General features: G+C 42.1%; 6 protein-coding genes across 7 annotated transcripts; 1 reads left to right on the top strand and 5 right to left on the bottom strand.

The window, feature by feature from the left end:
- Positions 1-156: 156 nt before the first annotated feature.
- Positions 157-4712, bottom strand: LOC306698941 (fibulin-7; the record flags this gene model as incomplete). The annotated part of the gene is made up of 7 exons (XM_079163442.1): positions 157-517; positions 1467-1602; positions 1702-1839; positions 2517-2792; positions 2883-3053; positions 3150-3303; positions 4701-4712. 7 exons carry the CDS (start codon positions 4710-4712, stop codon positions 157-159), a joined length of 1248 nt encoding a protein of 415 aa, XP_079019568.1.
- Positions 4713-5601: 889 nt separating this feature from the next.
- On the bottom strand, positions 5602-13998 carry afg3l1 (AFG3-like AAA ATPase 1). Its single transcript, XM_079162776.1, has 16 exons — positions 13792-13998; positions 12369-12456; positions 11808-11926; positions 11519-11668; positions 11254-11325; positions 10297-10421; positions 9852-10122; positions 9143-9280; positions 8553-8706; positions 8354-8461; positions 7952-8077; positions 7126-7236; positions 6901-7016; positions 6604-6804; positions 6165-6359; positions 5602-5962 (listed from the first exon to the last, which is right to left on the bottom strand). Exons 1-16 carry the CDS (start codon positions 13921-13923, stop codon positions 5732-5734), a joined length of 2337 nt encoding a protein of 778 aa, XP_079018902.1. The 5' UTR covers positions 13924-13998; the 3' UTR covers positions 5602-5731.
- A 968-nt stretch (positions 13999-14966) lies between these two features.
- On the bottom strand, positions 14967-19219 carry urahb (urate (5-hydroxyiso-) hydrolase b). 2 transcript variants are annotated; one of them, XM_079162850.1, is made up of 4 exons: positions 19184-19219; positions 16962-17098; positions 16454-16589; positions 14967-15514 (listed from the first exon to the last, which is right to left on the bottom strand). In XM_079162850.1, exons 2-4 carry the CDS (start codon positions 17093-17095, stop codon positions 15425-15427), a joined length of 360 nt encoding a protein of 119 aa, XP_079018976.1. In that variant the 5' UTR covers positions 17096-17098; positions 19184-19219; the 3' UTR covers positions 14967-15424. The 2 variants fall into 2 exon arrangements, with proteins under 2 accessions (XP_079018976.1, XP_079018977.1); XM_079162851.1 differs by having other exon boundaries at positions 16464-16589.
- Positions 19220-20325: 1106 nt separating this feature from the next.
- LOC306698518 (RNA-binding protein Raly) lies at positions 20326-50748 on the bottom strand. The gene is made up of 8 exons (XM_079162839.1): positions 50627-50748; positions 48581-48653; positions 38588-38638; positions 29697-29866; positions 25950-26063; positions 24382-24533; positions 21757-21805; positions 20326-21412 (listed from the first exon to the last, which is right to left on the bottom strand). The coding sequence occupies exons 1-7, from the start codon at positions 50721-50723 to the stop codon at positions 21770-21772; spliced, it is 693 nt and encodes a 230-aa protein (XP_079018965.1). The 5' UTR covers positions 50724-50748; the 3' UTR covers positions 20326-21412; positions 21757-21769.
- An 11881-nt stretch (positions 50749-62629) lies between these two features.
- On the bottom strand, positions 62630-143449 carry LOC306698940 (voltage-dependent calcium channel subunit alpha-2/delta-4-like; the record flags this gene model as incomplete). Its single annotated transcript, XM_079163441.1, has 44 exons — positions 62630-62731; positions 62948-63035; positions 63246-63374; positions 64240-64357; positions 64522-64542; positions 65130-65185; positions 65804-65856; positions 65991-66066; positions 67118-67188; positions 71567-71629; positions 71734-71778; positions 72008-72022; positions 74463-74524; positions 88570-88638; positions 88722-88843; positions 88973-89065; positions 89545-89635; positions 90751-90848; positions 90982-91027; positions 91515-91582; positions 92354-92415; positions 93750-93821; positions 94008-94094; positions 94218-94292; positions 94385-94465; positions 95147-95224; positions 95782-95799; positions 96030-96163; positions 97115-97193; positions 97467-97580; positions 97696-97785; positions 98171-98245; positions 98818-98968; positions 101654-101714; positions 102673-102804; positions 102882-103044; positions 103549-103608; positions 103853-103969; positions 106713-106794; positions 112740-112850; positions 118313-118347; positions 118472-119998; positions 142803-143084; positions 143399-143449. The coding sequence occupies 44 exons, from the start codon at positions 143447-143449 to the stop codon at positions 62630-62632; spliced, it is 5223 nt and encodes a 1740-aa protein (XP_079019567.1).
- Positions 85202-86807, top strand: LOC306698505 (uncharacterized protein; the record flags this gene model as incomplete). Its single annotated transcript, XM_079162823.1, has 3 exons — positions 85202-85247; positions 85354-86037; positions 86338-86807. 3 exons carry the CDS (start codon positions 85202-85204, stop codon positions 86805-86807), a joined length of 1200 nt encoding a protein of 399 aa, XP_079018949.1.
- Positions 143450-144179: the final 730 nt, after the last annotated feature.

Below are 144179 nucleotides of genomic sequence, written 5' to 3'. Positions count from 1 at the left end.
TAGACACACTTTGACATGATTTGTAACTTGTAAAAAGGACGACTGACTTCTGTGATTTCAGTTAGACAGTAAAAGTTCGTACGGCTCTTAATTTCTGGCACCAAACTTTGGTTAAACCTGGTGAACCCTGAACCTCCCACCCGTCAACCCTCCGCCCTAAAACTCGTACGGAGAAACGAACAGGGTGACCTTGGTGAGGTAGCGGCCCAGCAGGTTGCTGCGCTCCAGCTCGCTCATCTCCACCTCGGCCTCCAGGGTGGCGGGACCCTCGATGGGCGTCACCAGCAGCAGGGTGCCGGTCTGCCGGCCCGAGCGCTGCACGCTGAAGTGGCCCCGCCCCCGACCGCCCGCCAGGCCAAAGCGCAGCGTGTCGCCCAGAACGCGGGCCGCCGACACCCGGAAGAGGACGCGCGGGGCGGACATGTTGGACACCACGGCCAGGAAGTGGAAGGAGATGGAGTTTGGCGCCTGAGTGCAAGCCTTGTCTCCCAGCATGCACGGGTTCCTCTCGCAGCGCCTGAGGGAAGCACGAAGTAAATATTGTTATTTGAGGACGGTCACTTCCTGTCTCGCCTGTGCACCTTGAGGGGTTCTTTCATTGGTCTCTCTGAAGAAACGTGATCATTCTGAGATAAATCCGACAACCGCTCGATGGGATTTTCACACCAACAGCTAAATTGTAATTTGTTAGCATAACACTCATCTGACGGCTCCATGCGATTGGTCCAACGAACAATGGTAAAAACATACAATTATGATTCAGCTGCAGGAATAAATCAAAGCTCTATAACCTCTATAACCTCTATAAATCAGCTGACTGGAGCATGAAAACCTCAGCGGGGCGTCTTGAAGCCAAACCTCAGTCTGAGTCTCAGCGCTAACCGTCGAGTGGAGAGAGGAACTGGGCGACATGGAGGTAGAGCTCATTGTTTGCTAATCGCTCTCCGTCGCCCAGTCTTTGTCTCCTGTGGTGAGAAGGTTTAGGTTTTCTTTGTCTCGTCTGCCCAGTTCTTTTTATTCCTCATGTCCCTTCCTTTGTTTTACAGTTTCATTGTGCTGTTGGGATGTGATTTCACTCTTTGTTATTTTAACTCTGCTGGTCTGCTAGCTGCTAGCTAACGGTGTCTTTGGATCCGTCCACATCCGATGAGTCTCAAAAAAACATTAGAGCTTAAACTTTAGTTTCTGTGCAGTTAACGGGGAATTGAAGTTGACGCTAACTAGATTAGCTTTGTATACTTACAAAGAGATTGCCTTATCATGGTTCCCAGAGGATGAATCCTCCTTCGTGGCAACAGTCTTTGGATGACTCCTTTCTTTTGTCTTTTTTGATGTCTTTTGTTTTTTAATTAACACCTGCTCAATGTAATTCTTCCCACCTTATTAGTCGATTGCCGACCATCGGGTAACTTCATGGTGCCTGAGCTGTGTAATATTGACTGTCCTGAATACTTCTTATTGCTTACATTGGTGACGTCTTGATGTACGTAGCGTTGTTCATGTGAGGACACTCCACCGTCACACACTGGAAACCTCCGTACGTGTTCACACACGCCTGGTCTGCTGTGCAGTTGTGAATCTGGTTCTCACACTCGTCGACGTCTGAGGACGGAGACAGACAGTTACCACATGTCTGTAAATATTACCCCCCCCCCCCCCCCACCCATCCACGACTGATCGGGGTGACCCTTGACGTCTGACCTGTGCAGCTGCGCCCCTCTCTGGAGAGGTCGTAGCCGGCCGGACAGAAGCAGTGGAAGCTGCCGGGAGTGTTTACACACTGATGGACGCAGAGCCGGCCGGGCTGACCGAGAGGAAACAGAAGACACTCGTCGATATCTGAAACACACACGAGATCCTCAGTAGCAGTAGTGGGTGAAGTAGTAGTAGTAGTTGTAGTAGTAGTTGTAGTAGTAGTTGTAGTAGTTGTAGTAGTAGTTGTAGTAGTAGTTGTAGTAGTAATAGTAGTAGTTGTAGTAGTAGTTGTAGTTGTAGTAGTAGTTGTAGTAGTAGTTGTAGTAGTAATAGTAGTAGTTGTAGTAGTAGTTGTAGTAGTAATAGTAGTAGTTGTAGTAGTAGTTGTAGTTGTAGTAGTAGTTGTAGTAGTAGTTGTAGTAGTAATAGTAGTAGTTGTAGTAGTAGTTGTAATAGCTGTAGTAGTAGTTGTAGTAGTAGAAGTAGTGATAGTTGTAGTAGTAGTTGTAGTAGTTGTAGTAGTAGTTGTAGTAGTAGTAGTAGTAGTTGTAGTTGTAGTAGTAGTTGTAGTAGTAGTTGTAGTAGTAATAGTAGTAGTAGTTGTAGTAGTAGTTGTAGTAGCTGTAGTAGTAGTTGTAGTAGTTGTAGTAGTAGTTGTAGTACTAGTTGTAGTAGTTGTAGTAGTAGTTGTAGTAGTAGTTGTAGTAGTTGTAGTAGTAGTAGTTGTAGTAATAGTGGTAGTTCCATATATAAGTGATAGTAGTAGTAGTAGTAGTAGTGTTAGTAGTATTAGATGTAGTAGTTATAGAAAGAGGTATCACCTGTGCAGATGTTGTTGTCGCGGCCTGATATGGTGAAACCTACGTCACAGGTGCAGCGGGTGGAGCCCAGGAAGTGAGTGCAGTGAGACGGACGGACGGAGGACAGAGGGGAGGAAGACGTGGGGGTTGAAGAGGAGGAGGAGGAGGAGGAGGAGGAGGAGGAGGAGGAGGAGGAGGAGGAGGAGGAGGAGGCTGACAGAGCTGGAGAGACGGGGAGGGAGGAGGAAGGAGCAGCAGGAGAGAAGGAGGCCAGGGAGTTTCCGGTGTCGTTGAAGCCTAAGAAGTAAAAAACAAACAAATGAAGACTTCAGAAAGCTACTGGAACCGAACCAGTATCAGTACTTTGGGTCCAGGACCAGTACTCACGTCTGCACATCGGCTGCTGGCCGCTCCACCTCAGCGACTCCAAACACACTCGCGTTCGCGGGCCAATCAGCTCGAAGCCGGGCTTGCACATGAAGTGGACCTCGTGTCCGACGCCAAACACCCGGCCCAGTCTGCGTCCGTGAGCGGGGGGTTCTGGTTTGGAGCAGGTAGCTGTGGAGCAGATAGAGACCTCTTCATTGAAGCCTTTTTTTTTTTAATCTTAAAGTTCTTCATCGGTCACCGAGAGGTGAAGAGAGGAGACCTCACCGCCGCTCTTGAAGATGGCCATGGTGCTGTTGTGCAGAGCGCTCATCTTCTTCCTGAGGGAGCGAAGGCCCTGCTGGTACGACGCCTCGTGGACCGCCAACATCTTCTCCACCTGCCGCAGAGAGGTCAGCAGGTCGTGGGTGGACGGACACTCCTGTGGACGAGGAGACGAGGAGACGAGGAGATGTTAGAGGACAGACTCCGATGCTGCTGGAGTGTTTGCAGATTAAACCACCAGCAGTATATAAAGTAAATAAAATGATCTACATTAACCAGTAGCAACATTAAAGTTATAAACACATGAATGTATCAATAATTATAATAAAATATTATAAGATATATCTTTTATCTTTGGTACTTTAAGTATATTTGGGTACTAATACTTTTGTGTTTTACTGAATATAAAGTTTGAATGTGGGACTTTTACTTGTAGTAGAGTATTTATACACTGTAGTAGTACTACTTTTATTTTTATCTTTACTTAAGTAAAAGATCTGAGTACTTCTGAGCAGTTCCTTTTTTTTTATACAAAAAAACCTTTAAACTTTGTCTTCGTTTTAATCTGCAAAGACAATAAACGACCTGCCTGCACAGTAACACAGAGAACCAGAGTCACCTGAACTCACCTGAGCAGCAGCAGCAGAAGAAGAAGAAGAAGAAGAAGAAGAAGAAGAAGACATGTGATGAAGACACATCATCAGCAGAGCGATCTTCATCCTGACGAACCTCTCGGTGCTTCTGACTCCTCGGCTGCGTCTCAACAACTAAATCATCTCCTCGGCTTCGGTTGCTTTTCGAGGGCACATGACAAAATATTCTCTACCCCCCCCCCCCGGCTGATATTTAGGAGGAGGAGGAGGAGGAGGAGGAGGAGGAGGAGGAGGAAGAAGAGAGCGAATCCCACATCTGGAACCACACTTTCACTTCATCAGCATCTCCAGAAATAGACTCTTAAATTAGAAGGAGGAGTGAGGCGGCGGTGGCGTCTTTTTTCTTTTTAATCATCATCAGCTGCTTTAAATACACATTTGCAGAAATCAGTGGACGAGATCTAGAAGCTGCATGACAGACTGAGTTCATACTAAGTTATGTCATTAATGTGGGAGAAGAACTTCAGTTTAAGTTTGAACGAGTCTTTAAATGTTTGTGAAGTTCATAAGTCTAAATCTTAATCAGAAGTTATATTTCACTGTTTAAACATTAAATAGTTCATATTCGTTACGAAGCTGCTGGTTTGGTTTTTAACCAAAGACACAAAAACTCAACTTCACATGTTTTATTTCTTATTTTAGGAGATAAATTCATTAAAGCAGTTTATCGCCAAACACAACCGAACGGCTCGTTTGTGTTTAGAGAAGATAATCATGTCGGGTTAATTAGAACAATAAAGCCGATTAAATTCCTTTAATTCAACTCTCAGAGGAGCTGCTGATTAAAAACATTGAAACATTAAATGAAGTCTCGATGACTTGTGTCGATGTTTGAGGAACGTTTCTTCTTCTTCCATGTTTTGTTGTGACGCAGCAGCTTCCTGTCGTAGCTTTCACGTACAATCTTTACCATCATTTTTTACAGCGTGGAGCGTTTGTACAGAAGACAGTAAAGACGGAGGCGTCGCTGCGCTTTTATTATTCAGCGACATGAACGCTGAACAGAGCGAAGCACGACCGTGTTTACAGCTCATAAAAGAAAAAGAATTAAACAAAATAAAAAGTTCACATCAATTCTGTAAATATTGAACCCTGTAAAACGTTTGAAATTCGGCTGCAGTAAAGTTCTCCGGACTGTTTTCTTCCTCGTCATCAGTCGGGGAGCAAAAAACTCCTTTTCATGAAATAAATAAAAAAGAAAAATCAGTCACAATATTAAAAAAACAGTCTCGTGTTGCCGACGGTCGGAGCGTCTTCAGGTCCGAACCGATCGCAGCTTCATTTGATGACTTCATTTCATTTCTGCTCTTAAATTATTCTGTTGATCAATAAATCCACGTCAGACCGGAATCCGAGACCTGAACCGAGCCCACGAGGATTCAATCTGCAGAGTCAGCAGCGGTGAGTTTTTTGCAGCTGGGATGTGGATCTGGGATGTGGCCTGGGATGTGGATCTGGGATGTGGTCTGGGATGTGGATCTGGGATGTGGTCTGGGATGTGGTCTGGGATGTGGTCTGGGATGTGGATCTGGGATGTGGCCTGGGATGTGGTCTGGGATGTGGGTCTGGGATGTGGTCTGGGATGTGGGTCTGGGATGTGGATCTGGGATGTGGATCTGGGATGTGGCCTGGGATGTGGTCTGGGATGTGGTCTGGGATGTGGGTCTGGGATGTGGTCTGGGATGTGGTCTGGGATGTGGGTCTGGGATGTGGATCTGGGATGTGGATCTGGGATGTGGTCTGGGAGGTGGTCTGGGAGGTGGTCTGGGAGGTGGTCTGGGAGGTGGTCTGGGAGGTGGTCTGGGATGTGGGTCTGGGATGTGGTCTGGGATGTGGTCTGGGATGTGGTCTGGGATGTGGTCTGGGATGTGGGTCTGGGATGTGGGTCTGGGATGTGGTCTGGGATGTGGTCTGGGATGATGTCTGGGAGGTCTACACGGCGTGCTGTTTGTCCTGAGTCGGGCTCGTCTCCTCGTCTCCTTCTCCTCCTCTCTCCTTGTTCCAGTCCCGGAGGCCCTCCGGCAGGCTGGTGTCCTCCTCGAAGCTCCCCGTTCCCTCCACGAAGTCCTCGTACGTCGACTTCTCCTCGAACGGCCGCGGGCCGAGCAGCTCCAGCATGTCCGCCTTGTCCAGGACCTCCTTGTCCAGGAGACGCTTCCCCACCTGAGGAGGAAACATGAGGGATGAACGAGGAGCAGGGTTCGGTTCCCTCAGTGATGTACTGAAGACTTTTGCACGTGTTCATTTAGACGCTTTAAACATATAAAATAAGTCGGAAACAAGAGAACCGGTTGGTTATGGACGCGTCTTCAACACATGACTGAGCTCTGGTAGCTTGTGGAGGTCTGAGCGGAGCTCTTCTCACCAGGTCCACCAGCTCCTTCTTCTCCTCCACCAGCTCCAGCGTCCTCTGGTACGCTCGGTCCACCAGCTCGCGGACCTCGGCGTCGATGAGCTCGGCCGTGGCTTCGCTGTACGGCTTCTCCAGGACCATCTCGCCCTGCCGGGGCAGGTCGAAGGACACCTGGCCCACTTTATCGCTCATCCCAAACTGGACCACCTGAGAGGAGGAGGGAGGAGGAGGAGGGAGGAGGGGGGAGGAGGAGGAGAGGGGAGGGGGGGGAGGGGGGAGGAGGGACCAGGTGTCACAGCAGGAGAAACACTCTGATTCCACACTAATGTGTTTCTGGTTTTAAAAAGAGGTTTCAGCAGCGTTTTAGACATTATTACCGTCTGCACGAGCACGCATCACATGACTGTTCACGTATGTGTGTGTGTGTGTGTGTGTGTGTGTGTGTGTGTACCTGGGCGTAGGCGGACTGCGTGACCTTCTTCAGGTCGTCCTGAGCTCCGGTGGTGATCCTGCCGAAGAAGACGTGCTCGGCCACGCGGCCCCCGAGCATCATGCACATCCTGTCGAACAGCTGCTCCTTGCTGTACAGGTACTGCTCCCTGGGGAGGTACTGAGCGTAGCCCAGACCTTTACCACGGGGGATGATGGACACCTGGAGGGAGAGAGAAGGAGTACTGCGTTCTGAACACGTAGCAGGTACATCGGGGAGTATTACTGCTAGTTAAAGAAGTACTTGAGGTGTCGGTACCTTCAGCAGCGGGTCGGCGTGCTGCAGGAACCAGCCCACGATGGCGTGACCCGCCTCGTGATACGCGACGGTCTTCTTCTCTCCGGGCTGCAGCACCTGAGTCTTCTTCTCCAGACCTGAACACACGAACACACACACACACAGCTGATGTTTGACTGTAAACAACAACAACAACAACAACAACAACAACAGACGTTTAACGGAGGACGTGTTGGCGGCGCTGACCTCCGATGACGCGGTCGATGGCCTGCTCGAAGTGTTTGCCGTTGACGGACGTGTTGAGGTGTCGGGCGGCGATCAGAGCCGCCTCGTTGCAGACGTTAGCGATGTCGGCTCCTGAAGACAAACAACAACAAACAATGTGTAATAAACATGAATAATAATTATAGAGCAGATCTAGAAAGTGGATTTCAACTTTTTTTTTTTATGAAACCAAATCAAAAAGGTACTTTTCATAAATAATTTACATTTCATGCACTTTTTTGAACAAATGCACATCAAACAACAATCATGTCAAATCTCAGGAAGTGAACTAATTATTGCTCTTAACTTGTTCATTTTGACAACATTGTGTAAAAGAATAAAGTTAATTTTCCACATTAAGACACAAACGTTTCAGTATTTCTACATTTCATCCACTTTAACAGTCCAGTAAGACTTTTTATGACGTATTATAACCTGAAAATCTAATTCTGAGACTTTATGAGGACCCAGGTTTCACACAAACATCTGGTTTTAAAGTTACTAACAAACAAAGTCTACTTTTCCTCTCAGGGTGTAAACTGAGCATCAGAGCTGAACACAAGCTCCTCCTCCGTCTTAACTCCTCCTCTTTTCTGACTTCTCTTAACCCCTCCTCCGTCTTAACTCCTCCTCTTTTCTTACTTATCTTAACTCCTCCTCGTCTTAACTCCTCCTCTTTTTTTACTTCTCCTCCTCTGTCTTAGCTCCTCCTCTGTCTTAACTCCTCCTCTGTCTTAGCTCCTCCTCCGTCTTAGCTCCTCCTCCGTCTTAGCTCCTCTACTCGTTGATGAACTGAACCGTGACGTACCGGTGAACCCCGGCGTGGCGGCGGCCATCTTTCTGGCCAGGAAGTCTTTGTCCATGTTCGGGTCCAGCTTGATCGGCCGTAGGTGGACTTTAAAGATGGACGCTCTGCCTTTGATGTCCGGAGGACCTGAGAGACACAATCAGTGACGTGATGAGAGACCGACGTTATTTAAATGTTTGGATCTGGTTAAAAGAGGCGAACGCGTTTCTAACGATGGAAAAGATCAAAGACTAAACCCGAGACATTACGATGATAAAACATGAAAGTTATGCTTCCAGATGTGATCTTTTATTTCATAACTCTGGAAGAAAAACATGTCGTCTCATTGGTGCAGAATCCACAGATTCATCTGTTTAGAGAACAGAGAGAATGAGTTCCACCAATCGGCCGTCAGAAACGCACCGATGTAGATCTGCCGGTCGAAGCGTCCCGGTCTCATCAGAGCCGGGTCCAGGATGTCGGGTCTGTTGGTTCCAGCCAAGACCACCACGTTAGTCGCCGTGTTAAAACCTGCAGAGAAACAAAATGAAGAAACCGTTCAGAGAATTAAAAAAAAAACAACGTTAAAAAGAGAGAACTTTAAAAAGGGGGAGGAGCCTACCGTCCATCTCCACCAGCAGCTGGTTCAGAGTGTTCTCTTGTTCACTCTGACCGCCGAAGTTCCCTCCTCCCCTCTTCCTCCCCACGGCGTCGATCTCGTCGATGAAGAGGATGCAGGGAGCGTTCTTCCTCGCCATGGCGAACATGTCCCTCACCTGAGGAGGAGGAGGAGGAGGAGGAGGAGACAGTCAACGAGGAAGAGCTACCTGCATTTAAGAGTTCTAAATGCAAAGTTGTTGCTAGAACGGACGTCAACACACTTTACTGTTTACTGAAGCGTCTCGTTATCGACAGTTTAATAGATTTATTGTTCATTTTATTTCTTATTCATGTTAATAAATAAATACACATAAAACTGTTGATGCTCATCAACATGACTCCATGAGAAGTAGAAGCATGTCGCCTGTTTTCATGGACATTATCTCCTTTCCTTTGGTAAAGGAAGGTCCAGTGTTTCCTTTGCTAAAGGAGCTAGGAAAGGAAGCATTGAAGCACCCTTTCAGAGGATTAAACATGAACACTAACATACAAACACACCACATGGACCCATGTTCCGTTAAACATCTTCACAGACCTCCTGCTGTCACTCACCCTGGCCGGACCGACGCCCACGAACATCTCCAGGAACTCGGAGCCGTTGACGGTGATGAACGGCACGTTGGCCTCTCCGGCCGTGGCTTTAGCCAGCAGAGTCTTCCCCGTACCGGGAGGTCCGGACAGAACGGCACCCTGGGAAACCGCCAGGACGAGACGTTTAACGCCGCCGAACAACAACAAACGCACATCTACGAGTTCAGGGGTGGAAGAGCCACAAGTGTGTGTGTGTGTGTGTGTGTGTGTGTGTGTGTGTGTGTGTGTGTGTGTACGTGTGTGTGCGCGTACGTGTGTGTGTGTGTGTGTGTGCGCGTACGTACGTGTGTGTGTGCGTGCGTGTGTGCGTGTGCGTATGCATGTGTGTGTGCGTGTGTGCGTGCGTGTGCCTGTGTGTGTGTGCATGCCTATGTGTGTGTGTGTGCGCATGTGTGTGTGCGCATGTGTGCGTGCGTGCGTGCGTGTGTGTGTATGCCTAGGTGCGTGTGTGTGCATGCCTATGTGTGTGTGTGTGTGTACGTGTGTGTGCGCGTACGTGTGTGTGTGCGTGCGTGTGTGCGTGCGCGTATGCATGTGTGTGTGCGTGTGTTTATGTGTGTGTGTGCGCGTGTGTTTATGTGTGTGTGTGTGTGTGTGTGTGTGTGTGTGTGTGTGTGTTTATGTGTGCGTGTGCGCATGTGTGCGTGTGCGTGTGTGTGTGTGTGCTCACCTTGGGGATCTTGGCCCCCAGGTCCTGGTACTGCTGCGGGTTCTTCAGGAAGTTGACGAACTCCAGGATCTCCAGCTTGGCCTCCTCACAGCCGGCCACGTCCTTGAACTTCACGTCGATGTTGTCCTTCATCATCTTCGCCGTCGACTCGCTCATGCTGAAGGGCCCGCCCTTCCCGCCGCCGGCGCCCCCTCCCATTGGCCCCCGCCGCAAGGTGAAGAGCAGGAAGCCAATCAGCAGCAGGGTGGGAATCATGCTCATCAGGAACGAGCTGACGGGGAAAGAAACGATTTATTCCCTCAGTAAACATTGTAAACATGAGTTCATGGTCTCAATCTCTAGTTTCAAGTCTTCTTCAATACAGCATGATGTTCATTTAGTAAACGATGGTCCATTTAGAGTCAGACAGACCATAATGCAGGGGATGCTTTAGGGGCGAACTCACCCGTCGCTCTCCGTGCTGTAGACCACGGCGGCGCGGCGCGACGGCTCCAAGCCGAGCTCCGTGTGCGCCGCCTCCAGGTTCCTCTCGAACGTGTCGACGCTGCCGATGTTGAACCAGACGTAGTTCTGCACGACACAAAGAGTTCATTATGGCGGCAAGAGATACAAATATATAAATAAATATGTATATTCTGTTGATCCTTAAGTCTGATCTTAATTGTTTTCTCTCCTGGTTTGATTATCTCCGTGTTTGTTGTTGTAATACCGACTGTAGCCACAAGAGGCTGAAGTTTCCCTTCATGTTATCCTGCAGAGTCTTCATTTACTTGAACGTTCTTTACACACAATAAACATTCGTTGTGTTTAGAGAACGTGGAGGAATAAAAACCAACCCGGGAGAAAACATGAACTATTTAAATCATATTAAGAACACGAGGGAACGGTCGACTTCAGCCTCTTGTGGACGAAATATAAAAAACTATGAAAATAAACAAATTAACAGAATTCTTTACCTGCTGAGGAAAAATGTGTGTGTGAAATATGATGTCATATTTTCAGCTGCTCTGAAGTCATAAACATCATTTAGATCTTTGACTGAAGAGTTAAATTAAAAACACTTTGGTTTTACATTTTTTAACTTCTGTTTCATATTTATTCTCATTATTATCGACACGTTTAATGAAATCTTTAGTAAAAAGGTGAAAGTGGTTTATTTAAAAACACACCCTCAGGTCTTCTGCAGGTTTATTTTTTTCTATTTAATCTGGTGATTAATAAACAGAAGATCCAGAACATCGAGTATCATTTAGCTCACGATGCAAATAAAAGCGTCTACAGCGTGACGGCTGGTCCCACTTCAGCTTTACTGACAGACGATTCAAACAAATATACTAAACATGGTTTTCTGGCTTCATGAAGGTTTTAGTAAAACTCTCAGGTTTGTGTCGGTTTCTCTCACCGCGTCGGCGTCGGCTCCCGGCACCAGGATGACTCTGACGTACTGTTTGTTGACGACCTCTAACCGCTCCACCTGCGCGCACGCACACACACACACACACACACACACACACACACACACACACACACACACACACACACACACACACACACACACACACACACACACACACACACACACACACACACACGTATATATTCATACATTCATACATTCAGCATCGATGTGGACTCTGAACGGACCGTCCCGGTGTGATCGTCCTCACCATTCCTCTGCTCACGTATCGGTGGACGAAGTCCTTCCAGCTGATCTCTCTGCCGGTGTCTCTGAAGTACAAGAACAACACGGCCGAGCCGACTCCGGCCGCCGCGATCGCCAGATACCTGAAGTCCTTCTCGTCCCAGGGGACGTCTCCCTGAGGCGGCAGAGACACACGGGGACATGTTGGACAAGCTGCTAGTGACGCGAGGACGACATGAACGCCGCCTCTTCAACAGAAGAGAACAAATGTCCCCGAGTGTTAATACATCTCATCACACCGGGACGACACAAACCTTCTGCATTCGGCTCCACCAGTCTTTTCCTCCTCTCTTCCCTCCGCCTGAGGATCTTCCTCCTCCTGCTCCTCCTCCTCCTGCTCCTCCTCCTCCTCCTCCTGCTCCTCCTTTTCCATCTGAAACTCACATGTGATCGTCAGATCAAACCAGTGTTTCTAACCCGGCACGGTCTAGTTTCTGCTGTTTCATACGGTGAACGAGGCGTAAACCTGCAGCCCAAACATCAGAAGAACTAAACGGCGTCATTTCTTGGATTTAAATCGGCTCATTTCAACATTAAAAGACAGAACTACAAATTCAGGTTCATTTGTAGTTTAATGTGGTCTCTAGTTGTTTCCGCCGCCGTCTATAATGAAACTTAAGTGACTAAACGTGATTTGATTTGTCCGTCTGCGTCGCCTGCTTGTTCTTCACATGGATGAAGATAAAGATCTCGTAGGTCAGATGTTGCATCAATGAGAAGCTTTAAACTGCACTTTATCTTTTTCTTTGTTTCTTGTTGTTCTGAACCCGACTGAGGCTGGACGAGCAGGATATCAGCTGTTCCTCTTCACTCACCTTTAGGTTCAGTGGAGTAAAGTCGCCGCTGAGCCGCCTGGAGTCTGGGACAAGACAGAAGGAGGTTCACCGGAGTCCGGCAGACGCTCTGAAACAAAGAGCACGAGAAGGACCGGAGACAGTGTTAGACCACAACGTCCAACAGGAAGACGTCTCACCAACGTCCAACGGGAAGACGTCTAACGGGAAGACGTCTCACCGACGTCCGACGGGAAGACGTCTAACGGGAAGACGCCTCACCGACGTCACAGTTACTCAAAAGTCCTCACTGTGGATTCTGAATTGCATGTGGAATAAATAAGAAGTGGTCACCATGATCTAAATCCACGTTCTCTTTCTCCTGGTCTGATCCAGACTCTTTAGTTCCAATGAAAGGACATTTTAATGCTCCAGAACACTGAAGCACCGACTAATGATTATTCCTTATTAGTAATAAACTTTGATTATTTTCCTGATTCACACGATGTGAGAATCGTGGAAAGGTCCCAGTTCCTCAGAGACCACGGTGACGTCCACCACGCTTCAAACGTTGTTTAAAAACATAAATGTCAGGATGAACAGATGAACAAATCATCCCAGAGTTAGATTTCTGTGAATGGATGAATTGTTGAACAGCAGTCAGTGTGTTTAGTGTGTTTAGTGTGTTAACATTAACCCTGAAACAGCTTTGTGTTGAACACATAAAAACACTTCTCAGAGGAGAGGAGGCCGTTATAACAGCAGATTAATATTCACAAGGATTTAACACTGCAGTACTTGTACTTTTATACTAGTTAATGTGTACTAATACTACTTCCACTGCACACGTGACTAATGTTTAGAGTCAGACTTTAAAAATGTAACTTTTCCTTTAAAGACGATAGAATCATCATTCAGCACATTTCATTCAATAACGTGGAACGTTTGACAATAAATAAAACCGCGTTAAGACTGAACTGTAAAAATACACATTATGAATATTGCTAGATAATATTTCAGTCACTCCTGATGTAGAAAAACACAGTTTAATGTAACGACACCACGTTAGAGCACCAAGACAAACTCTTTAAGTCACAGAGGCTGCTCGCTAACTGCGTAGCTAGCTGTAGTTACACATAAAGTAGTTTTATTTTCTATAATAAAGTTATTTGTTGGATCTGATTGATGCCGAATTACACAGTAGCTTGTAATCAGGCAGACTGGGTCTTTTACGGAGTTTTAGAGAGTTTGGTCTTTTGACATTAAGCTAACGAACCCTGGATGTATTGATTTCGCAATGGGGTGTCGGGCTAACTTAGCTAACGTGCTACCTTTAGACTTTAGTTTAAATCAACTTACAACCCACCTAAATAGATCATTTGGTCATTAATTAACTGACGGACTTGTGCATTTCTTAGACAACAGTTTTTTTTTGTTTGTTTTTTCCATAAAAACCTCCACTCACCGGATCAGAGGAGCTTCTGTATCCGACTGTGAAGAGCCGTCCAGCGGTCACCGCAGAGAGCCGAGCCCGGGCTCCTCCAGCCCGGCAGAGAGGCAACGCCACCGCCGAGAGCAGCCTCAGCACCTGAGACATCCTCTCCGTGAACACGACGCTTCTTCTGGGGGTTTAATTTCCTCCCTTGAACTCCATCGCGTTGCACCAGCAAAGTGTTATTGAATAGCAGCGTGAAATGTCAACGAGAGGGTGATGTAAAAGCTCCATAGACCGTCTCTCTGAGTGCCTGACGGGAACTGTTATACAATTAAATTGATTTATTAAGTTTAAAAAAGAATAAGATCATAAAATGGGCGAGTATACTATAAAACATTATCTATATCAAATGTGACCCAAGTAATCAATTTAATTATCTTTAAATTACTTATTTACAGTCAGGCTTCAGAAAGGCCGACTATGGGTCCTCACAGAACACCTTCTCTGTGATTGGCTGAGATAGAAAGACTTTTATTACAAAAATTAAATATATTTACTATCTCTATAAAAGATTCAGATCATATAATGAGTGAATATACTTCAGAACATGATATATATCAAATGTGACACAAGTAATTGATTTAATTCTCTTTCAAATTACTTATTTACATTCAGGCATCAGAAAGTACGACTCTGGGTCCTCACAGAAAACCTGTGATTGGCTGAGATAGAAAGACTTTTTTTACTCCGATGCATTCTTCTTCCCTCATGTAACTTGTTATCAAAGCATGGAATGACTGTTCGTTTTCCCATTGATACATTTGATTATTACATAATGAAAATTACGTGTTTTAACAGTTGAACAATATATTTAAATTATTAAAAATACATGTTTCAGTTTGTGAGAAGAAATACAAGTAAATATAGGCTAAGTAAGACAACAATAAAGAATACAAAGTACAAAAAAAGAGGACAATCTTATCATATTGAGATTATTTTCATTTGTTAATAATGTGATGATTATTATTTTCTTTCTCAATATTATAAGAATAATGTATTAAAACGTAAATTATTCTTATATATAACAAAAAATTATGAAATGCACCTAAATGACAATTAAATAATAGCGGAAAACATCCATAAAGACATCCTACATCTCAGTGTACGGTCTTCAGATTACTTGTTTCATCCGATCAACAGTCCAAAACCCTTTAGATCTTTTATTTATTATCATAAAAGACAACGAAGAAGCTGAAACCAGCAAATGTTTGGCATTTCTGAGAGAAACAAACATCTTAAGATAATTATTAAAACAAATCTAAAATTTAAAAATAGAATTAACCAATTATTACAGCTGTGTTTTCAGCTGCTTATACTGGACAGATTGTGTAACACTTTTAATATCAGTCAGGTTTAAAATACTCATTTCACTCAAAGGCAAAAAACAAAACAATAAAATAAACAAAAAGGCTGGAATGAGTCCAAGTAAATCTCTCTCTCTCTCTCTCTCTCTCTCTCTCTCTCTCTCTCTCTCTCTCTCTCTCTCTCTCTCTCTCTCTCTCTCTCTCTCTCTCTCTCTCTCTCTCTCTCTCTCTCTCTCCTCTCTCTCTCTCTCTCTCCATCGCTGGAGTGTTGAAGCTGCAGCCGCTCGTCCTCGGAGCTCTCAGCTTCCTCTGTAGGTGCTGTAAGAGAACCGACTCATCAGCAGAGGGAGGTGGACCCTCTGCTCCGGCTCAGTGATGTTAAACACAACCTGGACACACACACACACACACACACACACACACACACACACACACACACACACACACACAATAAATACAAACAGATATCTACAAAGTTGATGACAAATCAAATTAATATTAAACACGTTCTCATCCCAGCTCGTATGACACTTGGTCCACAGGTCACAATAAACACTCATTTAATGGTGTGAATTCAAACTAAAACACGTATATATGTTGAGATAAAACATCATGTTTGGGCTTTAAATAAAACTACGTAAAGAACAACTTAACATACACAGGCTGTGTGAAAGTCTTGTGTTTGTTTGATACATTTTTTAACAATTACATTGATATTGTGGATTTTGTGCATTGACAAATAATAAATTATCTTTAGTTCTAAATGGAAATCTGCAGAAATAAATCCATGTTGTTATTTATTATGACGATGACACGTTACTGTCGTTTAAACTGTTGACAACAAAAACATGTTTAAAGGGACAGTTCACCCCAAAATCAAAGATAAACAATCTTCTTTGCTCTTACTTGAGTTCCATTTATGCAAATGTTTGTATTTTATTTATTTGGGGCTGAACTGTCCCTTTAATTCCTGAGGATTTGTCTGATTTGGCGACACCTTGTGGTGATAATCTGGTAACATCTGAAGTGTTTTCATAAACCTGCGGGACTCCTCACAGGAAAGAGTGCTGACATCTGCAGAAATAAATAAACACTGAGACAAGTCCCAGGCCTTTCTATAGCTTAAATAACTTTCATAGAGTTTATCACATAAACACTTTTATAATCACCTGAAATATAAAACAACAACAACGAGCGTCACAGTCCCGAGAGAGACGAGGTCCCTGCTGCTGTTAAACTGCCCGCGAGTATTAAAATCTGATCATTTTAAGGACGAGCGCCTGAAATGAAACGTGTGTGTTGATCATACGCAGCATCCTGGAGCTCACCTCCACATACGGGTAAAAGGAGTTCTGGCCCAGACTCTCCCAGTATGAACCCGTCTCAAAGCGGAGCTTGTACATTCCGGGGCCGAACGCTTCTCGGCCGATGAGTCCTGAGCAGCGGCCGTCTTCGTTTGTTGTCCTGCAAAAATCATGAAGGAGAGAAAACCCAGAAAAACAATGTTTTTATGGTGATTTTGTTCTATTTTTCTTCCATAACTTGTCTTCTTTCAGACTCGTGGAAATAAAACATTTATTCAGACTCGTGGAAATAAAACATTTATTTTACTACTTTGTCTGTTTGTGTCTGTAGATTTCTACTAAATTCAACAAAAGTTACCATTACATAATGCCTCATTTGCATATTTAAACATAACATGTCAGAAAACTTGTAATACAATAACATATTGTCTTAATGTAAGTAATGAACAGGTGAAGTTTCATGGTGATATCTATTAGTTCAAAGTTTTACTGCAATGATGTATTTTGTCCGCGGGTTCGAACCCCCACCTACCCAACACTCAGCATGCTCCAGATCATCAGCTTGGCGTCCAGCCGGTGCAGGCTGAGGGCCATCCGGGCTGCCGGGACGCCGTCCCCTGTGTTCAGCACGTGAGTGGTCAGAGGGCTGGACTCTGCTGCCGCCATGGTCTGCAGGACAGGTGAGGAGACAGGTGGGGACAGGTGAGGAGACAGGTGGGGACAGGTGAGGAGACAGATGAGGAGACAGGTGGGGAGACAGGTGAGGAGACAGGTGAGGAGAGGACAGGTGAGGACAGGTGAGGAGAGGAGAGGTGAGGTGAGGACAGGAGAGGAGAGGACAGGTGAGGAGAGGTGAGGAGAGGTGAGGTGAGGTGAGGAGAGGTGAGGTGAGGACAGGAGAGGTGAGGACAGGTGAGGAAACAGGTGAGGAGAGGTGAGGACAGGTGAGGACAGGTGAGGTGAGGACAGGTGAGGAAACAGGTGAGGAGAGGTGAGGACAGGTGAGGAGAGGTGAGGAGACAGGTGAGGAGAGGTGAGGAGACAGGTGAGGAGAGGTGAGGACAGGTGAGGACAGGTGAGGTGAGGACAGGAGAGGTGAGGACAGGTGAGGAAACAGGTGAGGAGAGGTGAGGACAGGTGAGGAGAGGTGAGGAGACAGGTGAGGAGAGGTGAGGACAGGTGAGGAGACAGGTGAGGAGACAGGTGAGGAGAGGAGAGGACAGGTGAGGACAGGTAAGGAGAGGACAGGTGAGGACAGGTGAGGAGAGGTGAGGTGAGGAGACAGGTGAGGACAGGTGGACAGCTTTACCTGTAGGACCTACAGTTATATTGGCAGTCTCATGGGCTTCATGACACCACAATACGGAACAATATATGACAATTACTGACTCACTAAGAAGTTTCAGTTAAAACATAACAACTTAGATTAAAGTGTATTTTAAATCATTTAAAGTTCCTCTCAATAACATTAAATGTAGAATGTCATTTCGGGGGTTGATTGGCAGAAATCAAATCAAATATTAATATGTGTGTTTTCTTTAGTTTATAATCACCTGAATATAAGAATCTTTGTGTTTTCGTTACCTTAGATCGAGCCGTTTTTATCTAGATACGGAGACGGAGTCCGCCATGTTTTTCTACAGTAGCCCTGAACGGACAAACCACACGCTGACTCTAGATGGGGCCATAACGTTTTCACAAGTTTCAGTTGGTTGCAATCTGCAACCTCACCGCTAGATGGAGCCACATCTTACATACTGCAGCTTTAAATATTCATGACTACAAGGCAGCAATCCAAATCCAAATAAAGTATCTTTAGGTTTAAGTTTAGATGAATTTAACGGGGAAAAAAACGCAGCTAGCCTGCTTCATCGGGACTGTGAGGGTCTGATTTAATCAGACTTGATTCAGAAACAACCAACAATCCACCAACGGGCATCACATTTTGATTCAAATATAGAAAAATCCTGATTGGTGCACAAACGTACGTGACGAGTCCTGCCTCCTAAAATCCAGTGAGAAAACACAACTTCTGTGTCCGTCATGTGACGCCATGAGGCCCAAAAATACTTTTTTGCAACTTAATTGTCCTTTAATCTTATTATTTGTGTGTGTGTGTGTGTTATGCAACCTTCATGTGTTCTGTATTTTCTGCTAATATTTAACCAGTTCATTACATTTTGTCAATAAGGAAATCAACTTCGCAGTAAAAACACTTTAGAAACAGAAATGCATCAGATTATCCAAATGAATATTTAAATTAGTTAAGATTATATTATTTACACATATTTGAATCATGTCGCAGGAATTTGTTTAATCTATTTCGAGTCATTTATTTTAAACACTCAATAGTGAAGCAGCAGGTTAAAGCTCTGAGCTGAAGGACTTTCATCCATTTGACCCTTGACTCTCACTGTGTTTTTCCCAAATTCTCATGATCACCGAGCAATTATGAGTTATCAATCTGCCACGTGAACGTGAGCCTGGCATTTCCTTACATTCTATTTATTAAGGACATCGAAGGAAGCGCAGATATTTCTTATTAAAATGTGACGTTTTTGTGCAAAACAAGAGACCACGAGAGAAACCAGGACGAAGATGAAGAGTTGAAGCTCAGCTGTTGATCGTGGCTGAACTAGCCATGGACAAAAACACTAGCTTTGTAAGTATTCATAAAATTAAAACGCAAGTATTGTGAAAGAAAACTTGTGTCTCGGTGAGTTTTGGTGTAGTTAGTGGTGAAAGCAGCCTTACCTCTGTGTGAGCGCGCCTCTCTGCTGCTGCTGCACGGTTCACTTCCCACAATAAGCCAGTCCAACCAGTTGCACCATCGCTGTGCACACGCCCACTGCTCAAAAGCCACTTACCCAGCATGCACTGCGCAAACAGACCTGTGTCAAAGGTTGTTTTGGCTCTAATGAATCAATAACACTTCCCTTCAGTCAACATGTGATCCACTGTTTGATTGTGACTTGATCTACAAGTGAGGCCTCCACTGATTCAATCAAAACACAGACAATATAATAAAATATCATTTACAGCCTGAGTGGAAAGTTATTCTTTAATTACAGCGTTGTCATATGATTTAACTTTTTATAGTAGCTTGATTGTTTGCTTTATTATCTCCGTAAAGGAGGTTATGTTTCTGGATTACGGAACAACTACCGTCTTAAATTTCATTTAAATTTGGTGAACGGGCTTTTTGGAGGGTATTGGTCTCAGCGGATGCTAGTTTTTAATATTTGTGTTTCACTTTATATGAGTTGTTAAATTGTCTTTCACATCATCTATCTATATATATATATATATATATATATATATATATATATATAATTCTCATTCTTTTAAATATCACCATATATGCATTTTATATCGTATTCTTATGTACGGTGTCGACTGGTTCTGCATTGTAATGTATTTTATAATGCAATTCATATTTATGTGTTCTATATTGTCTGTGGACCAAACTCAGCTGATAGCAGAGGGAGTTTTTGGGGATCTGCCTCGTGGTTTGAATCTGCTCCTAAATGTAAATGTAACATCTTGTTCCAAGAAAACTGGGCCGTTAGTGTTTCCGTAATTCTGCCCCACAAACAAACAAACAAACAAACAAACAAACAAACAAACAAACACTACATTCCTACCAAACCTGACCTTTGTTCCAACCTTTAAAAGAGGAAGAACTACTGAATTAAAGCATTACTGCACACATTCACGCAGAATAATAATATCGCTGCACACACAAAGCTCACGCATCTATTTTATGAAAAATACTTTTACTACTTCCACACTGAAATACATTTAGCACTGAGGACAAAACACAAAAGCACCAACAGCAGCAGAAACTACAGAGAAGCCAAATGATTCTGTATCTGCAGTTATACAGGATTCCTTATTAAAACACTTATAGCAACATGTTTTCATGTACAAAGAGCCACTAATGTACACATACATGTTGTCAACTGTCATTTTTTTTCTTCTTCTTTTAAACCAACAAATATTTGTACATGAGGAGCTCAAACATATTTATCCAGCTGTAACACAAATATTTATGAATCTGTTGGACTTGACATTATTAGGTAACTGTAAACCAAAGTGTTTCATCTGCAGGAAGTGTAGCAGCTAAACTAGCTGCTACACAGCTAGCCGCTAAACTAGCTGCTACACAGCTAGCAGCTAAACTAGCTGCTACACAGATGGGCAGGCTTCCATGAAGCGTGTTGCTAACCTGAAGCAGCGCTAACCAGCTGTACAGCTTCATATGTAGTTGTTGTTCAGAGCTAATCTTAGTCTCAGGAAATTGTGAAGAGTTTGATTATCACTTTATCACCACGGAGTCATAAAGCTGTGCTAACACAGAACCATAATCCCGTCCTGTTCACCTTCTGGCTACACACACACACACACACACACACCTGGTGAAAATGAACTGTGTGATGAAGAGCTACCGGCTGCTGCCACACTGGCTTTATTAACATGAATCAATAGAGGCAACGAAGGGCTAATATTGAGCCACGTCTGTTGGTTCAATAATATAATAAAAGAAGAGCAAAGAAACCTCATGAATGATGCTTTCTCTGTATGTGCACTAATCATGTTAAATGAAAACACATTGCTGACCCTTATGTATTATTTATCTGAAAGTACATTTTTATAAGGTTCTGAAATGACTGTTTGAACTCAACGGTGGCCTGTGACGCAGGAAATCCTCTGAAAACTTTACCGCTTTAGAAAATGAGTAATCGCAGACGTTTAGCTAAAATCCAAGATGTCGTTCTGTTACCATGGCGCCGCAGAGCCGCCATGGATCCGGGACAAACTGGGGACATTGTGGTAATTGAACTGGAGTTGGTTCAGCTGAATGGAAATCAAACAGAGAGATAAGAGGCGGATTCAGAGGTGGAGGAGAGCCGGTCCAATGCAGTTCATGGTGCCAACACCTCAATGGAGCGTCTTCCATCCCAGCTGATCACAGCTTCTGCTCTGTGAGGGAAACAAGAGAGGAGTCTGACACAAGATGGCCGTCGATCTCCAGGAGACAATATACAGGTGTTGTTACAGCTCTAATATCTACCTGAGTCAGGTCAATCTAATGATATGTAGTATTCTTCTAGCTATAACTGAGTAGTTTTGTTGGCTGAAGTATTTTCCTGTGAAGATGGAAGTTTATTTTGAATGTAATAGGTCGACATTGTGTTGCTGGACTTTCGTAGGAAAACACCCAAAAGAATTAGTAACTTCTTTTTAAGCTATAAACGGTTGTATGAGGATTTGTTAAATGTTGGTTTCGTTCTTTTATTAAAGTTGGTCTCAGTGAGAGTTCAGACCTGAGCTGCAGGATCACAGATCGTCCTCCAGATCCGACCGATGCTTCATCTGGAGACAAACAGGAAGCTCTTAACGAGGCATCGGGTCCGTTAAACACACTCTACAATTAGCCCTCATTAACACAGCCTTCCTCTTTCTCTTCATCATCATCATCTTCATCTTCACTTGCTGAGCACACACATATTTTTCAAGGCGTCAGTCCACAAAAGATTTCCTGTTCTTACAAACACACTTTATCGCACACCCACTGTAATTACACACACACACACACACACACACACACTGTAATTATACACACACTCTCTCTTCTTCATACACACACACACACACACACACACACACACACACACACACACACACACACACACACACACACACACACACACACACACACACACACACACACACACACTCCTTCCTGTCAGAGGAACAATGCAGCAGATTACAGGACGGTCTGTTCTCTGCCTCCGCTCAGTTTAATGAGGCAGGTATGAAGGCTGCAGGCTAATTTTATATCATTACGTTTCCCTGTAAGGAAGCGGAGACATTGAACGCACCATCGGCTGATCTGCTTCAGGTGCTGAGTTAAAAAAACAGACAGTAAACACATCGTCCTCCTCCGGTGTCTCTGTGTGGAGCAACGAGACGTTTACTGTACAATATAAATATATAAACAATATAAATAATCAGAATAATCATTTCATTTAGTCATTTATTAATCTGATCTTCGTCTGGTTGAAACAATTCATTTGATTGAGAGAAATCTATTCAGGAAACATTCTGATAATTTAATCATCAACATGAAATAATGTTTTTGTTGTTTTATAGGATTATAACAGACTCACAGCAGAGTTTGTTCCTCCTGTTGAGCTGATGTTGGTGTAATTAATGGATTATCCCCCAGAGGGCAGCATTACATTACCTTCTATAAGTGGAGCTCAATGCAGGGGCAGTTATTTACCCTGTGGGGGGGGGTAAGGTATGGGTGTAGTTAGGGTAGTTACTGAAGAGTAAAGGTTAGACAGGCTAGTTATTTATGTCTGGGTAGCTGTGTATATATTTACCCTGTGGGGGTAGTAGTGTATATATTTACCCTGTGGGGGTAGTAGTGTATATATTTACCCTGTGGGGGTAGTAGTGTATATATTTACCCTGTGGGGGTAGTAGTGTATATATTTACCCTGTGGGGGTAGCTGTGTATATATTTACCCTGTGGGGGTAGTAGTGTATATATTTACCCTGTGGGGGTAGTAGTGTATATATTTACCCTGTGGGGGTAGCTGTGGGGGTAGTAGTGTATATATTTACCCTGTGGGGGTAGCTGTGTATATATTTACCCTGTGGGGGTAGTAGTGTATATATTTACCCTGTGGGGGTAGCTGTGGGGGTAGTAGTGTATATATTTACCCTGTGGGGGTAGTAGTGTATATATTTACCCTGTGGGGGTAGCTGTGGGGGTAGTAGTGTATATATTTACCCTGTGGGGGTAGTAGTGTATATATTTACCCTGTGGGGGTAGCTGTGGGGGTAGTAGTGTATATATTTACCCTGTGGGGGTAGCTGTGTATATATTTACCCTGTGGGGGTAGCTGTGGGGGTAGTAGTGTATATATTTACCCTGTGGGGGTAGCTGTGGGGGTAGTAGTGTATATATTTACCCTGTGGGGGTAGTAGTGTATATATTTACCCTGTGGGGGTAGCTGTGGGGGTAGTAGTGTATATATTTACCCTGTGGGGGTAGCTGTGGGGGTAGTAGTGTATATATTTACCCTGTGGGGGTAGCTGTGGGGGTAGTAGTGTATATATTTACCCTGTGGGGGTAGCTGTGGGGGTAGTAGTGTATATATTTACCCTGTGGGGGTAGCTGTGGGGGTAGTAGAGTATATATTTACCCTGTGGGGGTAGCTGTGTATATATTTACCCTGTGGGGGTAGTAGTGTATATATTTACCCTGTGGGGGTAGCTGTGGGGGTAGTAGTGTATATATTTACCCTGTGGGGGTAGTAGTGTATATATTTACCCTGTGGGGGTAGTAGTGTATATATTTACCCTGTGGGGGTAGTAGTGTATATATTTACCCTGTGGGGGTAGCTGTGTATATATTTACCCTGTGGGGGTAGTAGTGTATATATTTACCCTGTGGGGGTAGTAGTGTATATATTTACCCTGTGGGGGTAGCTGTGGGGGTAGTAGTGTATATATTTACCCTGTGGGGGTAGTAGTGTATATATTTACCCTGTGGGGGTAGCTGTGTATATATTTACCCTGTGGGGGTAGTAGTGTATATATTTACCCTGTGGGGGTAGTAGTGTATATATTTACCCTGTGGGGGTAGTAGTGTATATATTTACCCTGTGGGGGTAGCTGTGTATATATTTACCCTGTGGGGGTAGTAGTGTATATATTTACCCTGTGGGGGTAGTAGTGTATATATTTACCCTGTGGGGGTAGCTGTGGGGGTAGTAGTGTATATATTTACCCTGTGGGGGTAGTAGTGTATATATTTACCCTGTGGGGGTAGTAGTGTATATATTTACCCTGTGGGGGTAGTAGTGTATATATTTACCCTGTGGGGGTAGCTGTGTATATATTTACCCTGTGGGGGTAGTAGTGTATATATTTACCCTGTGGGGGTAGCTGTGGGGGTAGTAGTGCTGGTAGTGCAGCGGCTCGTCCTCGCTGGCCTCTCCTGGTTCAGGACTTTCTCTCTCCAGACTGCTGACTGAACCTCGATGAGGAGACTCCGACACACTGGGCTCCCTGCCCTGAGGACACTCTGACACACACACACACACACACACACAGACACACACACACACACACACACACACACACACACACACACACACACACACGCACACACCACGTTACAAGAGTACATTCAGCATTCTGCATCTAAAATCCTACTAAAGTGTCAATAAATATTAACAGTAAAACGTACATAAAGTATTAGCAGTAAAAGTACTCGTTCTGCAGTAAAACGAGAGGATTTAAAGGGACTCTGGTCCTCACAAACACTACCACCTCCGTCCACAGGGGCCGCCAGAATCAACACAACATGAAAATACCTCGTAGTAGCTTTAAGTAACATTTTGAAAGCGGGAGTTTTTCTTGCAAGTTAGTATTTGTACACCACTGTGTGTCCTCGATACCTGCTGGGCTTCAGATAATGAACCTGTGACACGTGTTCATCGTTATAACAGTAAACCGTGTCGCTACCTGGGTGAGAAAAATCCCCCTAATGACTGAAAAGTGCTACTTCGGATGAAGTCCTCATCGTTTCCATAAATTCTCTTCTTCCAAAGTAGAGAAATAAAACCAACACACACACACACACACACACACACACAGAGAGAGAGTTGGATGAGGAGGAGATAACTCCGGAGCGCTGAAGGGGAGCTTATGAAAGGTTATGAGGCCGGCGTTTATCGCTGTTTACCTCCCTGTCATAATCCACGCTCCGCTGGAGGCAGTTCTTCTTTTTTTGTTGTCATTGAACCATTTCTCACAGATGCAGAACGATAGCGTATCACAGCTGATGGTAAACAAACCGACTCTCTCTCTCGTGAACATCAGGTCAGAGTTCAGTCGTTCTCCGGCTCATTTTGTTCTTTTAATAAAACCGGTCAGTGTGATGTGACGACGTCACATCGACAGATTACAGGTTTATTAACACTTGATGTCTATTGTGTCACTTAATAATCCTTTTTTCATCAATGAAAAAGTTTGAGATAAAACCTCACCACACATATAAAAGAACCATTTGCGTGAATTAAATGTGCTCTTACACAAACATTTATTTTGTACAGAATAGTACATAAGGTCAGAAACTGAATGAACACTGAGCATCCCCTGCTTTATGGTCTGTGTGACTCTAAATGGACCATCATTTACTAAATGAACATCATGCTGTATTGAAGAAGACTTGAAACTAGAGATTGAGACCATAAACTCATGTTTACAATGTTTACTGAGGTAATAAATCAAGAGAGAAGTAGAGTCATTTTCTCATAGACTTCTATACAACCAGAGGAGTCGCCCCCTGGTGGACACTAGAGAGAATGCAGCTTTAACACATGAAGCTTTGACTTCACTTTAAAGAACCGGAGGTTGTCTCCTGTTAAAATGAGTGGAGTCCCCTTTAGGTTTTGTCCTTATTTGGCTTATTTGGCCGCTTGTTGTCTCCGGTTACCTGAGCTGTCCTTCCTCTGTCTGTCCATTTTGTCTACACAGTCCAACAAGCCGTCGATCTGGACCTTGATCACCGTCAGCTCCCTCTTTATGGCAAGAAGCTCCGCCATCTTCACTGCAGAGAGAGACAGACAGACAGACAGAGAGAGACAGAGACAGACAGAGAGAGAGAGAGAGACAGACAGACAGACAGAGAGAGAGAGAGACAGACAGAGAGAGAGAGAGAGACAGACAGACAGACAGAGAGAGAGAGAGACAGACAGAGAGAGAGACAGAGACAGACAGACAGACAGAGAGAGAGAGAGACAGAGAGAGAGAGAGAGACAGAGACAGACAGACAGACAGAGAGAGAGAGAGACAGACAGAGAGGTGAATGAGGACAGTAAGACACATTATGTTGTCATGTGGACACCCTTGTGTTCTTTTAACTTTAAGTCTCAGTAGGATCAGACCTCCAGCAGCAGGATCTGATGGAAAGTTGTTCAAGAAGCAGACATGAGTGTAACGTCCACACACTCTTGGGGTGCGTCCCAATTTGGTTCTTTTGAGTTAGTTTATTGGGCTCAACGTTTCGAGGGAAACTGAAGTTGTATAACGTGACTGAATGAGAAATGACGATAAAATGACGTAAAAAGTGTTTTGTCTCTCCAGTTTCTCTGATTTTAATTGTTTCCATAATAACAGTTATTGGAAGAAATAAGAGATCATGAAAAGACAAATCTTTCCAATAAATGAATAAAGTTGTCTGCGGTGCGTTTTGTTGTTCAGACCAACAATGATCGTATATTTAAACCGGGTGTCAGTGTCTCTGCCCTCTCTGTGTTAAAAGCTTTTTAAAATTCAAACCCACACGACTGCGGTCGTAATATTTCTTCCCATCGTTGACTCATAACGGTCATAACCTCGGTTACTATAATTACTTTTTTATGGATTCATTTAATTCAATGATATTTTGTGGATCTCACTTTACGGAGGCGGCTGCATGACTCAGAGATACTTCTGACAAACAAAAATCTGAATCCTCTAAAATGTTTCCCTTGAAGCCCCGCCCACACCGCCACCTATCATCACAGTAATTCATTTTTTTACAAATTTGTAATAAATTTGAAGAAAGTGATTCAGTGTATAAAAAGAGTTAGTATGTTTTTGTTAAATCTACTTTTAACTTTAACTTATGTTTTTTTCTTCTAAGTCGTTCTTATTTTGTCCCTGGGTTGTTGTTGTTGTTGTTGTTTTTGGGGATATTATTTATATCGTATGTTTATTATTTTCCTGTAAATATCCATCAATCCATTAACTCTACGCAGAAGGGCTGTGCAGCCCGGGAATCGAACCCTGGTCCCTCTTGCTGTCAGCCTCCTATAAATATACTGTAAATAGTTGTGTTATCTATTGAATAAATATGTACTTTTGATAATACGAGATTTGAGAAAAAGGAACCGCTCATTGAAGTGTTTCAGGAGGACTTTTCCTTCATCAGTCGGCTAAAAACCATCTTGAAACTGTATCAGAGTTTGGTTTTGCTGCTCCTGAACCATGAAGTACGCTCAGCGTTGCGTCGCCACCGCCGCCGACAGCTCGCCGAACGACCCTGAAAACTATACTTCACTCCTGAAAGCTTCTCGACCTCCGGGGAGCTTGCAAAGGCAATCTAATTTTTACTCGCGATGGTGGCGAAGTAAAAACTATTAAGCCTTGTAATAAACCAGTATAAACAATTCTTATTTGCCACGCACTATTAACTCCGTCTGAAGTGCGGGCGCTGATAGGCTCGGCTGAGGTTATAGCAGGAGGGAGAGAGAGAGAGAGCCCCGCGGTACAGAGGCTTTTAATGAAGAGACCATCTGGCGGCCCCCCCCCACCACCACCATTCCCGCCTTCCCTGCAGCACCCTGGGGCCCCACCACCGAGGAGATAACACGAGCAGGGTCTTAGAAAAGGAAAAGATCCTCTGAGAGCTCCCGGTTTACAAACGGAGCTCGTGTCGGCTGCAGATTTAAATAAAACATATTATCCCGGTGTGACATTTAAAAAGCCTCGGAGGGTCGAGGCGTTTAAACAGCCGAGCGCGTCGACCTCTCTGGGTGTCGGTGTCTCTGCCCCCTTCTCGTTAAAAGCCTTTTACAAATTCAAAACCCACACGACTGCGGTCATAACCCCAGATATAATGACCTTTTATGGATTCATTTGGTTCAATGATCTTCTGGATATAAAGTGTATTGGATGCAACTCATAAATACTTCTGACTAGAGGTATCGCTAGGATTTTATCCATATTAGTACTCTTATTCATACTCTTATTCGTTCATTTTGATGATATAAGTGAGGCCTTCTGCAAACAATGTACAGCCAAATAAGGACAAAACCTAAAGGGGACTCCACTCATTTTAACAGGAGACAACCTCCTGTTCTTTAAAGTGAAGTCAAAGCTTCATGTGTTAAAGCTGCATTCTCTCTAATGTCCACCAGGGGGCGACTCCTCTGGTTGTATAGAAGTCTATGAGAAAATGACTCTACTTCTCTCTTGATTTATTACCTCAGTAAACATTGTAAACATAAGTTTATGGTCTTATATCTAAAAAAAAAAGTGAATTAATTAAGACTTAATTTCTGACATCATCACCATACTTTTGGTTTTTTACAAATTTGAAATAAATTTGGATAAATTGATTCAGCGTATGTAAAGACTTAGTCCGTTGTTATTAAATCAACTTTCTTGAACATAAATAAAGTGATGGCGTCTTTAAGGATTTTACTTTTGGACTTGATCGGAAATCTTTGGATCACACGAGGTCGCAAAGAATCGTACGTTAGGAAACACCAGAATCTAATTCTACAACTAGTACAACAACAAAAAAATATATATTTTTAAAAAGTTTAATATTTCGAATTTTGTATGAATTACACAGAAAGCGTGTGATTTAGATTTTTAGTTATGAATGGACCCCTAATGTCTCGGACAATTACATAGATTTACACATCAACTCTTCACTTAAATATACACTTAACACTTTAATAACTTGCTCAGCAAACGTACTTAAATAAATAAATAAACGGTTTCTGATTCAAATCACATTTTTTACAAATCTTTGGCGTCCCTCTGAGGGGCCCCCGGACCTCAGGTTGGGAACCGCTGCTCTAAATCATGACAGTCCAAACTGTAGTTCTTCATGCTAGATGACGTAAGATTTGACTCAACGCTTTTTAATAATCAAGAAGCGGCTTTAGAATCATCCTGATAATTAACCTTTGAGGAGAGACCCAGAGGACCATGAATGTATTTTGGGTGTTTGAAGGGATTCAATCTAAAATCTCAGAATCCAGAGAATTTGTGTCTTTTCTTGGGTGTTCTGACAAAAATCAAACAAAATCATTGTGTTTTCTGCAATTTTTTAGTTTCACGGCTTTGCAGAAAAAGACGATGTCGGCAGTGAAGCTGATGGAGTTTATATATAATAAAGGAATAAGAGGAGAAACACTGGTTAGCCCACTGAAGCACAGCTTTGGAGATGAAGACCATAAAGTGGAAATAATTTCAGTTAGGTCAAAAACAAGAGCTTTGACTTTTCAATTAGTTTTATTTCAGTTTTGACTTTTTGATTTCATTTTAGTTTTAATTAGCTTTCAGAACAAGTTCAGCTAATTAGTACGAATATTTCGCCTCATCAGTCAAAAGAAAAAAGTTTAAAACGTGACCGTTGGAGCAACACTAACGTGTGAAGTGTGTGTGAGTGCAGCGTTCCTCTCACGTTCAGAGGAGGAGGTGTGTTTGTTGTTGCTCCGGCTGGAAGCTCGGCGGCTCTTCATCCTCAGAGCTGCTGTGGAGGAAGAGGAGGAGGAGGAAGATGAAGGGCGGGGCCGCTTGACAGGACTGGGATCCACCGGGACCGAGGACGGGACACGCTGGTAGTCAAACACCCTGCAACACACACACACAGAGAGATCAGAGTCCCATGATGCATTGCTGCCCGAGGCTCTGCTGCGGCTTCGTGATTGTTTTATTACTGTAATGAAGTGGAGGGTAATTTGTGTCATGAGCAGATTTAATCTTTATGTTGGGAACAAACTGAAGTAATTTATAAGCTATGCTAATAAACCAGTTTAGGAAGAAATAAAAAGAATACAATGTTAATTAAAATTGACATTTTTCTTTATTTTTAAAGGGGATGTTGATGTCTGAATTACTGATTTTGAGGATTTGGCCAAAGTCTGCCGTTATTCTACACTTTAATTGTCAACACATATGTATATATTTAGCATACTAGTTTTATGCTTTATGTCTCAGTAATCTCCTAAAACAGCTGGTCACTAAAGTTTTTCTCAAACAAACAGGAGGAAATAGAGCATTTGTTGGGGACTATTTTCAGCGGTGGATGAATCCACATCTAGTGAGTGTTTGTATGAGGGATTGGGTACAAAAAACAAAACTTGTGTGTTTGTTTAGATGAAGGAACAACGTATTGATGTGTTCTTAATGGAGCTCTATGATAAATCAGGTTTTGATACAAACACAATACTTCTTCTTGACTTTTTGCAACCAGTGAACAGGAAGTGACCATATCTGGACTGAGGAGTGACGTAGAGACGCCGTATACGTCTCTGGTAGAGACCTGTCAATCACTGTGTAGCCCCGCCCCTAAAGCATCCCCTGCTTTATGGTCTGTGTGACTCTAAATGGACCATCATTTACTAAATGAACATCATGCTGTATTGAAGAAGACTTGAAACTAGAGATTGAGACCATAAACTCATGTTTACAATGTTTACTGAGGTAATAAATCAAGAGAGAAGTAGAGTCATTTTCTCATAGACTTCTATACAACCAGAGGAGTCGCCCCCTGGTGGACACTAGAGAGAATGCAGCTTTAACACATGAAGCATCGGCTTCACTTTTCAGAACCGGAGGTTTAAACTCAGTCCCTCTGAGTCCTGAAGGACGTTCTCTCTGCTTCTTCTACTAACCTGCTAACCCAGAACAAAATACCCCTTAATTCTTACAAAAGTGTTAAAAATGATCCATCATGAAATTAAGTGAGAATGAAAGCTCTAACGTAATAATGAAGCTGCAGTTGAAAAGTCAAGTGAAAGTTAATTTTTGGTGTTAAATCTGCAGCACAGCTGTGTTAAACCTGCTCGAGTTGAGCGGAAACTTTGTGAAGGACAGAATAATTTATCTCAGAAAAAAACCGATAACCGGCACTGATTTCATTTCATCAAATAATCCCACATTCCCTCCCTGCTTGCTTTTCTTCCTCTTTCTAACCCCGACGGCGTGTTTTTGTGTGTGTGTTGTGCTGCAGGTTGAGATCTGACTGACGCCTCCAATTTGATGCAGAGAGCGATAGAGGAGGCCCTTCCTCTCCCTGTCAACCTCCGCTGTCTATCACGGCAGCCATCTACAGCTGCAGGAGGAGCGACTGCAGGGGGAACATGAATACACTTCATCTCTTTCACCGTCGCATAAATAAACATGCACACACATACACACACACACTCACACACACTGCTCATTTCAAAAGCTGCTTCAGGGGTGTAGAAACACATTTACACTACAAAGGCCTGAGGAAAAATGACAAAAACATGTAATAATGTTCAGGGGGGGATTTCATGTTTTCACTTCACGTGACAGTTTTGATCAAATCTGGATTTTCATTTTTTACGTGAGTTGATTCAGATCAATGGGAGGAAAAATATCAAATATGCTACAAGTTGTACAGAATTCACTGTTCAAGTTACTGTCAAACGGAACTTCTTAAACTGTTAGTTTAAGTGTATGGGGTCAGACCAGTTTCAGTATTACTGTAAAGACCCATATTTTTGGGGTTTTATTTAAATGACTCTCCGCAGAAATACATTTCAATGCATGCAAAAAAAGTTAGCACTGTATAAAGATGTAACTATAATCTTAAAAATATGTTTTTGATGCACAAAAACAAAGTGTTCCTTTATGTGTTGATGTTGAATGTTTGTGATAAACTGAAGGATGAAGTGTTCCTTTATGTGTTGATGTTGAATGTTTGTGATAAACTGAAGGATGAAGTGTTCCTTTATGTGTTGATGTTGAATGTTTGTGATAAACTGAAGGATGAAGTGTTGAAGTGTTCCTTTATGTGTTGATGATGAATGTTTGTGATAAACTGAAGGATGAAGTGTTCCTTTATGTGTTGATGATGAATGTTTGTGATAAACTGAAGGATGAAGTGTTCCTTTATGTGTTGATGTTGAATGTTTGTGATAAACTGAAGGATGAAGTGATGAAGTGTTCCTTTATGTGTTGATGATGAATGTTTGTGATAAACTGAAGGATGAAGTGTTCCAGGTGACCAGCAATGCGTAAAGAAAAACACTTCATGTCCAAAAACAAAGGTTAAAAATGTTCAGTAAAAGAGTTTCATAAAAAGGTAGAAGTGATGTGATTCCAGCTAAAAAATACAGAATGTTTGTGTCGTTAGTCACAAACTTACAGCCTGCAGGTCTCACTTCACTTTTATCGTCTTCACATAGACTTCAGGATTCAGATTTGTCTTTATGTCTCTGTCACACAAACAGCAGCACAGGCAAAGGGATTAACATCTTTTGATTGACAACTTTTTGATTTGTGATGCATATTCAGACCTGCTGCTGTGTTTGTCCTCGCAGGATAACTGCTGAGTGTGTGTGTTGGTCGTGTGGGGGGGGGGGGGGGGCACTGTACCTCGCTAAGCTGATAATCCGCAGCCCGGCAGATAAACGCCTATAAATATTTACAGGACGGCGGTGTTGACACGACCACAGCTTTGCATCCTGTCTCCGAGCTGAGACCCGGCTGTGGACTCACACATTGAAGCTTGTTGTTATTCTCCAGATAAAAATGAAATAAATAAAATACTCGTTCCTGGAGGCTTTCCCAGAGAAGGTGGTGTGCATGAAATATTATCCTTCTGCTGGCTGGACGGGTCAAATGTTTTTGTTACACCTGGACAAACACTGTTCAGGTGGTAATGGGGGGGTGGGGGGGGGGGGGGGGGGGGTTTATACAAAAAGATTTGGGTTCATTGTGTCTGTGCATGTATCCCACAATGCACTGCTCCAGTGATGGAGGAAGTATGTAGATCCTTTACTGACAGTAAAAGTACAAACACTACACTGTGAAAATACTCTGTTACCTGTCAATCGCTGTATCATGACAGGTCGTGAAATAGTCACGAAATGCAATCTTATTGTTTTCTGTACATGGACACAAATTGTCAGGTTTTTTTCATGGTGGACACAAATTAAATGCATCAACGTGAAGTGGTATTCAATATCTCAAAAGACACCTATAGTGATCCGGGGGAGAGGAGGTGGATGGATCCAAAAAACACAGGACTTTCAACCACTAGACCGGTGTTTGACACAACATTATGGTTTCATGGAAGTGTTGCCGAAATAACTGTACATAGTTTTTTTTAGCCCATCCTTGAGGTTTTCCCAAAACCTAAGTTGCCTAAACCTAATCGTTTGAACCAACGTTCTGTGTCCCTGTACCCAAAAACCAATAGATTGCATTTTGCACATTTCCCGAACTACCCAGAGACTGTGTTGCAAAAATCAAATAATGTGAAATATAATGATATAGAACTCCCTGCACATCTTTCTAGATTTTCCATGAATGACTTTTACTTGTAACAGAGTCATTTCTACACCACGATGACGTCTGCATACTTTCTTGACCGATGCTGTAACTCAGACGATCGTCCTGCAGTAACTGAACCACGACCGGAGCTGCACTTCACAAATGAATCATGTGGGCTTCCTCGCTGAAACGAGGGCATGTGTGTGAGGAACTAAGCAGACGAGTGAACAGAGGGAGGGAGGGAGGGAGGGAGGAAACGAGTGGAGCGTTTATCTGAGCGGCTGCCGGCTGCCAACACACTCGTTTTTCATGCTGTCAGCCTCTTTTTCCCCTCTCATCTGCTGTTCTCTCCATCCTCTTCCTCTCTTTCATCTTCTTCTACAGCTAACAGAACAGTTACACCTCCTCCTGCTCCTCCTGCTCCTCCTCCTCCACCTGTCCTTGGCTGCCTGCAGTGATCGCTGTTTTCAGCCCGTGGTGGGGGAGGTCAGACTGCCGTCACTTCACCGCTTTTCCATTTTTTTAATGCATTTTAGTTAGACATTCGTTTCTTTTAACCTTCGCCTGAAAGTCAACGGAGTGAGCGAGGCTGCTGCTGTTGTTTCAGAATCACCTTGTGTCACTGCAGACGGAGGGGAAAGTGTTGCAGCAAACTGTTGGTATTTGGTCTGTAAAGCAAGTTTGAAATGAAATCGTGACATCTAATTTAACTAATTTAATTTAGAATTTCTGCCAATTTCACTCAAATTTTACACGTTTGGTTTCAGTTTCATGAGAGAGATATTCGTTAATTACCGAGACTACATGTTCACTATGAGCAACCAGGGACACATCCGGCCGAGAGTCCCCCACAGAATACCAGTAGAATGGACATTGAACTGGTTTCCTTGGTTATTTGACCGGTACAAAAGAAAATGGTGTTTGTCGTTAGATGTTACGGTGACCGCCACATTAGTGGGGCCGTAAAGTGTTGTCAGAACAGCTGCAACTACGACTCTCATCTCACACAATGTGCCTCACCAACATGGCCGTTAGCTTGGCTTGCTAGCTAACTCGATTACGCACCAAATGTAACGTCATCTCACCTGGCTGTGTTTTATCCAGCGTCTCTCTTCATCATCCGTGAAGAGAAAGAACGAGTGAGGCCCGTTTTACAACTTTCTTAACATGTAATATTATCTTTTAAATCAACAAACACATTATGTGTAAGTCATGGCACAGTTCAAACGGGATCAAATAGTTGTCTGTCTCTCGCCGTTGAATACTGCTCAGGTCCAATGGTGGTCCACCGGAAGGGGCGGGGCTTCGCCTCTCTATAGCAACGTTTTACTGATTTACTCTCTACGCTTCTTAATGTTACTCCACTGCTCGTTTTATTCGTTACTGCAAAACCTCACCTCAGCGACGTGCGATAATTCGGTTTATTTATACAGAAGTTGGCCCGCTACAACGGTACGCAAAAAAAATGGCCGCCGCTCTGATCATCCAACTACATCGATGTCCGTTCTAATCCTGTTTTATTTCTATGGAGTCACCAGTTAACACGGTCACTGGTTACACCAAAACACCGTCTACGGCTGCGAAGCTATTAAACGTGTCGACTGACCACAGGTCTGTCTGAAGCTCCATTTTAAAACTCAGTAAAGTCAAACCTCTGAGTCTGCGTCCTGGTGTTTGACGTTCTGCACATGAACACAGGTGACGTAGTTTTAGCCTTTCTGTCAAATCTCAGGTGAGTTCTGAGCAGCTGATGGAGGAGGAATCACATGTTTAGGAGACAAGGAAATGATTTATAACTCCTGTTTTGTGTCGTTCTCCTTCACACTCAAGTGCCGAAGTGACACATTTTCCCTGACAAACACACGGCAGAGTTTTTGTTGTTTTTTTAGTTTTAGTTTTTTCTCTGTTGTCTAGAATTTGCTGAGTCCTCAGTGTGCGCAAATAAGCGCAGTGTCACCTTCAGTGCTGTCAAGGAGTTTTACCGGCTGTGAATAAGCAGCAGGGCGCCGATAAAATAGTGTCCAGACCACAGCGGGTCGATTTATACCTGCTGTTTGGCTACATCCACACTAACTCCTTTCTGTTTTGAAGCGGTGGTTTTAAAATGAAAACGCTCTACGTCCACACGGGCGCTTCGGCATCGTTTTGGAAATGGAAAAGAAATTGGGGAAATTGGCTCTTTCTCTCTTTCACATACATCAAATGTACTTAAAATTTACAAATCAGAGTTTACTAGATTATGGGTCAATACATTTGGTGAGCACACTTCTCACTCGTTTCCTCGGTTTCGTTGTCTGTTCTCTCGTAGCTCTGCCGGGGGCTGACTGTCGTACTGGAGACATTTATGCTTTTGTTCTTTTACAGTTTCTGTGTGAACTTCACAATAGTTGTGCAGAACAAAATAAGCATAAATAAGAAAAGGAAAGAAACTCTGTTTTGTGTCCGTCGCTCTCCTCAAAGCCACAAAATGGGACTTCAAACGTACAAACGACAGCATGTGGACACATCAAGGTTCATAAGAATATATTGTCCTCATCTCTCACACACACACACACACACACACACACACACACACACACACACACACACACACACACACACACACACACACACACACACACACACACACACACACACACTTTCTGCTACTTCAAAAACTAAAGCGCTACAAAAAAAGAAACTAAATAAACAAAGTAAACACTGATTGAATCAAGTTTCTTAAACACACTAAGAACAAACGCATGCACGCACGCATGCACGCACACACACACACACTCACGCACACACACGCACGCACACATGCACACACACACACACACACACACACTTCCTGCATCAGGGCTATTTTAATTGAATGTAATTGAGTTAAAAAAAACAGCTTAGCTGTGAATCTATTTTCTGCACCAGAGCTAATTTAATTGTGTTTAAAGAGTTTACTTCTTTGTTTCCACACATTTCGTCGTGCACTCATTCATACGTCGTAAACTTTTCCTCTTCTCTCTCTTCAGGAGTTTTCTTTCTCCAGTCGGGTTTGGATGTAACGACACAGTGACCTCAGTGCGATACTCTACAGGGTTCAGGCTTCGTTACGCTCACAACATTATATCTAATGAAGCGAGAAGGAAAAAAACAAACCGGGAACACTACAACATGAACGTTCTATTCTTCCGTGGTCAGAACGTGCACTAAAGGTTTCACCTTCTCCTGTAAGGTCATTTTGTGAAATACATATTTGAATGACAAATTGTTTCTGTTATTATTGTTTTGTTTGTCATCCATTATTACAGAAGCGTGCAGTGAGAAATGAAAAAAACAGATTTTACTGGTGTTGTACTGACACCAAACGAAAATAACGGTCTTGGGTGGGTTTGTCATAGTGTGGATGTTGTTCTTATTTTTTTCAATAGTTATATAGTTATTTTCTGGCTAATAATAGTTTTTTGTTTTTTTGTGTAGAAAAGTGAGAACGAAACAAGTGCAGACGAGTACATGAACACATATACGAGCCAATGAATTACACAAAGTCAGACGGACGAAGACAAAGACGACATAAGGACACCGAGGAAATAACGGTTTAGACTGAAGAGCATAAAAGTGAGAAATGGAGGTCCAGCAAAATGAATATAAGTGTGTGTGTGTGTGTGTGTGTGTGTGTGTGTGTGTGTGTGTGTGTGTGTGTGTGTGTGTGTGTGTGTGTGTGTGTGTGTGTGTGTGTGTGTGTGTGTGTGTGTGTGTGTGTGTGTGTGTGTGTGTGTGTGTGTGTGTGTGCCCATTTATGTGTGATCTGTGATCCGTTTGATGGGGTGTCGATTGAGGTTCGGTAGTAATATGGGATATATTTCAATCCACACATAAATACACAAATACAATACATGTACACAAATATCCCTATATACTGTATATGTGTGTATATATATATATACACACCATTGAAAAGTTGTGAATCAGCTGTTCTTTTGATGTTGATTGATAACTATTTTAACAGAGATGAAACATAAAACACCAAATCTTTTATGACATTTGAAATAGTTTTGGCCCCAAAAGAGGAAGAATTAAATAATTCAAACTTCCCCACAGCGTTACATAACAGAGCGGAAACTGTTGAAGCGTCAGTGACTCCCGATCGTTATTTCACATCATGAAAAGACATTGTATGTATTTATATATATATCTGAGTGTCTTTATTATTATTTATTTAATGACTATTCTTTCATATTTAGCTTATTTAGCATATAGCTTTTCTTCTCATCTTTCCCTTTGTCTCTCTCTTAGTCCTCTATTTATTTGAATCTCTATCTCAGTCTTGCTTTCTTCTGTTTCCATAAATCCCAGAGATGTGATTTTAACTTTCCCAGTTCAGGTCCGTCCTCTCTCTCTCTCTCTCTCCCGTCTCTGCTTGTTTGATGGAGTTTTGTACTCGATGGCTGTATTTTGATGGCGAGGATGATGTGGAGGGCAGAGGGGAGGCCGGCAGCTGCACTCATCCTCATACACAACAAGTTCGAACTGGGATCCACTCGCAGCTTTCATCTCTATCTGGAAGTGTAAACAGGCTCTCTGAGGGGAAGGAGGATCGTTTTCTAACCTCACAGTCCAACCAACGTACGCTGCCGTCAAACAGGAAATCGAATTTTCCGCTGTGAGTCAGACACAAATGGAGAGTCGAGGCAGTTCATGTTCTCCGAGAGGGCGACCAATTTCCTCCCCTCGGTTTGAGTCACTCAGGACAAACACATTTAGAGGCTGCTGAAAACACTGTTGAAGTTGTGATGAGGTCGTTCACAGCTGCTGCCTGAATCATTTAGACCAAAAATATCGGTTCTGTTTCCGGCAGCTTTCACATGAATACGTCTCCTCTGTGACTCTGTCAGACGACTGATCTCACAACAACAACCGGTTCTCACTGCGTCAAACACTGCAGCTCGGTGTTTGACACCGACACACGTACGCACCGCGCTTTCAACTACCTCCAAGGTAAAACACACCAGTGTCATTATTAGACTCTGAGGAAACCGATTCATTAAAAGGTTATCAGATGTTTGATACCTGTTGTAGTGATCATCTGGGTATCTGTCGTACTCCATCTCATAGGCCGATCTGAGGAGACAAAGAGAGACATTAAGGTTACAAACAGCTGACCGTCCGATCACTGGAAACCAGTAAAGATCAATAGAGTCAAACCTGTCGCCAGGAGAAAATGTTGGCGTTGTACGTTTATTGCAAACCACTCGATTTGTTGGAGATTCACAAACAAAAATACATTTCATAAATATGTTTCATATCAGTCTCGGATCACGCTTGCAGATCACGCTCAAGGTCACGTGGTTAATGTTGTGAAACAGTTGGTTAGGTTTAGGCAGCAAAACTACTACAACGTAACAATGTAGCGTAACAACGTAGCGTAACAAAACAATGTAGCGCAACAACGTAGCGTAACAACGTAGCGTAACAACGTAGCGTAACAACGTAGCGTAACAAAACAACGTAGCGTAACAACGTAGCGTAACAACGTAGCGCAACAACGTAGCGTAACAACGTAGCGTAACTACATAAAGCAACAACGTAACGCAACAACATATCACAACAAAGTAACGCAACAATACAACATAGCAAGGTAACACAACAAGGTAATGCAACAACGTATGCGCAATGCAACAACGTAACGCAACAAAGTTACTACGTAGAGCAACAAACCAATAACAACAAACTCTTTAGTTTAAGTCTGAACGTTTATTTAACGTTCCTACAAACATTAAATAATATAAATCTCTAGAATGTGGCTGTACGCAGCTTTAAGTGTTTATTAATGTACATTATTTGACAGCAATTGTAATTATTTATTTTAAAGAAAGTATACAATAAATTATTACAATTGTGTATTTTGTTATATTGTCACAGTTGTTGACTAATACACTATTCAACACTTGCCACTACATTCTAGTATTTTGTAAACTTTTTAATAATTGACTAAAATTGAGACCGCAACAGAATAAAATAGACTACAGTGGAATAAAATACAATATAATACGTTCATCTGCTACAGCTAAATATGCTAATATAATAATTCAAAATAAGTAGATTACAACTAGAATATCTTTGAGAATAATATGTGATTACTTGAATAAATAATCCTTATTATAATAGAACATTTAATCAAATTAAATGATCTGCCACACAGCAGCTGTCTGTCGTCTCTGGAGCTGAACTGAGCAGATGGCATTCAGACCTACTTAACACAGTGCCAAAGAGCCTCTGGGCAAGGCAGCACACAGCGTCTGCACTGAAACCGGCAACCTTGGCTCACCCAGAAACGCTGTAATCACGTCAGTGAAACCACAGGCTAATGCTAGCTGGCTACTGTAGCAGCTGCTGTAATGCTACACTGTAGCTCAGTACTCGGATCTTTCACTTAAGTGAGAGTAGTAGTACCACAGTGTAGAAATACTCTGTCACAGGTTACAGGCCTACATTCAAAATGTTACTCGTAAAAGTACAAAAGTATTAGCTTCAAAATATACTTTGGGTACCAAAAAATGTACTTTCTCTGCAGAATAATATACATTATATTAATGTTTATATTTAATGATGCATTAATGTGTTCATCACTATTTTTAATGATTTTATATACTGCCGGTAGTTTAATCTATAATAACACATCATCACTTATTAGTTGATCATATTGTCTTTTAATAATCTGAATCTGTAAAGTAATTGTCAGATAAATGTAGTGCAATAAAAGTTCAATATTTCCCTCAGAAATTTAGAGGAGTAGAAGAAGTGTTGAGTAGCAGAAAAGCAAAATACTCCATTTTGTACTCAGGACTTGAGTAAATGTACTTAGTTACATTCCATAAATTGGGCTTCTTTTCTTCATTTTACTTAGTTAGTGGTTTTAGTTTTCTATGACTTTTCTTTCTTTGTTTTGTTTACAAAGAAATCTGATATACGACGAGAAGTCAACCTTGATTTGTTCTTTACATAACTTCGGTAAGACCACTGCTGTAGTTATTTTAAACTAAACCAAGATCTTTTTCTAAACCTTAATAACTTTCCCGTGAAGACGGAAGTTTGTTTTGAAGACTGTATTCATGTAACGAGGAGTTTCTGGACTTTTAAAGGAAAATGATCTAAAAAAATGACATTTGGTAAGAAGCGATGTATGATGATGCGTTGAACTTTAAGGGTCAACTTCCAAAAAGAGCAGAGGAGGAAGAAGAGGCAGAAGAAGGAGAAAAAGCAGGAGCAGAAGCAGAAGAAGGAGAAGAAGGAGGAGAAGAAGAAGAAGCAGAAGAAAAAGACGAAGAAGCAGAAAAAGAAGAACCAGAAGAAGAAGATCAGCTGGAGCGATAATGAAAGAGAGATGGAGACTGAACTCTGAAGCGCGGCACTATTTATCCACTGAGGAGAAGGAATCAATAACCATCTAACACACACACACACACACACACATCCTCTCTATCGGAGGACTAATAAAGAGACTCCAGCAGGAGATCAAACGGCCACACAGACACAGACGGTAACCACTGATGGAGAAACAAAACCCCTCCACCTCTCCGTGATGGGTCGTATCAGCTCCTCCCGCTGCTCGCGTCATTCGTCTTCATCAGCCCTGATGTGGCGTTAATCAGCGCTTAACGACGGCATCGATCCGGGGGGCCCGACTCGGGGGCCCCTCGGCTCACTTCTATTGAGCTGTGTAGGAGCAAACCTTTAAAACATGACTATTGATCTGCAGGACTGGGGGGTTCCACGCTAAATGACTGTTTTATAGCTCAAAGCCGCTGGTTTATCTGCGTAATTAGGTCTCACAAGCAGCACCCGAGAGGCCGCTATACCTCGCTGCGATCACGGAGCCGTAACGGCGAACTGAGCTCCTCCCAGTGATCCCAGTAAAAACGTCCTTCAGGCTGTTCTGGATTTTATGAGCAACAGTCTGCGCTCAGCTCCACACCCTCCTTTTTTTATTCTCCTCATTACTGGAGGTAATCAATTGATTTCAATTCAGCGGACTAATTACGCTGCAGCTTCACGAGCATCTTTAAAGGGTCCCTCTTGTTTTACAGGAAGTCGATTGGAGATGTTGTGGGTAAATTTAAAGTTATTCCAGGCAGTTAAGAGCCTGATTCACAGGAGGTTCATAGATTTTTTAGACCAGAGAGTAACTCCTCCTGCTATAATGAACACTGTTTAATGGGACCAGGGAGGATTGATGGTGTAATAAAACCTCCGTACATGATGCAAAAAAAGGTTGAATTTAGTGAACGCTTTACTGCTGAACAGAACTACAATAATGTCAAAGCTCTGAATGATTCATTCCTCTGCAGCGTCCATGAAAACGTATAACCCACAATAATAATAACAAGAATACAGTAAAAAGAAGAATAGTAAAAAGGATAATTATAATAAGAATACAAATAATAATAATAACATTTATTCATTTATTTTACTTTATTTTATTTTTATTTTGTATTCACCTTGGTTGTCTCTCCTTAAATAGAAAAAAGAGACTTTGGTTTCTTTTTTAACATCTACATTTTCTATTTAATCAAATTTATATAAACATAATGTATTTAAAGTGTCAAAAGTAAAAGTACTTGTTAGCAGGAATAGGATAGCTGCAAAGAAACTACAAAAGTACAATAAAAAAAGTACTCTGAAATGTAAGATAGTATAAATAACTCCCAATTGTACTTAAAATCAGTAAATGTACTGAAGTACTGCTGCTGTGTAAAACCCAGAACACTTTAGCGGAGAGGTTGCGTCAGTGTTGTGCTCGTAATCACAGTGAAGGAGCCCCCCCGGGTGTCAATAAGCCTTTTAATTAGCTCTGCGCCGTGCGGCTGGAGAACCCTAATGGTGTTATTAGAGAACTCAAACGTTGTTCCTCTGATGGGAATAATTACACAGCAGCAAAGACCGTCGATAAACACCGCAGACAAACTCATTTAGAGAGAGAGAGAGAGAGAGAGAGAAATCAATGATCGGTTCAAATATCCTTTTCTTTAATCTGCAGAGAGCGGTTTGAGAAGTCTGCTCTGAGCAGAGGGGGAAAGTGTTCACGAGGAGCAAACATGGCTGAAGTGAACTCGAACACAGACGAGGAAATGATGAGGAATTTGCATTTATATAGCTGCTACTTAACCCTCATCACTAATGACAGCATTCACACACCAAACAGCAACGCGCGTGTGTGTGTGTGTTCATACATATTCATGTTCTTCCTGGGTTGAGCGTCTGGCAGCAGGTGAAGTCAACACACACACACACACACACACACACACACACACACACACACACACACACACACACACACACACACACACACACTCCACCGCCACCATCCATTTATTCTGATTTACCGCTCACCCTCAACCGGCCTGCTGCAGTGTCATAAATCAGCAGCGGCGTGCTGTAGCGCGGCCGTGGTGAGACGGCGGTTAATGGGCCGTGCAGCCCGGCGGTGTTCCTGCCACCGCAGCTCGCTCAGCTCGGACCGAAGGGAGCGGGTTCAGGAGGTGAGGCGGTGAGGAGGTGAGGAGGTGAGGAGGTGAGGGGGTGACCTCAGGCTGCTGGGAGGTCTGCAGAGGAACTTATGTCGCATTAATGCAACGAGAGACTGTATATCAAATGTGGAGGTAGTCGCTATCACGTCTCTTGTTGGTTTGTGGATGTTTTGAAGCCTCCAGGTCGGCGTTTCGGCCGTCGCCATCTTGTTTATTTGCAACCAGTGAACAGGAAGTGACCATATCTGGACTGAGGAGGAGTGACGTAGAGACGCCGTATACGTCTCTGGTTTGTTATTGTTGTTATTGTTGTTGTTATTTTGCAACCATATTGGGAATGTGGAGGAGTGACCTGTCAATCACTGTGTAGCCCCGCCCCTAAAGCATCCCCTGCTTTATGGTCTGTTTGACTCTAAATGGACCATCATTTACTAAATGAACATCATGCTGTATTGAAGAAGACTTGAAACTAGAGATTGAGACCATAAACTCATGTTTACAATGTTTACTGAGGTAATAAATCAAGAGAGAAGTAGAGACATTTTCTCATAGACTTCTATACAACCAGAGGAGTCGCCCCCTGGTGGACACTAGAGAGAATGCAGCATTAAGGGGCTGTTCACATGGTGGTAAACTCCAGCCGTGGCGCTTTCATCCTTTTATACAAAGTGATTGGGTGGGTTGAGCTACTGTCGTGCCTGTGGTTACTCAGCAACGAAAACCTGCGCGTTAAGATGACGATGATGATGATGAAGTTGCAAGTTTAGCAGTAAACCTCACTGACTAAACTAAACAAAAATAAGTGGATTTGCGACATATCTTACCTGATGCTTAATAATATGGAAGTGCCTGTAAAAGCAAACAAACATCACGTCAGCCAAAGTCTGTTGTTCAATGTCATTAAACCAACATCTAAATGTGGTGTTTGTGCAACTGTGACAACCGTATTGGACGACAACAAAGGCTGTCTGAGAGAAAGTGACGGAACGTTTTGTTAGCATGTAGTTCAGATCCAAGGTTGTTTTTATCTTCCAAAGAGGGCAACGATTGCTCCCCGAATGACAGCGATTGTTGCACATCAGAAAAAGTGACTTTAGTGTAATGCTTTGAGCGAACGCTAACATCAAGATGCTAACATGCCAACGGTGACAATGCTGCTGAGCCAGCATCAAATGTTTATGACAATTAGACTTAAATAAAAATGTATTTTACATATTCTGCAAAAGCAGGAAGAGAAATATGGGAGGAAATAATCCTGCAGCTAAAAAAAAAAAGCCATGAAAGAAAACGTTAATGGTGCGTCTCAACGACTATCTGAATTATTATCTTAATTATATGCTTTTGTCTCTGCGTGTAAACACGTTTCTGGTTCGGTCATTTCACAGCAGATGAGGTGAAACCGCCGCCGCCATCGCAGCTCCATCAAAGGAGACATTTAAATTTAAATAAGGAGGCTGGTTAGTGTGTGTGTGTGGGGGGGGGGGGGGTTAAATGTTTTCTTGTTGTTTTTCTTGTGCGGACTCTTTATCGAGCTGTTATTTTTCTCCTCAAAAGGAAACGCTGATTCATCTCTTTCCACTAAACGCTCGTCTCAGCAGGACGACCGAGGGACAAGAAGACATAATTATCTCTCTCTCTCTCTCTCTCTCTCTCTCTCTCTCTCTCTCTCTCTCTCTCTCTCTCTCTCTCTCTCTCTCTCTCCTTTGATTTTTCTCCCTCCTCTCAGTCGATGTGAAGTTAATCAGGAGGCGGTGAAAACACAGTCCACCTCTAACAAAGACCACGGATCAATGTGAACGCTGTACAAACCAAAAAAGAAGACCTGCTGGGGGCCCTGGGAAGCTTCCCCATCAGTTAATAAAACGCTGATTCACACGGATTCCCAGCATGCCGTGCGTCTCCGGGACCAAGGGCGTAGAATTCAGTAGGGACGGTGGGGACATGTCCCAATATAAGAAAACTAAAGAAAACCCAGAAGGCGGAATTCTAGTCTGACAACTACGAAGGAGTATTTGAGCCACTGTTAGAAACATTTATAGTCAGAATATTATAATATTATGAGACCGGCAGCTCTGTGTCTCTGCAGACAGAAAGGTCCGTCTGACATCAAGGTAAAGAGGTGGAAATATTCTAAATATATCGTACATTTAGACTGATATTGATTCTTTTAGGTGTTTTGGCCATATGCGCTGTATCTAGCAGGCCACACGTCGGCTGGTTTACTACAGCTGTATGAACCCAAAATAAACTGATTTAGCAGTCAGTAATTTAATCGTAAAAATTCCAAATGGAGCTTGGATCGATTAGCGCTGGGCTTCGCTAACATTGTAGCTGCTGTCAATCACAAGGTAGCCCCGCATAACATAGACTATAGAATTACTGATAATTAGTAAACATGATTATCATTTCATTGTTTGTTAACAGTAAAATAATTATTAACTAAAGTTAAATTAATTATGAATTTGCCATTTATTAATAATAGTTATTATTAAGTGTTACTAAAAGTCTTCACCCGTTTCTCTGATCACCAATCCAGATCACAGAAACCAAGTGTCTTGTTTTACATGACGTTTAAGAAATCAAGTCACTGGAGAAAGATAAATGTAACCCGGGTACTATGAGTGCAAGTCCACGCACTGACTAACGGTCCTCACGAGTACAGTAGAACAAATGTGTGTGTGTGTGTGTAAAAAAATACCAAACACAGTGAGGATGCAGCCGATCGATCATACTGGAGTGATTTAGTGAAGCCCGGGGAACAATGCCTCTGTGTGTGTGTGTGTGTGTGTGTGCTTGCTCTCAGCAGGAGACTGAAGACATGATGTCATGTTAAACTAACAGCTGCTGGACTCTGTGACAGCGATCATCCAACATGATGACAAACAACTTCCCTTCACAGCAACTGGAACTAAGCAAACACACAGAGAGACACTGAAGCGCCGCGCAGTCTCAACAAAACGTTGCGTTATTCATATATTTTCATATTGTTATAGTTTGACTTTCTACTGCATCAATTTTAGTGACACTGATGCGGTTTACATTTTACAGTCACTTCTGCTTTAGTCTTCCACCACCATGACTATAAAAGGAAAATAAATAAGGGTCATTATGTTTCTGATTTTATGCACATTTTCAATTTGCACATAAAAAGCGGGGATTCATAATAACCGCGACCACGTACGTCTATGCATCCAAGGCGGCAACCTCCGGTTCTGAAAGTGAAGCCGATGCTTCATGTGTCAAAACTGTTCTCTCTGCTGTCCATTTCTACCAGAGACGTATCCTCAGTCCGAAAATGGTCACATCTGTTTATCGGTTGCAAAAAAAACAAGATGGTGATGGCCAAAATGCCGAACTCGAGGCTTCAAAACATCAGTCCACACGTCACAAAAACTAAGTCCACATCTTATAAACAGTCAAATGAACCTAACCGAGTAGTTTTGTGGTCTAAACTTAACTATGTTGCTTCCTGTAAAGGCGAAAGTTCATTTTGAAAGGATCGTATTCATGTAACAAGCAGAAATTGACACGTGTTAATGGACTTTGGAAGGAAAATGCACGAAAAAATTTGAAGTAACTTATTACACACCCACACACACACACACACACACACACACACACACACACACACACACACACACACACACACACACACACACACACACACACACACACACACACACACACACACACACACACACACCTCCTTCCTGCAGTGTTTCCTCTTGTGAACTCAGCAGCTTGTGTTCCAGATGGAATCGGCCTCCCTCTCTGTGTCCTAATCAAAACTAACGACGATAAACCTGCTCTGAGAAAAGCTCAGTGAGGATCCAACATTCATCAATGACAAAACTACTCGCAAGTAACAAGGAGAAGAGAAAACATGAGAGGAACCTTGTTCACGCCGTCCCAAGTTTCAAAGTTCTCTTTCAGCTGCTCAGCAGCAAACAGCAGCAAGGCTCAGTTTGAGACTAGCTGGTGAACAAAGTCCAGCATTTAGCAGCTGAAGAGACAGATATTTCCCTCAGGATTTGGAGGAGGAGACCAAAAATAGAGCTAAAAGAGAGAGAATAGTGGACTTACATTCATCAGGTAACACAAAGACTCCTCATGAATAGGCATGTTGGTCTGTAACTGCTGGATGTGTATGCTAGTAACAGTATTAATAATACTATTTAAACTAATGTCAGATACATGTTAGTGTTAAAATAAAACCTACAACATTTCCCTCTGAGAAGAAAGGGGAGTAGAACTATAAAGTAGCAGGAAATGGAAACACTCAAGTAAAAAACATCTGTTTCTTTAATTAGATTTGACTCTTTAGATTTTAGCTCTCTCAACAATTATTCTAAACCCAGTACATGAAGAAAAACTGAAACCTCAAATTATTGAAATTCCACTGAACGGATAAATTCAGTGAGTGTTAATTCTATCATCCAGATTTAGTCGGTGACCTGTGAACCCTACAACTCTTTTTCTCACAATAAAGGTGATCTAAGAATTGGAACTTATGTGAAAATCTGAGCAGAGTCGGTGCATTTAGAGAGAACAGATCCTGACGGTCTCTCCGGGGCCGGCTGCCCGGCCGCCTGCCCGTAATTCCCGGCTCTGGCCGGCGCAGAGTCGTGTTTGTCCCGGCTTTAATCCGTCCAGCGGCGTTGGGATTTGGGAGGACAGTTTGGCTTTAGTTTCCATGTGAACAGAGAATGAGGTTAAAGGAGGGGACAGCTGGTCTGTCACTCACTGTCAGGCTTCACACAAACACAAACAACAGAAAACTACTCACAATACTGCTGCTACTGTGAAGAGTACTACTGTTAGAAAATATGCTACTAAACGCAGACGTGTGATGTATTTACACACCTGGCTGGAGTCCCAGCGTGTTTTCATGGTGCGTCTCTCATCTCATTTACATTTATGACCCTTAAGATTTTCATGAAAGGAAGTATTCACATCATTTACTGCAATAAATGTACTTTTAAAATACACGTCCTGCATTGAAAATGTTCTTTCAGTGAAAGTATGTAAGCAGTTGAGTATACTTAAAGTATTTAAAGTAGACCAAATTACCCCTGTGATCATATATTTCTCAATAATAATAATAATCATTTTGTTTGTTAGTGAGAAATAGCTTCACAATGTTTGTTTAGTCCAAACCTTAAGATTATTACTAAAACATTAACATTATTACTAATACATTCATATTATTAACATTATTAGTATTTCAGATCCGAGGAATGGCTGGTTGGTGAAGTTGAAATGAGGAGTTATCGATACGATACCTTGCAAGCAACCTTGCTGTTGTGACATTTTCCAGTGAATATCACAATATATAAAGTACGATTTTCTATTTAAAATGAACAAACAAAGGAAGATACTGTAAGTGGTTACGTCTGATCTCGAGCGCACAGCTGATAAGTAGCCAACACGGTTTGTTTACATGACGTAACAGAAGAGTAACAGATATCAGTGAGGACAACAAGCGAAGTGTCCGACTGTAACATCGAACACACGCAGTGTAGCGGTGAAGACTCACCTGTCGGGGGTGCTGCTTCCTCTTTTGGCTGTCGTGGTGTGACCGGCTCTCAGCTCGCCGTTCATCCCGCCGTCTGAAAAACAAAAAACAAACCGTGAGATCAGGTTTGGACACAGAGGCCAGCCGTCTCACCACCTGACCCGAGGGACACGGCGATGAAGGTGGACAGGTAACACACACCCACGCTCATGTTTCCATCACTTAAGAGGACACATTGCATCACATTCATTTCCTGGAGACTTAACATCACGCTAACCTCAAACCAAGTCTTCACCCTAAAATGAAATGATTTATATTAAGAGGATTTGCGTTTTGTCCACAAAAGAAAGGCAAGTCCCCACAGTGTGATTGTGTAAACAGATGTCCCCACAACGTGAGTAATACAAACACACACACACACACACACACACTTGGACCTAGCGGGCTCAGCCGGCCCCCTTAACGAGCGGCCTGAGAGCCTGATTGGCCTCCATCTGTCAGACTGCAATTAAATTCCTGTCACATTCATGATGTTTTCCTTCTCTTTAAACAGTACCTGTCTATCAGCCGTGTGAAAATAAACCCTGAGTCATGAGATTACTTTTTAGAAAACGCCATGAACTCTGCAGCTTTTATGTAATCCTCAGGTTGTGTTGGGAAGTTAAGAAGAGCAAATCACCAAAAATCTGTTTACGTACGAGTGGCAAAAAACACCTATCGGCCGTAGTGATTATGACCTATCTGTAGAAGTTTGAGGATGTTAAAGAGCAAAAAACGACAGATAACACATCGTTTCCTAATCTTAACCACGGGGTTATCATGTAAACCATGATGAAGAAGGTCCCCTAACCTTAAGCAGGAACTTATTTCAACCAAAGCTCAGAGAAAATATAAGAAATACCAGAGACCAAATGATGATTGTGCATTCCAGCTGCCCTCATTCTGAAAATGCTCAAAATAATAAAGCTTCTCCGCCAAGTAGAGCTCATGAGACCTTATAATCGACCGGGATGCCATGAAGAATTTTATACAAGCAGCAATGATTCAGCTTTCTAATATCCCCATTGAAGATCCAACTATGCCAGATGAAGTTAATGGTCCAACTGTTGACATTTCAATGGGTACACTCTGAGAAACAAATTCAATATCATTCGACAATATCTCTCTCAATATCATGCTCAAGATTACTTTTCTATTTTAGCTTCCATCCGGCTCTGGTGTTAGTATCACTTCTTATACACGTTATATTTTTACTCTTGTACCAAATCTTTGTTGTTGCATTATACTTTTTCAATTATATTTGAATTTTGATTTACCTTACACTTATTGCTGCCGTGTTCTCTTATGCAATGGGGTCAGTATTATTTCAATAGTTATCCTATTGTTCATATATGTTTATATTTTTATTCTATTGTTTTGTTGCTATTTTTCTGTCGTAATCGTAATTAAACTCTGGCACAAGAATTTCCTTCAGGATTAATAAAGTTCTATCTATATCATGTTGTCTTCCTGAAGGGCTGAACATTTGAGGCGAGAAATAGGCATCGCACAGTAACAGAACCTTGACTCATATTTGATTACCTATAGTTTGACTGTTAAATCAGAGATTTTTGATTCATAAACTCGGGGTGAAGTCATGATTATGCAAATTCACATACAACACATTTCCGTATCCAAACGAGCGACACCCTTAGAAAACATTTTTCTTGTGCACCTTCCTTCTAGTCATAAAAAAAAAAAAACGAATCAACTCTCAGTTTCCCGTTTCCCTCCGTCTCCTCACTCAGACCGAGCAGTCACCATTTGGGATTTTGTAATTGAAAGCTGAGAGCAGTCTGTCTCTCCACGACCTCCATCAGAGCTCGGTGCACGGCTCCCCGGACCCCCCCCACATGTGAAGTCGTGTTCGGGGGAAGGCAGCAGCTGGCCCTTCGCCACCCATCATCGCCCTCCATCCCACAAGCAGCGCTGACAGTCGGCGGGCGAGGTTGTTTATGGGTGCCACGCCGGCTGATGCTTGTAGGACATTAGTCTTTTAGTGCGAGGTTTATGAGCGCCGTCACTCACCATCTGTTAACCGTCCTTTAATCGTCACCCTCCCCTCCCCTGGAGATCGATAAGACTGCCAGGTCGCCGCTGCGCTGAACGAGCGATTGTGCATCATCGACTGAGTGATTACAGCTATTTGCTTGCTTATTGCTTGGCATTGTTTGGACGACATATCAGCTTTAGAGAGAAGAGGGGGGGGGGGGGGGGGGGGGGGGGGGTTGGAGTAGAAGAGAGAAAGGGGAAATGAGAGGGGAGGGAAGGAAGAGAGAATGATGACAGGACAATTTCACACCCTCATGGTTATTGGTTTTCAGGGGCAGGCTATTCAAAGTTTGGCAGAAAATCCAGAGCAGAGGCCACAACGATCACTTCTGTCTGTACATGTTTGTGTTTGAACTCTTTGTCTGAAAATACTTGTTTGCGGTACGTCATAAAAGTTTGTCTTGGTTGCTCGCTTCAAAAGAGTTTAACAACATTTTCTGTCAAATTTCAGACGGTTGAATCCGTGAATCAGCAGAACTCACTGCTCCGTGTTACAAAGTTAGGTTGTGACCGTTTTGAAAGATTTATCCCCGATAATAACGGCTGAATCGATTGACTCGTTGGACTGTGTTAAAGATCAATGAGACGCTGCAGCAGACTGTTAAGTTTCTCTAAACCAAAAACTATCAGTGCTTTTAAAAACAGGTTCTGTTTTTAGGACTTAATGTACCGTTTTACGGTTACTAGAGAAGTACGTTTGAGTCTTATGTTACCTCGGTGTACCAGGGTCCAGACCTCGTTGCAGAGTAAATTTATAGGATTTATTCAGGTATCAAGGGGAAGTAAAGCAATTCATGCTTCATCATCCTCCCAAAATATGAAGCCGTAGGCTACATGAAGGTGACAACATATGAAACTAAAAGGGCTTGTCTCGATGTTAACGAACGTGAAGAATAATTAGTGTATCCGTGATTACATTTCAAAATGTAATGTGTTCTTCCTTGGCCCATTCTTCACTCTCACACCAAGTTTCATGAAAATCAGGCCGGTAGTTTTGCTGAAAAAACAAAAACAAACATTTCCTCTTAAGATAATCAGGAAGCATTTTCTTTACTTATTGTGATGATATGTGTTTGTTTTACATACTAAAATGACCTGGACGTAAAAGTAATTAAGTCAATATTATTTATGATAAGTGGCACTTGTTTAATCTAACAGGAACAATATGTAAATGAGGTGCTGACTTTGTGATCTGATTGTAAACTGAATGAATTTGAATACAAACTGTTTCTAATACAAAAATATAACTACAGAAATGTCATGTTTCTCTTCTCGGCGCACATAATCTGAAATGTATCACAATCATACGAGACGATCTCAGTTCTGTAATGAGAACCAGAAGAGAATTTAATGTCCAGGAATATTTACTGTAAATCTGTGTAACTCATAATAATCCGGTCCGCCCTTCAGCCAAACAAACAGAATTTAGAGTTAAGACGGAGATCAAAGCAACTGATCAGCAAACATTAAGAAAATAACTTAAAGATAGTAACGTTTTAAAGTCTCATGTTTATTCAATTTCTTTTATTTCACGGTTATTTCTTATTCGCTTTGACTCAATTCTTGAATGATAATCATTACTTTCAAAACAATCAATTCAAATCTCTGATCAATTAGATTTCTGTTCACAACATATGTTCATTTCACATTCATTCAAGCAAATAGCACAAAATAGTACAGCTAAGAGTTTCTACCTTTCGCAGACTTCAGAGTTGTGATGTCCAATGAAACCGTTGTGTTGTTGAGACTGTTTGAATAAAAAAAGAGCCACAGCGATTGAGAAGAGTTGAAACTAGCTCCCATGTTGCTCTCTGGCGTCAAGATAATTCAAATAAATGACGTGTAAAACAAATCTAGTGAAACTCCCTGAGCCTCCACTTAGTCCACATCCAAACCGACCGACTAACTTCTAACTGCATGTGACTTCATCAGGATACAATAAGAACTGCATACAGGTGAGCTGATGACCCAATCACATGACTTCCTGTCAGGTGACCTTAAAAGGGTCTTCCTGTAAATCCTGATCTAGTGAATCCTCAACAACAGATAAAACCAGCTGCTTGCTGTAAAGTAAAAACAAGAATATTGAAAGTCACGACCCACTATGAACGTTTAAAGCATTTAAACCTACATATTACTTTAAATACAGCTACACCTGCATGACAGGTTAACACACCTGCCCTCACACATCAATCACCACCTGTGTGCTCCATTAAAGGAAGAAATAAAGTGTGAGCTTCTCATTGGGACCATCTGGATGATCAGAGAGGAAACAACAGATCCTTTTTACTTCTTCTGTTGCAGAGCTTTCTTCATCCTGGATTCATTCATTCCTGTCAGTTCACCCAAATGATGTCTCAGTACGAACATGTCAGAAGTTCATCCTGTTGAAGTGTGAAACACAATAACTGATCACGTTTCATGACACTGGAGGAAACGATGCGTCTAACAGCTCATTTCAGAGGATGAATGTCGTGTTTACTGCTTCCTTGCCATCAATTACTGGGTTTCATGTGCATTTAAAAAAAATGGAGTGGAAACAACGGGGGTGAAAAAAACCCAGCTTAAATATTGCAATATTGTCTCTACCTTGGCTGAGGTGTCTAAAGTTAGTGTATAGATGGGTAGGTAGCTGGACAGGCGGTTAGGAAGGTAGGTTGGTTGGTTGGTTGGTTGGTTGGTTGGTAGGTTTGTTGGTTAGTTGGTAGGTAAGTTGGTTGATTGGTTGGTTGGTTGGTAGGTAAGTTGGTTGATAGGTAGGTTGGTTAGTTGGTTGGTTGGTAAGTTGGTTGATAGGTAGGTAGGTAGGTAGATTGGTTGGTTGGTAGGTAGGTTGGTTGGTTGATTGGTTGGTAGTTAAGTTGGTTGATAGGTAGGTAGGTTGGTTGGTTGATTGGTAAGTTGGTTGATAGGTAGGTAGGTTGGTTGGTTGGTAGGTAGGTAAGTTGGTTGATTGGTTGGTTGGTTGGTTGGTTGATAGGTAGGTAGGTTGGTTGGTTGATTGGTTGGTTGGTTGGTAAGTTGGTTGATAGGTTGGTTGATTGGTTGGTTGGTTGGTTGCTTGGTTGATAGGTTGGTTGGTTGGTTGGTAGGTAGGTAGGTACTTTAAAAAGTGTACTGTGTTTTAACATGCGCGTCATTAAGTAATTAATAGTGAAGAGCAGCATGAAAGAACATTGGCCTAAGCCGCTAGAAACCAAATTTACAGTATCGCCCACCCCAATTGGACAGTAAAAAAAACAAAGGATTTTCACCCAGGAGACCGCTGTTCATGTCCTGTGTGATGCAAAGTAAACCTAAAACTAAGTAAACGTTGCATGTTTATTCTGTAAAGACACTGTAACAAGTGGAAACTGAAACGCTGTCCATGACATCCAAAACTGATTGTTATTAGAGTTGAAAGTGAAAATGTGTTTACCTGTCTGTCAGCGAGCACCCACCCTTTCTTCTCTCACTCAGTTAAATGAACTTGCCATAAAAAACTAAAAGACCTTATTCAGTCTAAATAATTTGGTGTCAGTGTCTAGTTCCACTCAATCCTGCAGCGATAAAACAACATGTTAGAGTTTCAGGGTCGTTCCTTCACACCCTGATGATCAAAGCTGAAATATTAGCAGACCAGATTTAGAAACTGTAACACTGATAATATTGCTCGTCTGTGACCGCGGATGTGAGCGCTGACATTTCCGTGATTTTACGGAGGAATAAACACAACCTTGAACTTGAGTCACAAGTAACAAGTGTGGAGCTTGAAGTGGATGCTGCTCTTTGTCGTGGTTAGCACTGTTTTCATCAGAGAGAAGACCTGAGAGTCATCTCAGATAAATGTTTAAAGGGACAGAGATGATAATATAAAAGTCATTAAGACATCTTACAATAGAACAGTTTGTTACAACAACTCATTGAAAAATCACAATAAATCACGAACACCAGCTCCCTTCTATTGACTGAATCATTCACAATTCAAACACATCGAGCAAAATCTTTTTCCCGGCCAGAGGAGCCACAGATCACTGCTCAAAAAGACTTCATAATGTGAAAACAGCCCTGCCCTGTTGGTGTTGTTTCATGAATTGGTGAGACGATGAAATACGATCCAGAGAGTTGAGTCTGAGTAACAGAGAAACGCTACAGATCCCTGAACACACTGCAGAAAGGTTTATAACAGTTATTACAGTTCAGAGTAAAACATGTTAGAATTGTACGTCTCTGCAAACCACCGATACGTGGAACGTCGCAGTTTTTCAAATCAGTCAGAGTAAGTGACGCAGTTCAACGAGTGAGCGTTATTGAAAGTTACGTGGTATAATAAGGAGTATAACAAGCAAATGGATGGGTCAAACAAACACAGGAGACAGCTGTTAGTGTCCTGTGTGAAACTAAAAGTAAACGTTGACTTTACGTTGCGTTGTTACGTTGCATTGTTACGTTGCATTGTTACGTTGCATTGTTACGTTGCATTGTTACGTTGCATTGTTACGTTGGGCTGTTGCAGCTACGTTGTGGCGCTACGTTGTCGCATTATGTTAACGCATTACATTGCTGCATGACGTTGCCGCATAACTTGTCACGGGAGATACGTTACGTTCTCACATTGTTACTTTGCGTTCTTACGTTGTTATAGTTATTTCACACTGTTGCATATTATCTTAACGCAATCTTGATCTTGATCTTTTTTCTAATCTTAAACAAGTAGTTTAGTTGCCTAAACCTAACCAATCGTTTCACAACGTTAACCTCGTGGCATTGTGCGTTTCTTTAAGTATGACGCCTAGCTGATTGTCTGACTGCTTGTGTTTCTCAGACGTCTTTTTAAATGATGTCTGTAGGAGCATTTCCATCCACTAGCTTTTATGCCTATTTTCAATTTGCACACAAAAAATCATGCTCTCAACATCGTTTGACTGAAACTTTTTTAATGACCTCATCCTGCGCGTCTTCTTCTTCTTCTTCTTCTTCTGGTTTAATGTCCCCGACTGAAGAATTAACTCCACCAGCTGTTTATCTCCATCAACCAATGAACTCATATTCACACGAGGGTGAGGTGGACGGAAATATGCATTAATTCACTTTTTTTTGTTGAAGCATATTTTCTGGAAATTCAGTTAAAATTGTCACAAAATTTGGATGAAAAATTGACTACCGTGTTCCCAAATCTCAGCCGTACACTTTGTAAATGCAGTGTTTTATTAGTGATAGAATTTATTGTCAAAACCGTAATTATCCGTTGATCCAAACCTACCTCAAGCCTCAACTCTAAAGCCAAGTCTTAAACCTCAAACAACAAAGTACTTCAACTCTCAATGTGTAAATTATTTTCCACCAGCACCTTCAGCCGTAGTGCTTTACAATTGCCTCTCATTCATTCTAACACACACCAATGGCAGCAAGCTACCGTCATCGGGTGAAATTGGGGTTCAGTATCTCACTCGAGGACACTTAAGCATGAAGACAGGAGGGAATCGAACTGCCAACCCTGCGATTGGTGGACGACCGCCGCGGGGGGGGGGGGGGGCTCAACCTGGTCCTCGACAGTGAAACATCCCCTCATGCGCTTATTTCACAAAGTGAAGTTGCTTTAATGAACTCAGGATGTGCTGCACAAACACATACACACACACACACAAAGAAAAACTCAAAACCACATGTGCATGCAACACACACACACACACACACACACACACACACACACACCTGCACTTTGCCTTGCAGCATCTTAACAGTCGCGCAAAATCAGCATCTTCAGTTACAACATCTTCTCAAATACACTCATCTTACTGTGTGTGTGTGTGTGTGTGTGTGTGTGTGTGTGTGTGTGTGTGTGTGTGTGTGTGTGGTACTCACGTCTGTCTCGGTGAGAGTCGCTCCTGAAATGGGTCATGACAAGAGGAGGAGAAGAAGAAGAAGAAGAAGAGGAGGAGGAGGAGGAGATAGATAAACCCTGCCGACTGAGAGTCTCTAAAGGATGCTTCCCTGACTGAGAGAGAGAGAGAGAGAGAGAGGGAGAGACAGACACAGAGAGAGAGAGAGGTGACCGCTGAGTGAGGATGTGGGTCGTACCATCTAACACTCCAGAGAGAGGGGTGTTGGAGGAGGACGACCGGTTCATTTATCTGGTGAGGAGGGGGGAGGGAAGGGGGAGTGAGTCTGAGAGGAGAGGTGGTGTAAAGCAGGTAAAAGTGTAGTAAAATAGAGTTTATGGTGTTTCTCTATTAATCCTTTACATCCAGGTCTCATAACAGTAATCTGTTTGTCCTGAGGAGACGCTGCGCCCCCTAGTGGATGAAAATATGGTTATTTACAAGTGGAAATAAAATTCCGTGATTATTTTTTTCTGCTACAGCAAAAAACATCATGCCGTGTATATCACATATCGTCCTGTGAGAAAAATATTAGACACTAAAAGGGAGAATATTATTTTATAGGGCTTTTATTGTGAAAGGTAAGAACACTTGTTGTACACTAGTGTATGTTTTGAACAGGCGACGTGTGTTAAAGCTGCATTCTCTCTAGTGTCCACCAGGGGGGCGACTCCTCTGGTTGTATAGAAGTCTATGAGAAAATGACTCTACTTCTCTCTTGATTTATTACCTCAGTAAACATTGTAAACATGAGTTTATGGTCTCAATCTCTAGTTTCAGGTCTTCTTTCAATACGGCATGATGTTCATTTAGTAAATTATGTTGTAATTATGAATTGTAAGTCGCTTTGGATAAAAGCATCTGCTAAATGATTGTAATGTGATGTGATGGTCCATTTAGAGTCAAATAGACCATAAAGCAGCTTTAGGATTGACAGTGATTGACAGGTCTTTACGTCACTCCTCCTCATTCTAGGTATGGTCACTTCCTGTTCACTGGTCGCAAAGAAACAAGATGCCTTCAATTGCGATGTGAAAAGCTCAGAAAAATCGACCTCATCGTGAAAAAAATCATGAGACTTTTATATCACGTGATATTCCTGTTCTGTGTGAAACAACAGTTCCAAAAAAATGCATTGATGTGTGAATTAATTGCACAAAGAAAAACGAAAAACACGCCCCTCAAAGGCCTTTAAAGGGTCTATTCACCCAAATCTGTCACAAAATCGACAGTTCACATTATCACAGTAGGTCTCTAGATCAATTTCATTTTCATATATTATGCTTTGTTTAAGTAAGTTTAGTATTGTGTAGTACTGTGTAGTATTGTGTAGTATTGTGTAGTATTGTGTATTATTGGTGTGGAGGCAGAAATCTCTAAACCTGGACGAATAAAACCAAAACTATCTGCATGAACTGACCCTTTAAATATCCGAGTTTCAGGTTGTAAAGTCGAGATCGTTTCAGTTAAAACTCTTCACAGAAAAATGAATATGTTCACCTCTGGAATCTGGGAAGCTTTGATTGGTTGATAAAAGTTTAATCAGCGTTTATAAATTGACCCGACCAACCGGCCGTCATCCAACTCGGCTTTAATTACAAAACCCATTATGTGATTTCATTTTAATTAAAGCTGTCCCATCTAATTAAGATATGAAGATGAGGAGAGCGTCTCCCGGGCTTCTCTGTTTATCTCAGAGTTTAACCTCCGTCAGCAAACTCCCAGCATGCATTTCAACGAGGGTTTATCCATCAGACCACAGGGTCGGTGCAACACACACACACACACACACACACACAGAAACAAACACGCACAGAAACACACACACACACCATCACACACGCACATAAACACACACACACAGAAACACACACACACAGAAACACACACACACACAGACACAATCTCTCTCCGTCACCACGAATATATAAATAAACAAATAAATTCCTAAAATATATGTTCTTCATTGCTCTGCTGTTGTTTTTTTGTAGTTGTACTTTGAAATCAGTCAGTATATAAATACTACACTCTATTAAAGTATACTATACACAGTATATTATTTTGACAGGAAGTACACAAATGTTTTATGTAAACAGGAAATGATACGAGAAAAATGCTGCAGAGGATTAAATCAACAAAGAACAAAATGTAAATTTACAGATTAAATATTATTATTATGTCTTTTTGAGTTGTGTCAACTCATCATTTTACTGAAGCTGAAGACGCTTTTAAACAACGCGTCTAAAACTGGTCTGTTTCAGAAAAGGTTAAAACAACCAGATGAGTCTGATTGGCTAAAACATCTGTGAATCATCCAAAAACACTCAAACATAACCTCCTTTAAGGCTGAATATCTTCTTAGAATGTTACTGTGTTCTAATGTTTTGACTTTGTTTTTCTAGAGAAAACTAAAAAAATATATAAATATATTGGATCTGAAATTATCAATCTACTTGCTTAGACATTATTTTATTGCTGGAAAAAGGAACAAAATCAACAAAATACTAACAAAAAATATGAATATTAAACCAGTCGTGGCACATTATTAAAATACGGTGCTTAAGTAGAAATGTTCAGCAGTATTTCCATGTACTTTACTTTATACTTCTACTCTCCTCCATCAGAGGGAAACGTTGTACTTTTTACTGCTCGACGTGTATTTCACAGCTACAGTTACTAAACACAACCAATGATCTGACAACAGTTACATTCTGCTCCAACATTAATCATCATTATTAATACAATAATATAATGAATATTGTTAAATTAAAATAAATAAATTGAGTACTTTTACTTTTAATACTTTATAGTATATTTAGCTAAACAAAAGTACTAATACAACAATGTAAAAATACTCGTACTTAAGTAAAAGTATGTAAGTACATTTTACTTATGCCTACATACTTTTACTTAAGTACGAGTATTTTTACATTGTTGTATTAGTACTAAAAGCTTTTTGTTTGATTACAGTTTCATATTTTGACAGATGCAACAATAAAAGAAACAGAAACAAAGAGTTTATCTGAAAAGACGAACTTTAGTGAATCAACTCTTTCATCCTTCACGTGGTTTTCACAGATCAAAGCTTCACATTCTAATGAGTGACTCCACCAACATGAATAATAATTCACCCAAAACGCAGCTCAGCCACACGAGAGGAAACGTCTCTGACTCTTCGGATTCAAAGTGAAAGACTGCAGCGCCGCCTAGTGGACGCCGCGCGCACTGCGCCAAGAGTCACAAGAACAGAAGCGTTTCATATTTACTTATATTTCAAAGAAATCTTCTATTTTCTTTAAACTGCTGTGAGGGAAAATGTAACAGGAACACAGGTTCTATATTCTAGAACAAATATTTATAATTAAATGTCTCTCTCTCTCTCTCTCCCCTCCCTCTCTCCCTCCCTTGTGGAGGATAATAATCCAGGCGGGTGTATCAGTAGATGTGGCCTCCCTGTCATTGGGTTTTTTTTACGGCTGTAATTGGAGCAGAGGTCACATTCCTGAAACTGGAGTGAAATTTAGAGAAGAGTCACTTTAAGAATAAAATCTATTTAGAGTTTCAAACTACTTTACAACACTGAATTCAAAGCCTTTATTCAAATATCAGGCCTTTAATTTACATAATTATGGTCATTGCTTTGCAGTTTTATCTGATTTGAGATTTGCTGAAACATTTAATAACAGAATAATTAATCAGACGCTGCTTCCGTCTGAACTTTTCTCGACTGGAAAGCAAAAACGTGAAAAGCGATCAATAAAAATATCTACATCTTTTTCCTCCTAATATATAATTAATATTATATATATATATATACATAATTAATATTTTATATATATATATTTATTATATATATATTATATATATAATATATATATATAATATATATATATATATTATATAATATATATATTTATTATATATATATATATATATATATTTATTATACATATAATAGAATTGTTCTTGAAGGTGTCCAGCAGGTGGCGCTGTGGCTTTGGGCAGCAGGAGTTTCCACTTTAAAAACATGAACTTGAGACTCAAACTGTGGAATCAGTGGAACTGATGAACATGAAGTTGTTTCTGAGGTTCATAGATAGAAATGTATTGAACCAATAACGTAAAATCAGGAAACACGAACAATAAACATTCTTTATATCAAAATGTTAAAGATTACAGTTTGAAATGTAAGAGCTGCACGTTTGACAATAATCATAATCATCACTTTTGCTGAAGTATGGAAGCCCATTTCCGCCAGCAAAATAAAATAAAAAATCCACCCGAAAAAAATTATATATATATATCCACCCAGAAAAGAAAAAAAAAGATTATGTTTTTTTTTTTTTTTTTTTTTGCACGTCGTATTTGTTCCGGAAAAAAGTAAAAAAAAATTAAATAAAAGATGATGTTTTTTTTTTCTTTTTCTTTTGCCAGAAAAAATACGACATGCAATTCTACACAAGGTAACTATTACTGGTGACTTTTGTAAATGTTAGATGTTATATATCATTATGAGTATTAATATGTAGAATTGCATGTCGTTTTCATGGAAAGACTGGCGAGGGGATGAAGGGACCTGTGAGGAGATCGTCACTGAAGCGCATGCGCACTTCTAATCTCTTTTGCTAGCAAAAAAAAAAAAAAAAATCATAATCTTTTTTTTTTTTTTAAAGTTTAAAAGTTTTTTTAAAGTTTAAAAACTTTTTTTAAAGTTAAAAAAAAAAGTTATGATTTTTTTTTTTTTTTTTTAAACGTTTTTCAGGCTACAAAAAAACAACATAATCTTTTATTTTTTTTCTGGATGGATATATATATTATTTATTTTTTGGGTGGATTTTTTATTTCTTTTTGCTTTTCCATACTGAAGAGATTCAGGAAACGATAAATAATAAATGTTTTTTTTTTTTTTTTGCTGCGGGTGAATAAGTAGTTAGCAGTTAGCAACATTAGCTCAAAGGGGCTTGCTCGTCTTGATTTTTAGACGCTGTTTTAACAGTTTCCTGAATCTCTACAGCAGAGTTAGTTAAACAGTAAAAACAATATAATACCAATTATTAAAAAGTAACTAAGTAAACACCTCCGGTGGTTTTATTGTGACAGAGTTATTCCACCAACGAACTGCTTTCACAGCTCTTATTGTGAAACTTTAACGTGACCTTTTTAGAAAAGACGTCAGAATGACGTGTGATTAAAACAGTGTTGGGTCGATGGTCAGACTCTTCACAGACGTCTTTCGATCTGGAAAATTCCCCAAAACTAAATCCTGATGTTTTCCTCAGAAAGAGAAAGTGGAATCGTTTCTTTCATTCACAGGAAACAGAACTCTTCCCGTCCAGAGAAACCGGAAGTGTAACATGTGACTGCTGAAATCATCTAACTTTCACAAAAGTCTTTGTTTTTGTATCCACGGTTTGAGTTTCAGCTGCTGAGTCTGGGTCTGGTTGAATCCACGTGAGCTGCAGGTGAAGGATCTGTGAGACCTTCCTTTAACGTGCAGCCACTGAGCTTTCTGTTGACCTTTGACCTCCCACAGAGCTGAGCGTGTCAGCGTTTAAAGTGGCAATCCTTGAGATTTCAGTCCTGCTTGATTCATGATTTTATGATTTTACGTTTTGTTAAAACATGAACTTCAAGTTTTCTGAATTGTGTGAATAGTTTCCTGTTCTGTAATACAGACATCCAGTTTGTCACCACAGCAGAAATGTATTTAAATTAAAATCTTAGTTTGCCACTTTAAAGCTCAACCCTTATTTTTAATCCTACTTTTTTTTTTTTTATATTATTTTTTTATTGTAAATGATTTAAATGTAAAACTCTACTTTGTATACAATACTTCTGTATCAAAAAAGCTACAAAGACGCTACATTCTTTGGATGTAGCAGCAACATTTCTCCACACGAGCTGCGCTGTTTACGTCCATCGAAGTCCGTTTCAACAGACGAAGACTTTGTTTACAGTTTATAGTTCAGAAAAATAAATTTAAAAAAACCCAAAATCACGCGATAGCCCTTTATCTCCACCGCAGAGCGAGTGGAAGCTCGTCTGCAGCAAAGAAGAGGTGAGATGTCCTGTTGTCTCTCCGGTCGCCTCCCTCGGAGCTTCCTGATTGGTCCCTTCTTTACGTCCAATGGCGGAGCAGCAACGAGACGAGCAGAGAGGCCGAGAAGACGGACAGCGACAGGAAGATGGCCGACGCTCCGCCGCACTCCTTCGCATCTTCCTGTTTAAGAGATAACAACAATACAGATCAATACTCTTATATCATTGTTGGTTGGAGATGTATTTCTTTATTATGCATCAATGTACATCGTATCAGTATTTTAGCACGTCGAAAAAGACAAGCCTCAAAATCTAACACCTCTTAACATGAGGTTTAAGACGTGTTAATACTTTCTAAAGGCTATAATCTCCTAACACTTGTAAACTCAGCGCTCACCTTCGGGTGGTAGGCGTGGCACGACTCCGGACGCCGGCGCACCTTCTGGGATTTCATCCTGTTGCACTTCACTGTGGCGTTATGTTCACTGACGTCAAGGAGAAAACAGACCGATCACCGCTGAGGACTCACGCTCAGCATCCTTTGAACATTTACGAGTTTATTTAAACAGCGTAACAAGTTATTTTAAACCTCACATTAGAAACATTGTGTGAGACTGTTTCTCACACAATGAAACAGCAGCTCCACTTTCCTCAAACAGAATAATAAAACTTTGATCGTCTGCAGGCCGACAAACAGCTGAAGGATATATTTGATCTCTTTGGGCTCCAGCAGGATCGATCCGTACTGACGGGAGCAGTCGCAGTCGGCCTGAGTCACGACCATCACCAGGTTACTGTCAGGGATCTGCTGCACCACGAACATCCTGCAACACAACACACACAGGGGGAGTCAGTCAGTCAGTCAATCAATCAATCAATCAATCAATCAACCAATCAATCAAACACTCAACCAACCAATCAATCAATCCACCAACCAATCAAACAACCAACCAAACAAACAATCAACCAATCAATATATATATACACACACTGTATGTTTAAAATGTGTAAAGGTAGTGTTTTGTTGCATTTGGCAGAAATGGAACACAATATTTTAAAGTTTTCTTTCGTGTTTAATCAGCTGAAAATAAGAATCGTTGTGTTTTCCGTGAACCTCATGAACAGCTGTTTATATCTACGGTAGCCCAGAGCGGACAAACCCAACTCTAGAGAGGGACGTTCACGTTTTCACAGCTGTAATCTGAAAAGTCACCACTAGATGCCACCAAATCCTCCTCACTGCACCTTGAAGAGTTATTGGTTACTTTGATGTAAACAACCCTCGGTGTGAAGTCAAGCATTAGTTTAGAGTTTGACACGTTCACATCATACAGAAGCTGGTGTTTAATCCTGTGATTTGAGCCTGAACTCTGTTTCTTCTTCACTTCTTCACTGTAGTTTAAAATAAAATAGTTTCTATTTGTCTTCATGAACAAAGAAAGAACACCTGATGCACTAGAACACTACGTGGTCCGACCACTAGATGGAGCTGCAGGTGTATTTATACACGATGCAGTGATGCAGATTAAACCAACAGATACAACGGAGTTACAACAGTCACTATTATTTATATCAATCAGAAATACATTACATACTTTTGTTTTTGAATGCAGGACTTTTACTTGCAGTATTAATACTTTTACAGAGTGTGTGTGTGTGTGTGTGTGTGTGTGTGTGTGTGTGTCCTACTTCTGGCAGCGTCCACACTTGATGAGGCTGTTTGCTTCTTTAACAGACGAGTCGTACATGAAGCCGGGATACGCCGTGTCACAGGGCTGCAGAGCGTCCACCTTCTTCTGCTTATGACCTGAGACACACACACACACACACACACACACACACACACACACACACACACACACACACACACACACACACACACACCGTCAGAATGTCCTGAAAGTGTCTTTCTGTCTCTGTGAGGACGTCTCCTCTGTCTCAGTAACACACACACACACACGTTGTACTCACTGGTGTGATATCCAGCCTTGGCTGGATGGATGAAGATGGATCACCATGATGACACAGAGGACACACCCAGGTGAGGAGGATGAGGATGATGATGAAGATGAGGCAGAATGTGTGTAGATGAGACATAAAGCAGTGATGAGGTGAAGAAAACAAACGCACCCTGAGTCGACTCTTCACTTCATTTAAATTCATAACTATTGATTCTGTTCTCTGATCTGTTGCCAGATGACCTTTATTTATTTATTGTACTTCATACTACATCTCAGCGGTACATAGTGTACTTTATACTGTACTACATCTCAGAGGTACATGTTGTACTTTTTACTTCACTACATTCGTTTGATGAACGTTTGTTACTTTATAGAATAGATTATTAAAACTAAATGAATGAATAAATGAAGTCTTATTATAAATTAAACGACTCAGCAGAATATAAAGTCATTAAAATGAGCTTCACATTTACGTGATGAACGTATCAATAATTATAATAATTAACTAATATTTGTGTACTTTTACCTAAGTAATATCTTGAACGCAGGACTTGTAACAGAGTATTTCTACACTGTGGTATTTCTACTTTTACTATCTAGTACTTGTTCACGTCTCACCGTCCACGAAGTAGTCGGAGGTCCAGAGAGCACAGAGGTTAAAGTCCAGCAGGAACCTGAACGGAGACACAAACAGGAAGTACACTGAACACTTAGAGTGTTGATGTACTTCATGTACTTCATGTACACACGCTCACATCCAGCAGATACTTGTAATAACTCTGAACTGTGGAGGGGTCCGCCACTCAAAGTCGTTCTATTCGTTTCTATTCAGAGAAATCTGTTTCATTTCTTTACTCATCTGACATTTAGACTCTGATTTATGCACATTCAAATCATGAATATTACACATATATATATCCACAGGACATCAGCTTTTAAACTGTTTGAGTTTCATTTATTTAAAATAAACGTAAACAATGACATCATGTGTTTTTAAGCATAAACATAACGAGTCAACTTCCTGATGTTAGAAACATTGAATCATCTTTATTCCTTCTCATTATGAGTTGATATGAATGTATATGTATATTGAAATGCATATATGTGTTTAATTATAATAATAATAATAATAATACATGTTTAACTAAGTACAATAATGATCACATTTTATTTGTTATTATAATTATAATTATTATAATTAATTCAAATATATATGAAGACAAGAAAAAAATGTCTGTGCCGATTGAACATGTTCACAGGTGTTAATAAAGTTTTTAGAAGTGGACACTTACATGAGAGCGTTGGAGAAAACCCATTTGATCAGCGCAGCGAAGCCGTAAAACGGCTGCAGGAGAGAAAACAGAGTGAACACAAGAACACAAGAACTGTGTGCGAATAAATAAAGAAACATCACAACGAGCAACGAGACGTTGATCTTCTCACAGCTCCAGAAACAGAAGTTATAGATCAGTAACTCACGCTGAGGAGAGGCCGGGCGCCGCTGGCGTGATGGTGACTGTTCCTACACATCGCCTGGTAGTCGAACAACGACACTCTGCAAACAAACGCTCACATTAACGTCCTAAACGCTAACGCGTGAACACACCGTCCTCACGCCTCCGATCATTCCTCTGTTTGCTGAGAGATGATGGTCGTAGTTATTACAACACAAAGGCTGGAGCAGCTTCAGTGAGTCTGTATGAAACACTGTGATCTCTATTCATTCCTGTCCCACTTCATGGAAATGAGAAAGAAAAAAGGTCTTTGAAGAGTTTAAAGAACGTAATATAACACAAGTAGGTCAGAAGCTAAAGTGTTGAATCTAAAAGATGAAGCAGAAGGAATAACAGGAGTAAAGACGATATCTCTACAGAAATAAAGCGTCGGTCAGCATCTAGACGAGGCTGAAGAACACCGGTGTTCACACATCACTCTGTGAAAGAGGAACAATAGAAAGTGTGACGCTTGTTTCATTGTTCTGTCAGAAGATAAAATATCAGGAATGAACTCAAGAAGAGTCTCCTTATAATGATGGAAGAGAGAAAGTAGATCCTCAGTCCACATGGAGGATCAGTGGGCGGAGCTACTGCACACACAAGCTGTCTGCCAACCACCGTTAAAGGAGGAAGAGGAGGAGGAGGAGGAGGAGGAGGAGAAGAAGGAGGAGAAGAAAGGAGGAGAAGAAGAAGAAGGAGGAGAAGAAAGGAGGAGAAGAAGAAAGGAAGAAGAGGAGGAGGAGGAGAAGGAGGAGAAGAAAGAGGAGAAGAAAGGAGGAGAAGAAGAAAGGAAGAAGAGGAGGAGGAGGAGAAGGAGGAGAAGAAAAAGAAAGGAGAAGGAGAAGAAGGAGGAGAAGAAAAAGAAAGGAGAAGGAGAAGAAGGAGGAGAAGAAGAAGAAGGAGAAGAAGAAGAAGAAAGAGGAGAAGGAGAAGAAGGAGGAGGAGGAGAAGAAGAAGAAGAAGAAGAAGGAGGAAGAGAAGGAGAAGAAGGAGGAGGAGGAGAAGAAGAAAGAGGAGGAGGAAGGAGGAGGAGGAGAAGAAGAAGAAGGAGGAGGAGGAGAAGAAGGAGAAGAAGGAGGAGAAGAAGTACTTCCTGTCTGTCACTCGTACTTTTTGAACATCCCCATCTTGATCAGAGACGCCATCACTGACCCGTCCACCTCACCGAAGAAGCGTCCGACCTGGAAAACACAACGTCACAAAGTTCTACATATTAATATCACAAACTATCATCATCATCCTCTTTGTTTTAAATTCTGCTTCCTCTTCTTCAACATTTAAGACACTTTAAAGCCTCACGTTTGTGATTTAACGGACGTCTTCATTGACTTTAACTCATGAAGTGGAGGAAACACGAGGCGAGTGAACTGATAGACGTCGTTCAGTGGAACACTGGAGGCCACGACGCACCAGATATTTAATAATTAATGTTTCAACATGACTTCTTCTTCAGCTCCACAGGATATCACTGCCTCACTCTTTAGGGATTTAAGCTATATATCTATAAATATACATATATATATATATATATATATATACATATATATATATATATATATTTATAGATAGCAGCCGGATGACGACACACAGACACGAGCTCTCAGAACTGAAACGAGTGAAACGAGAACATTTGTTGAACTATTTCTTTGAATGAAACAAAGCACTTGATTTAAAGCAGCTCTGGCCAATATTTAAAACATGTTCCCAGTAAAGACAGAGAGCAGAACTCTACGTGAGATCATCCTGCAGTCTGGAGCTGGAGGTCCGGCTGCAGTGAGTCCGGCCCTCAGCAGCAACAGTCTCTGAATTATTCACAGCGTTTGTGTCTCAGCAGCTCTGTTCGCGTTTTTTACAAGCTGCTCTCTGCCAACACTTCATCCACTTCATCTCCGTCTGAATCACCGGGAGTTTCCCCCGGCGGCCTCGGAGGACTCGACACTGAAACCCGACACCTCTGTTCACCTGAGAACAGCTGGAATAAAACCAAACTGCTGCAGCAGGAACACAGAACGCCCGACCATCAAACCACCGGTCAGCTCCCACTCGTGCTAATGTTTAGCATGTTAGCATGATAATAATAGCAGTATAGAGCCTCTTCTCTTTGATGCTATTCTTTTAACTTTCATAATGTGTTGACTTTGGCGCCCCCTGTGGTCTAAAGCGGTAGTGTCTCTGAGCACCAGACTCTTTAGAAAACCTCTCATGTTACTGCAGCAGGTCTGACAGTCTGCTCCTCTCAGTCCTGGTTCTGGTTCTCCCGTTGCCTCCCTTCCCTCCAGCGGGTCCAGCAATATGTGTTGGCTCCCAGAGAGGAGAAGCTCTGCTCCTGGAGGAGGAGGAGGAGGATCTGGGTCTGTCCACAGTGGACCGGTCTCTGCTGGAGGATCTGGGTCTGTCCACGGTGGACCGGTCTCTGCTGGACTCTGAGCTGAAGGAGGTTCTGGTGAACCTGCATGAGTTCATCTGGTTTCACCAGAATCCGACCCGGTGGCTCCGATGACGAGCAACAAGAATAACTCTATAGAAACAGACCATCTTCTCTCTGATGGTCTCTTTACTGATGGAGGTCTGATAGAGGATCAGGACTACACTGAGACTGGTTCATAGAGGATCAGGACTAGCTGAGTCTGGTTCAGGACCTCATTGGATACAGTAGTGCCTCAGTGTCTCAGGAGATCATTGATCGTTTCCTGTGTGTACGACCGATAACAAGCTCACCACGACTCGTTTCTTTTCGTCAGCACCGACTTAATCCCCGACCGATTAAATATTTATGGTGAACGCTGCACCTTCACGCCCCACCAGGGTTCTCTGGGTGTTTCCATGATAAAACCAGAGCTCAGCAGAACGCTCCAGGAAGCAGTTCATCATAATATCTGCTTAGTAAGGCCGCTGGGAGCGCAGCAGACATGCAAATACTGACAAAGAGCTGCTTCAGTGCAGCGACTCTGCTTTAAGGTTACAGCAGCACACACACACACACACACACACACACACACACACACACATCAACCGCTCAATAACACAGTGAAGGTGTTCACAACGGATCATTTCATCATCACTGAACATCCGGTCACATCTTTGGTAAACTGAGCTCAACGTGTCCGGTTTATTAGGTACACCTGGCTCAGACTAATGCAGCACGTTCTACCTTCATGGAGGTCATCAGGTTCAGCTTGTGATCAGAATATCAGACGTCATCACAGGACAAACAATCACACATTCACAGTTTCACTCATAGGTGTTGATGTTTGGTTTAATGATCGTTCATCAGAACTTCATCACCGAGAAGAGACTGAAACAACGTCAGCACGATTCTTTACAAATCAATACAAACAAACTTCATCAGTTCCATCATGATGACCTGATGAACTGATGAACTGATGAACTGAGGAGAATGTTTTCATCGACTTGGAATCAATGTGGGTCAAGCAGTTTTTCATAATAATAATAATTATTATAATTATTATAATAATAATAATTATAATTATTATAATAATAATTATAATTATAATAATAATTATTATTATAATTATAATTATTATAATAATAATTATTGTTATATTTTATATATATATTATATATATATTATTATTATTATAATAATAATAATAATTATAATCATTTTTATAATAACTTTATTTATAAACAGAGTTTACAAAGAGCTTTGACAGACAAAGCAGCAAAAACAAGACAATAACAACAACAGAAAGATCAGTGAGACCGTCGATCTGATCAAAATAAACTGAGAAATAAAATAAATGAAATAAATGAAATAAATAAAATAAAATAAAATAAAATAAATAAAATAAAATAAAATAAAATAAATAAAATAAAATAAAATAAAATAAAATAAAATAAAATAAAATAAAATAAAATAAAATAAATAAAATAAAATAAAATAAAATAAATAAAATAAAATAAAATAAAATAAAATAAAATAAAATAAAATAAAATAATTTAGTAAAATAAAATGTCAGCAGCCTCTAGTGTTCCAACTCAGAAGTGGAATATACACGCAGTTATATCTTTGTAAATGAGTGAGGTAATAACCGGACTAATCCAAACTCAAGTCGTATCAAAACGTCTTCAGTCAAACAACATCTGAATATTTTTCGACCCACATCCAGAGAAAAACCTAAATCAGCACCAGAGTTGTTTGGATAATGCGTCCTGTGATTGGTCGTCTACAGCAGCAGCTACAGCTCATCGCGTCTCTTTAAAGAAGTACGGCTCAGCTACACATCTGAAGAAAGATGCTTCCATGTCAAATGTATTTGAATGAGGAGGAGACTCGATGGCATTTAAAACGCCTCCATTCACATGATGTAATGGAATGAAGTAGAAGTTATGAAGTACTGGTAGTACTGGTAGTATTTAAAGGATACTCAGCTCCCAGTCAGGAGCTCAGACTACAGACACAACAACGTGTTCACAGCTCAGACCTCCGTGATGTTACGTAAGAGACGCTGAGTGCTCCGTCCTCCAGCTGGACGTCCCGACAGCCTCACAGAGGACACAGATAAACCTCATCAGCCCTCCAGCTGCTCAACATCTGGAGGGCTGATGAGGTCACGGTCACCGACCTGTGACACGGACATCACAGGTTCCACTCCCGGTAACAACAAGTCCTCAACCGGACTACAAGCCGAAGGTCCAGAGAGAGATTCATGATATAGAAGCCTGTATGTGTGTGTGTGTGTGTGTGTGTGTGTGTGTGTTATCTGCATTAATCCTCAGTAATACGGCTCCTAACAGGAGTTAATCCAGCGCTAACGAGCAGCTGTCAGATGAACAGCTGCTCGTTAGTCTCTACACTCAGACGCTTCAAAGGTCCTGAAAGGTGAAAGTGACAGCAAGGTACGGAAGCCCATTAGGGACAAGAACGAAAATACTAAAAATATGTAAAAATAACTATAAATTAGAGACACAAAAAGAAAACAAAAGACACAATTAAATAACTATATTTAACTACATAGTAAATAAAAATATGTTATACTTAATTTTTCACAGTAAAAAAATATTATTTGTATTTACTTTTTTCACAATAAAGAATTATTATTTTATATTTAATTTTAAGTCAAAATTATTACTTAGTCCTGATTATGAGATAATTACGAAGATCACAATGTTAAGTCAGATAAACTTAATGTGTTTGGGTTTTGGTAACTTTTTTGGTTAATTAAATGTGGTTCAGCTCCGCCCCCAGTCTAAGCCCCGCCCACAGTCAGATGAGGTCATCAGGTGCAGCATATTTCAGCACTAATGCTCTACAAACATAGATTAAAACCAAAACATGATCATCCAGATGTTGTTCACGAGCCTCCTGAAGAAACCAGCTGAAGAGGTTAAACTGAGTTACATTTAATCAACAAAGGATTTAATAAAGAATCTCAGAGCAGTTCTCCATTTAATTAATATTAAATATATATATATATAAATATATATAATATATAAATATATATTAATATATTATATATATATATATATATATATATATATATATATATATATAGACCCCTAAAGCATCATAACCAATGAATATATCTCTGACCTCACCTCGTTCCTCTCTTTTGAGATCAGGACGAAGCCGTTGTTATCGACCAGGAAACAGTTCAGTTCCTGAGCAGGAAGCAGAAGGAGAGAAGAGGAAGTGTGAGTGTTTTTCAAAATAAAAGAAGTGATGTTCGGTGAGGAGCAGACAGCTCGGTGGAGGGATTACTTACAGCGCTCTCACAGCTGAGAGGACACACGCCTTCAATGGCCGAACACTGAGAGAGAGAGATAGAGACAGAGAGACAGAGAGTTAACAGTGAACTCATTTAGATTGATTCATCTTAAACGTCAGTATCCAGGATGTGATGGAAGTGAATATTGTGTCTTAATGTTACATCGTGGTGTGACGTGTTAAACACAGACAGTATAAATATAAAGAGGGATGAAATATGAAATATAACACACAAGCTGTGAATCTATCATCAATAATCAGTGTTTACTCACGTCTGTGTCGCTGGGCTGACGAGGAGAAGAACACAGAAGAGATAACTGTCAGAATATTATACAACTACAAATTAAAAGAAATATTTCAAAATCGTGACCACATTTTTAAAATAACTTTAAAGTTCTTCAACAGATTCAAAACAGCAGCAACGTGTTGAAACTTCTCCTCAGTCCATATATGGTCACTTCCTGTTCACTGGATGCATTGGATGCTCTGGATGTCTTTGCCTCAGTCGACCACATTTAGCACCAACACTGAGCTGGACTTCTGATCTAAACTCCAGAATGTAAATCAGAGGTTAAACGTCTGTTTACGACCAGAAGAGTAAATGTCAGCAAACAGGAAGTCCTGTGAAAACATTGAAGCGGCCGACAGCAGTTTAACAACGTTATCGCCCATTAACCTCTGAAGGACGTCTGCAGCGCTTCTTCTGCTCCACTGGACTGTGTGAGAGTGTGTGTGTGTGTGTGAGAGTGAGTGTGTGTGTGTGTGTGTAGGTGTGTCTATGTGTGTGAGAGTGTGTGTCTGTGTGTGTGTGTAGGTGTGTCTATGTGTGTGAGAGTGTGTGTGTAGGTGTGTCTATGTGTGTGAGAGTGTGTGTGTGTGTGTGAGAGTGAGTGTGTGTGTGTGTGTGTAGGTGTGTCTATGTGTGTGAGAGTGTGTGTCTGTGTGTGTGTGTAGGTGTGTCTATGTGTGTGAGAGTGTGTGTGTGTGTGTGTGAGAGTGTGTGTATGTGTGTCTGTGTGTATGTGATGGTGTGCGTGTGTGATGGTGTGTGTGATCGTGTGATCGTGTGTGCGTGTGTGATGGTGTGTGTGTGCGTGTGATGGTGTGTTTGTGTGTGTGCGAGTGTGTATATGTATGAGTGTGTGTGTGTGTGTGTGTGATGGTGTGTGTGATCGTGTGTGTGATGGTGTGCGTCTGTGATGGTGTATATGTGTGCGTGTGATGGTGTGAGTGTGTATATGTGTGTGTGTGTGTGTGTGTGTGTGTGTGTGTGTGTGTGTGTGTGTGTGTGTGTGTGTGTGTGTGTGTGTGTGTGTCAGGTCTGGGGTCAAACTTCGTCACTAGACGTAACGTGTGAAGTCAAACTAGAGTCCCAGAGAAGCTGTGACGCTCGTTACAAACCATGAAAATAGAATCGTTTTCTATTTGATCTTCACTGTCAGCAGGAAGTAAAGTCGTGCTGAGGAGGACGTTTAACGAGGTTACGCTTGTCTTTAAATGAGACTCTCACACCAGGACGCTTTAACTGGATCCGATCAGCCAGACCACGTCCTGAGGTGGTCTGGCTCACATTGAGTTTGTGAGGATCCAGACAGGAGTTATCAGACGAAGGTCTCCATCATCTTCCTCACCACACGGGAGATCCTCAAAAGGGAAGAGAGGAGGAAAACCTGGGCTGCTGCTGCTTCAAAATAAAAGCTTTTAAAATAACAACAATACTTTTATTGTGAAGAATATATAGGAATCTGTTTATAAATTAGCGTCTATTCCTCAATAAATAAGTTCACTAAAACTGCAGGGAGGAAGAGTGAGCAGCGAGAACAACACGGTGCTTTTATTGTGAAGAGTTCAAAGGAAATGAAATATGTTTATCACCAAATAAGCGTCACATTGAAAAGACGAGTGTAACCTCAGACTCTGACGGCATTTATTACTAAATATAACTGTTCATATTTCGGAGATTAAATAACGATCAACGTCATCGTCGCGATCATAAAGCTGCAGAACGTTTAATTACATTTTAATTAACTGCAGCAAAAAAAAGAACTTAAATAATGTGAAAACTGTTGAGATCAGACGGAGGAGCTTAAGAAACATTTATCTTGACTTTGGTCTCTGAAGAGTGGAATCCGTCTGTTTCACGTCTCATTCTGTGCTCGTTCCTCTTTAACCTCGATGTGAAACGTCAAAGGGACTTAAAGCAGACAATTAACGGGCTCCGCTCCCTAACGAGGGGTCGGATGAAATAAAGGACTTCTGATCCACGGGATTATTGTCGGAGCGTCACAGAGTGAAAGAGTTGGTTTCACTTCAGTCGGACTGCAGATCGACACAGACTGTGTATGAGGAGTGGACGTAGTCGTGATGTCACTCGTTGGTTTGTGGATGTTTTGAAGCCACAAGTTCGGTGTTTTGCTCGTCGCCATCTTGGTTTTTTTGCAACCAGTGAACAGGAAGTGACCATATGTGGACTGAGGAGGAGTGACGTAGAGACGTCGTATACGTCTCTGGTAGAGACCTGTCAATCACTGTGTAGCCCCGCCCCTAAAGCATAGTAAAGTAATATTATCTGCAATAATCTGAAATCCGATGGAAGAATCTGATTGGCTGTCTGTGGAGGACACCAGTGACGATGACTTCCTGTTGGACTGCAGGACTACGTGGTCCCTGCAGCTCTCTGTCGTGGTCTGGTTCAGGGTTAAAGGGTCAGAAGAGTCCTCTGCTCACCTGCTTGGCGATGGCCCACAACATCTTTTCCAGCAAATCCAAGGACATCTGCAGCCCGACAGCTAAAAATAGAAAATAGACAGACACACACACACACACACACACACACACACACACACATTAAAGACAGAAGGAGACGGACTCTGCAGAGCCGAACTGTTGGCTGTGTTTGTGGAAGAGGAAAGGAAATCAATTGGACCGGGTTCACCTCTGTCACTAATGAAGGGATGTAAACACTGAGCGGTGTGTGTGTAGGTGTGTGTGTGTGTGTGTGTGTGTGTGAGTCTCTCGGTGATGCACCGGAGCAGCTTTATTACTTTGATCATCACAGTGAAGAACACATCGAGAGTTTAGGAGCCGGTGACAAACATCCAGTGGTGCAGAGTAACTAAGTCCATTCACTGCAGTACGGTACTTCAGTGCAGGTACTCTCTTCAGTATATGACACTCGGTGCTCAAACACAGTCAAAGTTGATGCTGAGTTTTTAATGTGAAGACGTCGGCCATTTTATCTGACCAGAGAACAGTTGTTGAGTGCTTCTTCCACCACTGCTACCATCAAACGGAAGCCCCGCCCCCTGAACAACAACTGTCCAATCACAGCTGCTCAGCTTAGCAAACAAAAAAGTTTAGGAGGTCGTTTCTTTTAAAAATAATTACCTTTCAAAAAACATGCAGAAGTGTACTCAATGCTCTGATGTACAGTGAACGGCTAACGTTAGCGTGCCTGGGTGCTACTTCTAGGACAAAGAGTTAGCATAGCATTAAGCACTGACTGCAGCTTTATCGGGCTAACGTTAGCTCCTCAGCAATGCTCTTTGGATTTGGGGAAGTGACATTTTTTCTTTTTTTTAAATGTGAACAATAAAGTTTTATGTTACGTGTTTTATTCGCTCTTTAGATTTGCAGCGTCCCTCTGATGAGTCACGTTTGATCTTAAAAACAAACACTGAACCAAACGTCGCTCTTAAACTGTCACATAACCTAAAAACAAATCCAGGTACAGTCGCTCTATGTTTCCTCTCTCTTCATTAACTTCCATGAAGTCACTACCGGAGCTATTTAAAGACCCGACGTGGTTCAAAGGTCCGGTCTGAGCCGGACGCCTCGTCCCGCGTCAGAGGACCAGCGGGGTCGTCTCCACTCAGACGTGAGATCTCCAAATGCTTTCTGTCACTTCTATAATGAAAACTGTTCCTCACCGCAGTCTGCAGTCTGCAGTCACACACACACACACACACACACACACACACACACACACACACACACACACACACAGGTCCTCTGATCTGCTGAATGAGAAACTAGAAGCTTAGATTAAATAAAAACTGCTTCCTGTTTCAGTGTCAAAGAGTTTCACAATAAAAGCAGCCTTGAACGAGCTGGAATCAACAATTGACTTCAGTCTGGAGTCTAGAGTAACTGCTGGATCATTAGCTGAACTAATCACAGTTTGAACCTCTTCAATCAATAACTACTGATTATTCCGTCACGTGAGGGAGTTTAGATCGTTTCATTCAAACTATTTTACATGTAAATAAAACATTCGGTGTCTGAATGAAGAAGAGAAACATAACAGCTGATTGATAACTTCTCCTGTAGTTTATAGAAGTTCAGATCACAGATCAGTGAGGATGTTTAGCAGCAGAAAGAAGCTTCTTTAAACCTCTTAATGCTTCCTGTTCTCTTTGAAACAGCCTCTCTGCAGACTCAGTGGTCTGCGGCTTTGCTCTGCTGTTTGATTTTTTTCTGTTTTCCTCTCTTCTTCTTTTTCTTTTTCTCCTCCTTTTTCCCCGTCAGCAGCGTCCTTATCGCCGCCCTTCAGTGCTGCAGCTGCACCGGTTCTGCTGCAGTCTGCAGGTCTGGACGAGTGCACGACGGGACAAAAGCGTTCATTCTACGGGTCGACATCACGGCGTGCACGAGGAGTCCACGGCCACTATCTGCATCTTTATTGTTAGACGTAGACGTCGTTGAAATAAAAACCTTTAAGCTGCAGAACTGAGAGAGAGAGAGAGAGAGAGAGAGAGAGAGAGAGAGAGAGCTCCCCGGAGGACATTCACATTTTATGGTTACATTTTCTACCAGCACTGTTTACACCTTTCTTCATTTCTTTATATTCAGATTTTCTCTCTACGTGTTCCTTCACAGGTCGATTCATCTTTTTTAAATTTCTACTTAACTTCCTGTAATTTTTTATACTACTTTATACTGATAAATATCTAGCAGCATTTTGCTTGAATACAACATTTTCTTTTAACCAACTCTCTGTTGAGCAGAGTCGATATAGTTCTCTTGTGGGGAGCACAACAACAATAATTCTGGTGGTAAAAAAAAAGGATCATAAAATGGGTTTAAACGGTCAGATAATGCAGTCAAGCAACCCAGTTTTCCATGAACTCATGTTTACAATGTTTACTGAGGTAATAAATCAACAGAGAAGTAGAGTCATTTTCTCATAGACTTCTATACAACCAGAGGAGTCGCCCCCTGGTGGACACTAGAGAGAATGCAGCTTTAACACATGAAGCTTTAGCTTCACTCTGCAGAACCGGAGGTTGCCGCCTGTGTGTCTCTCTCGCTCTGTCTCTCTCTCTCTCTCTCTCTCTCTCTCTCTGTCTGTTTGTCTCTCTCCCTCCTCTCCTCCCTCATCCCTCTCTCTCCATTCATTCATTCAGAGCTCAGCCTGCAGCTGCAACACTCTGCACTGTTACTATTTCTGTCAAACTCTGCTTTAATGCACATCTCACACACACACACACACACACACACACACACACACACACCATTAGCAGCAGCATGTGGCTTCTCTCTCTCTCTCTCTCTCTCGCTCGCCCTCAGTCAGCAGGCTGGGTGTGTGTTGGACAGGAGCTCAGAGACGATCAGAGGGAGCTGATAGAGCAGCAATGAGGACGGAGAGGACGAAGACGACGACGAAGACGAGGAATCAGTTTCTGGTTTTCTGGACTCTGAAAGACCAGACCCAGGTTGTGGTTTAAAGACGGACGAGTTTCTTCTTCTTCTTCTTCTTCTTTTCTGAAACGCTGCAGATGAAGCAGATCAGTTTCTGTCTTCTTTCTCTGTTTGGAGGCTGAAGCAGCGGAGCAGATGGTGAGACAGTGTGTGTGTGTGTGTGTGTGTAGATACTGAATACACGGTATCATGCATGTGCATTTGAAAGTGAGACAGTGTGTGTGTGTGTGTGTGTAGATACTGAATACACGGTATCATGCATGTGCATTTGAAAGTGAGACAGTGTGTGTGTGTGTGTGTGTGTGTGTGTGTGTGCATGCATGTTCACTGTATGGGCTGAAGTAAGTTGTCCAATGTCTTTTGAGCTCTTATAGACTGAAGGGAAGTCTCAATGCTGCAGAAAACTGGACCTATTTTCATGCCGATATATTTTTGATGAAGTTCACAATAAATTGTTTTATGAACAAAACGTTAGAAAGTTATAAAAAACATCCTTGTTTCCCAGAGCGAGAGGTGACGTCTGCAGACGTTCTATTTTGTCCAAACAACAGTTCAACTTTTAAGATCAACTGATTATCAAAACTGTTTTTAGTTTTCTGTCAATCGACTTATTGTTGTGCAGCACACAATGATATTTTTTAACAAACATTTTCCTCGCACAGCAGCTCGTATAATATCTTCCGAAAAAGTTCCTCGTTTTTTCCTACAACAGTCCAACACGTTACACGCACACAGTCTTCTCAAAATAAACTTCTGACTGTAGACGGGAAACAACTCAGCTGCATTTTAGGCAACAAAGCTACTTGGTGATTTAGGTTAAAGTAATTAAGAACGAACCGTTACTTCTGATTTCACACGGGACATGAACTACGGTCTCCTGGGTGAGAGTCCAGCATTGTTGGACCCACCTAAACGTGGACTTCATCGCTCTTCATACTTACTAACGTGGACGACATATAAATAGATTTTATGCATTACTTTTCATGGGTAGAGCTACAAACCTGCTCTAGTTTGTCTCTTTTCCTGATTGAAAAACACGAAATCAGCTCCAAAGAACCAGAACCCTGAAGTCAACCCGTCCAACACCTTTGGGACGTTGTTTGGACCTAACTGGTGCTCTTTGGGCTGAACGGGACCAAATCCCAGCAGTCAAGTTGTGAAACCAGCCGCAGATTATAATAATAATAATAACTTTACTTATAGAGCACCTTTAAAAACAGAGTTTACAAAGTGCTTTGACAGACAAAGTAGCAAAAGCAAGAACAGAGAGCTCAGTGAGACAGATACGATCAAAATAAACTAAGAAATAAATAAAATTCAAAAAATGTTTTTAAAAATGTCGTCCGTGCACGTATACTTTTGTCCGCGTTGAGGTCGCCCGTGCTTTTAATAGAGCGAGAGTCTAAAAGCATGTTGGAGCTCGTTGTTTACTCTGGTTCAGCGTGGACGATGCTGCAGTGTGTTTGTGCTCTCGGCCCCTTTTTGGACCGAAACGCTCGGCTGCTTCGTTGTCAGGCTGTTTGGAGGAAAAGTGCTGCCACGGGGGGGGGGGGGGGGGGGGGGGGGGGGGGGGGGGGGGGGGGGGACGGCCTGTCAGAGGCCATTAAGCAGCTAGCGGGACGCCACGTTAAGAGCCCAGAGAACCGGAGCGATGCACTGCGGACGAGGTGGAGAACATCACATCGGCAGGACTTCAATGACACGATCTTAAAAGCTGAGTTTGAAATCAAGATAATAATCATTTTTTGTAAAAAGTGAACTTTCGGATCAGAGGGTTGCTGGTTTGAATCCACGGAAAGTTATCAACATACAGTTATTTATGTGAGGGGGATGTGACGAAGCCTGAAGGTTGGATTTAACCGGATCGCTGCCGTCGTTGTCAGTGTATTAAAAGCTGCATTCTCTCTAATGTCCACCAGGGGGCGACTCCTCTGGTTGTATAGAAGTCTATGAGAAAATGACTCTACTTCTCTCTTGATTTATTACCTCAGTAAACATTGTAAACATGAGTTTATGGTCTCAATCTCTAGTTTCAAGTCTTCTTCAATACAGCATGATGTTCATTTAGTAAATTATGAATTATGGATTTCAGGAGCAACATCTAGTGGCCATTAGAGGAACTGCAGCTTACAGAGTCTCGGCACTGATATCCGTCAACGTTTTTGGGGAAATCTAAGCGTTGATTTAAGAGCCGCGTCCATCTCAGTTTTGTACAGTTGATTTTCCAACACCAGACTTATCTGCATGTCTGAATCTGATATCTAAGCAGTAAGTGATGTCTAAAGAGAGTTGAATATGTCGCCCACATGATCCCCAGTGGCCAACATCAGTACTGCAATTACAAAAAAAAAAAAATGCAGCCCAAATATTTCCCCATAGAGCACCATTAAAAAAAGGAGATGTCTGTGAAACACACGTAACACACAATTTGTTGTAGGCTTTTTTTTAAATGTAGGTTCTTGTGAATCACAATGTGGGGAAAACACTACTGAGCATGTGCAGTGGAACACACAATGGTGGAAGCCAACCACGAAGCTAAAAAACATTTAGCTGGCCAATGTACGCAGCTGGACATTTTGTTCAAATAAATGGGCGCCATCTTGGAGTCTGGAATATAGTTCCCATAATGCATCCTGTCACCAGACCAACATACCAACAATGTGAGAATTAGCACCAATATGGACAAACAAAGAAGAGCACCAGCTGTAGAAACAGAAGCTGTTTGGTTTAAAGTTGCCGACAGCGTTTTAGCGTCTGTTAGCTAGCTGACAGCAACTAACGCTTAAAGCATGAAATCAATGAGATCGATCAGAGACTAAATGATCAGTTCAGAGTTTAAAGAAGCACAGATATTGATATCTGTTATAAGTTACAGACGCAGACAAAAGAAAACCACAACATGTTTGTGGTTGCGAGTAGCTCGCAGGTTTACGAGGCTATAATCAAGCCAACACATGAAGAACTGTGTATTTAACACATTTTACTCTTTATTTACTATCACTCCTGTGAAACTGCTTTAAATAAAAGTCTCAGCGAAAACGGCAGATGTGTGATGACACGACAGTAAAAACAGAGCGAGCCGTTGTTTCCGACACCATCTGGACTCCGGAGCAGAAATCTGTCCCACTCGGGGATTGAAACCACGGTTATAATCTGCTGAGTGGGCGGAGTCTAATCCGGTTGATGGTGCTTTTTGACAAGTTGTCCGACTCCGTAAATATCACAAACCTAAGAAGACGAGGATCATTTCTCTCTTTACATTTCTATAAGCGTGGAAGGATCTTCTAAGCTGTCGTACACGAGGATCCTAAAATGATGTGAACAGTGTTTTTGAGAAGGAAGGCGACGCATTAAAAACCAGCATGTACAAAGATTTTGAAGCTTTTATGAGTCGTCTTTCTCTGATTAGATTAAATACTTAATCAATAACTATTCAATATGTTGAGTTACCAACAGCACTGACAATCCAAAACTTGGTTGTACCATCAAATACGTACACGAGCAAGTTTACGTTTTCGGTTTCAAACCACAGATTTGGGAGGTGTTTTCATCGGCTCCTACGCGACCTGCAGTTACCCACAATGCCTTTCTCTGAGTAGATCCGAAGAGACGTGTATGTAATATGAACAGAACTGTTATATATATATAAGCCTCAGTCTTTTTGTTTTTTATACCTTTAGTGGATAAATCTTGGTTGGAATAAACATTTAGCGCATGGAAGGCGACATCGAATCCACAAAGAGAACCAGTAAAAACAAGATTCAACAAGGTGTCTTTCTATAAATAGCTGGATACTCATGAAAGTATGAGTATTAAAAACTAGGAAGTACTATCAAATATTCTCCGGACTGCATGGAGGCAAACCTGTATCAAAAAGCATCATCCGCGTCCTGAAATTAAACAAATACTGAATGACTGTTGGACTGTATTCTACAGATAAAGCTGCTGAGTAAAGTTTGAGTTTAGCTGAATGTGACTATTCCTCCACCAGCATCCATCAGCCTCTGAGGAGTCCCTTAAAAAAGAAAAAGACGCCAGTCACGCCAAGTAGTGCAGAGAGACGAATGAGACCGAAGAACGAGGAAGAGAGACGGTGAATAGCAGCGAAGCAGCCGGGAGCAACTTCCAGCTCTTGATGAACAGGAGACGACACGCCGACCTCGAACGTTGGCTTTAGTTTCGGTACCTCGGCGTTCAGCTGTCTAAGAGTTTGAGTGCGTGGATTTAAATGTTGTTAAAGTATCTAGATTCAAACTTTTCTGTCGTTCGGCTCCGTCTGCAGGATTTAAACAAGACAAAAGTCTATTTTTTTCCTGTAAATCCTTCATGATTCAATGTCCATCTGTTGTTGCAACCGTCAGACAGCAGAGGGCTGAGAGGTGATCTCCTCCAGAGGACGCTCGGATCTGTTCATCCTCTTTCAGGCTTCTGCAGTAGAACAACATCTCGTCTGACTAACTAAGCCTGCAGATTTTATTACTTTCATTTCCTCTCACAGCCAACAAGTCCTCATTGGAAGTGAAGTGAGGTCGTATGAAGTGTGTTCAGAGAGGTTAATCAGTGTTTAGTGAATGCAGAGAGCATAGATAACAGCTTCAGTCTGTCTGACAGAAAGGTAAAGAAAATATTCTAAATATAACGTTCTCTCAGACTGATATAGATTATTTTAGGAGTCTAAAATACGTCCACAGCAGAACATTACTTTACTCCATGTACTGTAGTAATACTCTGACTGTGTAGAAGTACCTCAAACAAACTTCACTAGCGTCCCTTTAAGGAGAACAAATGATCCGAAATGACCCAGATGCTGAACTCATATGAACCTTTTTATGACGCGCATGTTCTCAGTAATCGAGTCTCAACAACTCGTCAAACAACTTCGTGTCAGGAGGAAGATTTTTAAAAAGGACGCATTCATATTTTACGCCAAAACCATACGGGTCAAACTGAGAAGAACGTTCAAGCTTGAATTCGTCAACGATGTCTGTTGGTCTGAGATCGATGCAATCTGTAGTTCTGATCCATTAAACACTCAGTCATCCACCCGACCGCCTCCATTAGGGGTTTGTGGTTGTATAACAACCTTCTCTCGCTGCCTCCTCGTCGGTCGCTTCATGTGAGGAAACAAACAAACAACTAGCGGAGCGACGGATCGTTAAACTCTCGGATCGGATCGGCACAAAAGAAAAAAGGAGCAAATAGAACTTTTAGATCTCTGATCGTGATTCTTTTTGCCGTTGATACTAATCGTTGATCATTGATGATGATTATTAACAGACTCAGATCTGTTTGTTGTCCCAAAAATCATTTCAACGCTCTGAAGTCAGTAATCCATCAAAAACCCTAATTATTATACTTTTACTTTGTTATAGTAATTAAACACTAATATACATTTTGTTTTTTCTTCATAAAAACACACAATTCAGATGATAATGAAATAAAAGACTGTATTTGTATGGATTAAAACAAATCTAGTCATTAATTAACGTTATAATGTTCCTTCAGCCAGTACTCGTGTTCACTGAGCAGAGCCTGAAGGCATCATGATGTCACTGAAGTGAACCTCCGTTGGTTAGCCGTTAGCGGTGCTGCTAACGTTACTAGCTCTCCTCTGATTGGTTGTTTACAATGAAACATGATCAGAGATCTGAGACTAGAAACACAAGTTCTACTGAATATTGGAGAACCATCGTCAGTAAAACTTTGTTTACACTCTGATGGTTAACGTTAAAACTTTATTTACACTGTGATGGTTAACGGTAAACTGTGTAATTAATCTGAGGTTGACATGCGTGCTGAACCGTGAGGGGGATCAGTGCGGATCAGGGATCATCAATAGTCCGTTAAACCGCTACAACCGATGTTTCTTTTCTGCTGAGAGAAGTCATCATGAAGCCTGAGCATCAGTACATACGAAGCATTATCTTCTTGTAGAGGATTTGCTCGTGATTATCTTCTGAAAACTGAGGCTCTGACTTTGCACTTTGTAATTCTTGGTCTCCTGATGATGCCTCTCCACATGTCCTCCCATTATAACCTGCATTGTGATTCCTCCCGGTTTCAGTAATGTCAGTCAGCGGCCTGAAGGCACCTTTTTTCTCGCTTTTTGCGCCGAGTGACTGCCGTCTTTGTGCCGACTTAACAAAAGAAGGACCCGCGACAAAAGAAGGACCTTGAGGCGGCGTTTTTTCTCCGGCTCTTTTGTAGCAGACGGACAACGGACTGAACTTTTTCCTTTTTTTTTACCTCTGCAGCTTCATCGCACATCTGAGTGGAGCACCAAAACTGCTCACAGAGATGAAGCCGAAGGGATTTACAAAAAAAACGCGTGAATCATCAAAAACCCAAAACATTTTACTTGAAGGTATGAGGGGGAAACAACGCTGACGCTGTACTGAATCTGCACTAACGAGTGGGCGTTAAGAAGAAGGAAGTTGACTTTTTCTCCGGCGTTGGTGGAAACAGAGGATTATTTCACTCCACCACGAAGCTTGTGTGTTCTCTCTCTGAGATAAAAAGGCAAAGAATGACGAGGATTGAGGACAAACCGGCCTGTGATGCCGATATACTGTAGCTAAGCTGTTGATGTTTTTATTTTAAATCAGCGACAAACGAAAAGTACTCCGCTTTAATCTGGCGTGGTGAGTTGCACTCTTGGTGGTCGGCTGAGAGGTTTGAGAAACAGGCTGGTGAGAAAGAGAAGCGTCGGTTTGAATCCCCCCCCGGGGAGCAGATGGAAAGCGTGTGAACGAGCAAATCTTTTATTTGCACACTGACGAGATGAATGAAAGTAAAGAGAGCAGAGTGAATCTACACGAGGCTCAGGGAGGATTATCCTTTATGGTAAAGTGGTGAAGCTCGGAGGACTCATTTCAGCCGTCCTGTTCATTTTGCTCGTTTCTCACAGACGATGGAAGACGATGGAAGTCTTCAAGTCTTTGATGAACATGAAATTAAAGTGTTTTCAAATAAAAAGTCAAAAAAGTACAAAGCCTGAACTTAAAAAGTGACTTTGGATGTAACAAAACACTCAAGATTCGAAAAAGTGAAGTCAGAGCTTCACGTGTTAAAGCTGCATTCTCTCTAGTGTCCACCAGGGGGCGACTCCTCTGGTTGTATAGAAGTCTATGAGAAAATGACTCTACTTCTCTCTTGATTTATTACCTCAGTAAACATTGTAAACATGAGTTTATGGTCTCAATCTCTAGTTTCAAGTCTTCTTCAATACAGCATGATGTTCATTTAGTAAATGATGGTCCATTTAGAGTCACACAGACCATAAAGCAGGGGATGCTTTAGGGGCGGGGCTACACAGTGATTGACAGGTCTCTCTTTCACAGTGTGTTTTTAGTTCATGAAAGTAACATTTTGTCGCCTAAAAATGTTCAGCGTTGAGTTGTAAATAGCTCTTTCCTCTCGGGGCGATTGTCAAAAACAAGATGGCCAAATTGCCAAAACTCCCAGTTAAAAGTTTTTTTGAGTTCGTCTGCTGGTGTTCAGATTGTGAGGCCCCTTGAGGTGAATTTGTTACAGGGTGCTTTAACATTAACATGTCTTGATTGTAAAATAAACGTACAACATCATCAAATCATCCAGAAGACTTTCTTGTTTCTATGTTGGAAATCCTTTAAAGAAAAGAGCTAAAACATCTCCTCTACTTTCTTTCTCCAGGACGTTCTCCTCAGCCGGACGTCGGTGTGAACCAGCAGAGAAGCGAAGACATCTGGCCGAGAGGCTGAAGCCACAGTCGAGTCAATGGGACAGACATGAAGAACCTGGACCAGCATGGGCGGAGTCACCAGGAGAGTCTGGGTGAGTCCGGTAGACGCTGCGTTGTAGTCTGAGACTGGGAGCGATCTTCGATTCTTGGTGTTGCGGTGTTGTTGTGACACAAATCGTGTTGTGTTTGTTCCTCCAGTGTGTGCAGTCCTGTCCAGTCTGGTGTTGGCTCTACTGGGACCGCTGGGCTCGGTCCACGGCTGTCCCGGCGTCTGCACCTGCTACGGCAACACCACTGACTGCTCCGCCGTCGGCCTCCCGTCGCTGACGCCCATCCTGGCCCTGCTGGACCAGGACTCTCTGATCCTCCGCCTGCCCCAGAACAACCTCTCCTCCCTGGGCACCAATGAGCTGTCCAACCTCAGCAGCCTGGAGCTCCTGGATCTGTCCCAGAACCACTTCTCTGCCCTGCAGCCCGGAGCTTTCTCCAGCCTTGGCGGCCTACGCTGGCTCAATCTCTCCGCTAACTACCTTGGCGTGCGCCCGGTGACCTCCGACCCCAACAACAGCACAGCGGCGCTCCAGAGTGTGAGTGGGATTCAAGGGACCGTGGGCCTGAGCAAGGACGTTTTCAGGGGTCTGTGGCGGCTGCGAGGCCTCGACTTGTCCTCAAACGGCCTCCTGTGGCTGCCCAAAGGCCTGCTGGACGGGCTTCAGAGACTCGCCTGGTTGTCCGTGGCCAGCAACCAGCTGGCGACCCTGGACAGAGTCACCTTCGAGCCCCTGGTGGGGCTCCAGGAGCTCCAGCTGGCGGGAAACCCCTGGGAGTGCGACTGCAAGCTGAGAGACTTCAAGCACTGGATGGAGTGGTTGATTTACAGGGGTGAGGGCTCATCCAAATCTCAAACACTCTGAAGTTGATCATTTCGGCGGTCGTCTTTCAAACCGCACGGGGGCGAATCCCTTTTTGTATTTTGAGCCTGTAATTCAAAAAGCTGTCTAATCGAAGCAATTAATCTCTGCTGTGCAGGACGGATGCGGGCCGAGCAAAGACATCTAAGAATATAACGACCTCTCTCCATCGCCCTCCCTGTTTTCTTTCTTCCTCCTCTCCATCTTTCCCCCCTCCCTCCTCCTCCTCCTCCTCCTCCTCTTCTCTCCGGTCTGTGTTTTTGTGTTACAGATGGGCAGGTGGACGCGATGCGGTGCAGCCTCCCGGGGGATCTGAAGGGCAGAGACATCCGCAGCGTGCCGGCGGAGATGTTCAACTACTGCCTGCAGAGTCCGACCAAAGAGGGCGCGCCGGGTTACGCCGGCCGGCATCCGTGCCCGCCGGGCCGCATCAGCAGCAACGACGACTGCGTCCGCCAGCGCTACCGGCCCGCCAGCGTGCGCCGAGCGCACGGCACGCAAATAGTCGCCGGCGTGATTTGCGGCACCGTGTGCGTCATGATGGTGGTGGCGGCGACCTACGGCTGCGTGTACGCCTCGCTGATGGCGCGCTACCAGAGGGAGATGAAGACGCGCGGTCAGCCTCTGATGGCCGAGTCCGGAGCCGACACGGACCTGGAGGACGGGCAGATGTCGTCGTCGCCGGAGGAGTCGGCGCCCAAAGAGGGCGTCGTGCACGGGTACCGGATCAGCAGCTTCTGACCTTTCCCGCTTTAGATCCTCAGCTCTCGTCGTCGGACGGGACGACGTCTGGAGAAAGAAGCCCTGCGGCTCTGTGGTGGAGCTGAAAACCCCTCTGGGCCGATGGACCGGACTAAATCTAAAAAAAGGAACTGGGATGCTGCAGCACTTCTTTTAATGTATGGATGCTCTGTGCATTCCTATTCCCCGCGCTGCATCCCTCAGCCAGTTCGGCTACCTTGACTTCCCATCGTCTGTGTCTTTCGTTTCTTCCTTTAGGAATGTGACACTTCGAGATGTCCGTCGTCGTATCCGAGCCCAACAAACTCAAACGTGAATCTGTGAAACGTGACATTTTCTCCCGTCGTTTGCTGCACACTTCCTCTTTTCCTCTCGATCAGCTGTGTACTTTATGTTATCTCTGTAACACGTTGAGAAATAGTTGTGTAGTCCTGTTCAAGTCCCTCTAAATACCACTTTAGAGTCCTGCTGCTGTCAGGGAAATGCTGCTTCTTTCATCTTCATCACTGAGGTGAACTCGGAGCTGTACTGCCCCCTAGAGGACGAGCAGCAGCAGCTGCAGCAGCTTCTGACTCCAGCAGTTCTTCCCCTCATAGAGCGCGTGAGGCTGTCAGCCCGTATATATACTGAACCTTCTATGCTTTGATTTATTTTGTCCGTATTCTCTGTGATAAGCACATGAACTATTGTCTCAAATTCAACTCAAGGACTGTTAATGATGCTGAAGATAATAAACTATATTTATCTAAACTGGATTTCTTCCTTTTTTAAAAACACACATTTATCAAACCAGTCACAGGCTTTCTGACCGATGGAGCCGAAGAGTACTGATGAACTCCAGACTAAACAAAGCCCGACAGTCCGTTTCTCCCACATTTAAAGCCTCGTTTTTTCCAAATATATATATGTGTATATATATATATATATATGTATATGTATATAAATACACATCAACAACAAACATAATCTGGGAGAAAATAGGTTTTCTCGATAAGTAACTGACAAAGTTTTTTGTCGGGGAACGTAGTTTTTAGGACATCAAACTAATTTCACTAATTCCCAGAAGTTTATAGCAATAATTCCTGATATTAAGAATGAATAAATGTGATCACAACCCAGATTAACAGCAGAGTGAAATAGTTTTTATCCAAATTCAACACTTGTCCCCGAGGACGTGATGAGACAAACCGCCTCAACGATCTGAGTTCAGAGCTGAAGATCGTCTTCAGACATTTTATAACCAACATTACTACGCTCCACAGCGGTAAAACAAACTCATCTAAATACTTTAAACCTTCTTTATGAGGAAACAAAACACTTTTTAAGACTCGCTTACACTTAGTCAATGAAAAATGGGCAATATTAAGGAAACAAATGATCAACTCTATGAGCAACGTAAGATATTTATGTGACGTCGTCGCTTTTCTGTTTCATTTTTATTTGTTGATTTACTAAATTATTTTATTTAATTAAATTTTTTTACCTATTGAATTTATTGAATTTTTTATTTTATTTATTTTATTTATTTATTTATTTATTTATTTTATTTTTTATTTATTTTATTTATTTCTGAGTTTATTTTTATCTTTCTGTTATTTTTATTGTTTCCTTGCTTTTGCTGTTTTGTTTGTCAAAGCACTTTGTAAACTAAACAATATAACAATATAAATAAAGTTATTACTATTATTACTATTATTATTATTATTATTATTGTAATTATTCCCACAGATACATTTTAAATATTCACATCAGTGTGACTCACCTCCGGCCATCGCCGTCCTCCCCTCGGACGTCACCGTCACCGCTGTCGTCGCGATCACGTACTTCACTCCTGTGGAGAGAACGTCGTCGGCTGTTCACAGACCTTTTACAGACCATAATAACCTTCATATGTTTGTGAGTGACGGGACGGACCTTTGTCGTTGATGGGGTAGTAGTAGAAGCTGCCGGGAGTGTTTTCCACGGCCAGGCGGTACCACAGAGGGAAGTGATCCACGGTGAACAGGTTGTCTTTGTCGGCCGCCGTCAGGAACCTTCTGCCCAGTGGAAGAGCAGACGTTTTATTTTGAAAATCTTTACGAATTCATTTAGGCAGCACTGGAAACTTGTATCTTCTCTCTGAAACGAACACAGTGACGTGTGGATGCTGAAGGTTCAGGTCTTACTTCGCCACTCTGGTCTCCACTCCAGCGTATCTCATGATCCTCATGAGGCCGGCTCGAGTCCCGAGGAAGGCCGTCTCCACGCCCGGCTCCACCCTGCACACGCACAGACTCCTTCAAACAATCACCAAAACTACACCGATCATCACAACTACCAGCTGTACAAACTGTCATAGTTGTCAGATTTCTATCTTTCCGACGGTCCTTAAACACATCACTTTAGACGACGGCTTGCGTCAGAAAACGCCACCGAAACTAAGCTTAACATTTTGATATTTCAATAAAACATTTTATTCTTCATGTCGCATTTAAAGTCTCTCCCCAAATAAAACGTTTTTCTTTAACCAGATTCTGTAAAAAACAATAAATTGTGAGCTCTTCACTCTCTGAAGTCATGATTGACTCATCTGAGACCCGCAGTCATGTGACAACAAATCTAAAACTACTGTCACCGTCAAAGGTTTTACTAAAACAACTTCCAACAGTTTGATGCGGCAACATGTTTTTAATCACTCGTCTCTTTTGGTGTGCGCTGGCCCTTTAAGGCTTCAGGTGTGACATGTACGAGGTCTCACCTGTCGTTGAGCATCAGGGCGTTCCAGTAGGCCTCCATTGGAGCCGTCACCACGGCGTCAAACAGCGTCTGCTGCAGCAACACCTCGTCGCCTAGAAGACGGAGAAGTGAAAGAGGTCAAAGAGGTCAAAGAGGTGACTTTTAGAAGAAGACGTCTCTGGTAGAGACCTGTCAATCACTGTGTAGCCCCGCCCCTAAAGCATCCCCTGCTTTATGGTCTGTGTGACTCTAAATGGACCATCATTTACTAAATGAACATCATGCTGTATTGAAGAAGACTTGAAACTAGAGATTGAGACCATAAACTCATGTTTACAATGTTTACTGAGGTAATAAATCAAGAGAGAAGTAGAGTCATTTTCTCATAGACTTCTATACAACCAGAGGAGTCGCCCCCTGGTGGACACTAGAGAGAATGCAGCTTTAACACAGGAGGTTGCTGCCTGCCTTCAAAGTAAAAGTCTCTCTCTAGAGTGTTTGGTTTTGTCCGTTCTGGGCTACTGTAGAAATATGGCGGACTCCGCCTCCCGCTCCCTGTGTAGACATGAACGGCTCGTTCTAAGGTAACGAAAACACAACGATTCTCAGTTGCAGGTTATTAAACACTAATGAAAACATAGTCATGAATATTATATTCTTTAGTTAAGGAAAAACATTGAGATATTTACTGCATTGAAAGAGAATTTATAGTCAAATTCATCAGTTTCCATGAAGACGACGGGATAGAATATCAAATAAAGCAAAAACTAAAACGTGAATAACAGCAAACTGACAAAAAACTAAACAAAAACGACTAAACTTTAACGTTTGACTTAAAGTTAAAGTAACCGTTGAGGTTAGTTAAGCCGCTGACAGTGAAGATAATTAAGATGAAATATATTTCTAAAGAGTAATTTAAATGTAGAATCATTCAGCGTCTCAGTAACCTTAACGTCTTTACTTTGGTCGTTTAGTTCTTTTGTGCAACAGTTTAATTAACGAACGTCAAATTATTCCTTAAGTTAAAGACCAAGCAAAGGAGAAAACCTTTAATGCTTAATTGGATATTTTAACAGACTTTAAAGGAAAATCTGAACTCTGAGCAGCTGGAACTTTCTTCCTTTTCCCAAAACTTTACTTTAAATCAAAGATATGATTGAATATAGATATAGGAGCTAAGTCAGATGCATGATGGGATAAACGTTGTTATTGGAGAGTAGAAACCTACACTCCAGGTCGGGCTCCTTGCCCAGCAGGTAGCGGATGGCGGCCTGAAGCTGAGAGTATTTCCGGTGGCTCGGGTCGATGTCGGTCTCACAGTACGTCCTGAAGGAGGAGGAGAGGTTTGAGTGACATGATGTCCGTTCATTCAAACACAGAGTATATGTGGAATAATGACAGATGAGAATGTTGTGAACTAAATAAACTAAAGGAAACATCAGGTCATGTTCACGCGTACCACTCGGTGGCGATGCTGAGGTCGGGGGAGGTGAGATCGTGTAAACCTGCAGAAGAAGAAGAAAAACGCTTCAAACAAACTCATTTACTTCCTGTCGCTTCGGTTCAAGAAGGAAATGTTAAATATGGATTCATAGGAATAACAGAAAAAAATTGTTTACAAATAAATAAATGACACGTTATAAAATAAATATATACAGAAAATAGAGTAACATATATATAAAAAATGAATCAATAAATAATTCTTAAAATATCAAAAATAATGATATACAGATATAAATGAACAAATAAATGTGAAAATAAATGCTTTTATTTATTCTTCTAAATGTTGTAATTCTTAATTGTTCTTATTTCTCTTTCTATGACCAAATACTTCTTATTCTTCTATGTATTATTTGTCATGACTCTCCTATGACAGTAAACAGTAAATGTGTATGAGATTCTATTTTTATTCTCCTGAATAAAGTTCAGCAGCCATCAAACAGCTGTTGATTTAAAAAGGTCTGTGCAGCAATGCATTGTGGGAACTCCTACCTTCCTCCACAGACACGTTTCCAATAAACATGAGGCGTCCGTGACCTTTAGTCAGCACCATGCCGAAGCTGCAGAGACGAAGAAGAGACGAAGAAGAGACGAAGAAGAGACGAAGAAGAGACAAAGAAGAGACGAAGAAGAGACGAAGAAGAGACGAAGAAGAGACTTGTATTAAAACCAGGTGTGATGTGCTGCCCTCTAGTGGTCAGATCACACAGATACAACTGAATGACTGAATGAACAGACTATTTAACTAAAATGAGTGTTTGTGTGACCTGTGTTGTGTGAGTCTGGTGTCTTTGAAGAGAACAGAGATAATTCAGTTCAGTCAGAGAGGTATGGTATTTTTTTTTTTTTAACTTTTTTTCCGGTTAAATAAAATAATAATAAAAAAAAACATCATGATCGTTTTTTTTTTTTTTTACTTTTTTCCGGTTAAAGAAAATAAAATAAAAATAAAAAACATCATGATCTTTTTTTTTTTTTGTTTTAGTTTTTTCCGGTTAAATAAAATAAAAAAATAAAATAAAAAAACATCATAATCTTTTTTTTTTTGGGTGGATTTCTTTTTTTTATTTTGCTGCGGGAATGTGCTTCCATAGAAGGTATGACAGCAAAGAAAATAAAATGTAAAGTTAAACTGATATTGATTCTTTTGTATTTATAACAGAAGATATTTACAGCCCAGTTTATTATTCCTCCTGTTTTTCTCATATTTAATGGATTTATAAACGATCAGAAGCCTTAAAGTAACAAAGGTTGAGATCCCATAATAATTAATCTTAACAGGAAGCTGAACTAACCAGTCAGTCAGTTCATCACTCTGAAGCAGACTTTACCTGAAAGGAGTCTCGTCGATGTTGGTGAAGAAGTAGTCGTTGACGAGGAACAGAGGTCGTTTCTAATGGAGGAGAATGAAATCATGTAAAACCATCTATAATATATAATATATATATATATATATATCTCATTAATACTCATGGTGACGTCAGGATGCTAACGTTAGCCTCTGTTAGCTCCTTCAGTGATACATGTGACAGATGAACAGTGTTTATGTTCAGCTCATTGTTCCCGTTTAAATCAAGTCCAACCAGGAAGTCTTCTTCTTCTTCTTCTTCTTCTTCTTCTTCTTCTTCTTCGTCTTCGTCTTCTTCTTCTTCTTCTTCTTCTTCTTCTTCTTCTTCTAATGAAGCAGCATCATTGATGCAGCATTACTAACACCCGCTGAGCTGGAGAGAAACTACACGAATGTCCTGATCCCGTCATATATAAAGTCTACGTTATGCAGTATTTGTATACCACGAAGTACATTTACTCAAGTACTGAATCTGAGGTACTTGTACTATACATTTGATACTACTTTATACATGTACTCCTCTACATCTTAGAGGAACATGTTGTACTTTTTAACAGCACTAAATGTGACAGCTTTAGTTAAAATAACAAAATATAATGAAGTAATAAATTATGATTTATTATTATAGATTAAACTTCCAGCAGGATATGAAGTCATTAAAATGAGCTGCAACATTAAAGTGATGAACACATTAATAGTAGTATAACAAGTTTTTACATTTTTCTCAGTAGAAACGTTTTAAAATGTCTCAAAACCTTATTTATAACTTAATTAATATTAGTTAATTAACTTAATAAAATTAGTAAAATTATTATTTCGTTCATTTCTAACTTTTCGAGTAGTTTAGATGACGTTCCACTATTCTTAAAATCAGTTTTTTAGATGAGTTTCTGTTACGTCGATCAACGTTACACACAAACAAAACAAACAGTGACTTTATTCTGTCTTGTGTCTTCACTCTTCATCTCATTAAAACACGCTCTGTGTCTCCGTCTCTCCGTCTCTCTGTGTCTCTCTGTCTCTCTGTCTCTCTGTCTCTCTCCGTCTCTCTCTGTGTCTCTGTGTCTCTGTGTCTCTGTCTCTCTGTGTCTCCGTCTCTCTGTCTCTCTCTGTCTCTCTGTCTCTCTCCGTCTCTCTCTGTGTCTCTGTCTCTCCGTGTCTCTGTGTCTCCGTGTCTCTCTGTCTCTCCGTGTCTCTGTGTCTCCGTGTCTCTCTGTCTCTCTGTGTCTCTCCGTGTCTCCGTGTCTCTGTGTCTCTGTGTCTCTGTGTCTCTGTGTCTCTGTGTCTCTGTGTCTCCGTGTCTCTGTGTCTCTGTGTCTCTTGCTTCTAACGTGGATATCCGTGGGTTTGATATCTGGGTCGTGTGATTGGTTGCTCACCTTTTTGTCCACTGAGGCTCTGATGCTCTGCCGGATGTATCCGGTCTCTCCTCTCACCATCGAGGTTCTGAGCTGGAAGAGCAGACGAGACGACAACAGCTTGAAATCAGAAGTCAGAACCGGTTCTTCCTCCGGGTCGAGATCTCAGACCTACTTTTCTTTATTTAACAGAAATACCCTCAAAGTTTGTGTTTATTTATGCTTCAGCTCTGTTTATACAACAACACGTGCATTAACTGGAGGCTGATGACGAGTTACCTTCTCCTCTGTGTCCTCCCACTCCACCTCAGACAGGTCCACACTGTTGTAGTTCGGCTTCGGCTTCAGTTTCTTTCCATCTTTATACTGCCGGACAGAAGACAGCCTGTTACTGTGTGTGTGTGTGTGTGTGTGTGTGTGTGTGTGTGTGTGTGTGTGTGGTGAAATCTCTTTATTTGAACACAAGTCCAGTGAATGTGTTTAACTCACCAGCGGTCGGAGGTCCGGGTGAGCCAGGATGTAGCCGTTGTTGGTGATGAGGAAGGCGTAGCCATGAGCTCCCAGCTGTGGAGGTTAGAGGAGACAAACGGAAGGCTTTTATTGTGAAAAGAACAACTCACTTCCTGGCGTGTCGTCGGTGTCCACGCTGAGCTCACCATGTATCTGGGCGCCAGCTTCATCACCTCCATCAGCGGGATGTCGGTGCCGACCACACCCAGCAGGATCCCGTGGGACAGCTGGGGAATAATTACCATAATACTTCATTAAACAGAGTTATAGACATCTGATCAATCAACCCATTATGTTTGATATTAACTGTGTTTCTGGAACATTTCCAGCTCCTCTGGAGGAACACAGTCTTTAGATATAAAGAGTTTTTATCTCGTGGTTCCTACAGAATGTTAAAAATGAAATTTTTTGTTAAAACAAAAAGTTAAATTAAAATCTAATATTTGTTAAAACAAAAAGTTATATTAAAATCGAATTTTTGTTAAAATAAAAAGTTAAGTTAAATAAAAATCTAATATTTGTTAAAACAAAAAGTTAAGTTAAATAAAAATCTAATATTTGTTCAAACAAAAAGTTAAATTAAAATCGAATTTTAGTTAAAATAACTAAAAGTTAAGTTAAATAAAAATCTAATATTTGTTAAAACAAAAAGTTAAATAAAAATCTAATATTTGTTAAAACAAAAAGTTAAATTAAAATCGAATATTTGTTAAAACAAAAAGTTAAATTAAAATCTAATATTTGTTAAAACAAAAAGTTAAATTAAAATCTAATATTTGTTGAGATCTGTGGACCACAGAAAGACAACATGGTTAGAACTAACTGCTCTCATCTCAACCTTCAGGTATGTGGTGACTTATTATACATCATCGTTATATATGAATTATATTTGACGTTGTGACGCTGACCGTTTCCTTCTTCTTGCTGAAGACCGGCATGGCCACCGAGGTCATGAGCAGCAGACTCTGAGCTTTGGTGTTGAAGAGCTGAGACACACAAAGAACACACAGAGGTTATCTTCATGATGTATCTGATATATATGATGCTTATTGTGACACTACAGTGCAGCTCTGAGGATGAACTCCAGGGGGCGATGCAGGACTAAAGCAGCGGTTCTCAACATGAGGGCCAGGACCCTCCAGGAGGGTCGTCACAGTGAAGGGAGTCGTTCATACGTGTTTATATATCATTTATGAAATATTTATGTGTAAAATGTGTGATTTTATCATCAAAATCTGAATGTTCTCCCCGTAAAGTATTGGAGAATATAAATATAAACCTTCAGATGTTTTCTACTTTTGTACGCTAAGAAACTAAACTACGTCAGAGCTTTTACATGAACACAACGACATGAATATTTGAATATATTGAAAATATTATTATAATTTTATTATATATATATAATTATATTTCAATATTATCAATAAAATAAGAAGTATCTTATGAAACCCGGCTCAGGGACTTTGAGAACCGTCGTGTTTTCTACTCGTTAAATCCTCTTCATCTAAAACTACAACTTCTTCTTCTTCGTCTTCTTTTTTACCTCCTTGGTGCTGGGAAGCTGCCGGAGCGACGGGATGGAGAGGCCCAGAGGATCATGGGAAAAAAAAACACAGGGAGGAAGCAGACAGACAGATGAAGGTGAAGTGATGATGATGATGATGATGATGATGATGATGATGACTGAACAGGAGAAGTTCAACCCCAAAATGAGAACTTCATATCTGATACAAGATGTTGAAAACCAAACTGCTCCGTTTCGAGCTCTCTGATTGGTCGGCTCCGGCTCACCACAGTGTCCATGTAGGCCTCCGTCCAGATGATGTCGTGGTTGTGGTTGATGACCATCGGCCGACTGAGCACGTGCAGATACTCCATCACGTTCTCCTGCACGTCCGCCAGCGTGGAGATGTGTGTGTAGAAACCTGAGAACACACACACACACACGGGCAGTGGATAAGAGACACACACACACACACACACACACACACACTACACACACTACACACACACACACACACGGGCAGTGGATAAGAGACACACACACACACACACACTACACACACACACACACACTACGCACTACACACACTACACACACTACACACACTACACACACACAACACACACACACACACTCACACTACACACTACACACACACTACACACACACAACACACACACACACTACGCATACACGCAGACACACACACACACTACACGCACACACACACTACGCATACACACACACACTACACACACTACACACATTACACACACACACACACACACTACGCATACACACACACACACACACTACGCATACACGCAGACACACACACACTACACGCACACACACGCACACGCACACACACACTACACACACAACACACATACACACTACGCATACACACACGCACACACACACTACACACACACGCACACACGCATACACACACACACACACACACACCCTACACAAACACACACACTACACACACACTACACAAACACACACACACACCCTACACAAACACACACTACACACACACTACACACACACACGCAGACACACACGCAGACACACACACACACACACCCTACACAAACACACACACTACACACACACTACACAAACACACACACACACTCTACACAAACACACACTACACACACACTACACACACACGCAGACACACACACACACACACACACACTATAAACACACTACACACACACACACGCATTCACACACTACACACACACACACACACTACACACACACGCATACACACACTACACACACACGCATACACACACACACGGCAAACACACACACATCCACACACATGCATACACACACTACACCCACACACCTTTGTTGTTGCAGGCGATCCACTTGGTGTTCTGGGCGAAGGTCATCTCTCTGCCGATGAGGTAGGTGAAGACTCTCACCTGAAGAGACAAACATGGAGATCAGATATTAAATCATATATATTCAAATATGACCTCAATAAATACAAAATGTAATTAATAAAAAATACATCAATAAAATAATAATAATAACAAAAATAAAATAAAGCAGTAACGCGGTAAAGAGAAGACATCACATGAAGGTCTAATGAGAGGAGATACTGCATGAATGACTCTTTACAGGTCGGGGTGGAGGAGGAGTGGTGTGGTTTGTGGAGACGGAGCTAATCTGGTGCTAATTTGAAGGAACCTCACCCTGCGCTCGGGCCAGTTGAATTCCTCAAAGACGGACTCAAAGTCCTCCATGGCTCCGTCTGTGATCAGCATGATGGCCTGGTTACACATGCTGCCCTGACCGCTGGCCCTCGCCTACACACACACACACACACACACACACACACACACACACACATTAATCTTGTTGTCATGTTGCTTCTTGCTAATGCTAATGCTAACGCTAACGCTCATCCCAGAGGACACAAACCTCGTTGAGGATCTTGAAGGACTCCTTCATGGCGTTCTTGATCTTGGCTTCTCCTTTAACGTGCAGCTCCTCCACCAGCTGCTTAAAGTGCTGAACAGACAAAACATTATACTTCACATTAAGACACAATGGAGGTACTAAAAGTACTACAAATATCTTCACAAAGTTCTAAACCACAGTCAGACTTCTCTACTTCCAGAAGTTTTTATTTCACTACATTTGTTTACCAGCTTTGGTTATTCGTTACCTTTCAGATTCAGATTTTGTATTAAAAAAAACAACTCATTTTTAACGGTTAAACCAGTGGTTCCCAAGTTTTTATCCGTTTTTATCTCATATAAAAAATCTAATTTGAGATCCACTGACGAGAGATTTCCCTTCTAAACTCCTCACATGCTTTTATTTGAATGATCCCAACGCGGTGTGTGTGTGTGTGTGTGTGTGTGTGTGTGTGTGTAGCAGATGATGGTCTCACCTCTCTGTTGTCTAAGTCGGCCTGGACCAGAGTTCCTTTGAAGCACGGCTCCACGTACCGGACATAGTCAGTGTACTGAGAGGAGGCGACGAAGAGGAGGAGACGAAGAGCAGTGTCAGTACTTTCACTTCTTCTACAACTGATGTAATGTTACTGTGTGTGGTCGATGATGTGTGTGTCTGTGTCTCTCTGTACGTGTGTGTGTGTACGTGTGTGTGTGGTGTGTGAGTGTGTCTGTGTCTCTCTGTGCGTGTGTGTGTGTGTGTACGTGTGTGTGTGTGTGTGAGTGTGTCTCTTTGTATGTGTATGTGTGTGTGCGTGTGTGTGAGTGTGTCTGTGTCTCTCTGTGCGTGTGTGTGTGTACGTGTGTGTGTGTGTGTGTCTGTGTCTCTCTGTGCGTGTGTGTGTGTGTGTACGTGTGTGTGTGTGTGTGAGTGTGTCTCTCTGTACGTGTGTGTGTGTGTTCGTGTGTCTCTTTGTATATGTGTGTGTGAGTGTGTGTGTGTCTGTACGTGTGTGTCCCTGTGTGTGTGTCTGTGTCTCTCTGTACGTGTGTGTGTGTGTTCGTGTGTCTCTTTGTATATGTGTGTGTGTGTGTGAGTGTGTGTGTGTCTGTACGTGTGTGTCCCTGTGTGTGTGTCTCTCACAGCGATGACGTTGACGAAGTCGTTCTCTCCCAGCGTGTCCAGGATGGTGTTGATGGTGTGTTTGGCGATGGTCATCTTCAGCCCCTTCATGCTGCCGCTGATGTCCACCATGATGATGATGTCTTTGGGAGACGTGGCTGCCTGGATGTACCTGAACGCAGCACGGCAACATTCATCAATATTACACTTTTTATTAAGCTATTATCTCTATTTTAATCACTTTCTTCCTATGGAATTCCAAAATTGTATACATATATTCAATGATCTAATAAACAGAGAGACAATTAAAGACGTTTTAAATGTGGATTCATCATTCTGATTCACAAAGCTTGTTGTTTTTAAATAATGTTGTCATTTTTTGTTACAGCTGTCTTGTCGCCAGTTCAGAAATGTGCATGATGATACTTTGCTTCAGTAAAATAATCAGTTAATGTCTGCTATTTCATGTAAATATTCTAGTGATGCATGTAGCTATAAAACAAATCTTTATCTTAAAATTAAACAATTTTCTAAATTTCTAAATTTCTAAATTCCTGTGAATGGAGCATTAGAAAAAGGTTTAAACAAAAACGTATATTGATATAGTAAAAGATTTGTGAGATTATTTTACAACATACTGGTTAATAATATTTATTAATATTGTTATTAACTAAATACAGTCACAAAAACAAGCCATCATGAAGAGTTCATATCAAATATTATGAAGTTTAATCTCATTGTTTAACTCAAATCCTTGAAGATGAAAATGTTCCTCACAAACAGGAGATTTTATGGATGTTTACAGCTTTTATTATTATTATTTTCTATGATCTCATGAAGAACAGTTGAGCTCCAGCTGCTGACAGTAAAGAGCTCAATTTATTATAAAAACATAATCCTTCAGTTTGTGTCTAAACCGATCAGATCTCTGTTTACTCCACATTATCGATAGAAACAAGTGAAAACACGTCTCTCTGAGCTCAGCTGCATTAATGTGGCGTGACGAGGCGTTCGAGGACATATGCAGCTCTCTGGTATTATTTAGAAAATGCATGAGCGGTCGCATATGGTGCCATGTGGGCTGCGTGGGACTCGGCTGAGGAGCAGCTTATCAAGAGGATCAGAGGATCAAAACACCGGCTCACAGCCAGCAGAACGACTGAGACGCCCCTCTTTTTTTAGCACTGCGTTTATATTTGTTCTTATACGGTAAACAGACACTTTACAGCACAGTGTGTCAGGATGAAACGTTCTGCTGCCTCAATGTTGATAAGGTCTGGAGCAGGCGGCAACCTCCGGTTCTGAAAAGTGTAGTCAAAGCTTCATGTGTTAAAGCTGCATTCTCTCTAGTGTCCACCAGGGGGCGACTCCTCTGGTTGTATAGAAGTCTATGAGAAAATGACTCTACTTCTCTCTTGATTTATTACCTCAGTAAACATTCATAACAGCCCTCACAGGACTAACAGTCCTCACAGGACTAACAGGACTCACAGGACTAACAGGACTAACAGTCCTCACAGGACTAACAGGACTAATAGGACTCACAGGACTAACAGGACTAACAGGACTCACAGGACTAACAGGACTAACAGGACTTGCAGGACTAACAGGACTAATAGGACTCGCAGGACTAACAGGACTAACAGTCCTCACAGGACTAACAGGACTAATAGGACTCACAGGACTAACAGGACTAACAGGACTCACAGGACTAACAGGACTAACAGGACTCACAGGACTAACAGGACTAACAGTCCTCACAGGACTAACAGGACTAATAGGACTCACAGGACTAACAGGACTAACAGGACTAACAGTCCTCACAGGACTAACAGGACTCACAGGACTAACAGGACTAACAGTCCTCACAGGACTAACAGGACTAATAGGACTCACAGGACTAACAGGACTAACAGTCCTCACAGGACTCACAGGACTAACAGGCCTAACAGGACTAACAGTCCTCACAGGACTAACAGGACTAACAGGACTAACAGTACCAATAAATAAATAAATGTTGATTATTTTTTTAATTAATTGTCTTTTTTTTCTCACAATATAATCAAAAAGAACCGATAAGAGTATTGACAAGAGTACTAGGACTTTAGACACTTTTCTTTTACTCACGTAATATTAGTGTCTGTTTTAAGATGCTACTATGAAGAAGCAGAGAATGTCAAACTCTGTGTTTATAACGTTATAACGCAGTAAAATGTAAAACCTTCATCATCTCGCTGCCTCCAGCTACTTTGTTTCTGGACTTTATGTTCCTGTTTCCAGGCTGCTGGCAAGTTCACACCTTTAATAACGGACTAAACTTAGCATCCCATCTGTCTCCGTGTTCACAGAGAAGTATTGAATATATTTCAAACAAACAAAGAGAGTTCAATGTGTTCCTTTAACAAAACCATGTCTGAGCTGAAAATCTTCTCCAGCTTCATTTAAATCCAGCAGAGAAAACAGAAAAAATTTAAACAACCGCTGGGTTGTTTAAATAATGAAAGTTTCCCCTCAGAGACAAAGTAACATTTAAGTCAAGTTTGATCTTTATGTTTATTTGTTGGTCCAACTACAACAAAGTCTGCAGTCACGCTAGCAGCTCTGTGAGGCTGCACACTGTACATTTAATATCTGTACATTTATCAAATTAATATTGTTATCAATATCAAATATCCAACAGCATTATTGCATATTTTCCTCATATTGTGTAGCCTTACTGAATGCTAACATTGGATGCTAACATGCTCACAATGCTTACATGCAGATGATTAGCAGGTATATTGTCAATCATGTTCAGAATGCTCGTTAGCATGCTAACGTTAGCTAATTAGCAGCAGCTAGAAGCTGTTGAACTCACCAGTTTCTGTTCCTGCAGTCAAAAGCTGCAACACCGTTCGAGTCTGGAGTCCATTTAATACCTGAGAGACACAGAGTCAGTATATTGATATATATTATACATCTATTTATCTAGTACTGATGATACAAATATTATTAAGAAATATACTGTTAGGTTTTATTTTGTTCCCTCGTGATCATAACAAATTAAATCACATTTTAATTAACTTGTAATCATTTATAATCAAGAACTCTTTATTGGCCGTGTATGCGTACGCATGACTCCAGTTTCCACTTCGCTCTCGATGTACATACACAAATTTACAATAAACAAGAAAAATATATATAAAAAATTTAAAAGGGCAGCAAAAAAACAACAGATATAAACATTTAACAATGTGTACAGACATGAGCAGGTTGACGGAAATACATAAATACTTTTATATTATTTTAATCGCCAAAATTACACCATTTATCACAGCCACAAAATGTGACAACAGGCATTATTGTCAGATTTTCACTTTCTGATTCTCACTTTTTTTGAAAAAACAATTTATTCAATTTCAGTTGGACATTTACCACCAAAACTCCAGCTCTGTTGGAGATAAAGCTGAAACTGAAGCTGAGACTAAAGCTGAGACTAAAGCTGAGACTAAAGCTCAGACTAAAGCTCAGACAGAAGCTCAGACAGAACCTCAAACAGAAGTTTAAACTAAAGCTCAAACAGAAGCTCAGACTAAAGCGCACACTGAAGCTCAGACTAAAGGTCAAACTGAAGCTCAAACTGAAGCTCAGACTAAAGGTCAAACTGAAGCTCAGACTAAAGCTCAGACTAAAGCTCAGACTGAAGCTCAGACTGAAGCTCAGACTAAAGCTCAGACTAAAGCTCAGACTGAAGCTCAGACTAAAGCTCAGACTAAAGCTCAGACTAAAGCTCAGACTGAAGCTCAGACTAAAGCTCAGACTGAAGCTCAGACTGAAGCTCAGACTAAAGCTCAGACTAAAGCTCAGACTGAAGCTCAGACTAAAGCTCAGACTAACCGGGGTAAATCCTGAAGAAGCCCGTGGAGCTGCCGAAGAACTGCCAGGTGAGCGTTGGATCCTTCTGGAAGTTGCCGATGAAGATGTCGTTTAGCGCCTCAGAGTTGTAGATGGCGTTGAGGATGTTGGGGTCTGCACACAGAGGACGGTCGTTAGAAGCTAAACCTCACAGGAGCTGTTTGAGACAGACGTAAAGGACGACCTCTGACCTTTGTTGTAGACGTTGGTGGGGATCTGGATGTCGCTGAGCAGCGTGTTCACCAGCAGCTTGTTGAAGTGTTCGTTCTCCTCCAGATTGAAGTCTCCGCCCAGCTCCACGTTGTTCCCGTCCTCGTCCTCCGTGTTGATCAGCATGGAGTTGTAGTAATCAAACTGATGGGAGACAGGAAGAAGAATCCTTTCAGAATAAAATGCAGCGCAGGTCACGTCTATTCTCCGCCGACCAGCGTCGCCATAAAACACCTTAAAGAATCTGAAGACTTTGACACAAGGTGTCTCTCTACAATACAACATAAATACGATGTTGAATATAATATGTATTCAACATCGTATTTCTTTTGTATACTATATATATATATATATATATATATATATATATATATTGTATATAGCTGTTGAATGTTTATATGTTTCTGTGTGTAGTGTCTCTGCTGCAGCGTTAACCCAGTTTCCTCACAGGATCGGGGGAGTTTGATCTAATCTCAGGTGAAGCTTTAAAGCTTCGACCGGCTGTTGAGCTACAAACTGTTAGCATGCTAGTGTTAGCGTTAGAGCTTAGGCCACTTAGAGGGTTGATGGATTATCTGAGCTTGGCTTGTGTTTCAGATCTCTGCAGGTTTGAGTGTGTGAGTAAAATAAGTTGTGAAGAGCACCAACCTGCAACGAAGCGTTGTAGTCGTGGTACAGATCGGCGTCCTCTGCCGACTCCGCCAATCTCTGAGACAAGAAACAGAAAAAGTCTTTAAATGAAGTAATGTCTAATTCATCATCATCATCATCATCATCATCATCATCATCATCATCATCATCATCATCATCATCATCATCATCATCACAGGTTACATAAGACAGAGAGATGTGAGCAAAATTGAGAGAAATGGGAGTTTGAAAAGATTTGAGCACAAAAGGGGCTGAGAACACTTTGCATTCTGGGAAATGTAGGAATCCTCTTCGTCCTCACCTTCACCGACTTCATCTTGCTTCCCAACATCCGCTCGATTTCATCCGAGTAATCCTTCACCAGGTCGTTTCCGTTCAGCTCCACGATCTTAATGATGGACTCCACGTCCTTCAGTTTCTGAGACACACACACAGACACACACACACACACACACACAGACACACACACACACACAGAGAAACACACATTTTAACAAGTGTAATGGTATTATTGAGTACTCACATAAGTACTCGTACTTGTATTGTTCTGGTATTAGTGCATCCTCCTCATTTAAAATAAAGCGTTCACTTTAACCAGAGTGTGAAACTATGAAGTCATGATTGATTCATCTGAGACCAACAGTCATGTGACCACAAGAGAGAGAAACTCTGACTGAACTTCAGGAAGTGAACACAGAGCAGAGAGGAGAGGAGAGGAGAGAGGAGAGAAGAGAGGAGAGAGGAGAGGAGAGAGGAGAGGAGAGGAGAGAGGAGAGAGGAGAGAGGAGAGGAGAGAGTAGAGAGGAGAGGAGAGAGGAGAGGAGAGAGGAGAGGAGAGAGAGGAGAGGAGAGGAGAGAGGAGAGGAGAGAGGAGAGGAGAGAGAGGAGAGAGGCTGTAAAATGTTTGTAAAAATAATGTATTATTCATAACACGTAGAGCCTCCATGTTTTTCTAGTATCACTTGTGGACACTTGACATGTTGGATGTATAGATTCCAATATTTTCTAATTTTTCTAAAATAAACTATCACAGAAATCCAACTTGTGTTTTTCTTTTTATGATTGATGTCATTCTAACTGTTATTCTGCACTAAAGACGTGTTCTCGTGTTCTAGAGAGTTAAATCTCTCTGAGATCTGGATCCACACAGTAAGTGAAGCAGGTGAAACAGTGACACTGATCTGATGCTGCTGGCAGACCGGTTTGCTTTTTTCAGACCATTCGGATCGAGAGACTCACTCAAGATTACCGCTGTGATGTGGAGATGTGTGTGTGTGTGTGTGTGTGTTTATTTTTGTTGTTTTTACTGTCTGAAGTAATCAGGTCAGTTTCTCTGGATCAAGAAGCTGGAAGCCAGCTGAGAGCGGGGGGGGGGGGGGGCAGTCTGGTTACTTACACTCTGAATCACTCCCATTAAGTCATTCACTAATTCCAATTAGTCCATGCAACCCACTTACTGGCACGACTGCATGCAGAGTGCAGAGCCAAACATTTAGTGTTCACATCTTTATCTGCATCCGTTCACACGGAAAGACCCGGAACTCCACGTGAGTCGATTTGGACTTTTAAACTTTATAAAATCGATCGGAGGCTGTGAGACGGAAGCTAATGTTTCCAGCTGGTCGTGTTTACATTCGGTACACATTTTACCCAGTTTAGGACGTGAGCTTAAAAAGCTCTGAAAACCTATTTCCTTGATTAGCTTAGTGCTTCATGTGTTAAACCTGCATTCTCTCTAGATACACAGTCTATGGGTCCAACACAAACACAAGACTCTTTGCCATAGTTACATTAGTTTTGGTTTGGGATGTCCCGAAACACCGGGTTGTACAGCTAAATTCCAGTTGTGGTCCTGTTGGATGGGTGGGTTTTGTCTTTTAATGTCCTTTGAGCTTTGCGCAGGCACCTCTTGTCACCAATATCACTGGCGCTCGGTGGGTTCGGGTTAGTTGTGAAACAGGAAGCTGTTCCTGTTTAAATCTAAGCTTCCAGTTTCTTTTACCTGCTGATGTTTGAGTTTTGTTCTCCATCTATTAAACTAAATAACATCTAGCAGTAAAAAGACTTTCTCCTGAATGAAAGCATCGTTCAGACATGTTATTTTAGGATCTTCTTTCTCTCCTGGGGTTGTTTGTGGTTGTTTTTGTGCGTCTCTAAAAGCAGACTAACTGCAGCTGCCTGTGGTGAATCTAAATCTGACAGATAAATGGATGAATGTCTAAAATCAGAACAGGCCACAAATCCTGACGCCGGTAAAGAGGGCTCGGTCCTCAATCTGGGCATTACCATGATCCCTCTGTGTGTGTGTGTGTGTGTGTGTGTGTGTGTGTGTGTGTGTGTGTGTGTGTGTGTGTGTGTGTTAAACACACATAAATACACCAACACGGACAGAGCGTCACTATCTCACACACACACACACACACACACACACACACTCCTATTCCTCTCTGTTGCCAGTTCAAACCAGTCCGCTGGCCTTTGGACCAGTTCTGAGGTTCAGTTTCTTCTTCTTTTTATCGGTCAAATACGAGAATTACATCACATCAACTGAGGCGATCTGATGACTCTAAATCCCAAAACATCATCATCCTCCTCCTGCTGCTTTAATATTTAAAGGAGAATCCACCAAATAGCGCTTTTTAAAAGTTACTGCGAGGAGGTCTCAGTTTAATCCTGATCCTCTATGTGACCTACATCCGTAAACAAGACCGTCACAGAGAAGATTCTCTGTTTCTATATATTATCTTCATATATTCTGAGCATCACCGGGTCAAACTATGCACAACGTCAGACTCGCGGCACCCTGAGTTTACATTTTCACAGGCAGTGAGTAGCCGGTTAAATCGAGGATTTTACTTTTTACATAATGTTTCACGGTTTCAGCCGATCAGCAAAGACAAACAGAAAAGAATTGACTGGACAAAAACTAAAACCTTCAACAAAACAGCATTTTTATGCTACGCTAACGCTGTTCCACGCTAAGATCGTAGTCCTAACGAAGCCAGACTTTGCTCTAACTTCACACCTCTACTGGTTCTCGGGCCGTCAACTGGAATTCTGGGAAACGTAGGAAACAACGTACTGAAACTAAAGAAATCCCACTTCTCTGCCTCTGCACGGCAGCGAATGTCCTGAAAACAGAACCGCTGACATGAGTTTACCTTCTGCAGCAGCAGAGAGCCGGAGTATTTGATGGTGAGGTCTCGGAGCTGAGCGGAGACCACCGTCGCCCACTGCTGCACCCTGAAACACGACAACACGGAGCATCAAACACACGGGTTACAACAGCACAGCATCATGAGACAGCAGCTCAGCAGTAGATGCCTCACAGGAAGCTGAAGAACCTGAAGATTAACTTGAGCTGCAGCTCATTCAACATAAAGTGTAGAAGTTTTGATGGAAGTATTGCTGTGAACGCGTGAACATACAAGGAATCAGACTCTCAACGTACAAACGGAAATAAAGGACAACAAAGTAGAACAAAGGTAAGCATAAACATTTAACTACTATGTACAAATATGAAGACAGATATGTAAAAGTATATATAATGTATGAACATAAAACATCAAAAACAATGAGAACGAAATGAAGGTAATAGTGCAATGATGCAGAGTGATGCTTGAATACATATGTGAAGATTGTCACAGGATACTTCATGGACATGACATGTGTGTATATGTATATATCAGTGGTGGGCCGTCAGGGCCTGCAAAGCGTTCTCTGCCGGCCTAAACAGAATCACAAAGTTAGAGCTATTTTATAATTTTTCTTAAATACAATACATGTATCACAATTTATAAAATTATTTTTCCCATTATCTTATGTTCTCATTGCACAGCTACTGTGCTCCTCAGCTGCTCTGCTTCAGTGCAGCTTGTTTTAAGTAGAGCTTTGATCCAATCAGAGTTCACCTCTGTGTCTCTAGGTAGAAGAGAGGCCCCAGGCCTGCAGACTCACCAGTGAATCCATGTGCAGGTTAAGTGAAGGGGGACGATATTGTTGATTGGCATAGTCTTCAACCAATCAGATCTTTAGTTTGACATTCTTTGACGCGCCAGAGCGGCCTGCAGGCCTACAGCTACGTCAGCATTACTGCAGCTCTGCAGTGAGATTCTGTGCTGTGATTGGTCAGTGGGCGGGCACGTGACTATTTTGAAACAAAACTTAACAGCAGAGGCTTAGTCGAGTAGTAAGAGTTCATATTGAAAGATATGAATGAAATTATGATATTTTTTGTATTTTGCTTGGTGTAGATTTTTATTTTTTTTTACCTAGCTTTGTTTTTTAACACTCAATGGCTGAAACTGGAAGATAAACGGATTCGTGAGTTGGGATTTTGTGGGATTAATCTTTGTCAACAAAGAAAAGAGGATGTGATCAGCATTTGGTAAGTCAACTGCTTCGTTTTTTTACATCTAATATCTAAATGGCCCTTGAGTGTGTAGCAGAATGCTGTTGCTGCTGTTGTTTCCCCGTTAAGCTAGTTAGCCTAGCCTCCCGGAACACTCCCGGAGCATCAGCTGTTTTTCTGTTGTGGTTCTTTTTGTTCCGGTTCAGAGGTCACACAGAGGTCACACAGACCGCTGTCTCCTACTGAGCGCAGAAAACATTATATTTCCTACAATTTAAGCTTCTGTATTTTCCAAATGCACTAGTATTATTCAAACGTATTGTTCGGTTTGTAAGCCTCGTACCGAACGGTTTAATACGAATACGTAACGTTATATAGTTACAGCCCAAGAAACGAATAATAACCCTAGCTGTGGTGCCATCGTGTGGTTATAAGGTGGTATTTCAGCAATGAAGGCCTAGGTATAAAATGCACGGCCCGCCACTGGTATATATATACTGTATATATATAATTCAGAATATATTTGTACTGCATATTATTGATATGACGGTTGAATACCATTTGTTACACATAGTGCTAAAAATCTCTCCTGAATATCACATTAAGACAAAAGACCTCGAAGAACATCGTAGGAAAATCGATGCTGTGATTTGTTTGTTTGTTAACTTTTGACATTTGCAGGTTTCTGACAGGATTGCATCTTTTAGGGTGATTGGATGTCGAAAACGTCTGTTGTGTGAACTGCTCAGAAACCCTTTTATTATCAATTAATATTAATATTATTATATTAAATATCTTTTGCATATTTTTATTTTTAAACGACGCTGTGAGTTACTGAGTTTAGTCGGTATTTTACTGCAGCGTTAGTGTTGAGCTCTGACTAGTAAACATATTATTAACTTTATATATTCATTTATAGAAGTAGGAATGGAGGCAGTAGGGAAGTCAACATGGGGAAGTTTGACCTCACAATTTAATAAACTGTATATTATATAATATAATATTCCAAATTATCATTAATCCTCTGAACCCCAGAACCCGCCGGCGAGAAGGAAAAGCATGTTTTCTTTAAACAAATCGCCAAAACTACAGAAACTATCAGCCAGACGCTGTAAAAACTCTCATTATCGTCAGATTTTCATCTTTCCGGAGGTCCTTGAACACATCGTGTTCAACACTCTGTGTTTAGTTTAATTAAGTTATATATATATATATATATATATGTATACATATATATACATATATGTATGAACAGCCAGTGAGTGACGCTCTGCAGCGGTGATCTGGGGCATAAAAAGCCGGTGGGATACGGCGGTGATGAGAGAGATTTAGATAATCTGTTGTTCATGTGGGTCACAGAGAGCTGCAGGTGTTCAGCACAAACTCACAGAGACACAACAAACACAACACACGAATAATCCTTCATGTCAGAACACTGAGACCTCAGCTCCTCCAGACCAATAAACGTCTGTCACAGCGTCTTCATTAGCTCGTGCATCCTTCAGAAATACATCTGGTGTCCATTATTATATATTGTTTACGAGAAGAGGAACGGTTTTCATCATCACAATACATGTTAACGGTTACAGTGTCAGGTTATAAAAATCACACCTTAATCACTTTAATAAGTAGAGAAAGTGACAATGAGAATAATGGAGAATACAGCTGCTGCTGTTGTTGTTATATTGGGAGTAATTAAGATGAAGCTGTTCAGGTCAGAACGCAACAACGCAAACTATCGCTGCTGTTAGCTCCTCTCACCTTCAGAGAAACACTGGAGCTCTTTTCATCTGTTCATTTTAAACATGCATAGATATCATTATTATTATTATTTAGTGTTATCAGCTGTAATAATGAGCTCATGTCTCAGTTTCTAGCAACACTTTCAACCGTTTGTTTTTAAAATGCCGCCAAAATAATGAATGAATCCTCATGAAGATCACCTCTAACATGAGATCAGCTGATCCTCGGCGCTGCAGCGATCTGTCGGCAGATTGAAGCCAAATCTGTCGACTGTGACCAGGACGACACAAAGACAACTTCTCCTTTAGTGAGTCGCAAACCGACGAAATGAAACAAACGGGAACGACAAACGTGTCCGGAAACCAGCGAGAGAAGCAGAACTACATGTGAGATGATTTTAGGAGTTTTTTTTAATTATTACACTCGTTAGTCGTTACAATCAGTTTTTCGGGTTAAGACACGAGTCTGGAACATAGACTTTAAATCCCAAACATCCATCAAGAGAAGACTGAAAGGATGAATCTCGCTGCTTAAACCAACAGCAGCGAGAAGGAAAGACGGTCGAGTCCGTTTTATTTAAACGGAATAAATCAGAGCCGACGTTGAACTGAGCTGCAGGACGAGATGCGTGTTCGTGTTAGTGAGTCAGAGCAGCAACAACGTCTGTGGCTCTGTGTGACAAACAAACAAGTGTTGGGGAACAGATGGGTCGCCGGTTCAAATCCAGCTCGGACCAAGCTTGAGACACCAAACCAGCTCGCTGGGACATCTCTGCACATTAAACTGTGTGTGTGTGTGTGTGTGTGTGTGTGTGAATATACATCAAAGTAAAAACATTGAATTTCCCATCGACGCATTAATAAAGTCTGCGTTCGCCTTCTTACAGTCGTTTAGCGTACGACACCCTCCATCCAAAAATAAAAACAATGTTTTTATGTGTTTCTGTTATATGGAGCATCAACAATCAATAATTAGTATCAGCGGCAACAAAACATGTGATCAGAGGGCTCGGAGTGGAAGGTGACCGGGCCGGTGTGGAGGGGGGCGTGGCCTGTGTGGAGGGGGGGGGGGGGGGGGGCGTGGCCTGTGGCCTGTTCCACAGATGGTGATGGAGGAGAAGCTGCAGCGCTGCTTCACGCTAACGACACCCGGCAGCTTCATGCTAATGAGGTCGTTAGTACGAGAGAAACACTCACAGGTGCATTCTGGGAAGTTTAAATATGTGGAAAGAGAAGATTTTTAAACAAGAAAGAATAGAATTTAAGTGAGATTCTAATGTTGATTAGCCGGCTGTGGTTGAGTATTTTAATTAACTCTGAATTAGATTTTTCCTGATGGTTCTGATGTATTTTAAGCTGTTTTATTGCATGTTTTTAGGTTCAGTTCTTCAGAGAGAGAGAGAGAGACACAGAGACAGACAGAGACATATTTTCCATTAAGCCTCGTTGTGATAGTGTTAATAGTGAAGTGCAGACGTTTGTCTGGCTGAGACCTCTTCAGAGGGTTGTTACGGTCTGCGTTCAGGTTAAAGGTGTAGCTGTGAGAGCTAACGCTAAACTCTACGTCACATTTACACCTGAAATAATCTCTGTGTTGGTCTCTGCTGAAGAGTTGTGGACAGAAAACAAGAGCGCAGATTTCAGCGAAGCCTCGAGGGAACAACAGCCGTCAGCTGACAAACTTATTCCCTCAGGAAACAGAGTGCATTCTGGGAGTTTACTGTCTGGAGCTTAATTTATCTGGAACAAGTCCAATCAGGACTATTTTCTATGAGACCACATGCACACAGATCAATGTCACCATTATATACTATAACACATGTACTACACCTCACATATTGTACTTTTTACTGTACATCTCAGAGGTACATGGTGTACTTTTTAGAGGTAATATATCGTTAACAGACCAGACTAATCTTCAAATGAGTTGTTTTAGGTTTTTATCGTCCTCATCGTTTTGTTGTGTTGTTGTGTTGTTAATAGTGGTGATGTCACCGCTAGACGACAATCAGAATGTTGATCGGTTAAAATAAACATCAAACATTCTTTTTAAAGCATGAGAGCGGCTGGTCCACCTTAAAACGTTCAGCCCACCTTAAGTGAGCTACGTGTTGTCGTTAGCCTCGAGGCTAAGCGATGTTTAGCGTAAACACGATAAATGATGGATTTAACCTGTTTTTGTTTGTCGGTTATTGTCTCCGAAAACCACAGCACCCCCACATGCCAAAGCTCTGACGTTAATCATGTTGGATAATGAATGATTAACGAGGCTATCAGTCAGAGAACAACTAATATATACTAAATCACCATAGTTTATTATTAATAAACAAGAAGAAAGAAAAGTGTCGGAAATGCTGACGGCAGCTAACAGAGGAGTGAAGCTAGCGCTGTAACGCTAGCAGCTAACTGGCCATGTAGCTAACAAACCGATAGCAGCAAGAGACGTAACAATAGCAACGTTCTCCCTTTATTGAAATAAAGCAGCTTGGTTTAGGTCGGGTCTGTGTACCCAAAACATTCTGCTAATGACTTGTTTTCATCTGAACGCATCTTTCTAGTTTATTATTATTAAACAAGAAGAAAGAAAAGTGTCAGAAATGCTGACGACAGCTAACAGGAGTGAAGCTAGCGCTGTGACGTTAGCAGCTAACTAGCCATGTAGCTAACAAACCGACAACAGCAAGAGACGTAACAATAGCAACGTTCTGCCTTTATTAAAATAAAGCAGCTTGATTTAGGTCGGGTCTGTGTGCCCAAAACATTCTGCTAATGACTTGTTTTCATCTTTGGCAATTAAAAAACAATTAAAAGTTATATTAAATATTCATTTCAGCATCTATTCTCTGCCCTCTAAATCTTCTGATAATAAGTAAATAGATCACAAACTTTATAATAACTTCTTTCTGGAGATCCAACGATATCAAATATGTTGTAGATACACAAACATCTGGAATATCTCAAACTGATAAAAACTCCTTAAAAACCAGTTTGAATGAGTTGAGACCAGTGAGATTGGACTTGTGATTGTTACTCTCACTCAGCAGATGGACCATGAAGGGGGCTGAGATCCAGAAGAAGACTTGGAGGACACTTACGTCTCCGGTGGGATCTTCATCTGAGCCTGAGCTGTAATCCACAAGCAGAAAAATCCCAGAATCCTCAGGAGCTTCCTGACTGTCGGCGCGCTGCCCTCCATCCTGCTTCCTCTGAGGGATCAGAGCAGGTTTCACTCAACGTGGATCGGCTCTGAAGGGTTCAGGAGGACCATGAAGAGTTTGTAGGAAACGGCTTCCTCATGTTGGCTAAAGGGAGTAGAGGAAGAAGAAGAAGGTGGTGGTCTCGGTGGTGGTCTTTGGAACCTGAACCCGTCCTGCTGCCGGCATCTTCTCGCCACTTCCTGTTTTGTTTGTTTTTAGCGTCTCATCCTCTTTAAAGAAAACTTCCAGAAGATTATTTTTAAATGCTTTTAAAACTCGTCCAGGAGCAGAGAGGTTTAAAATCCGGCTCTTGGTGCATCAAGATCTCCGTCTGAGAGTGGTTCCCTCTGCACCAGGTTCTCTACGGTCCTCATGAGACCAGAACCAACGAGCGAGGGTTAATTTCTCTGCACCTCGCAGATATTTAGGAAGACGTAAAGCCGGCAGCAGATTTTACAGCCGCTCGCCTCCACTGTCACCCAATTTGCAATGTAATCTACTTGGATTAAAAACTCCTCTTCTCCATAGAGAGAGAGAGAGAGAGAGAGAGAGAGAGAGAGAGAGAGAGAGAGAGAGAGAGAGAGAGAGAGAGAGAGGGAGGGAGAGAGAGAGAGAGAGAGAGAGAGAGAGAGGAGGGATTGGAGCAGAGGATTGGATGAGGGCTCGGTTTTATCTAAGAGGATTAGAGCGATTTGTGGAGACAGGCTCTCCTCTGACCAATGAGAGGAGAGAAACCATGAGGTCCAGTTTGGCTGGTGGGGGGGGAGAGAGAGAGAGAGAGAGAGAGAGAGAGACTCTCCTCCTGTGAACATTAACTACACCTCATTGCCTCGGGGGGGGATTCGACCTCCATGACTCATCTGCAGCTCTGAGGTCAGTGCCTTGCTCAGGGGCAGCGGCAGGCAGACACCTGACATGGTAAAACACGCACACACACTCACAGGTTTCAGTCTCCAGCCTTTAATCTGATCAAAAGGTAACGAGAGGCAAAGCTGTCGGCCAATTAGAGCTCACCTGTGTCATCTCAAGCTCCCCTTCCTCCTCAATCATCATCATGACGTTGTGAAGTCTCAAGTTCGTCATATTGGCCGTCGCCATCTTGTTTTTTTTGCAACCAGTGAACAGGAAGTGACCACATCTGGACTGAGGAGGAGTGACGTAGAGACCTGTCAATCACTGTGTAGCCCCGCCCCTAAAGCATCCCCTGCTTTATGGTCTGTTTGACTCTAAATGGACCATCATTTACTAAATGAACATCATGCTGTATTGAAGAAGACTTTAAACTAGAGATTGAGACCATAAACTCATGTTTACAATGTTTACTGAGGGAATAAATCAAGAGAGAAGTAGAGTCATTTTCTCATAGACTTCTATACAACCAGAGGAGTCGCCCCCTGGTGGACACTAGAGAGAATGCAGCTTTAACACGTGAAGCTTTAGCTTCACTCTTCATGAGCCTCAGACTGAGAAGTGAAACCAGTCGAGTGTCTTCTTGTAAATAAATATCACGTTTGATTTTCCTCACATTGATTCTGTGTTAAATACTTCAGACGCACTGAATGAGTTTCGACCTTCTTGTTCACAGAGAATCTGACGTTTAAATCCACTCACACGTCATTGATTATTGATCGGTCAGAGAAGATCTGACGAACTACAACCCGATCGATCAATTCTGTCTCTTTAATAATCCTCTAAACTGAAGAGTGACAGAAATAATGATGATTATTAAATCATCACAACTTTTTAAAAACCCTCTGAAGCCCAAAACATGCTGGCAGGTTTATTTAATGCATGTTTTCTTTGAATTTATCACCAATATCACAACATTCATCACAGCCAGAAGTTGTAAAAACAGACATTACTGCCAGATTTCCTCTTTCCGGCGGTCCTTGAACACATCGTGTGTGAGGAACCCTTCCGTCAGGAAAAAGCGACCGAATCAAAGCTTAAAACATTTTATTCTTCGTGTTCTCATTATAAATGTCTCCTCTAATAAAGCGTTTGTGTAAAAACATTAAATTGTGAGCTCCTCAGTGAAACTATGACGTCATGATTGATTCATCTGAGACCAATAGTCATGTGACAACAAATCAGAGAAACCTTGACTGAATTGTGAAAATTATATATATTTTTTAAATTCAACTTGTTTTCTTACTTTTATGATTTCTGGGATTATGACTGTATTATATTGCAGCATGCACATGTTTGAGTTCTCTCTGCTTCTAGCCAGTATTTGTTGTGTTTCCATAGAGCAGAGTTTTTATATATTACAGTGAAAACATAACAGGTGACCACAGGTTTCTGCCTCCAGCGCCAGAAACACAGTGAACTAATGAGACAACAGCTCCCTCTAGTGTTCAAAGAGCTCACTGCAACTTTACAAACGTTCTCGCTTCAAAGTCTAGAACTCTCAATATAGAAATGTAATAATCATAACAGGCAGAAAGTACACACTATAATGAATCCAGTACATCATGTCACAAGTACAAGTACTCAAATAAAAGTCCTGCATTAAAGATTGATTTACTGAATATTTAAGTTAAAGTACTTGTTGTATATAACGATCCTTTCAGACTATTATATAGAATCTTTACTTCGAGATGTCGATAGAAAATTTGCAAAAAATTTGAAATTTTTTTTCTATTGCTATTATTCAAATGATTCTTCATTATTGTGTGTTTTGTCTCTTCTTTTGGTAAATTAAATAGACTAAAGATACAAAGTACAGGGAGGTGGAGTCTGTAACCAGAACTGATTATATTAAAGTATTAAAGTGATTCTCTATTTACACACATGTACTATTAACATGTCAGTGTTTGTATGTTTGAATATGATGCTTATCGTCAATAACCTCCAGAGTATAAACATTAAGCACATGTGCATTTTATTTACATGATTTTACATCTATGGCTTGAATTTAAAGACATTTAAAAACGTGTAAATGATCAAATATCAATATGTGGAAACATCGGATTCACATAAACTATGAATCTGTCAGGAACATGGTGAGTGTAGGCAACTAGTGCTAGAATATATATATATATATATATATATATATATACATGTATTTAAATGTATGGGGAACACACGTTTAATGTGATCATTTGCATTCATTCTGATGAGAACAGAAGTCATGAAGGAAATGAAAGTAAAGTGAAGGATCAGGTTTTAAGACACAAAAGTTCATCATTTTTATGATCCCGGTAATAAAGTTCAGTCCTCACACCAGCAGCACATTCTCCACTTAGACTTCTCAGAACTCTGTGTGTGTGTGTGTGTGTGTGTGTGTGTGTGTGTGTGTGTGTGTGTGTGTGTGTCGTAAGGTGCTGATGAGGTGGGTTCCAGGTCTTTGAGGTGTCATGGAGGATCTGGTAACAGTGTGGTCTCAGTGTCAGAGCTGAGAGTAAATCACATGGTTAAGAGTGCTTCAGTGACCCCCCCCCCCCCCCACACACACACACACACACACACACACATACACACACAAAGTAAGTGAAGGTTTTTCACAGAATGATGATAGTTAAATGTAAGCTAGCTAGCGTGCTAGCGTGTCCATCTGCAGAGCTTGTTGGTCGTCTAACCTCCGGAGCTCCAACCTAAACTCTGGAATCTGGAATTAACAAACTAAATAAGAAGCTATTAGCTGTGATGCTAACGTTAAACTGGTTACAGTGAGCTATCTCTTCCATCTCTCCTAGAGTCTAACTTTCCGTATTAGCAACGTTTCTCTCCATCTCTGGAACACGTTGCCGGTGTTGTTGCTGCTCAAAGAATCACATTTCATCATCTCACATGTACGTGTCACGACTTTAACCTCTACTCTGAGATGATTCCTGTTTGCCAAATACATTTAAGAAGAAAATGCTGCAGCCTGTTATGTCTGCTCTGCTCTCGTGTCGTTTTAATTCCGTTTAATTTGATATTTAGTTATTTTCGGCTGCCTTGAAACATCTGGCCGGGGACTGCGGATGGAGACGAGCCTCTCTGGCTAACTCTGGCTCACTTACAGTTCTACTGTTGGTTGGTGGGCGTCGTCCCCGCTAAATAAATAAATAAATAAACAAACGTAACTGTGACACCTAGCGTGGTACGCTGGTCATCAGCCTCCTCTTGACACCCAAACCCCCCCGGGGGGGGGGGGTCAGAGGTCAGATGGTTACGTAACATCCAATCAGGCAAACACAACTCTCACTTTCAGTAAACACCGACCGACCGAGCAGCCAATCAGAGAACACACGTCAGCTGCACAGAAGTGGCGGCCATCTTGGATTTTTCTAAACTCGCAGTATGAAGAACGTTTTTATAACTTTATTACCAAGTCGACAGAAGATAGATGACGGGGGAGAGAGCATGCAATTAGTCCACATTTTTCAAGCAAAAACACTCAATATTTACTTGTTCCAGCTCCTTAATTAAATATGAATATATTTTAGTCCAAAATATGTATTTTTTACTTTAACGTCAAAGTGTTTTTCTTCTTCTCTGCTGTTTATGTTCGTGTGTTTTGAACGGAGGTTTCTCTCTCTACACAGCAAACAGCTGCCGAGCCATCAAGTCCAGTCCATCATCCTCAGCTTCATGTTAACACACCACCGCTGCTGTGTGTGTGTGTGTGTGTGTGTGTGTGTAGATGGAGGGTCTTTATCCCCCTGATATGGAGGGCTTAGATGAACAATGGTCGTATTGAGGAGGACGTTGCCCCGCGTGGCCTGACGTGGACGGAGGGTTATGGAGGGGTTTGTGTGTGTGTGTGTGTGTGTGTGGGGGGGGCCCTGATCCCTGCAGCTGTCGCCTGGCACGCTCCGGCCTCGGGGAGGACCGACAGCTCACGTCACCGCCGAGTGTCCCGCTGCAGCCGACGGCGGGTTGAGACGGAACGTGTCACAGTTCTGAGCGTGGAGCCGTTTAATGCCGCTCGCGCCGAAAGAACTGGCAGCTGTCAATCTCACTCGCAAAGTGGGGGCGACACATAAGCTCCTCCCACCTCCGAGATGGAGGCTCTCATCGAGAGACTTACATCTTACCCACAATGCTTTGTGATCCCCTCTCATTGTATCCGTATGGCGGCACACAAGATGTAAAGAACACGGTGACTTCAGCTTATTGGCTGATCTCCCTCCACGTATTACATCACCGCCGTCCGGATCGCGTTGCTCAAAAGTCGGAATATTCACGGCGACATCTGTTCAATTAACAATCCGAGGCCTGATCGATGTGCCAAACCGCGAGTGCAGAGGTTTAACCCTCCTCCTCCTCCTCCTCATGGCTTCTTGTTCTCTGTTCCTCGGCTCACAGTTGGTTTATTATTTATCTGCCGGCATCGAGCCAACAGTTGCTGCTCGGCCTCTCGGCCTCCGTGACGCCAGCTGTCGCTTCACTTCACTGTTCGACTCATGACAAGCTTCCTTCACAGGCTCCTTGAAGGTGTGAAGGTTCCTCAGGTTGAACTGGACATCGTCACACATTCCTACTGGGGCCGCGTGGCCACAGAGACCCGTTCTGGTCTCTTTTTAGGGGAGATAACGAGTAAACAGTAGATGCCACAACAGTTTAGTAACTTTAGTCAAGTTAAAACGATCAAATATTTGGTTTTTCTGTGGCACAGATGGAGATATTTTCACCAAACATACACATTTGTGAGCGTCTTTGTGGACGTCTTTGTGGGCGTCTTTGTGGACGTCTTTTTGGACGTCTTTTTGGGCGTCTTTGTGGACGTCTTTTTGGACGTCTTTTTGGACGTCTTTTTGGACGTCTTTGTGGGCGTCTTTGTGGACGTCTTTGTGAGCGTCTTTGTGGACGTCTTTTTGGACGTTTTTTTGGACGTCTTTGTGGACGTCTTTGTGGACGTCTTTTTGGACGTCTTTGTGGACGTCTTTTTGGACGTCTTTGTGGGCATCTTTTTGGACGTCTTTGTGGACGTCTTTGTGGACGTCTTTGTGGATGTCTTTTTGGACGTCTTTGTGGGCGTCTTTGTGGACGTCTTTTTGGACGTCTTTGTGGACGTCTTTTTGGACGTCTTTTTGGACGTCTTTGTGGGCATCTTTTTGGACGTCTTTGTGGACGTCTTTGTGGATGTCTTTGTGGATGTCTTTTTGGACGTCTTTGTGGGCGTCTTTTTGGACGTCTTTGTGGGCGTCTTTTTGGACGTCTTTGTGAGCGTCTTTGTGGACGTCTTTGTGGGCGTCTTTTTGGGCGTCTTTGTGGGCGTCTTTTTGGACGTCTTTTTGGACGTCTTTGTGGGCGTCTTTTTGGACGTCTTTTTGGACGTCTTTGTGGGCATCTTTTTGGACGTCTTTTTGGACGTCTTTGTGGGCATCTTTTTGGACGTCTTTGTGAGCGTCTTTGTGGACGTCTTTTTGGGCGTCTTTGTGGGCGTCTTTGTGGACGTCTTTTTGGACGTCTTTGTGGACGTCTTTTTGGACGTCTTTTTGGACGTCTTTGTGGGCATCTTTTTGGACGTCTTTGTGGACGTCTTTGTGGATGTCTTTGTGGACGTCTTTGTGGACGTCTTTGTGGGCGTCTTTTTGGGCGTCTTTGTGGGCGTCTTTTTGGACGTCTTTTTGGACGTCTTTGTGGGCGTCTTTGTGGACGTCTTTGTGAGCGTCTTTGTGGACGTCTTTTTGGACGTTTTTTTGGACGTCTTTGTGGACGTCTTTGTGGACGTCTTTTTGGACGTCTTTGTGAGCGTCTTTGTGGACGTCTTTTTGGACGTCTTTTTGGGCGTCTTTGTGGACGTCTTTTTGGACGTCTTTGTGGACGTCTTTTTGGACGTCTTTTTGGACGTCTTTGTGGGCATCTTTTTGGACGTCTTTGTGGACGTCTTTGTGGATGTCTTTGTGGACGTCTTTTTGGACGTCTTTGTGGGCATCTTTTTGGACGTCTTTGTGGACGTCTTTTTGGACGTCTTTGTGGGCGTCTTTTTGGACGTCTTTGTGAGCGTCTTTGTGGACGTCTTTGTGGGCGTCTTTTTGGACGTCTTTGTGGACGTCTTTGTGGACGTCTTTTTGGACGTCTTTTTGGACGTCTTTGTGGACGTCTTTGTGGACGTCTTTGTGGGCGTCTTTTTGGACGTCTTTGTGGACGTCTTTGTGGACGTCTTTTTGGACGTCTTTTTGGACGTCTTTTTGGACGTCTTTGTGGACGTCTTTGTGGACGTCCTGCCCGAAGAGGAAAAGGTCACTCCGGCTCTGACTACCCGATGAGTTTTGACCTTCCTAACAGCAGCAGTTGTCCGTCTGTTAAAACCTTAAACATCACCACAGAGACGCCAACGTCTACCTGATCCTCATACTCCACCTCTTTGTCTCGGTGTCTTCGGAGGCCGTTAAAGCTTCCTCCCTGTGTGGTCGCTCGTAAACTCGTCCTCGTGTCGGCCACTCGCCCGGCGCGTTAAAAAACGTCTCGTTAAAGAATAAAAGGCCGTTAAGCTTTGGGACGGCGTGGCGCTCGGAGAAAAACAACACGTCTCAAACACACAAACAGATGGTTTTCCACTTGTGAGGCGAGTCCTCGATAAACAAATCAGCAGGAAAACAAAAGAGCTTTTCACAGCTGATGAGGTTTCATTCGCCCGTTAAAGAAGCCAGAGCGTGTTGCGTTTCAGTCGGGAGACATAACGTCTTTGCGTCCTCACTAAAGGAGTCTTCTTCTGTGGTGCTTTCCTTTTTAATGGAAACCAAACGCGTGTGGAGGTTTAAGAGGACGAAGGAGAGACCAGATCACTCCACCGTGTGTGTGTGTGTGTGCGGTTGGTGTGTTTTTCTTGTGTCAACCGACACATGAAATAAAGTTGTGAGTCTTTGAACAATAAAGAGGCTGAAGTGTGTTGACCACATGTCGTCCGTCCTCCTCAGATTCCTGCAGACTGAATCAGAGCGTCGGTCTACTCACGGAGGCGATGACTCGGTTTCACTGTTAGAATGTTTCTCGTGTTCGTCACGTTTTGAATGTTTGAACCGGACACTGAATGGTTCAGCGGTGAGACATCATGAAGAAATCATGTGATCAATATAACACAGGAAACAAAGATGATCAGGAGGAATGGGAGGAAAAGGTTCTGAATACTTGTGTCAATATGTTTTAACAAATGAGCAAAGAAAGTCTGAAGTAAACTATTTTGCTGTGATTTAACTGCAATAAACGGATAAAAAGCGACGCTGAAATAACTACATAATGATGCCGATTTGTAAAAAGTCTGAATTCATGTTTTGTTAGTTCTCCCCTGAAGACGACAAGTCAACAACTTTCTGAATGGTTTTTGGATCTATCGGTGCTAAGCTATGCTAACATTGTAGCAGCTCCATCAACACTCAACATAACGTCATCTAGGCGTAAATACGTGAGTAGCTTTATTGTCGGTACCATAGACAGTCTATAGTTTACACACATATTTAAACACAGTGTCGTCCGGTCTCTGCTAATGTGAACACAGACGGATACGATATTATTTTCCTCCATAGCTTCAGATTCAATAACGTCAGTGACGACAGGAGGAGAATCTCAACGCTTTTGCTCAAAGTTTGTGCACTTGCGTTATTTGCGTTGCGTCATTCGCCTCATTCGCTCCGCCCGGCGTGATTTCGCTCTCATTTGCATCTTTGCAATGACTTTGTTTGCAATCTCGACGTGCAATAAATTAGCGTTGCGTTCCATTTATGGGTTTGTCGGGTCTTAAACCGGTTTGATTATGAATAAAACCTTGTCAATTATAACACGTACTGACAAATTAAAGAAAGCAACCTGTCCCCACAGCTTTACATCCAGCTTACTCCCAAATAATGTTTGTTTCTTCACACACTTAAGGAGCTACTAGTGTCTACTCTCTCATTAACGGGCTCCCAGTCTCATCATGGTCAACAGCTGCTGAGTCAAATGCAACATCTAGAGGTAAAATGTAGTATACAAGTCACTGTCAGGTCAAAGGATTCATTATATTATTATATTTATGTAAACTAAAGTGACCACTGGCGAAGCATTCACGCAAAACACGTGCGGGCCATGATGACGCGATGCTGTCGTGCCGGCGTATGAATGAAGCTTTCATTGTGAAACGAGACCCACACTGAGCAGAACATCTTACATTCAGCGCTCTCTGCCGGACAAACTACGGAGCTGTTCCTACGTTAACCGGAGCGTGTTGTTCATGCTGACGTACACCAAGAACCCTGAACGCCTCATCCATGGAGCTCTAGTTGTTACGTCTCACTGTTGTTCATGACATACTGGAGGTTGATCTTCACTGTATCGAGCTGAACAGAGACGACAACAAGACGCTCGTGACTCCATGATGCTGGAAACAGCATCATGGAGTCAGAACAAACGGACCACATCGAGCTCTCTTTCTTCAGACCGTCACTCAAAAGGATTGCGACTTGGCCCGACGCTCAAGACTCTGAACTCACGGAAGGAAATCCCCCTCTCTGCTGCTCGGTGTCTCCTTACTCTGCACGAGTTTCGGGGTTTTTTAAAGCGTCTTCCTGTTGAAATCAATGTAAAATAAATAAATAAAGATTCACCGAAGCAAATCCTGAGCTCAGAGACATTAAACCCTGAATCACTGACACGTCTCTCTCCGTACAGACGTGTGACATCATGTGATTTGTCACATTAATCCGACACAGGAAGTGATGTCACTGCAGCAGCACTAAAACGCTGAACAAGAATAGAAATCCATCTGAACGTGGAGTCGTGTTGTTGGATCTTCTGCCTCTTTGGTTTCATTCTTTTTTTTGTCAGACGTCACATCATCTCAAACCCACAGGATCAAACGTCACAGATAGTTTTAAGATCCCGACTAAAAGATCAGAGAACTGACGGTTTTGTTATTTGATTATTCTGAGATTCAAAGATATAAAATCATGAAGTCGAGGTTGTTATGAAGTCACACAGATCAAACATCAAACGTTTAACTTCCGTCTGAATGAAACTCGTTCTTTTTCTAACGTGAATCATAACTTGTTCTTCCAAACTCTCACTAAGTTTACACATAAAACACAAATGTGTGTATTTCATGAAGTCTCCACAGCTGCTGGGTTCACCGCTCAGAGGTCAAGTCTAAGTGAACGTACTCTGGAGAAGGTTCACTTCAAACACAATAAACCGACTCAGTTTGTGGAACATGAAGTCATGAAAAGTGACTTTGAATGGAAGTCAATGGGCAGAACTTCTTCTTTAGTTTTTGTTTGGGTAAAAAGATAAAAGTAATGTTTAAAGAGTTAGAAAGACAGTTAAACGTTCAGATCCTGGTCCAGGACCTGGAGGACCTCTGACTGCACGGGGTTAACGCGTCCCAGGAGACACACACACACACACACACACACACACACACACACACTTCAGCAGCCTAATCCCCCCAAAAAGCAGCAGCTTTACTGTAATTCACGCCGCAGCTGTCCGCTGCTGGAAGAATCGAGAAATTGTCCTGCACATGTTCAGCTGCAGGAACAAATGTCACGGAGCGAATGAAAAAACAAGATGGACACCTGAACACACACACACACACATACACACACACACATACCAGTGTTGGCATGATGTGCAATCGGAGGGGGGGGGCAGGTGGAGGCTGCCAGAGGTTTTATAGCAGCGTGTGTGTGTGTGTTGGGGTTGATGAGGTCGTGTGGCTTGTTATCAGTTGGCTGCCGTTGAAAGTAACTTCTGTCCAATCAGATCGTTAGATTTGAAATGACATCACAGAGGTAACTCAAAGAGCTCCTCTGGTGAACCAGATCCTCCAGCAGAGACCCGGTCCACCGTGGACAGACCCAGATCCTCCAGTAGAGACCGGTCCACCGTGGACAGACCCAGAACCTCCAGCAGAGAAAATGACTGATTAGATGTTACTTCATGCTTCATAGAACGTCTGAATAAAAACACACATAACTGCAGGTCAGGTACCAGAGTGACGAGACGTTCAGGTGTCTCAGCTCAGATTCAGGATTCTTTCAATTTAAATTCAGACAAAACATTTCGTCCCCGTGTCTCGGACTGATAAACCCAGAGAGAGGCCTGCAGAGTATGTGTGTGTGTGTGTGTCACACATTCCCAGCGTGTCCTTGGTCTTACTGAGCATTAGTGGACACATTTACCAGCATGCCAGAGGACCCGTGAAGCCGGCTGCAGTGCTCAGCTCCTCCTCTAGGGGGAAACACTGAGCTGCTACTGAGTCTCTGGATTCAAACTGTGAGGTTGTTAAAGTCTAAATAAAGCTTCAGATAACAGTCGACACAAAAGCATGTCTGAACATGTTTGTGTTTTCCAGGCACAGAAGAGGGTCCAACAAAAAGATGCATTATGGGAAATGTAGAATCCAGTGTTTGTTGAGTTTGAAAAGTCAGGATGTTTTGGGGTTTATTTGCATCTCTAAACCTCGTTTTATCCTCGTTTTAAAGATGTCACCGGAAACCGAAGCTTCGGCGCCAAAGTCGATGCCAAAAGTTCTGAAAACGCGACGGTACTCGTTTTTCTACGGTAGATCCTGATGATCGGGATCAGGACTTGAGACGATAGAGAAAACTTCCTTTATAATGTTGTGAACAACAAATCTGTGCTGAAATCTGCAGGAGAGCTCGTTAACGTTAGCTGTTAGCTGTTAGCCGTTAGCAGCCGGTGGGCAGCGCATTCCAGGAATCGGGGATTAATAATACATTAGCAGTACGTTAACGATAATAAAGGAGCGGATGTTGAAGTACATGAGATTTGTAGTTTTCTTTTTTACCGTGATGTGGAATTGGGTATCGAGAATTGTTGAATTTCACTGGTTTTAGTATCTGGTTTTGTGACATCCTTCATGTTTGTGTTCAAACGTTTCATTTATTTTGTTCACTAAACTCTTCTGCTTCTGTGTATTTGTTTTACATTTCTGTTTTTCTTTATTTGTGTATGTCTGTATTTAATTTCTTATTTTGGTGAGCTTTGTTATTGTACAATAGTTTTATTTTAATAAAATCAAACCAAAAGAATATGTTTGTCCATGATACAGCAAAAACCTCTTTGCTATCTAACTTTATTTCTTTCTTCCATTTCTTTTAAATTAAATTCCTGCTTGCAGCTGTTTCTGAATATTGTAAAATAAATATAAAAATACTCCATTCCATCAGAAATAAACCTTAAACTATGTTCTCTGTTTAAAAGTAAGAGTAAGTGACAAAACAAACGTTGATCCTTAATAAACATCAACTGGACAAACTATTCCTGGTATGTCCGTGTATCAGCATCGTCCTACACAAACACCACCGGCGTCCTGCTGAACGAGCAGCACTCAAACGCCTCTCGGAGAGATGATTTGTGACGCTCTTCGATATTTGGCTCAGACACAAACCGCTCTCTCATTTTACATTTCAGGTATTTCGCTGACACACTTCATCCCAAACGACTCCCCGGCAGAGAGAATCACAAAAACACATGTCGGGTTGTTCCGTTAACGGAGGAGGATTCTATCCCGGGTTCATCTTACATGTTGGAAGACTCGCATGTGATACGAGTGGATGTAATCTGACTTCATACCATCATTCTGTTTGTTAGTAACACACACATATGGAAGGTCATTAATGAATAAATTGTGCGGCGGACAGCTGGTACCAAGAATCATTTATCATATATTACAAACTATGATATCTAGAGTTTATAGTTTTGTTGTTGTTAATATCTCTTTTATGTTTATATTTTTTTTATATAACTAGAAATATTGTTAAATTGCTTTATAGAGACCTGAAACCAGAAATGAGTCCGTATTTGTTCACTTCCTGGTTTGAGCTTGTTAAGCTACACTTCAAACATCATAAAGGTGGAGTTCAATAGTGAAGATTATCTTCATCCTGAACAAGGTTATTTTCTACAATAATCCAAAATCAAATGAAAGAATCCCATTAGCTTTTTTGTGGAGGGGAACCAGTGTGATGCTAACTTCCTGTTAGCCTACAAAAATACGTTAGCGCTCTATTCTGGCTTCCACTAAACATGCATCATTTGTTATTTCGAGCACAAGAAGAGGAGAGTAAGCCTCCGTGTTTATGAGAAGAGAAATACGACCCGTGGAACAAAGGTAGTCGGTATTTTTTGATGACGCAGCCGACCCCCCCCCCCCCCCCCCCATAGATTCATCAAACTGGTCCTGACGCATCTCTTCCTGCCCCGATATACCCAGAGAAAAGGTCTCATACCCGGGCAGCCGGACCCTCGGTGTGACGCTCCAGACTGAAATAGCGTCATAAAGTCATCCATCAAACAAGTAGGCCAAAGGGAAACCACAGAGATGAAACCGAACCCAGCGGGGAACATCCCAGAATACTCCTGGATCCACACTCGCACATTTTTTTGAAGTGTAAAGTTTTTCAGTTCATTTGTGCAAAGGTCGACCTTAAAAATAGATAATTACATTTCAAATTACATTTTCAGATGGTGCGTTCAGGAACACTCTGACTTGTGAGGCCCCTTTAAAAGCACTGTATCAGTGACATGATGTCAGTAAATCAAACCCGGGAGACAGATTATAAGTAAACATGTTTTGACGGGAATAATTTAGTTGTTTCTTCCATCAGAAAGGGTCAAAACTCAGATATTAGTGTGTCCTTGAATGCACCAAAACAAAGCCTTTTTTCACCGATGTTACGTATAATAATGGTAAACGATTAAGGCAAAAATGTTCCCTGTAATGACTCGTGAACAAATGAATAAATTCACTGAACATGAGCAGAAGTCAGGAGATTACATGTCACTCGGTTCACTGCGCTATAATAATCATTTTAAATGCAGCACTATTTCTGGAGGTGTGTTCGAGAACACCACTCTGGCATCAGATATTTGGGGCTCCTGCTGAACAGCAAACCTTTAGAAATAAAAAAAGAAGCTTTATTTAAAACTAGTCGGTGCTGCTTATTTTTGTTTCTGTCTTCGGGGTTTGATTTTGACCTTCGCTAAGCTCCGCCCACTGTTGATAGGCCTGTCAATCATCACAATAAGGCCTTTTTTAACAAAAGCAGTTAGAGATTTTCCAACGGAAATAACGTCAAATTTAGAATTTTTGGAATTTCCGATACTACTTTTTTTAAGACCAAGCTCAAGTACAAGTATTTACAATTGAGTACTTTCCACTACGTAGTACCAATACGAGTACTTAATAATACCAGTACAGTCCTAACAATAACTTTGTTCCTGACATCTTAACATTTAACAAGTTAAACAGAAAAGTTTATCGAGTTTTTCTCTCAAAATGGTGACGGCTGAGTCGCAGACTAGCAGCTAACAGTGCTAACAGTGCTAACAACGGTAACAGTGCTAACAGTGCTAACAATGGTAACAGTGCTAACAACGGTAACAGTGCTAACAGTGCTAACAACGGTAACAGTGCTGACAACAACAAAGCAAAGAGAAGCTTTGATAACAACACACGCGATGTGCAGACATTACTCCACTACATCTTTACAGAGATAATAAATGTTTAATGAGATATTAAAACCTTCAAGTCTATACAATATTTAGAAATATCAGAGCCCAGTGTGACGTCTCCACACAATATATTTAATATATAATGTTTAATATAATATTAATAGGCGACTAGACTCTGTGATATGACAGCAATCTTCAATTATCATCATCATCATTACTGTTAATAGTTGATATTATGAGTATTTTTATTATTAATATTGTTATATTATTATTATTATCATTTTTATTATAGTTATTATTATTATTATCATCATTGTTATTACTTATATCAGTATTATTATTGTTGTTGTTTTTAACACACCGGTATCAAATGTTATAAAACACTATCTGAACATCTCGAGAAGCAGCTGGTCCAGGACCAGGTTTGGGTCCAGGACCAGGTTTGGGTCCAGGACCAGGTTTGGAATCCGCTCTGACAGACAAACCGGATCCCCACTAAACACAGAACTCCATCTGCTTCCACTCAACCCCACCGTGTGTGAGAATCACCTCCAGTCTGACTTCAGACGCCTCAAAGAGAGAGAAGCTCCTCCCGTCTGAAACTGAGCCACAAAACAAAATGAAAACAAAACAAATCAGCAGACACTTCCCAGGCTCCATTCATAACCATCCCATAAGAAAATAAGAAAGCTATTAGTGCCGATCATCAACCATAAACATATCAAACAATCGGCGTGGCCCAGATGGGGAGGATTATGTGGCCTTAGAGTCATTACCATCACATCCTCTCCTTAAGCTTTCCAATTCCCTCCTCTCAGCTGCGTTGTAATTCCTCGCCTCGGATCCTTTTCCCCGTATTAAAACTCGCTTATTAATGCTTTTGTTTCGGCGTGCCAAAACAAAAGCCCCCTCCGCTCCCCAGCGTGATGAAACCCGTGTTAGTGTCAAACGGGTCGCAGCGCTGTGGAAACATGGCGGCTCTGGGGGGGGGGGGTTCTTCCTAGGTGGCGGTGGGACGAGTTGGGTTTGATTTTGTCCTCCTTTGAAGTGAGGACAGTGCATGTTTCATGGTGAAAGTGGCCGTCAGAAGTTCGGGGCCCGGAGCTTAGAGCGGGCTGTAACCTGAGAGCGAACAGGGGCTTAGGCTCCCCCCCCCCCCCCCCCCAGTTTTGATATCAATTAGATTTGTGGTCACCTGATACGGCCGAGGGCCCGGTGCTGAACATCTGCACGGGATAATGAGAGGAAGAGGAGGAGGAGGAGGTGGAGGAGGAGGAGGGTCGGTGGTACCTCAGCACAGCAGCAGAACATGAAAACATCAGCCCAACTTCTGTTCTCACAGAGCTGAAAACAGAATGAACGATAAAAAGACGTCAAAAAACATAAGAAGTTACAGGAGACGACGTCAGACTGTAAAAGCTAAAAACATTTAAACTGCTGCTGGATCGTTGCTGTCGGGCTTTTATGTACAAACCTTAAAATAAATTAAAAATAACTGCCTTTATAGAATAATATCTTCATTTGTATAGCTTCTTCTTTTATGCTACAAAGTGCTTAACAATAATTAAATATATATATATATATATATATATTTTATTATTATTAATATTAATCACAGACTGTATGTTAGAAGTGGGCATAGTCATGACGTCACCCGTTGTTTTGAAGCGTCGAGTTCGGCCATCTTGGATTACGACTTTTGTCATGATGGTGTTTTTCCTACCAGTGAACAGGAAGTGACCTCATTTAGACTGAGGACGAGTGACGTAGAGATGACATCATAAACCAGGTGTTTGATGAAGAATATTGTGATATTTCATTTCCCCCGTATCTCCCCGTCCAGCATCCAGCATCTATTATCACTCTTAATGAAAACAACAAAACAATCACATTTCATTTAATCTAGTAAATGTGACACGTCAGGAACTAGATGCATCAGCAGGTGAACGCTGCTGCCTTGCTCAGAGGCTCTCTGGAGGTCCTCCTCCTCTGCTATAATCCTGGAAACTGAATTGTCTCACAAATGTCCCTCCATGAATTTACAACCTTAAGAATGCAAAATTTAAAAAGATTTTGTTTGCCAATTTCTTTTTTTTTTAGGCAAAAATGCCGCTAAAATAAATATAAAGCCTCAATGTCAACCATGGAACTTCCTTAAAACTATGGTCAAGCGGGCATCACTTCATATTTACAGTTCCCTGGGTGAGTGTTCGGCTTTGGCTTTCTGGGACTCGGATCTTCGTTGTTGTTTTTGAAACTCCTCGTTATTACAAAACATACATAAAACACACCAAACATGAAGGAAAATGTGTTTTATTCAATAACAAATTCAAAAAGCAATACTGCAAAGTAACAGTATTCCTAATACTGAATGCCTTTAATCAAACACAAAGACATGATTTTATGACGTAAACCTGTCGACGACCAAACAACCAAACAGAAGTAATAAAACTTCTCAACGACAAAACTACTGAAATGATTTTGAAAACCAGTTCCATGATGAATGTGCTCCATGTTTCTCTGCTGAAGAACACTCACAGACGCTCTGCAAACAACTCAACGCCTCACGTAACAAATCAGAGTCCTCAACAACAGCTGGAGAGTTTAAACTATCTAACGGTGAGAGAGAGAGAGAGAGAGAGAGAGACAGACAGAGGAAGGAGGAACGATCATGTTTGATAAGCTTCAGATGTCCTGCAGGATATATATATATATATATATATATATATATATATATATATAACATGAAGCCTCTCTGAGCATCAACAGCAGACGAGCTGTTAGCTAGCGGCTAACTGCTAACAGTCATGAAGTAGGAAATATGAAGTATTTAGATTGCAGTTCTACTTTAAAACACTATGTTAATAAAAAATACTTGGTCATAATTAAATAATATTAGAGTCAAACTGCCGATTAGCTCCTGAGTATTTAAACCAGATTGTAGTTTTTAGGAGCAGGTGTTTTGTTCTTCCTCACATCTTCCCTGACCTTTGACCCCCCATCTCCTCCCTTTCCTAATGAAGCTGTTCTCCGTCCCGGCGGCCATCTTAGCTCTTTCCCCCCTCCGATCATCTCAACACATCTCTTTCCTCTCAGCGAGCCAATTAGAGGAGCCGAGGAGCTCAAACTGTGTCGGACGTGTCAACAGCTCTGTTTTGATCGGGGGGGATGAGAGCGTCTTGGTCTCCCAGCTTAAAGGGGATTGGTGAAGAATGTAAATTTCGGGTCAGCGAGGACAAAAGGGAGGAGGAGGAGGAGGGAGGCTAAGGTTACTGAGACAGGAAAACACCAAAGTCAAGTGTAAAGTCTGAGCCGGCAGTAAACACAGCACGCAGATGAACGTGCAGTTATTACTTTCGTTTTAGTTATCAGGTGCAAAGACGTACTTCTGTACTGAGGCGGTCAAAACTGGATACAAATGGACCTCTTAAATATCTATTGTTTGTGCATATTGTCCATGACTTTGTGTCCTAACTGGTGATGAGCTAAGTAGTGAACTTTTATCGTCTTTTTCTGAGCGCCAGCGTTCATTTTTGTAATGTTCCAAATGAGGACAGAGCTCTGAAGAGATCGAGCAGACACGAACACCATAAAGATTCACAACATCACACTCTGCTCTTTAGTAAAGTTTAATGTTAACCACCAGAGTGTAAATAAAGTTTAATGTTAACCACCAGAGTGTAAATAAAGTTTAATGTTAACCATCAGAGTGTAAATAAAGTTTAATGTTAACCACCAGAGTGTAAATAAAGTTTAATGTTAACCATCAGAGTGTAAATAAAGTTTAATGTTAACCACCAGAGTGTAAATAAAGTTTAATGTTAACCACCAGAGTGTAAATAAAGTTTAATGTTAACCACCAGAGTGTAAATAAAGTTTAATGTTAACCACCAGAGTGTAAATAAAGTTTAATGTTAACCATCAGAGTGTAAATAAAGTTTAATGTTAACCACCAGTGTAAATAAAGTTTAATGTTAACCATCAGAGTGTAAATAAAGTTTAATGTTAACCATCAGAGTGTAAATAAAGTTTAATGTTAACCATCAGAGTGTAAATAAAGTTTAATGTTAAGCACCAGAGTGTAAATAAAGTTTAATGTTAAATAAAGTTTAACGTTAACCATCAGAGTGTAAATAAAGTTTAACGTTAACCACCAGAGTGTAAATAAAGTTTAACGTTAACCACCAGAGTGTAAATAAAGTTTAACGTTAACCACCAGAGTGTAAATAAAGTTTAACGTTAACCACCAGAGTGTAAATGAAGTTTAACGTTAACCACCAGAGTGTAAATAAAGTTTAACGTTAACCACCAGAGTGTAAATAAAGTTTAACGTTAACCATCACAGTGTAAATAAAGTTTAATGTTAACCACCAGAGTGTAAATAAAGTTTAACGTTAACCATCAGAGTGTAAATAAAGTTTAACGTTAACCACCAGAGTGTAAATGAAGTTTAACGTTAACCACCAGAGTGTAAATAAAGTTTAACGTTAACCACCAGAGTGTAAATGAAGTTTAACGTTAACCATCAGAGTGTAAATGAAGTTTAACGTTAACCACCAGAGTGTAAATAAAGTTTTAACGTTAACCATCAGAGTGTAAATAAAGTTTAACGTTAACCACCAGAGTGTAAATAAAGTTTAATGTTAACCATCAGAGTGTAAATAAAGTTTAATGTTAACCACCAGAGTGTAAATAAAGTTTTAACGTTAACCATCAGAGTGTAAATAAAGTTTAACGTTAACCACCAGAGTGTAAATAAAGTTTAACGTTAACCACCAGAGTGTAAATGAAGTTTAACGTTAACCACCAGAGTGTAAATAAAGTTTAACGTTAACCACCAGAGTGTAAATGAAGTTTAACGTTAACCACCAGAGTGTAAATAAAGTTTAACGTTAACCACCAGAGTGTAAATGAAGTTTAACGTTAACCACCAGAGTGTAAATAAAGTTTAACGTTAACCACCAGAGTGTAAATAAAGTTTAACGTTAACCACCAGAGTGTAAATAAAGTTTAACGTTAACCACCAGAGTGTAAATAAAGTTTAACGTTAACCACCAGAGTGTAAATAAAGTTTACTGTTAACCACCACAGTGTAAATAAAGTTTCACTGACTCAGTAGAACTTGTGTTTCTAGTCTCTGATCTCTGATCGTGTTTCATTGTAAACAACCAATCAGAGGAGAGCTAGTAACGTTAGCAGCACCGCTAACGGCTAACCAACGAGGTTCACTTCAGTGACATCATGATGCCTTCAGGCTCTGCTCAGTGAACATGAGTACTGGCTGAAGGTACATTATAACGTTATCATGATGTGTTCACATGTAGTCTGTAAAATGTAGTTTTTGGTGATGAACTTGAATGAATCCAGTAGTTTGAAGGAGATGTTTTATCTATAATGAAACAACAAAGGGATCTGTATCTGTTAATATGGATCATCAATGATCAATAGTTAGTGTTCAGAGATCTAACAGTGACGATGTGTGTCTCCCGTCGTGCGGTGCGTTCAGAGGCAGTCAAAACAACACAAACCCCAAAACCACAAGTTGTCTGTTTGTACTTCAACTTGGTGGTTGTTCCTTTTATAACTGGTGGTTGCCAACTGGCTGGTGACCTCTGACCTCCCCGTGAAGAGTGGAAAAATAAAAGTATGACATGAGATCCACGAATGACACTGATGAAGCATCTGAACTGAGGACTGGTAATCCTGCCGCGCTGTGACTCATCACATTGATATCAAAGCTATGACGGGGTTTCTCATTACCCAGCTTCTATCCAGAGGGATGAACCCTAATCTCTCTCTCTCTCTCCATGTCTCTCTCTCTCTCTCCCTCTCTCTCTCCATGTCTCTCTCTCTCTCTCCCTCTCTCTCTCCATGTCTCTCTCTCTCTCTCCCTCCCTCCCTGCCTCCCTCTCTCTCTCTCTCTCCCTCCCTCCCTGTCTCCCTCCCTCTCTCTCTCTCTATCTCTCCCTCCCTCCCTGCCTCCCTCCCTCTCTCTCTCTCTCTCTCTCTCTATCCCTCCCTGTCTCTCTCTCTATCTCTCTCTCCCTCTCTCTCTCTCCCTCTCTCTCCCCATGTCTCTCTCTCTCTCTCCCTCTCTCTCCCCCCCTCCCCAGCCAGGACGATGACGGCAGCAGCAGAAGCCTCAAAGCCTCTCTGAACATGAGGAATACTCAGCGAGGCGTCTAAACCACCAAACCTCAAATGCTCCGTCACGTCTCTGACTGAATATCTTCAGACCAAACGACAAATACAATCAGCTGATCGTTTGATTATTGTGTGTGTGGTTCCACTTGGAGAAAAGCTGTAACGCCCCGATCACACCGAGACGCATCGCTAAAACCCGGCGCTAGAAACCCGAGAAAAGTTGAAATATTCTCAACTTCTTAGCGCCAGGGCCGGCCGTGAACGTGACCTTTCATTGCAGTGACTCCTTCACCGACGGACCGTTACTTAACAGACATTTATTTAAGTGAAAATCAACATCTGGAGTCTCGTGACGGTGTCCTCCGTCCTCCGTCCTCATGTAAAGTGTGTCCGGATCACGTTGTTACTGAGAGAGCTTCCGTCTGATTGGTGGCCTGGTGTCTGCGTGCTTGAGGCCTGACTGTCATAAAACTCACTCTAATCAATTAAAGCGTACAGCTGTGGGGTGTTGAGCTGATCGTGTTTCCCGCTCAGAGCACCTGCTATCGGCCGTGATCGCACAAAAACACACTGACTCACACCGGCCCGTCCGCTGACAGAGGCGTCCACACACACACACACACACACACACACACACACACACACACACACACACACACACACACACACACACACACACACACACACACACACACACACACACACACACACACACACCAACGTATCGGCTTACACCGCCGCGTGTGTGTGCGTGCCAACAGGCTAACGTGCTCACTCCACGCGCGGCCCCATCGCAAAACGTTGTCATTTTTATTTTCGTGCCCGTCACAATTTCACACGTCTTTTCCGGGCGTGGTTGGATAATCCCTCCGTGGGGGCGAGAGCGCCTGCAGAGTGCCGGCCCGAGTCCGTCACGACTCCCAAAAAAAAACAAAAAAAAACATGTGAGCCGAGGTGAGGAGCGCTCGGCATTCTGGGTGCTGAGACGAAACTTCATTTGACATTTTCCAGCAGCTTTTTTTTAGAGATTTAAAGAGACATAAAAATATGACACAAAGAGTCGAATCGATACATCATTTACAACAAGTTTCACCAAAAAGACATTAAACTGAGACATAAAAATATGACACAAAGAGTCGAATCGATACATCATTTACAACAAGTTTCACCAAAAAGACATTAAACTGAGACAGAAGGTGTTGTTCTATTTCCAGCTGTAACATCTTTTTTCTTTGTTGTTAACAAGACAGTTGAGAGTCTAAGTTGTCGTGTGTTTTTAGTGAGAGTATGGAGGATAAATATTAATAGTATCTATTAAACAGGAAGCTACAGAACAGCTCGACAATTAATACTGCAATACTCTCTGGTTGCAGCTTCTCAGATGTGAGGATTTGCTGGTTTCATATTGTTCTAAACTGACCTGTGGACTGTTGGTGAGACACAACGTGACTTCCGAACGCCTCGTGTTCGACTCTGGGAACTTGTGATGGACGTATTCTACTGTTTTTAGAAACTAGGAAAGCAAATCCGGTCACTTAATCCCAAAACATGTCCTGCAAAATGTCAATAATAGTTGAAGTTGGAGTGATTATTACGGCAGTTAAGTGTAAAAACTTTAATAAAGGAGAACATTTTGCCATTCTATAGATCAAAAAACAGCCTGTTTCTCTCTGATAAAAGCAAATAAAAGCCTTAAAACTATTGCCAGGAGAACATATAAAGACACAATGAATAACAGACAAAAGACAATAGAACACAATGAGGTGATTTTCAGACACCTCTCTACCTTTTAACCACGTAAAGACGCCCTGGCGCCGCCCTGGTGGAGAACCCCGGTATGACTGCATGTTCTCTGCATGAATCACGGTGAATCTCCCGTTAGTGAGACTCTGGAGAACAATCTGCTGCAGCAGTTTGTCTTTTTGTTCCTCCGCCGTCACATCTCACCGCTGTGAAACGCTCTCCTGCCCGTTAAACACAGAGCATGACCTCACCGACCGACCGTGCACGGCGGAGAGAGAGGCCGAAGCGCTCCGACGGAGACGTTCCTTCCAGTTCACCAGCTCGGTAACGAGCTCGATGACGACGATTTCAAAAGCCAGAAGAGTTTAGAAGAGCCGGAGTTCAAAGACGCTCCAGAGACCGAAGCTGCTCTGGAGGCCGGAGCTTCATCCTGATTCTGATTTAGTCTTTTAGTTTTAGTCCAAACGTTCAGTCATTTCATTTGTGTTATTGTTAGTCGATGGACAGTTAATCAGGGATTCTTAGTCTTGTTCTTTCGTGTATTTTTAGTTTTCACGTCTCCTGAGCATTCGGAGGCTTCAGCTGTCGACTCCACACTGAGCGATACAACAGACTAACTGTCCACAATGAATCCAGTCATCATCAACACGCTCTGGCTGTTCTGGTTATTTATTTATATTTGGTTTTTACTCATTTTGTATCAGTATTTAAAAGCTCTTCTAGCTCATGGTTGTGTTGTACCGTCTGGTGCAGCCTCAGTGTTTCCATCAAACAGCCTTCAAGCCTCCGTTCACTTCCTGCTCCGCAGCAGACAGACTCCATCAGAGACAAACACGGAGCTAAAAGAGAGAGAATACTGCACCGACGTTCATCAGACGACACAAACACAAAGATGATGTAGGTCTGTCACCGCTGGATGTAGAGGTTAGCAGCTAACATGTTAGCCACAACGACGTCATAAGACGATAACATGTCAGATGTGTGTACTTTACAGCTGATACTGACATCATTGGTGTATCACGACGTCACTAGCAGCATCTATACTGTAATAAGTATAAATTAAGCTGGAACCCACGATTGACTGATGAGCACTGGTTGTTCTTTCTGCCGGCTCACTGAAGCTCTGTGCTGCTTCAGTTCATTTACAGTTATGGATCAGAGTTGTATTTGGATATTAATAATGTTAAACGCAAAACGATGCTGTTATGTTTACCAAGCACCGGTTTCTTTCGTGTCTAAATAGTTACAGTTAAATGTTTTACGTGACTTTAACTGCATCGCTTGCAGAAATGATCGTAAAGATCTAAAGATCTAAAGATCTCTCACAGTGAATAATCCACGTCGACAGAAGTAAACACGAAGCTTCTTCCCTGTGAAGAGTAAAGAGAGAAGAAGTTGTCATCACAGGAAGAAATGAAGACCCGACTGTACTGCAGCAGTGGGGGGGGGGGGGCTGAGTGCAGAGGTCACAGGTCGGGGGGACTTGGGGGGGGGGGGGGGGGGGGGGGGGGGCGTTGTTAACGGGCCCATGGGGATAGGAAGTTGGTCACAGGGTCAGGGGTCGAGGGAGTGGGGTAAAGGGTGTGTGTGTGTGTGTGTGTGGGTATGGAGGGGGGGGGGGGGGGGGTCGCATCGACAGGTGGGACGTCACACCTGCCCCGCCTGTCAATCAACGTCCAGCCTCCAGTGTGTGGTTACAGTCACTGTGTGTGTGTGTGTGTGTGTGTGTGTGAGATGACAGAGATACAGATAAAGAGATACAGTGTTAGTCAAGCGTGTGTGTGTGTGTGTGTGTGTTTGACATTTTGACTAAATCAGCCCTTTGAACTCTTCATTTAAAGGCTTTTAGAGTCGCTGCATATTTTAAATTCAGGGGCAGAGCAGCGATATTTAAACTATAAATACTTCGAGGTGATTTTAAAACAAAACGTTTTACTTCATTTAAAACTTTAATTCTTGTTCTTTTTGCAGGTTTAAATGTGTTTGTATCTGTGTATGAATGGAGAGACGTGAGTGTTTCCAGGGACAGAAGAAGTGTTGATGGGATATCTTTAGTTAAATAATATAATATAATAATAAATAAATGGATAATATCACTGCCTCAGAGTCTGGGCCTCTGTGAGGACGTGAGGGAAGGAGGTAAGGAAGGAAGGAAGGAAGGAGAGAACGGTTATCAGTTATCTGAGTCAAATTATCAGCTAGCTGCCGGTCAGTTCCCAGCATGCATTGCAGTCGGTCAATCGGACACTACGGCTCCGTCTGTCTCTTATGTAGGCCGGCTGTGTGTGTGTGTGTGTGTGTGTGTGTGTGAGCGTACATTTGCTGTGTCAGTGGCAGGTGCAGATTAGACAGGTCGTCGTCCCGACAGTTGCAGTCGACCCAAAACAACACATGCAACACACACACACACACACACACACACTGCTGACTCACTGAGGGAGCTTTGTGTGTGTGTGTGTGTGTGTGTGTGTTGTTTGGCTTTAATACAGTAAAGCCTCATTATATTTCATTAGTGGTTCGTTTACCTCATGATCCGGTTCAGATTCAGATTCAGACGATGAGATTATAAATTATCATTAAAATAATACTTCACTGTACGATGGGATATGTTTCCCACATCGTTTCTGTAACGATCCATAATTAAAATAAATAAGTTTGTTCGCTGGTTTTTCCTCCAACTCCCGAGTGGAAACATGAAGAATGTTATTTTACGGTTTGTTGTTATTTTGACTCAGCCTGCAGACAGCGCGGCTCTACTCCGAGCTCAAGAAGCAGCCTCAGGACTCGTTAAAGCCTGCAGTCTCTCTGCTGACCAGCAGGGGGCGACTCCTCTGGTTGTACAGTGGAGAAAAAGACGCTACGTGGACACAAACATGGCGCGTTGACGTGTTTACGTCCCAAAAGGAGCCAACGACCCGTCTGACTCATCATAACGTGGAGAATTTCTGATTATTGACTTTCCTGCATCAAAACGTAATCTTTATTAAAGATTATATGATTCTATGTCTGCCTATTTTAAGAGTAAAGAAAAAGAAAACTCTTTATTAATAACATGATTATTAGTGTTCATCCTCCGCTGAGGAAGACAAACAGTGAAAGACGAACACAATGTTCCTTCAGAGGAAGAAACAAAACTACTGACGTCTCTAGAGGGCGCTGATCCTGCTGCACTGCCAGTGTGTGTGTGTGTGCGAGTGTGTGTGAGGAAGAGTGTGTGTGAGTGTGTGAGAGTGTTGTGAGGGAGAGAGAGTGTGTGTGTTGTGAAGGCCATGAAGGACCCATGGGACTCTCCAGTTGCAGCCCTGCAGACTGGCTGGCACCCTCAAAGTAGCTTCTTCATCCTGGAGACAGCTGTTGTCTCCGTGACGACACGATCGGCCAATGAGGGAGAGTGTGTGTGTGTGTGGGTGTGTGTGTGTGTAAGGCTGGATATGAGGAGTGGCGAGGATCAAGTAAAGTTTACTTTTAATAAATACAGAAAATAATGAAGCCGAAGAAATTAAGATAATGAACTGTACCAAACACAGTGTGTGTGTGTGTGTGTGTGTGGTGAGGAGTGTGTGTGTGTGTGTGTGGTGAGGAGTGTGTGTGTGTGTGTGTGCGTTTGTGTGTGTGCGTGTTGAGGAGTGTGTGTTTGTGTTTGTGTGTGTGTTGAGGAGTGTGTGTGTGTGTGTGTGTGTGTGTGTGTGTGTGTGTGTGTGTGTGTGTGTGTGTGTGTGTGGTGAGGAGTGTGTGTGTGTGTGTGTGTGTGTGTGGTGCAGGCCAGTTGGCTCGCTGCAGTAAACAGCGTTCCTCGTGTCCCGCTGTGTCTGAAGGAAACACTTCATATAGATCGAACAACAAGGAAGCAGAACAGAGATGCTGCGTCAGCAGCTGGACGAGAGAGAAAACATTCAGGAAGAACTTTGTGTTCACGCGTCACAAACGCAGGAGTTCATGTTTAAGCCTCCAACATCCATGATTAAAGAAGATGAATCTGAAACATCATGTCAGATTCAAGCTGGATCAACGTGCTGCTTATATAAATATATCCTATAAATATATTTGGGTTTCATGGACAACACAAGTAATCTGAATACTTTCACAACTTATTCAGTGTTTGAGTAATATGATGACATATACTGTCAAAAACAGTCTCAATGTTCATTTAACGGTTATTCTCATAAAAACACAATCATTAGGTTACATCAGGTCCTTTCTATATTAAAACACACCGGACACTTTTATAATATACTTGTTTTAACGTACTGTTTGTTTTATTGTACATTTTAATATTATGTCTTGATTATTGCTGTGGTGATGGTTTCTAGTTATTTCCTTGTACGTGTAGCGTTCTGGGCAATAAACGGTTCTGATTCTGATAAAATACTTTTTCTATTGATTCATATTATTGTTACAATTCTTCTCATTAGTAGTTTAAATGTGTTAAACAGTGAAAACCATCAAAAGTTCTCAATGTTGTACTTTAAGTTGATTTTAATAAACAATCATTAGGTTGTCTCTGTATTGATTAGCTGAGTAGTTTTAATGACGTATTAAACACGTTAATGTGGCTCAGCGGTGGAGCGGGTCCTTTAAACCAGAGGGTCGGCGGTTCGATGCCGACGTGTCCTTGAGCAAGACACTTAACTCCAGATCTGCTCCCAAAGCTACCAGATTACACGTGAACACATCACGAGAACGTTATTTTACTCATTTTCTGAACGCATCGTAATGTAACTGACCGTTAGCCGTTAGCTGCTAACGACTAACGGCTAACTAGCTCTCCTGCTGCTGATTTCAACACAGATTTTAGTTCACGATGTAAACGTCCTCCGTTACACCACGACCGCGCCTCAGCTTCACATCCTATAACCTGGACATCCAGCACGCGCGTTCTGAAATACATTGTACCCAACCTGACAGGAGACCTGTGGACGTGAGGACGTGTGAACGAGCACCGCGAGGACCGCTGGACGTCCTTCTCTGTAGCTAGCAGGCTACTAGCACGCTACTAGCGCTGCAACAGTCAGAGCAACGGGTGAGAGGACTTGAGATGAGTTTGACCTTCTGGACCTGAACCCTGAGCAGACAGCTGCTGGAGGACTGAGACGTGAAGAAGAAGAAGCGTTCACCAGGTGAGCGGAGGAAGAGCGAGGCGTGAAGTGATCGGCCAGATGAAGCTTGTGAGCGAGGAAGTGACCTCATCACCTCTGAACTCAAGACGCAGCTTCACTACAGAGAGACAGGTGTGTGTGTGTGTGTGTGTGTGTGTGTGTGTGTGTGTGTGTGTGTGTAGCAGGTAGTGTTTCCGGTCTTCCTGTCTTCAGAGACATTTTCAGACATTATTTGTTGATTTTTCTAAATATAAACCAAAGAAATAAAGTTAAACAAAAATGCAAATGTACATATTTAATGTGTTTAATGTGTTTAATGTGAATTTAAATATCTTAACCAAGAAAAAACCTGCAGATTGATGATGAGAGTGCATTAATCGCAGCTCTTTCTTATCAATTAACATGAATTAATGTTGATACAATCATCCGTCTGTTTGAACTTGATCTCTGTCCTCTTCATCATGACTGACCTTTGACCTTTATTTACATGAAGCCATATTCAGGCGACCTGAACGCTGTGAGCAGTTAACACGACAGGAACACGCTCTTTATCCACACTAGTACTATGATATAAATCAACAAATAAGAATAAAGCAGTAAAGCGACGACATCACATAGAAGCCGGTCTGGGGGGGGGGGGGGGGGGGGTTCCATCCTGACCAGACGACCGTCTTAACTGCTGAACTTCCACTTAGCGAACTCTCCGGACTCTTTGAGTCTCCTCTTCACAGACGGATTACCCACAAGCCCCCCCCCCCCCCCCCCGCCTCCTCGGCCTCTGGGACTTCCTGGTCAGAAAGTCATTTGTCAGCATTAAGGTGGATCATGTCGGGAGCCATCGTAAGGTACCGAGGTTAGGACGCAGCAGTTGAGTCAACATCAGTGTCGGGGTATCGCTTTCAGTCCGGCTGCTGGCCTCACCTCGGGGTAAACAAGACTCCAGAGATCCAGGACCACCACTCAGGTATCAGACTGACCCCAGACCTTCACTCAGGGAAAACCCGCGTTTCTGTCAGACGCTCAGCTGTTTAAGTCTCCTCTCTGATCATCGTCATATCTGGTGTCCTCACTGCAGGTCAGTCAGTCCAGCAGGGTCTGGTCCAGGTTTGATCCATTGGTCTGATTAAAACACGGCGACACAGACTACGTCCTGGCATCAATAACGACGCCGTACGCTGAGGAATAAAACGCTTTGTGCCGATGATTTAGAACCATGTGATCAACGGATGAACAAACAAGATTACAAACTTCTTCAGCTTCAAACATTCACTCATATTAAACACTACCCGACAGCGTATTTGAGTCTTACAGTAGAGCGGGTTGCATTCAAATCAATATCAATAAATTCCACGTTAGTTTGAATGACTTCTATCTCGATTGTTGGTTCTTTAGCTTCAGCTTTGAGGGACGAGAGGAGAGAAATCTATCAGCTGTGACACAAAGAGAAGATATTTCATGTGAGCAGAGGCAGCACATCACTTTTATTTAGTTATACATTTGGGAAATAATACTTATTGTCCCCGCATTGACAAAAACGGGCTTCCTTCTGCTCGTACTTTTCACAATAAAAGCCCGAGCCATAAAAGCAGCATCGCTGTTTACCAGCTCGCACTTTAAATCACACAGAGAACGTAGATAAGATGCAACTCAACTAAATCATTTCAACAATATGTATCAATTACAAGTTAAAACAATGTCTTATTTATTATGGATGAGGTCCATCAGCTGCTCATAGAAAAGGAATTATCATCACATATCACATTTATCTTTATCATTTATTCTCACTATATCTTTCTAATAATAATGGTATCAAACGTGGATAGTTTTCATTATATATATAATGTATCAAAGCTATAAATTCCATTAATGTGACACTAGTCTGTCTCTAGTGACTCGATCCAATAAAAAGGCAGAAAATGTCCCAGAAATCGTTTGTAACGCTCTCAGTCTGACTTCAGATCTGCGGCGCTGTGTTAACGCGACGTGGTGTTTGTTCCCGGTCAGTGAGTCGGAAGCTTGTTTAGTTTGTGTGTCCGAATTCCCAGCTGGCTCTGAAGTATCCACTCGGTGAAGCCTAAACACTGAACCGGTCAGAGATCTCGGGTTCACGTCCAGTCAGGAGGTCAGAAGGTCAGAAGGTCAAAAGGTCACGGACGGTCGAGGAGAGGTTCTGTGTTTGTGAGCGTCAACACACGAGTCTGTCGGGAAGTTAACAAAGAACACTTCACCTGCTCGTTAATCAACAGATCTATAGAACCGTAACACACACACACACACACACACATACATACAGCTGATTCACTGAGCAAATATTCAACACAACGTCAGCAGCACTGTTACATTCGCTCTAATATTTGTTGATTTAATCACTTATTTTACATTAAAATGTTTTATTGTTTGTTGTCGGTGCTCCTCATTTAATTAAAAGATTCAATAACCTTTTCTGACGTCGGAAAGCTGTGAATCCTAGAACGCTCCCAACATGAAGATGAGGAATAACACGATGAATCCAGAGGAAGAGAACGTTCACTTATAGACTGTTAATAACAGCCTCCGCTATCGGCTGTTTCTCTGGGATTAAAAGCTCTTAAACGGGCTCGATGGAGCTCTGCTGTGCATGATGATCTGCTGCTCCGGTCCGGTCCGGTCTGGTCTGGTCTGGTCCGGTCTGGTCCGGTCCGGTCTGGTCCGGTCTGGTCTGGTCTGGTCTGGTCTGGTCCGGTCTGGTCCGGTCTGGTCTGGTCCGGTCTGGTCTGGTCTGGTCTGGTCCGGTCTGGTCCGGTCTGGTCTGGTCCGGTCTGGTCTGGTCCGGTCCGGTCCGGTCCGGTCTGGTCTGGTCTGCTGTTGAACTTGACGTCGTCTCCACCGTTCGACACTAAACTATCACATTTCCAAAACAGCGCTGACCGATGAAACATCCAATGATTCTTGGGTTTCAGCTCTGCGCCGGCCTGAATCCTGCGGATCGTACCACGGCGTCCCCCCCCCCCCCCCCTAGGGGGGGTTTGGACCTCGTCAGTAGGAAGCGGGGCCCCCGGGAGCCATTTATAACCCGACCCCCCCCCTGAGCTCTGCCAAGTGTTAAAAGAGAGCTTCTTTTAAAAATGGAGCAGCCGAATGTACCGCACTCCAGAGCTTTAAATGAGCTTTTACACCGGGGGGGGGGGGGGGGGGGGTTTCTCCTCTTACAGCCCAAAAGCACTCAGAGAGAACCAGGCCGCCTGCTGACAGGTCGGCCATCTTGGAGGACTTTGCTGGTGCCGTGTGGCGTTCAGGGGACAGTCACTAGTCCTACATGTGTTGCTCTATTAGCTTCATTATAAAGACACACTGATGGTTACAACAGCTGCTATAAGGCCTCGTTACCATAACTACCGTCACAACGCGTCACAACGCGTCACACATTTTAACTACGAACACACAAAGGCAATCTGAACATGTGTATATTAGTGAATAGGTGAATAGATAGTTAGTGAAATAGATAATGTGTCGAGCATTTAAACAGGTGTCTTCCTCTCCTCTCCTCTTCCTCTCTTCTCCTCCTCTCCTCTTCCTCTCCTCTCCTCCTCCTCTACTCTTCATCTCTTCTCCTCTTCCTATCCTCTTCCTCTCTTCCTCTCCCCTCCTCTCTTCTCCTCTTCATCTCTTCTCCTCCTCTTCCTATCCCCTTCCTCTCTCTTCTCCTCTTCCTCTCTCCTCCTCTTCAAAGTGAACATCAGGAGTTGCTGCGTGGAGATGACCGGAGGACGTCTCTGTGTTTCATGTGCTGATGCTGAGGTCGGCGTCTCCTGACGTAACAACAGGAAGTGTGTGAGCGCTGCGTTCCCAGAACACGGAGGTGAAGACCCGAGCGCCTCTGGTCTGGATGTGAGCTCTGGACTCTAAGTCCTCCTGAGAACAGAGTCCAGGGTGCAGAGAGACGCTCAGAGGCCACGGAGACGCTTTCCTGCAGGAACGTACACTTCACTTA

Source organism: Pholis gunnellus, assembly GCF_910591455.1.
Source record: "Pholis gunnellus genome assembly, chromosome: 7".
Taxonomy (NCBI): domain Eukaryota; kingdom Metazoa; phylum Chordata; class Actinopteri; order Perciformes; family Pholidae; genus Pholis; species Pholis gunnellus.
Note: the sequence above shows the minus strand (reverse complement) of the source record. Positions and strands in the feature narration are given on the sequence as shown.

Excerpts from the sequence above, each read along its gene's own strand:
- afg3l1 (XM_079162776.1), bottom strand. The coding sequence starts at position 13,923 with ATGTCTCAGGTGCTGAGGCTGCTCTCGGCGGTGGCGTTGCCTCTCTGC. Across the intron at positions 8,462-8,552 it reads GCTGCTGGTGGAGATGGACG|GTTTTAACACGGCGACTAAC; the intron begins GTAGGCTCCTCC and ends GTTTCTCTGCAG. Across the intron at positions 7,017-7,125 it reads CATCGACCGCGTCATCGGAG|GTCTGGAGAAGAAGACTCAG; the intron begins GTCAGCGCCGCC and ends TCGTGTGTTCAG.
- LOC306698518 (XM_079162839.1), bottom strand. The coding sequence starts at position 50,723 with ATGATGCACAATCGCTCGTTCAGCGCAGCGGCGACCTGGCAGTCTTAT. Across the intron at positions 29,867-38,587 it reads CCAGATGATCACTACAACAG|GGTGTTTGACTACCAGCGTG; the intron begins GTATCAAACATC and ends TGTGTGTTGCAG. Across the intron at positions 24,534-25,949 it reads ACAGAGGAAGGACAGCTCAG|AGTGTCCTCAGGGCAGGGAG; the intron begins GTAACCGGAGAC and ends TGTGTGTGTCAG.
- urahb (XM_079162850.1), bottom strand. The coding sequence starts at position 17,095 with ATGGCGGCAGCAGAGTCCAGCCCTCTGACCACTCACGTGCTGAACACA. Across the intron at positions 16,590-16,961 it reads TGGAGCATGCTGAGTGTTGG|GACAACAAACGAAGACGGCC; the intron begins GTAGGTGGGGGT and ends TGATTTTTGCAG. Across the intron at positions 15,515-16,453 it reads CCTTTTACCCGTATGTGGAG|GTTGTGTTTAACATCACTGA; the intron begins GTGAGCTCCAGG and ends GTGTGTGTCCAG.